The sequence below is a fragment of the Stegostoma tigrinum genome, chromosome 18 (genome assembly GCF_030684315.1).
Source record: "Stegostoma tigrinum isolate sSteTig4 chromosome 18, sSteTig4.hap1, whole genome shotgun sequence".
Lineage (NCBI taxonomy): Eukaryota > Metazoa > Chordata > Chondrichthyes > Orectolobiformes > Stegostomatidae > Stegostoma > Stegostoma tigrinum.
Genome location: NC_081371.1, coordinates 26,838,203 through 26,982,381, shown reverse-complemented (window position 1 = coordinate 26,982,381; position 144,179 = coordinate 26,838,203). Strand labels below are relative to the sequence as shown.

Below are 144,179 nucleotides of genomic sequence, written 5' to 3'. Positions count from 1 at the left end.
TTTCCAATCCTCTCAGTCTTCCCTAAATCTCAAGATTTTTTGATGACCAGTACTTCCATTATCTCATTGGTACTTGCTTTGTAAATTAGGATGCAACATATCAAATCCTGGAGGCATCTCATCCTTAACTCCATTGGTTTCATTAATACATTTTCTCTAGTGATAGTTATTGTGTTTATTTCCTCCCCTTGTTCTTGGTTTACCTAGCGATGGTTTAACACTAAGATAATAAAATGTGAGGCTGGATGAACACAGCAGGCCAAGCAGCATCTCAGGAGCACAAAAGCTGACGTTTCGGGCCTAGACCCTTCATCAGAGAGGGGGATGGGGAGAGGGAACTGGAATAAATAGGGAGAGAGGGGGAGGCGGACCGAAGATGGAGAGTAAAGAAGATAGGTGGAGAGAATGTAGGTGGGGAGGTAGGGAGGGGATAGGTCAGTCCAGGGAAGACGGACAGGTCAAGGAGGTGGGATGAGGTTAGTAGGTAGCTGGGGGTGCGGCTTGGGGTGGGAGGAAGGGATGGGTGAGAGGAAGAACCGGTTAGGGAGGCAGAGACAGGTTGGACTGGTTTTGGGATGCAGTGGGTGGGGGGGAAGAGCTGGGCTGGTTGTGTGGTGCAGTGGGGGGAGGGGACGAACTGGGCTGGTTTAGGGATGCAGTAGGAGAAGGGGAGATTTTGAAACTGGTGAAGTCCACATTGATACCATATGGCTGCAGGGTTCCCAGGCGGAATATGAGTTGCTGTTCCTGCAACCTTCGGGTGGCATCATTGTGGCAGTGCAGGAGGCCCATGATGGACATGTCCTCTAGAGAATGGGAGGGGGAGTGGAAATGGTTTGCGACTCATCCCACCTCCTTGACCTGTCCGTCTTCCCTGGACTGACCTATCCCCTCCCTACCTCCCCACCTACACTCTCTCCACCTATCTTCTTTACTCTCCATCTTCGGTCCGCCTCCCCCTCTCTCCCTATTTATTCCAGTTCCCTCTCCCCATCCCTCTCTCTGATGAAGGGTCTAGGCCCAAAACGTCAGCTTTTGTGCTCCTGAGATGCTGCTTGGCCTGCTGTGTTCATCCAGCCTCACATTTTATTATCTTGGAATTCTCCAGCATCTGCAGTTCCCATTAACTCTGATGGTTCAACACTCCCTGGCAGCCTGTAGAAGGCTTATGGTGTTTTAGGTTTTATTGGTGGAGGGATTGAGTTCTGGAGCCATGATGTCATGCTGCAACTGTACAAAACGCTAGTGCGGCCTCATTTGGAATATTGCGTGCAGTTCTGGTTGCCCCATTACAGGAAGGATGTGGAAGCATTGGAAAAGGTGCAGAGGAGATTTACCAGGATGTTGCCTGGACTGGAGCGCAGGCCCTATGAAGAAAGGCTGAGGGACTTGGGTCTGTTCTCATTGGTGAGAAGGAGGCTGAGAGGGGATTTAATAGAGACATACAAGATGATCAGAGGATTAGATAGGACGGACAGTGAGAGTCTTTTTCCGATGATGATGACTTCAGCTTGTACAAGGGGCCATAGCTACAAATTGAGGGGTGATAGATTTAAGACAGATGTCAGAGGCAGATTCTTTACTCAGAGAGTGGTAAGGACGTGGAACGCCCTGCCTGTCAATGTAGTTAACTCAGCCGCATTAGGGGCATTTAAACAGTCCTTGGATAAGCATATGGATAATGATGGAATAGCGTAGGGGGAGGGGCTTAGATTAGTTCACAGGTCGGTGCAACATCGAGGGCTGAAGGGCCTGTTCTGTGCTGTATTGTTCTATGTTCTATGTTTGGGAGAGGGTTTCTCAGAGACTTTTCTTCCCATGTTCTCACCACATGTTCATGGTACATTGGTGTGAAGAAGGAAGAAAAACGTACAAGAGCATGATGAGTGACAAGACGCCTGTTATCCCAAATTGAAGCAGCACAAAGAATGTAAGTTTGAGATTTTTGGAGGAACATGTGTTGATGGAAGGATATTATCTTGTTATGTCCAGCCTCTGTTATGTGATGTGGTAATGAACAATGGTCAAGTCCTATGAAGAAATAGATGATGTAGCCAAATTGCATGTCATCAAGCACATGACTTAGATACTGAAGGTATCATAGCACGCAACAAACACACATCTAAGACAAATGGTACACATCCATCTGCAATGACAGAAAGTGCAGTACAGAGTGAAGTTACACCACTAAGATGTGATAAATGTATAAGGGCTCAACCTAATCATATCATTCCATTCTTAAAAGTGTTAACTGAATGTATATAGACAAGATATCAAATGTATCCCTGCACATGTAATCAGAAAATAGGTTCCAGTCTTTAAAGGTAAAATGAAGATGTTTTATTATGGGATAACAAGATGTAGAGCTGGGCAAAAAGAGCAGGGCAAGCAGCATCAAACAAGTGGGAAAGCTGACGTTTTGGGCCTAGATCCTTCTTCAGAAAAGTTTATTATGGCATAGATTTCAGACCAGACGGGCCTATATTATAAAGACAGGTATGTGACATCACTTTATGTAATGTTCCAGTATAAAGGTATATGCCATGCTTTCAGTCACTCTTTCTGTGTAATGGAGTCAGTATGATCAGTTGGTTACATGTGTGATGTACAGTAAAATCAGTGAGCACAGAATGCAGTCTGTGTGTAGGTCTGTGATTTTTGTGGTCTTGAAAATACTTATGTTATAAATAAACTTCAAGATACCTGACTATCTGTGGTGTATGTTTCACTAGAGGTCTCACTATGTCTCAGTTCAATTGACTGCAGTGAGTAAGGAATCAGATATCCTGGAACATTATATAATGTTTCTATTTCGATGGAATCATTTGAACTTGTTGGGTAAATATATATTTAGTGAAACAAACTACTTCTCATGAGAAGAATAACTACAGTTATATTCAAACTGCTTTTATGGAGTACTAGGTTATTTAGCTATCTAATTTACCATACAGTAAGATGAAATCAGGTGGAAAAACCTACAGATATATGTATTTCTTGATATTAATTTCAAATTTCCAGGGGAATTTGCCTGGAGCAGTGGGACATCACATACTGAGCCTTGTTTGTGATTTCTAGTGTGATACTTGCATGCCATTTAAGAAAGCTGGTAGAGCTGATTATATTTGATAAATTACAGTTAATGAGTTGAACAATTAAAACACAAAACATGGTATAAGCAAATCAGAGTAACGACGAAGATTCTGTTCCTCCTGCTGAGGTGATAAGGTTTTGTTGCTGTTCTTTCCACTGCTTTAGTGAAAACAGATATTTCATTTGAAAGCGAAAACTTAAATTGAAAAAAGTGAATGTTTTCAGGTACCAACATGGTGCATTAGCATCACAATAGGTGAAGCCCTGCTGTGATCTTATGGTAATATTCCATGGAGAAAGACAGATTGTGTAGGATATAGTCTGTTACAGAAAAAAAATGCCAGAGGTATCTGGAAAGATATAAAAGTAAACACATCTATTCATATTACCATCCGGTGGCCCTTGAGACAATATAACTTTGAGTGTGCCTCTCACCCTAAAAATGAGAACAGAGAAGACTGAAGCTGGAATTGTTCAGCACCTTGACAAGGTTACCATAACAACAGAGTTTCTATCTCTCTTTCTGCTCTTGGCTGTGAAAAGTAGCTCCTCATACAATTCTTACACAGCAGCAAGCATCTTCTCTGTACAAAGCTAGGGGAGGGCAGGGTTCAGTTGGAAGTAGAAACCAGTTTTCGTGTAATCAAAATTTCCCATTTACTCCTACAGTGTTAAAATATGAAGCTTGTGTTCTTTGAACCTAATTGACTTTTGCTGGGAATGGTTTCCTTTGCTGAAAATATGTCACAGAGACTTTAAGAAGGACAGATTGTTCATCTTCAATTATTGAACTATTTCATTTGCATGATTCCATCTGTAATGTTACATTAGATAGACTTACATGCCTCCAATGATTAACTTACAGATAAAAATGTGCTAAGTTGTAAGACTATAATTTGAATAGCAAATGTAAGTAATTACCATTCAGTAACAGATAGCATTAATGGCTGCATGCAAGATTATTATACCAGCAGGCAGTGAAGAAGGCAAATGGTGTGTTGACCTTCAAAACAAGAGGATTCAAGGAGAGGTGCAGATATGTTTTGCTATAGTTGAACAGGACCTTGGTGAGACCACACCTGTAGAACTGTGTGCAGTTTTGGTCTCTTTCTGCTCTGGCTATGGAGGGAGTGCAAAGAAGATCACAGAATCCCTACAGTGTGGAAACAGGCCCTTCAGTCCATCAAGTCCACACCCAACCTCAGAGCATCCCACCCAGATCCATCCCTCATAACCCACCTAATTTACATATCCCTGAACACTACTGGCAATTTAGCATGGTCAGAAGGTTTACCAGACTGCTTCCTGGCAAGGCAGAACTGATGTATGAAGAGAAACTGGATGGATTAGGACTATATTCATTGGAGTTCAGCAGACTGCATACTTCAAAGAAACCTATAACATTTTAACTGGATTACACAGGGTAAACACATGAAGGACATCCTTGACGACTGAGGAGTACAGCATGAGGGGGTCACAGTTTAAGGATTCAGGTAGGTCACTTAAGACTGAGATGAGGAGAAATGTCTTCACCCAAAGGTTGATGAGCCTGTGGAATTCTCTACTGCAGAAAGCAGTTGAGGACAAAATATTGGATGTTTTCAAGAATGAGTTAGACTTGGTTCTTAGTGCTAAAGGGATCAAAGTTTATGTGGAGAAAGTAGTAACAGGGGACTGAGTTTGATGATCATAGGGAATGGCAGAGCACGCCGCAGGAACCAGCCTGAAGTACCTTATGGTGGCACAAAGACAAGACGTATGGTTGGCTGATGCAGGATGAATGAGTAAAAAGCTTCTATCAGGATAGTTTGCATTTGCCAAGAAAATCTTCTGGCCATGATTGTGCACCAACTGATAATGTTATAGTTCTTGAGGCTACAAGTTATATCTCCTTCAAGTTCACCTTGTCCCATTGAGAATTATATCAGCCCAGCAAATCCATAAGCTCCCTTCTCCAGCTTCTCTTTGATTGGTGAGAACTTGAAGAGGTTTCCTTTCTTTCTCTACAAGATATATGTCACCTCCCTCAGCTAACGATTCATGACAAACCACAACGGGTGTCTATGTATGGACTCCTTATCAACATCCAGCAACTTTTTTTTTGAAAATCAAAAACATGGGAATGCCTCCAACAATATAACGTAGTGTTCCCATTAACTCGGCACCAGTAAATTATGTTGAAACCACCTCACCTGGAAATGGATGGTTAGCCTTTTAAATAATTCTAGTGATGGATGAGCAGAAGGTGAAGGAGCTGAAAGTGTGTTCAGCTGGGAGTGAATAATAAAAGGTGTTAAGTGGGTGTATGACATCCAAATGGAAAACTAGATGGCAAATTAATGTCAGGCTGTTTGTTATCATGATCTGGATTCTTCTGACACACACACACACACACACACACACACACACACAAATTTCATTGCCTTAATGTTGCTGGTCACAAATGAGAACTGAACTTTTTTAGCGATGATATTGACAAGTTCTTAATTGTTAAGATGTGTGAATCATGAGAAAGGCCAACACTTATTGCCCTTCGCTAATTGGTCTGAACAAGTGGTGGTGGGCAACCTCAGGGTAGTCAAGAATCCACCACTTTGCATGAAACTGTATTTACATAATATCTACCTTATGCATATCCTTTATTTTTATGGAAAAGCTGTTCATGGAGTGTGGAATACAGCCATAATAATGACTAGGTCCAAAACCGTCAATGAACTTTATTGTTAGCTGTAGTTTTGGAGGGTTCTTACAGATGATCTGAGCATACTTGATTATGAGACCAGGCCAGACTACTACAGCTTCATTATGAAAGTAGACAAAGTTTGAGATCCAGAAGCCAAAGGAGGAGAATAAAGACAAACAATTCATGGTTTCAAACAAGTATGAAACATTAGATTAGAAATACATACTTGTATACATGTACTATTTATTTCTAACACTGTAAATGCTATGATATATATGGATAATAAACTATGATCAAACACTCCACAATGTATTCCAAATAGAAAATGCTCTTGAGACAGCTTCCATTGGGTTCTCAGTAATATGCCCCAGGCGTGAATGACTCAGTGGATGACCGAAACTCATTAAACGTTACAAGGGATCATCTTTCTTCACTTCTGCTGATCAAGAGCTCCTGTATTATGCACTCCTCGAAGACTGCTCCTGTTTGACGAGATCTACTTCCATTGTTGTGCCTCTGCTTCCTGGCCTATAGGACTGCACTCTTGTACTCATTCACAAATTTAACTCCAGCTCTTCACTGATAGTATTTTTCACCAAGCCCAAGAAACATTCTTCCAGCTCCAGTCTTGTTCAGTTGTACCGAAGCAAATACAGCTTGCAAGGTTCCAACCCAAATCTCTCAGCTGCACTGAAGTGTTAATGTGTGGAGGATTCTGAGGCCTTCAAGGCTTTCCCAGAAATGATCCAATTACCTTCATACTTTGCCATTTCCCTGAGCTTCTTCAGAGTCCTGACTCCAATACTTGGCTGCCAGCTATTGTCTAGATCGTTTTATGAGTTCCAATAGCACAGAGAATCTAACTGCTCTTGATTCCTCACTGAAAGCCCTACACAGAATCTATGTAATTCTGTTGCCTTACCAACGGTGCAGCTAACTGCAGTATTCCTTCTATCACTTTCTCTCATCTTCACTTATTACCTGTGACCTTTGAACCCCACTTCAGTGATCCACCAAACTGCTTTGGGTGACCTAGTGAAAATCATTTAATAAGTCCCCCTCCAGTTGCTGGGCAGAATTAAATCTCATCAACCTTGTGAAATAGTTGAATGTAGCAGTCTTGGAAATGATTGTACTATGAAGGCTACATTCTCACTGCTGCAGAAATTCACCAAGGTCTTTAGACAACACCTTCCATGCCCATGATTACTACTGTCTAGAAGAAACATGGCTGCAAATATATGGGAAAGCCACTACCGGCCAGTTTCCCACCAAGCCACTCTCCATATTGACATGCAAAAAAATCTCTGTTCCTTCAGTATCACTGGGTCAACATCCTGGAAGGCACTCCCTACCAGCACCATGTATGTCACTAAACCTCAAAGACTGCAGTCATTCAAGATCACTTCTCTCTCCAGGGCACTTAGGGATGGACAATAAAGGCTAGCCGAGGTAATAATGGCCATATCCCATGAGTCAATGGTGAATATCTAGGAGGGCATCTTGTGGGTGGTGGTGTTCTCATGTATCAGCTGATCTTGTTCTTTTAAGTGGTTGAGTTTGAAGGTTTGGAAGGTACTGTCACTTGGTGAGTCATTGCAGTGCATATTGTAGATGGTACATACTGAAGCCATTGTGCATTGGTTGTGAAAGGATTGAATGCTGAATGGTGCAGTTAAGGTGTTAATCAAGTAGTCATCCAGGCAAGTAAGTATTGCATCACATTCCTGACTGATGCCTTGTAGAGGTGGCCAAGCTTTTGGGAGTCAGGAGTTGAGTTACTTATTGTAGAATTCACAGCTTCTGACGTTGTTGTTGTTGTTTTTAGGTGCCTGGTCCAGTTCGGTTATGGGCACTGATATCCCCCATGATGTTAATAGTCAGGGACTCAGTGATCATAGTGTTACTGAATGTCAAGGGGCTATAGTTGGATTCTCTTGTTGGAGATGTCACTTGCATACATGAATATTAGTTTTCATTTATCAGTCCAAGCCTAAATTATTTCTAAGTCTTGCTGCATTTAGACATGGCTTTCTTCCATATTTGAAGAGTCATGAATGGTGTTAAACATTGTGTGGTTATCAGCAAATATCTGACCTCTGACCTTAATGATGAAGGGATGGTCATTGATGAAGCAGTTGAAGATGTTTGAGGATCCCCTGTAGTGATATCCTGTGCCTGAGGTGAATGGCATCCAAAAACACAACCGTCTTCATTTGTGCTAGGTATGACTCCAATTGGTAATATTTCTCTTCAACTCTAGTTTGACTCCATGTTTCCTAGTGCTAATTGATGACATGTACGGTCAAATGCTGCCTTGATGTCAAGGCTCTCATTTTCCCTTTGGTGGCCAGTCTTTTTTATATGCTTGAGCCAAGGATATAATGACTTCAGGAAATGAGTAGGCCTGGAGTAACCAAACTGAGCATCGATGAGCTAATTTTTTGAGTAAGTGCCATTACACAGCACAATTCACAGCACCTCCCATCTGAAGATTGTGAGTAGACTGATAGGTCAATGATTGGATATGATCTGATTTTTGTGGGCAAGACTACCTGAGCAATCTTCCAGATTGCTGTCTAGATGCCAGTGTTGTAATTGTTTTTGAAGAACTTAACTTCAGGTGTAGATATCTAGAGCATAAATCTTCAGTTCTGTTGCCAAAATGTTGTTAGGCTCAATATATTTTACAATACACAGAGTCTTCAACCATTGCTTAACATTACATGGAGTGAATGAAATTGGTGGACGGCTGGCATCCATGTTGCTGGGGATGTCAGGAGAATGAGACAATAAACTTGGCACTTCTGGCTAAAGTTGTTTGCAGATGCTTTCTTTTGCACTGATGTGCTGGACTTCTCCATCATGCCAGCGAGTTTTTTAATTGTCCTTCACCACTCACAAATGGATTGGCATTATGGCAAAGCTTAGATCTAATCCATTGGTTGTGTGATTGCTCAACCTCATCTAAAGTGTGCTGCCTTGGCTGGTTAGCATGCAAGTCACCCTGTGTTGCAGCTTAATCAAGTTGACATCTCATGATTAGGTATGGCTGGTGCTACTTATGTTACTCTGCACACTTTATTACCTAACTTTGATCATCCAATGTTATACTATTGATAGAAAGGTGGATATGCCAGGCCATGAAATTAAAAAATTGTACGTGAATGGAATTCTGTTGGTGCTGATGGCACCTCATCAATTCCCAGTCTTGCATTGCTCAATCAGTTTGAAATCTATCCTATTCATCAATGTGGTAATGCCATACAACATGATGGAGGGTACCTTAATGAAGGTGAAATTTCATCGCTGCAGAACTGAACAAAGCCATTTCATACCAATATTGTCGACAGTGGGAACGTTCTCAAATCCATTATCAAGGACTTTATAATGTGGTATTCAGAAAACAGTGGCAGGATCAGACAGAGTTGGCATAGATTTATGAAGGGGAAATCATGCTTGACAAATCTGTTGGAATTCTATGAAGATGTAACTAGTAGAGTTGACCAGGGGGTCACAGTCAATGTGGTATATTTGGACTACCAGAAAGCGTTTGACAAAGTCCGGCATAAAAGATTATTGTGTAAGATTAAAGTGCATGGGTTTGGGGGAAATATACTGAGGTGGATAGAAAATTGGTTGGCAGAGGGAAAATGAAGAGTAGGAATGAATGGATCCTTTTCAAATTGGCAGGCAGTAACTAATGGGGTGCCATAGGGATCAGTGCTGGGACCCCAGTTATTCACAATATGTATTAATGATCTGGATAAGGGAGAAAAATGTAACATCTCAAAGTTTGCAGATAATACCAAGTTGGGTGGGAGGCTGAACTGTGAGGAGGATGCAGAGATCCTTCAGCATGATCTGGACAAGTTAGGTGAATGAGTAAATCAATGGCAGATGCAGTATGATTTGGATAAATGTGAGGTTATTCACTTTGGGAGCAAAATCAAAAAGGCAGGTTACTACCTGAATGGCTGTAAATTGGGAGAGGGGAGTGTGCAGTGGGACCTGGGTGTCCTTGTGCACCAGTCGCTGAAAGTAAGCATGCAGGTGCAGCAGGTGGTAAAGTAGGCAAATGGTATGTTGGCTTCATAGCGAGAATTTTGAGTACAGGAGCAAGGATGTGTTGTTGTAGTTATACAGGGCCTTGCTGAGACCACACCTGGAATATTGTGTACAGTTTTAGTCTCCTTTTCTGAGGAAGGATGTTCCTGCTCTCGAAGGAGTGTAATGAAAGTTTACCAGGCTGATTCCGGGGATGGTGGACTGACGTATGAGGAGAGGTTGATTAGGTTGGGATTGTTTTCACTGGAGTTCATGCAAATGAAACGGGATTCATGGAGACTTATAAAATTCTAACAGGACTGGACAGGGTAGATGCAGGGAGGATGTTGCCGATGGTGGGTGTGTCCAGAACAAGAAATCATAGTCTGAAGATTTGGGGTAGACAATTTAGGATGGAGGTAAGAAGACATTTCTTCCCCCAAACAGTGGTGAGTCTGTGGAATTCATTACCACAGGAAGTAATTGATGCCAAAAGATTGAATGTATTCAAGAGGCAGTTACATACAGCACTTGGGGTGAAAGGGTTCAAAGGTTATGGGGAGAAAGCAGAATGATGCTATTGAGTTGGATAATCTGCCATGATTGTGATGAATGGTGGAGCAGGCTCGAAGGGCCAAAAGGCCTTCTCCTGCTCCTATCTTCTATGTTTCTGTGGACAGTTGAATCTGCAAAGGGTAGATTGTTTAGAGTAGGGTCAAGTATGTGTTTCCCTCTTAATGTTCTCTCACTAGTTCCCACTGGCCCAGACTAGCAGTAATGTATTTTAGGACTCAACCAGCCTGGTCACTAGTGGTATTACTGGGCAGCTGATAGTGATGGGCATTAAAGTCCCCCATCTAATCTACAGCCTTGTCACTCTTAGCGCTTCCTCCAAATTGTGTTCAACATTGAGAGCTGATTCATTAGCTAGAGCAGGGTTGTGGGAGACTAGTTGTTGGTAATTATCAGGACATTTCCTTGCCATGTTTGTCTTGATCCCATGAGATTTCATGCAGTTTGGAGTCATTGGTGGGAGATTTCAGGGCAACACACTTTCAATTGTATATCATTTTTAGAGTTCAGTATGGCTGCATTTGTTGCTCATAATACCTTTCTTCAAACTGCAGTTAGATTGCTGTGATTTTGAAGGCCAGACCACATCAGATGGCAGATTTTCCTTCCCCAGATGATGCTAGGAAACCAGATTGATTTTTACGCCAATGATTTCATGGTCACAATTATACTAGCTTTTGATTCCAGATTCATTAATTGATTTCAAATTTAGCTTTCTGCCCTGATGAGATTCAGATCACCAGGTCAATAGGCTGAGAGTGTGGATTATTAGTCCGGTGTCAATTCCACACTGCCTCCACCTCCCTCCAACATTTACTTCAAAAAATGTTCCATGAAACCGTGACATGAATAATGTGCACATAAAATTTTGAATGAAAAATAATTTATCGTGGAAGCAAATATGCAAATATGACCTGGGAGGGTCTGAAGTCTGTTGCAAAACAAAAGTAGGACCATTACATTTTGGAACTAGTTCTTTAAGACCATATAGCATTATAGGAGAAATTGTTTGGTGCTAATTAGTATCAACTGTTAATGTGAGTAGTTTTTGCTTTTCTAAGCAGAGGCTACATTAATTAACCCTCACCCCATCCCCCTCTCTGATGAAGGGCCTAGGCCCGAAACGTCAGCTTTTGTGCTCCTGAGATGCTGCTTGGCCTGCTGTGTTCATCCAGCCTCACATTTTATTATCTTGGATTCTCCAGCATCTGCAGTTCCCATTATCTCTGCTACATTAATTCTAATCTCTTTATGCTACATTAGTTTCCACTTTCATTTAACTAGTATTAAAACTATTCTGATCACGTGTGCTTGTGTATTGACTGAAACATTAATAGGATTTCAGAGCAACAGAAACCCATCTTTGACCCTTTTTCCTAATACACACTAGCCACCCAACTGCCCTTCCTGACTCCCATGTCAGCTATCACTGTTTATGGCTCTCCCCCCAGGTTTTCTCTCTCTCGCTCTCTGTCAGTTGCTCTAACACCCACTCTCTCTCTCTCTCTCACTCTCTATCTCTCAATCAGGAAACTCATTTTCTATTATGCCCACCTGGCTGATCTTGCGAAAATCATTGGGTCTGTTCCCCTCTGAGCCTGAGAACGTGGGCCGCTTGTTTTTCTTGTAGATCTCCTGAGGCATTTTCGCACTAGGTCATGTTTCTCCAACTCTGCACTGGATACTGTCGGCGTGTGATGCACTGGAGCTCACCTCTTGTGCCTGGAGAACCTCCCCTGTTTCGAGCCTCTTCAGCACTCTTGAATTCAAAATATCCACCAACGGTGTCCATGTCTTCAGTTGCTTTAGTTCTAAGCTCTGGAATTCCCTTCCTAAAATTCCCTTCCTAAGTTCCTTTTCTTAAAACCCACTGAGAGGGAGGTGTGTCAGTGAGCATGGTAGAACATGGTTGACTAACATGCCTGCCACAGTTGGACTGCTAACAGTGTGTATCAGGTATAAGAGATAAGAGTGAAACTTGCAGCAACGCTGAGTGTGAGGGTAAGGTGAGGCGATCAATGATGCATTTGGGTCGTGCTTCATAACATTAGGAGGTGAATGGGGTGAGACAATAGTTTCATTTTTAAGGATAATATTTTTCAGAATGCATTTACCGACCTCATCACTCGGGAAAAATGATTGAATATTTTTCAGCACTAGACCTGGACCTCTGACAATAACCATTCACCAACTATCCATACCATTCCGTCTGTGTGGGGAACCATCTGTGTAGACGGTGAATCTTTGATAGCGAATCCTCCACAAGGCTTTCAGTGCTGCGGTGGAGGTCATTTCCCCAGGCTCTCTGAACTGTCTTGCTATTTCTGCTCTTCTCTTTGCTAAAAAAACTCCTCTCTCATCATTTCCAGCACCTACTGCAAGCAAAGTACACCTCCTTTTTGTGTATCTGCTGAATAATGCAGCCATTCAGCCTTGTGCTTTGTTCTGAGATGCACAACATCATCATTTAAACTAGCAAGCAGCTCAAAAGATTTACATAACAGTGCTACATATAGCAGGTTAATTATGCATTGCAATTCCTGCACCCAGTCACCGGTTGAATCCCATGTTTCTCTAGGTACTTTATGATGGGAATGGTTGGGCTTAAATCATCAAGTTGAGTAATGAATAAACACGATGTTTAAAGTTGAAGCTGATGACATGAATGTTCTCCCTTGTAGTTTAACTCAGCGCTCAATGCTAAAGTTAATAAAATTTAAATATCAAAGATGGACATATACGTGTAGAAATGCAGGAGATGGGCGATATACTCAATGAATATTTCTCCTCTGTGTTTACGGTGGAGACAGACATGAAAACTTGGGAATTTGGGGAAGTTAGTGGCGATACCTCGAGGACAGCCTCGAGGAGGTGTTCAAAGTATTAGAAAGTATGAAGGTGATAAATGTCCTGGTCCTGATCAGATATATCCAAGACGCCTGCAAGAAGCTAGAAAAGAAATTGCGGGGGCCCTGGCTGATATATTTGCATTGTCATTAGCCACGGGTGAGGCCCCGGAAGATTGGAGGGTAGCGAATGTTGTAACCTTATTCACAAGGGCTGCAAAGAAAAGCCTGGGATTTATAGACCAGTAAGCTTAACATCTGTGGTAGGTAAGTTACCTGAGAAGATTCTGAGGGATAAGATATACATACATTTAGAAAGATAGGGCTTGATTAAGATTAGTCAGCATGACTCTGTGTGTGGGAGATCGTGCCTTACAATTTTGTTAGAATTCTTTGATAAAATGACCGGGAAGTTTGATGAGGGCAGGGCGGTAGACGTAGTCTATATGGATTTCATTAATTCTTCTGATAAGGTTCCAGTAGGTGGCTCTGGAAGGTTAGATCACGTGGAATCTAGGGACAACTAGCAAATTGGATGCACAATTGACATGATAGCAGAGAGTAATAGTGGAAAGATGGTTGTCAGCCTGGAGGCCTGTGATTAGAGATGTGCCTCAGGGTTCAGTGCTGGGCCCATTGCTGTTTGTTATGTATATCAATGATTTGGATGAGAATGCATAAGGCATGATTTTAGTAAGTTCGCAGAGGATATTAAAATAGATGGTATTGTGAACAGCGAGGAAGTTTATCAGAAATTGCAGCAGAATCTTGGTCAGCTGGGGAAGCGGGCCAAGAAATGACAAATGGAGTTTAATATAGATAAGTGTGAAGTGTTGTATTTCAGAAAATCAAATCAATGCAGGAGTTTCATGGTGAATGGTAGGGCCTTAGGGAGTGTAGTGGAACAGAGAGACCTTAAAGTGCAGATGCACAATTCTCTGAAAGTAGAGTTACAGGCAGACAGGGGCAGTGAAGAAGGTTTTTGGCACATTAGCCTTCATCAGTTAGGGCATTGAGTACAGAAGTTACGAAGTTATGTTGCAGTTGTACAGGATGCTGGTAAGGCTGCACTTGGAGTATTGAGTTCAGTTTTGGTCACCTTGCTTTGGAAAGGATGTTAATAAACTGGAAAGAGTGCAAAGAAATTCACAAGGATGTTGCCAGGAACCAAGGGACTGTGTTATAGGGAGAGGTTGGACTAGCTAGGAGTGTAGGAGACTGAGGGGGATCCTATAGAAGTGTATAAGGCCATGATAGGGTGAATGCACTCAGTCTTTTTCCCAGGGTTGGGGAATCAAGAATGAGAGGGAATCAGTTTAAGGTAAGAGGGGAAAGATTACATGGGAAACTGAGGGGCAACTTTTGTTTGCAGAGTGTGATAAGCATATGGAATGAGCTGCTAGTGGAAGTGGTTAAGGCAGGTACGTTAACAACATTTAAAAGGCATTTAGATGGATACATGGATAGGAAGAGTTTAGAAGGATATGTGTCAAGTAAGGGAAACAGTGGATGGACATTTTGGTTAATGTGGACCCGTTTGGGCGGAAGGGCCTGTCTCTGTGCTGTGGGACTCTGACTCACTGCTTTGATTAACCTTTTGGTATTTGTCCTACTATCTCCCAATGTGGTCCAGAGACAATATTTTGTTTTGTAGTGCTTCTGTGAAGCATGTTGGGACAGTTTGTATAATTGAAAACATTATACAAATATTAGTTGTTGAGGTTATTCTCTTCTAACTTCCCTGTTGTGATGATTTTCTGCATGTTTACATATTTGTCTACTCTCCAAACAACCTTCTGCTGTCAATATTCTCTTATCACTGCATCCTTTTATATCCAACATGTTGTTGCACCCTGATTATACTCGCTGAACAATATCATCGGGAGGCAGAGGGGGTAATTGAGAGGAGTTACCGGGAGTTGGTCACTCCTAAGGCTCAGGACGAGGATAGATGGGTTACAGTTAGGAGGAGGAAAGGGGACAGACAGACAGTGCAGAGATCCCCTGTGGGCATTCCCCTCAGCAATAAGTATACCGTTTTTGATACTGCTGGGGGGGATGACCTACCAGAGGAAAGCCATAGTAGTCAGTTCTCTGGCACTGAGCCTGACACTGTGGCAAAGAAGGGAAGGGGGCAGAATAGAAAAGTACTCGTGGTAGGAGACTCGATAGTTAGGGGAATCGACAGGAGATTTTGTGGGCAAGATCGGGATTCCCGGAAGGTATGTTGCCTCCCTGGTGCCAGGGTCCGGGACGTCTCCGATCGGGTGTATAAAGTTCTAAAAGGGGAGGGTGAACAGCCAGAAATCGTGTCACATATTGGCACTAATGATATAGCCAGAAATAGGTTTGAGGATATAAAAAGTGATTTCAGGGAGTTAGGATGGAAGCTGCAGAGCAGGACGAACAGAGTAGTGTTCTCTGGTTTACTACCGGTGCCACGAGATAGCGAGGTGAGGAACAGGGAGCGGGCGCAGCTGAACACGTGGCTACGCAGCTGGTGTAGGAGGGAGGGCTTCAGATATGTTGATAATTGGGATGCCTTCTGAGGAAGGTGGGACCTGTACAAGCAGGACGGGTTGCATCTGAACTGGAAGGGGACCAATGTCCTGGGTGGAAGGTTTGCTCGAGTAGTTCGAGAGGGTTTAAACTAGTATGGCAGGGGGGTGGGAACCTGAGCTGTATACCAGAGGTGAGCGTTGATGCAGGTGAGGCAGTAGCAAGAGGTAGACCAGCTAGTGGGAAGGATTTTCCTGGGAAGGAACCAAGGGATCGGTTAAAGTGTGTTTGCTTTAATGCAAGGAGTATCAGGAATAAAAGTGATGAACTTAGAGCATGGATCAGTACCTGGTGCTATGATGTTGTGGCCATAACAGAGACATGGGTTTCTCATGGGCAGGAATGGTTGCTGGATGTTCCAGGGTTTAGAACATTTAAAAAGAATAGGGAGGGGGGAAAAAGAGGAGGGGGTGTAGCACTACTAATCAGAGAGGGTATCACAGCTACAGAAGCTTCCTTTGTCGAGGAAGATCTGCCTACTGAGTCAGTATGGGTGGAAATTAGGAACAGCAAGGGAGTAGTCACCTCGTTAGGGGTTTACTACAGGCCCCCCAATAGCAGCAGGGAGATTGAAGAAAGCATAGGTCGACAGATTTTGGAAAAGTGTGCACGCAGTATGGTTGTTGTAATGGGTGACTTTAACTTTCCTAATATTGATTGGAACCTCCTTCGAGCAGAAGATTTGAATGGAGCTGTTTTTGTAAGGTGTGTTCAGGAGGGTTTCCTAACGCAGTACGTTGACAGGCCGACGAGGGGAGAGGCCATTCTAGACTTGGTGCTCGGAAACGAGCCGGGGCAGGTATCAGATCTTGTGGTGGGAGAGCATTTTGGTGATAGTGGCCATAACTGCCTCACATTCTACATAGCTATGGAGAAGGAGAGGAATAGGCAGAATGGGAGGATATTTAATTGGGGAAGAGGAAACTATGATGCGATTAGACATGAGTTAGGAAGCATGGACTGGGAGCAGTTGTTCCATGGTAAGGGAACTATAGACATGTGGATAATAAAATGTGAGGCTGGATGAACACAGCAGGCCAAGCAGCATCTCAGGAGCACAAAAGCTGACGTTTCGGGCCTAGACCCTTCATCAGAGAGGGGGATGGGGGGAGGGAACTGGAATAAATAGGGAGAGAGGGGGAGGCGGACCGAAGATGGAGAGTAAAGAAGATAGGTGGAGAAGGTGTGGGTGGGGAGGTAGGGAGGGGATAGGTCAGTCCTGGGAAGACGGACAGGTCAAGGAGGTGGGATGAGGTTAGTAGGTAGCTGGGGGTGCGGCTTGGGGTGGGAGGAAGCATCCCTTCCTCCCACCCCAAGCCGCACCCCCAGCTACCTACTAACCTCATCCCACCTCCTTGACCTGTCCGTCTTCCCAGGACTGACCTATCCCCTCCCTACCTCCCCACCCACACCTTCTCCACCTATCTTCTTTACTCTCCATCTTCGGTCCGCCTCCCCCCCTCTCCCTATTTATTCCAGTTCCCTCCCCCCATCCCCCTCTCTGATGAAGGGTCTAGGCCCGAAACGTCAGCTTTTGTGCTCCTGAGATGCTGCTTGGCCTGCTGTGTTCATCCAGCCTCACATTTTATTATCTTGGAATCTCCAGCATCTGCAGTTCCCATTATCTCTGATACTATAGACATGTGGAGACGGTTTAAGGAACAGTTGTTGGGAGTGATGAGTAAATATGTCCCTCTGAGACAGGCAAGAAGGGGTAAGATTAAGGAACCTTGGATGACGAGAGCGGTGGAGCTTCTAGTGAAAAGGAAGAAGGTAGCTTACATAAGGTGGAGGAAGCTAGGGTCAAGTTCAGCTAGAGAGGATTACATGCAGGCAAGGAAGGAGCTCAAAAATGGTCTGAGGAGAGCCAGGAGGGGGCACGAGAAAGGCTTGGCAGAAGGAATCCGGGAAAACACAAAGGCATTTTACACTTACGTGAGGAATAAGAGAATGGTCAAAGAAAGAGTAGGGCCGATCAGGGATAGCACAGGGAACTTGTGTGTGGAGCCTGAGGAGGTAGGGGAAGCCCTAAATGAGTTTTTTGCTTCTGTCTTTACGAAAGAAACCAACTTTGTAGTGAATGAAACCTTTGAAGAGCAGGTGTGCATGCTGGAATGGATAGAGATAGACGAGGCTGATGTGCTGAAAATTTTGTCAAACATTAAGATTGACAAGTCGCCAGGCCCGGATCAGATTTGTCCTCGGCTGCTTTGGGAAGCGAGAAATGCAATTGCTTCGCCACTTGCGAAGATCTTTGCATCCTCGCTCTCCACTGGAGTCGTACCTGAGGACTGGAGAGAGGCAAATGTAATTCCTCTCTTCAAGAAAGGAAATAGGGAAATCCCCGGCAATTATAGACCGGTAAGTCTCACGTCTGTCGTCTGCAAGGTGTTAGAAAGGATTCTGAGGGATAAGATTTATGACCATCTGGAAGAGCATGGCTTGATCAAATACAGTCAACACGGCTTTGTGAGGGGTAGGTCATGCCTTACAAACCTTATCGAGTTTTTTGAGGATGTGACTAGAAAGGTTGATGAGGGTCGAGCTGTGGATGTGGTGTATATGGACTTCAGTAAGGCATTTGATAAGGTTCCCCATGGTAGGCTCATTCAGAAGGTCAGGAGGAATGGGATACAGGGGAACTTAGCTGCTTGGATACAGAATTGGCTGGCCAACAGAAGACAGCGAGTGGTAGTAGAAGGAAAATATTCTGCCTGGAAGTCAGTGGTGAGTGGAGTTCCACAGGGTTCTGTCCTTGGGCCTCTACTGTTTGTAATTTTTATTAATGACTTGGACGAGGGAATTGAAGGATGGGTCAGCAAGTTTGCAGACGACACAAAGGTCGGAGGTGTCGTTGACAGTGTAGAGGGCTGTTGTAGGCTGCAGCGGGACATTGACAGGATGCAGAGATGGGCCGAGAGGTGGCAGATGGAGTTCAACCTGGATAAATGCGAGGTGATGCATTTTGGAAGGTCGAATTTGAAAGCTGAGTACAGGATTAAGGATAGGATTCTTGGCAGTGTGGAGGAACAGAGGGATCTTGGAGTGCAGATACATAGATCCCTTAAAATGGCCACCCAAGTGGACAGGGTTGTTAAGAAAGCATATGGTGTTTTGGCTTTCATTAACAGGGGGATTGAGTTTAAGAGTCGTGAGATCTTGTTGCAGCTCTATAAAACTTTGGTTAGACCGCACTTGGAATACTGCGTCCAGTTCTGGGCGCCCTATTATAGGAAAGATGTGGATGCTTTGGAGACAGTTCAGAGGAGGTTTACCAGGATGCTGCCTGGACTGGAGGGCTTATCTTATGAAGAGAGGTTGACTGAGCTCGGTCTCTTTTCATTGGAGAAAAGGAGGAGGAGAGGGGACCTAATTGAGGTATACAAGATAATGAGAGGCATAGATAGAGTTGATAACCAGAGACTATTTCCCAGGGCAGAAATGGCTAGCACGAGGGGTCATAGTTTTAAGCTGGTTGGTGGAAAGTATCGAGGGGATGTCAGAGGCAGGTTCTTTACGCAGAGAGTTGTGAGAGCATGGAATGCGTTGCCAGCAGCAGTTGTGGAAGCAAGGTCATTGGGGTCATTTAAGAGACGGCTGGACATGTATATGGTCACAGAAATTTGAGGATGCATACATGAGGATCAATGGTCGGCACAACATTGTGGGCTGAAGGGCCTGTTCTGTGCTGTACTGTTCTATGTTCTATGTTCTATGTTCTAACTCGAATATCTGATATTTTGCTTTCAGTGTACATTATTACTCACCATTAAAATTGACTGAATCATTTTAACCAAACTACATGCCTTTCTTCACAGCTAAATTATTCTACTAACCTTGCATTATCCTATAGAGTGCAAATATCCCCACATGCCTTTTCATGTTCACAGACTATTTTCCCCAACATTACACATGGGGACCTTGTGGATATCTGGAAAATTGAGACCGCTTGTGTTCATTTCAACTGATGCTCCTTTTCTTCCACTCCCAGTGGTTGCTAAATATGAATTAAGAGTAGGAGTAGGCCATTCAGCCCCTTAACCTAGTTCAATAGCATTATGGCTGATCTGATTACTCCATGTTCCTTTTCATTCCTTGTTTAACTAAAATCTATCCACATTGTATATTTTTAAAGATTCTGCTTCTACCACGTTTCAAGAAAGATACTTCCAAAGGCTCATCATCATCGGTGAGAAAGATTTTCTCCTCCACTCCATTTTAAATGGACAACCCTTTAATTTTGTGCAATGAACCTAGTTCTCATTTCTCCCACAAAGTGAAATATCCACTCCATGAAGACGCTGCATGTTTCAACCAAGTTACCTTTTACACTTCTAAACTTGAATGGGTACAAGCTTAGCATGCCCAACCTTTCTTCATAAGACAACATGCCCATTCCAATGTTACTCCAGTAAACCTCCCTGAGCTGTTTGCAATGAATTTACACCCTTCCTTAAATAAGGAAGCTAGTACTGTGTAAATGTGGTATCACCAGTGACTTGTATAAATGAAGCATTGCCTCCCCGCTGTTGTATTTAATTCCCTTCACAATGAATAATAATATTATACTATCTTTCATAATTACTTGCTGTAATTATATTCTAACCCTTTTAGTTTCCTGCGCTAGGACACTCAGATCCCTCTGCATCTCAGAGATCTTTAATCTCTCACCTTTTAGATAATATTCATTTTGTTTTAATCTTTTCTGCAAAAATTGTCAATTTCACATTTCCTACATTCTACTCCATTTGTCACATCTTCATCCATTGAGGTAACCTGTCCATTATGTCACAGAGACTGAATTAACCAGGTGGATAGACACGAAGAGGAGAACCATGGGTCCGTAACATGTGATAAATGCTTTGTGAAGTTATCACAATAACTCATCCCAACTGCCCTGTCCCTTAACTTTTAGCTCCCGAGCTATACTTATTACAGAGAAATTTGACACCATTTGTTTTATTTAAAATATGAATAATTATTTATTACTAACAAAAAGTACTTTACAAAATTCGGGGAGTAGCATTAATCCAACTTCTGAAAAACACTAACTCACTATCTGGACTATGAGCCCTAAATCCCCCATTTCCCAAGCCAGTACTTAAACCTGACAGATAAGACAAATGGTTAGTAGTAGAGGTTAGGTATTTAGTTAAAAGCAGAGAAAAAGATGGTAAGCCTCATGGCTATACTCAGAGTATGTGCATCTTAGGCTTAGGGTTCTGACCTCTGAATGTCTTCAACACCTTTGAGCAGCTCTAATATGGTTTGGTGAGGAAAGACCTGAAATCTTTGAAAGAGTTACTGAGTTGGGTTGGTTCCTTCTTCTGGGTGGTCTCCTCATGGTGCCCTACAAAATCGAACACTCCCAATATGGCACTTCACCATAAACAGTCTTCGATTTGACCTTGACTTTTTCAGTCACAGTTATCCGTTCTTTGCTTCAGACAGTGACCATGTTCCCTATTGAGTATGCCGTGAGATAATGGGAACTGCAGATGCTGGAGAATCCAAGATAACAAAGTGTGGAGCTGGATGAACACAGCAGGCCAAGCAGCATCTTAGGAGCACAAAAGCTGACGTTTCGGGCCCAGACCCTCCACAGTATGCCTCCTGTCCAGGAGCAATCCTTTCCCAGACCTCACCGATCAAACTCCAACCATTGACTCTTCACACAGGACTGCTTTACAACTCCGGACCGTTGTTTCTTCTCCAGATTGTAACTTTCCTTGCTGGTCATTTTTCCACAGGCTGCATGATCATCAGGTTACACCCCCTCTCAGCCTTGATAACAAAGCATGGAGCTGGATGAACATAGCAGGCCAAGCAGCATCTTAGGAGCACAAAAGCTGACGTTTCAAGCCTAGACCCAAATCTGTGTTCATCCAGCTCCACACTTTGTTATCTCGGATTCTCCAGCATCTGCAGTTCCCATTATCCCTCTCAGCTTTGGTTGGCTTCCTGCAGCATAAGGGTGTGGTGCAGGGAGCCGGGGAGGGGGATGTGTGACAGGGTGACTGATCAGTGGCCAATCCCAATCCGTGCTGATTCTTGCGGATTCCTTAAGGTCAATTCCCCAGCAGGGGTCAAAAGCGTCACACAGAATCCTAATTTTTAAAATAATTTTTCACAACATTATTGTTAGAAATTAGTTAGAAGCAAAAGTTAGAAAGAACAGAAATATTTACAATTATACCCTTTTGTCGTCGCCTTAATATTTGATTTGGTTACACTTTATTCAATAATAAAAATTCATTGTTTCCTGAGGTCTAACAGTTGGCACTGTTATGAACCAGTTGTTTCTCAGTGTTATATTGCTGAAATGATGGTCCTCGTAGCAGTTATTTGGAAGAGAGGTTTCAAACAGGGCTGTTCCAAAAAAAGGGACACGACAGAGAAACTCTGCAAAAGAGTGCTTTCTCCCAGTGCTCCTCCTGAAACTAATGAAAACAACATGATCAAAAAGGTGCATAAAGCCTCATTTTAACCTTAGGTGTTAATTCTATTTACTGGTTTAAATATGTTCATGTACAATAAAGTTTCCACTTTGGGTTCAGTTAAGAAATCATGCCAAAAATGTGATTTAAGTTATGTTGCTTAAATTACAGTCAAGTTTTACTGTAATTTAATTGCTTAATCACACGCCTAACCCATTTAATGAACCAGAAAAATTGTGCTAATTAATAAAATGTAATTATTTTCTTTCTGCTATTAGAAAATATCCCTTGAGATATTTAAAAGCGATGTTCTGCTACAGCTGAAATTAAACCAGCTGGAAATGAGTTTATAACCAAAAACAGCATTTAAAAAAAATGCCCAATTGTCCATCCATTGAAAATCTGAGTTAAAATAATTGAATCTGGTCAAAAGAGTTGTATTATACTATTGAGCAGTTTCATTGTGCACAATCGTCACTTATTTTCCCAAACACAATTTGAACTTCACATTTTTAAATATGCCTGCACACCCAAGAAAGTGAGTGCAATTTGATGACTCAGAACCAGTGCAATCTCACAATTTTGAACTAGACATGTGACCAGATCTCGTGGTGCGTGCAATTCGGATGAACTAAAACTTTAAGTGGCATATAATATCACAGAAAGCAGAATCTCAATGTTCTCAGGCTTATCTGATTTACATTCCAGATTTCCTGATTTTTAATATAAAAAATAGCTTTTGGAATGTGTTTGATCAACAAGGTTGGCATTTATTGCCTAATTGTCCTTGACAAAGTAGTGTTGGATGGCTTCTTAAACTATTGCAGCGATGTGTTATAGGTAAGCATGCAATGCTTTCTTTGGCAGTTTGGTATATTTGAATGACTTGCTTTACTATTTTAGGTATCAATTAAGAAGGAACCATGTTGCTGTGAATTCTGAGTCATGCGCATTCCGGTGCAAGCAAAAGTGGATGTGCTCCTAAGATGATGCTTGGCCTACTGTGTTCATCCAGCTCCACACTTTGTTATCTTGGATTCTCCAGCATCTGCAGTTCCCATCATCTCTGAAAGCCATCTGGCTGTTATTATTGAGATTTATTCCAGATTTCATAATTATTTTAAATTCTCCCGATTGCGGTCATCAGATTTGAACTCCTATTCACAGGGCATTATTTGGACCAGGTGATATTATCACCTTGATACTGTCCCCCTCAAAACAAGCTTGTGGGATCATGTTATATGTCTTGAAGTTTTATGATCTATCCATTTGTCTCTTTTTTGTTTTGTAACCATTGATTGTCCTGAGTTATTAGGTGTTTGTCAATGTTTCATTCATTCATTGGCAGTCCCTCGCAGACAAGGATCACTCTCTTCCATTCTCAGAGTGAGACCGTAGGGAGCTGTACAGACCAATATGGCTACCATAGGCTCTGTTACACTTGGGGCAGGAGGTGGTTGTGGGAAGGGGTAGATGGGGCATTGATCTGGCAGAAAATTCCTTTCACATTTTTGCCTGGCTTCTGCTTTTTCCCAACAACAAGTCTTGAGGTGCTCAACACCTTCTCGGATGCTCCTCCTCCAATTTGGACTGTCTTGGGCCAGTGATTCCCAGCTGTCTGTGGGAATGCTGCACATCGCCAGTGAGGCCTTGAGGATATCACTGAAGCGCTTTCTCTGTCCACTTGGGTTGCCTGCTGTTTCGGAGCTGAGAATATAGCACCTGCTTGGAGAGTCTTGTGTCAGTTACATGGGCGATGTGCCCAGCTCATTGTAGCTGATCAAGGCAGTCAGTGCCTTGATGCTGGGGTTGTTGGCCTGGTCGAGGAAACTGGTGTTGGTGCGTCTTTCTTCCCGTGGATACCCAGGATCTTGCGCAGTCGGCATTGGTGGTACTGCTCCAGCTCCTTGTGGTGTTTGCTGTAGACAGTCCACATCTCAGAGCCATATAGGAGGGTGGGATACACCACAGCTCTGTAAACCACGATCTTGGTGTCAAATCTGATGTTGTCCTCAAACACCTAAGGCAATCTAGAGCCAAACAGCGGTGTCTGGTCTCCAGTTTATTAATGAATCATGCTAATGAATCACATAATGAATAAAACTGTATCCAGACTGGCATTCTAATTTTTTCAGCAGACCTTCAATGAATAGTTTATATTTTAAACTTATATATAAAGCTCAGCAGTCACTTCTTTCATGCTATGAGAAGAGGTATACAGGTAGGTGTATCACCATGATAAAACTGTCAGTCGAGTTTGAAGAAGATCTTTCTAATAGGGACTGTCTTCACCTCAGGAGTAGTGTGTCCAGATTCTCAGCCCTACTGTGCTTTCTTAATTGTTAAAGCCAAATAAAGTCTTCATTGTGTGCTCATTTCACACCAACAAAGCAGTTTTGAGAAAACATCTATTGGAAATCATTGTAACTCACATCCACAACTAACCATAATGTGCCACATCCAGACGGAAGAGCATCATCCAAAATCAACAGACTCATTCAGAAGGTCAGGAGGAATGGGATACAGGGGAACTGAGCTGTCTGGATACAGAATTGGCTGGCCAACAGAAGACAGCGAGTGGTGGTAGAAGGAAAATATTCTGCCTGGAAGTCAGTGGTGAGTGGGGTTCCACAGGGCGCTGCCCTTGGGCCTCTACTGTTTGTAATTTTTATTAATGACTTGGATGAGGGGATTGAAGGATGGGTCAGCAAGTTTGCAGACGACACAAAGGTTGGAGGTGTCATTGACAGTATAGAGGGCTGTTGTAGGCTGCAGCGGAACATTGACAGGATGCAGAGATGGGCTGAGAGGTGGCAGATGGAGTTCAACCTGGATGAATGCGAGGTGATGCATTTTGGAAGGTCGAATTTGAAAGCTGAGTACAGGATTAAGGATAGGATTCTTGGCAGTGTGGAGGAACAGAGGGATCTTGGTGTGCAGATACATAGATCCCTTAAAATGGCCACCCAAGTAGACAGGGTTGTTAAGAAAGCATATGGTGTTTTGGCTTTCATTAGCAGGGGGATTGAGTTTAAGAGTCGTGAGATCTTGTTGCAGCTCTATAAAACTTTGGTTAGACTGCACTTGGAATACTGCGTCCAGTTCTGGTCGCCCTATTATAGGAAAGATGTGGATGCTTTGGAGACAGTTCAGAGGAGGTTTACCAGGATGCTGCCTGGACTGGAGGGCTTATCTTATGAAGAGAGGTTGACTGAGCTCGGACATTTTTCATTGGAGAAAAGGAGGAGGAGAGGGGTCCTAATTGAGGTATATAAGATAATGAGAGGCGTAGATAGAGTTGATAGCCAGAGACTATTTCCCAGGGCAGAAATGGCTAACACGAGTGGTCATAGTTTTAAGCTGGTTGGAGGAAAGTATAGAGGGGATGTCAGAGGTGGGTTCTTTACACAGAGAGTTGTGAGAGCATGGAATGCATTGCCAGCAGCAGTTATGGAAGCAAGGTCATTGGGGACACTTAAGAGACTGCTGGACATGTATATGGTCACAGAAATTTGAGGGTGCATACATGAGGATCAATGGTCGGCACGACATCGTGGGCTGAAGGGCCTGTTCTGTGCTGTACTGTTCTATGTTATATGTTCTATGTTCAATCCTAGAAGCGTCATATCACACAAATCCTCAAGTAACTGCATTTTTCAGAAACCTAGGTGATGTAGAGCCACAGTTATATACTACTCTCTTTGCCTAGGTCAGATGTTCTGAGTGTTAATAAATGCACCAGTTAAGAGATACCCTTGCCTACATCACAGGTCACCACTATAAATCTGCACCCTAATTTTTATACGTAATCATTGTTACAACATGGATTTCACCGACAGTCGCTATGTTACCAGCCACCTTCTTGCCAAAAGTCAGGTTGTTAGTGTCATTCTGCAAGCAGAGCAAACAGCTTGAATCAAAACCACACACTCTGCTGAATGTTGACTGCCCCACACTGTAATATTGGGTGATAGTCTTTGATCTGTAACAATGCAAGCACAGAGACAACATTCTTCATGACTACTGGCTGACTTCTAATCCCTGATTGGTCACAGTCACCCACTGTGTGTTGCTATTGCTGTTGACATTCATGAATGGAGACAAATTTAGCATTTTCAGTTACTGTATCATTTGCTAGATGTATTATTTTTGAAACATACATTGTTTTTATTTCTTGCTAGTTCTGGAATATTTACGTCTCATGTCTTCAAAGAGATTATTAAATGTGATGGCTGTTTTAATTGCCCTCAAACCGTCTCTGTACACAAAGATGTGAGTGTGTATGCCTATGAAATCTCTACAGGGAGGCATCAATCAGGTTCTTTCTGTTTGAATCAAAAATAATGAAGTGGCAGAAACATTTCCAGAGCTCTCTCACATTCAGTCGCAAACCTGAGTGTGTCCATCTGCTCCAGCTGAGAGGTGTAGTGCCTCTGCTTTATGAATGTTACTCTGTCTGTGTGCATGAATTTAGGGGATTTAGCACATTATAGTTCTATTAATGCTGCTGTTCACATGGAGCCATTCCAGCTTATTTCAAAATGGAGTTCTGCCGACTCACAATACAAATTTTTGAAGATAGAAAATTACCCTTTTTAATTATAAGGTTGAAAGCATATAGTTCAAACAGACAATAATATTTTATTTTGATAACACAATGGAGCAGCATCCGTTATACATAAAACAAAAGACTTAGGTGAAAATCACTGAAAGCTACTGTGTCTTACACTAACTTCAGCCTCAGCATTCCACTTGCCTGGTCCCATTGCCGCAGCCCACATGCAAACTTTATACAGCCAGCATGTGAGCAGTGTGAGACACACCAGGGACAAGTAGGATGCTGAGCAGGGATTCAGATGTTTGTGGGGCTTGCAAAATGCACAGATAACGTACACATCTTAAAGCAGAGAGCAGCATGAGGTGAAACAGTATGAGGAAGGTTTTATGGGAGTTTACAGATTGGAATGAAGCAAGAGGGCAGAAAGAGAGTTCCCAGATTTTCCAATACCATGCTGGAGTCCTTAGTGATCCTAATCAAAATTGAAAAGAGACCATGGTGCAGAGGGAATCTGAAGGGTTCAGACAGAATTTGTAAATGTGAAGGGAAGAGGTGCCCAGAGCAATTAATTCAGTCTGCTGTTCTGCAAAATGTTAAAATGGCATCCTATAGGTTGTAAAGGGCAATGAATGCCTCTTTATATCTCCTATCCATTCTACAACCAATTTCTCCTGTGGTTTAATGCAATGCAGCCCCCGCACTTATCCATTAACAATCAGCATGCATGAATTACATTTGTCATGCCCTCTCAAAATACTGCCAGTTTCATGTCCACACTTTGAAGTTTCCACATATCTCCATTTATGAGGCAACGGCAGATACATCACTGAACCACGTATGAACACCTTCAAATATATTTTTCCTTCTCTCGTGCAGGAAATTATCACATATTGCTGCAGAGAACTGGCAGGTAACAAGTTGTCCTGGGTCCCCTGAGCCCCCCACTGTGGATGGTGCTTTTACTGCATCCAAGATCGTCAATGATCTGAAAGGTAATCGTATTTTTCAGCATTACATCCCCTTCCTAAAACTCACTTCATCCTTCTGCCTCTAGCTAGCATGAAGTGGTAACTGCATATAGTGTGACCATGGATTTCTTACTTTCTACCCCAACTCCTCTTCTTTCAACTCAGACATGCCCTTCTGCAAATTCACTTCCAGATACTTGAGGCTTGATGTCTGGCCAGTTTGTGCAGTCTCTTCATGAAGAGCAAGATTAACTCTAGGGCTCCAATGAAGAAGCATTGTCATTCGACCTGGCGCGCACAGCCACTAATTTGAGCTGGATAGTATAGAGTTGGAAACAGCACATGCTGAGTTAGCAGATGAGAGTGCCTTACTGCCAAGCCAAAGAGAAATGATAGCAAGTGTGCCAGCTTCCTGGAGGGTGAGAGATAATGGGAACTGCAGATGCTGGAGATTCCAAGATAATAAAATGTGAGGCTGGATGAACACAGCAGGCCAAGCAGCATCTCAGGAGCACAAAAGCTGACGTTTCGGGCCTAGACCCTTCATCAGAGAGGGGGATGGGGGGAGGGAACTGGAATAAATAGGGAGAGAGGGGGAGGCGGACCGAAGATGGAGAGTAAAGAAGATAGGTGCAGAGAGTGTAGGTGGGGAGGTAGGGAGGGGATAGGTCAGTCCAGGGAAGACGGACAGGTCAAGGAGGTGGGATGAGATTAGTAGGTAGCTGGGGGTGCGGCTTGGGGTGGGAGGAAGGGATGGGTGAGAGGAAGAACCGGTTAGGGAGGCAGAGACAGCATGGTTGCATCCCAAAACCAGTCCAACCTGTCTCTGCCTCCCTAACTGGTTCTTCCTCTCACCCATCCCTTCCTCCCACCCCAAGCCGCACCCCCAGCTACCTACTAATCTCATCCCACCTCCTTGACCTGTCCGTCTTCCCTGGACTGACCTATCCCCTCCCTACCTCCCCACCTACACTCTCTGCACCTATCTTCTTTACTCTCCATCTTCGGTCCGCCTCCCCCTCTCTCCCTATTTATTCCAGTTCCCTCCCCCCATCCCCCTCTCTGATGAAGGGTCTAGGCCCGAAACGTCAGCTTTTGTGCTCCTGAGATGCTGCTTGGCCTGCTGTGTTCATCCAGCCTCACATTTTATTATCCTGGAGGGTGAGTTCAGTTACCCTCCCCAGTGCTGACTTTTCCAGCTCCAGCAGAAAATTCATTTTTTTAAAAAACAGAATCCTTCCAGTGTGGAAACAGGCCCTTCAGCCCAACAAGTCCACACCGATCTTTGGAGCACCCCACCCAGACCCATCCCCCCCCCCCCCTGCCTTTACCCACCTAAGCTACACATCCCTGAACACTACGGGCAATTTAGCATGGGAAATTCACCTGGACATCTTTGACTGTGAGAGGAAACTGGAAAACCCGGAGCAAACCCAGGCAGATGCAGGGACAATGTGCAAACTACACACAGTCACCCAAGGGTGGAATCAAACCCAGGTCCCTGGTGCTGTGAGGCAGGGTGCTAACCAGTGAGCCATCATGACGCAAATCATTTGGGGAAATGCTGAATTGGTTGAGATTGAGGGGTGGCTTTATAGAGGTTTATAAAATCATGAGGATCTTGGATTGTGTGAATAGCCCACGTCTTTTTCTTAGGGTAGAAGATTCCAAAACTAGAGGGCATAAATTTGAGGTGAGAGGGGAAAGACTTAAAAAGCACCTGAGGGTAACTTTTCATGCAGAGAGTGGTGTGTGCGTGGAAGAAGCTGTCAGAAGAAGTGGTGGAGGTGGGTACAACTACAACATTTAAAAGGCAGCCCGATGAGTTCGTGAATAGGGAAGGTTTAGGGGGATATGGGCCAAATGCTGGAAAATGGAACTAGGGCAGATTGGGATGTCCGGTTGGTGCCAGTGAGTTGGACTGAAGGATCTGTTTCCATGCTGTATAACTCTATCATCATTTTGCCCTTAGTTAAGCCCATTTATTTGCAATCAAAATCCTTACCACCTATGAACTTATTGTGAATGCGTGTGTCAGTGTTACGGCCTTGGTGAATAGTTGGCAAAGGATTGATAGCACCTTCCCTCTAAATGTAGCTTCCATGCCTGGCTCTGCCCTCCCTCACTTGTCCTGCCCAAACTGTTATTGGCAGAGTAACTTTTAACATGAAACCACATCTTGATTTGCTACCTTACTCCGCTGCTATTTTCATACTTTGAACTTCTCAATCTGGATCACCTCTGATGCTTCTCATTTGAAGCTCTCATTCTCTATCACTCAGTCAGTACCATAGTAAGATTTAATTAGAGCTATCTTCACTGCTTTTATCCCTCAACTTCAGCATTGACCCATTTCACATCTTTAGGGATTCCAAACACAAGATTTTCTCTCCCTATTTAGTTCAATGTCATTCTAACTACGCTTCTTCCACCTCATCATATAAATTCTTTTCTCCGCCATATTCTTGGCCACCCCTTGACCTTGCCATCTCACTGATGTTTCCATTATGACATTCACAGACAAAGCTATTTTTAAATCACCTCCTTGACTTCCTTTCAGCCCACATCATCCTTCTGGAATGAGTCATATTGGACTTGAAATATCACCACTGTTTCTCTCTCCACAGCTGCTGCCAGACTTGTTGAGTTTCTCCAGTGTTCTCTGTCTTTGTTTCAGACTTCCAGCATCCTCAGCATTGCACTTTAAGCTCATCGTCCTTCTCCTTCTCACCCTCACTTCCTATTATCATTAACCTTAGAAATATTCCGACAAATGCACTTTCCCAACAGCCTTGTCTCTCATCATTCATTCATCATAACGTTACAGTTGATCTGATGAATCACACCCTCACCTCTACCTTTGATTCCTTTTTCTTCAGTAAAATCACCAGTTTCTCTTCCTTCAGTCAAAAATTAATGTTGAGCCTGGAAGATCATGTCTAGTAAATTTGTTGGAGTTTTCTGAGGATGTTACTTGTAACATTGGTAAAGAAAAAAAAAATAGAAAAAACAGAAAGGCAGAATATTTCTTAAATCATGAAAGTTTGTGAGCTGCAGGTATCCAAATTATCCCAGTAAGGGTGTCCTTTCTCAAGAGTCATTAAAAGCTAACATGTAAGTGCAACAGTCAACAAGCTAAACAAGTGATATGTTGGTCTGCATTGCAAGAAGATTTGAGAACAGAAGCAAAGAAGTCTTGCAATTGAACAGAGCTTTGCTGAGACTGCGCCCAGAGTATTATGTACAGTTTTGGTCCCCTTATCTAAGGAAAGATATACTTGCCAAAGAGGAAGTGTAATGCAAGTTCACAAGCTTCATCCCTGGAATAGCAGAATTGTCCTAGAGGAGAAAATGGGAAACTGGGTCTATGGAGTTCTTTAGAGTTTTAAAGATTGAGGAGTGACCTAATCGAAACTTCCAAAGCTCTTACGTGGCATGTCAGGATATTTTCTGGTTAATGAGTCTGTATCCATTGAACACAACCTCAGAATAATGAACAGGCCATTTAAGGCTGAAATGAGAAGGAATTTCTTCAGTCAGGAGTGGTGAATCTTTAGAACTCTCTACTCAAGACAACTGTGAAAACTCAGTCATTGAACATGGTCAAAGTAGAAAATAATAGATTTCTAGAGAGTACAGTGATTAGGGGAAATGAGGATTGAACTGGAAAGTGACATTGATCTGAATTGAACCATGAAGGAAGCTTAAGGGCCTGAACGGCCCACTCTTGTTCTTATGTTCCTGTGTTTTCCCTAATACAATTTTAACCTGTCTTGCCTTAATTCCAAGGAACATAAAGTTGAATATTTATATGAATATAGGTAAACATATAATTGATGTAAGTATGTAGTTTAACCATTCAGCACTTGATCCTGGAACATAAAGATAACCTCCGGGTTCTTCTTTCCAGTCCTCCCTATTGCCTCAGTGACCATCATTTTTAATGTGTGCAGAGGGTCATGGCTTTCTTTCTCACAAAGAAATTCTGTTTATCTGTCTCAAGTACTTCCATCTTTTCTTCCCTTGCCCAGTGAGCAAAACCTCAACAAAGACTTCTCACTGTCCTAGCTCTGAAATAGTTTCTTTCTCTAATTTTTCACAAGGTGGCCATCCTACTTCTCTGAACTCATCTTTTCTTGAGCTTCGCCTCCTGCTCTTTAGGTCCTACTCCCTCCCATCTGGTAATTATCCAATTTCCTTTCTTGACTACCACGTCCCTGAATATTGGTAAAAATTCTTAATCTTCAGATACTGTCAGGCTCCCTTTAAATCTGTCATCATGTCCATTTTTCTCAAATATATATCCTTGAATTTTCGGTCCTTGCAAACTACGGCCTCTTCTACAATCTTCCTTTCATCTCCCAAGCTCCTTGTCAAGGTTAAAAACGTCACCTTCCTTCAAGTTTTCTTCTCCATTTCTCTTCTTGCTCATCTGGTTTCAATCTAGTCCATCAAATTGTAGTGAGCTAATCACCTCACACAGCTTCTCTTTCAGCACCTCTGCAACCATTCAAGGAACTGTCCTTGGCTCCATATTATTTCTCATTCAAGTAGAACTTGCAACACAGTTAGTACACAATGCACAGAAATCCCTGCAAATAAGTATTAGTTATCATCTCTGCTACAAACCTTGTTACCTGGCTCACAATCTTATCCCTCTTCCTAGCTACACCCTAAGGCTGAAGCCAACCATTGGTGTTGCAGTTGACATGGAGATGAGCTTCTGGTTACATTTCCAACCCATTACTTACATTGCTGACTTCTACCTCTGAAGCATCATCCAACTTTGTTCCCACAACTCAACTAGCAGGCTTGACTGTTCCAACAATCTCTTGTTTGGACTCCCATATCATAGACAAGATCTACAGCCCAAAGCATATCCATAAATCTTCATAAATCTCTTGACCTCTCCATTTCTCTTTCTCCTCCTTAAACCTAACTTATCAAACACATACATTTAGTTTTTTGGCCAATTATCATCTTAATTGGCTTGGTATCCATTTTTTCTTTTACCTGTGAAATGTCCTGGATATTTCACACTATTAAAGGTGCTTTAATAAATGTTGTCAACAAAGTTCAAGCAAACTATACATAAGAAACTTTTCAGAAGGTAGTTAACTTAAAGCTAATCTTTCTGATTTGTACAGTTAACTAGACAGGACAACTACTGACATATAAATGAGGCAGTCACATTTATAAGAAGACTGAGAAATGATGTGACCTTGAACTTACAACAGATTAAAGAAATTAATTACTTCATTGCCAATAGATTTATTTTTTTACTTGAACTGCGATCATGAGATTAGAGGACTTGAGTACAAAGTTGAAATAAATTAAGATTTACTTTGTTTTGAGTACAAAATGATTTATTGAATTGTCTTTCCAGGTTCCTTCCTAGAGAATGTTCCTCCTGGTTTCAAAGATCCTTAAAAGAATTAAAACATGGAATGTGTCTGAGCCTCTTCTCCTGATTACCACCAGCTTTTGGACTGTCTCCAGGACTGTGCTTAGGTTTGCTCCACTCAGAGTTAAATCATTATCAGGCTCCAAATTACATCAACAGCCCCCAACATAGTCATAAATATAATATTCCACCAGTTTATAGTAGGTAACATTACATATTTCAATATCCATGGTTAAAAGGTTGGGAATCAGAAGGTGGGGAATTCAGGTGGGCATAAAAATTTTGCTAACACTGCATATTATGTCCACCCAATCCCCATTTTACCATGTAGATGTGCATTGTTTCCACCTTGTAAGGCTCCATTAAAAAGGAGCTGGATAATTGTCTGTACAAATCAGGGCCGAAGGTTTCGTGGATAAACTTAGACATTGGTGATTAGGTAATTTATGTATAAATTTATATATCCCTCGGAGCATCTTTCCTTGTTTTGGTTTCTTGTCATTTTACTAATGTTTAGTTCCTTTTCAATTAATTTAAATGAGAGGTGGCAATAGCCACTTAATTGCCGTAGCTTCATCAAGCCATTGTATTTGAGTGAATACATGGTCTTTTCCTGCTCTATACTTAGGCATAAATTGTTATGACTAAGAATTTTGAATTTATGTTGCTTCTAACAAATGACTAACAGCTGTATTTTGCTTTCCTGGTGAATTCCTCTTTGTTGATTGGAAAAATTAAAATGAAAACAGATACCATGATGGGAGAATGAATGAAATAGATTAATAAGTTGTGATGATCTGTATGTCCTGTTTCTATCCTTTGCCTTTCTTATATCACAATACATCAAGCAATTATAAACCTTTTAAAAGCTGTCTTGATTAGCTCTTTCATAAAAAGTTAGAGATTATAAAGGATTATGAAGCTGGATTTTGAATTTAGATTTTGTGAAGCTATTGGAATTCTTAAGGAGATTACTTAATTGATGAATGAGGGCTATCAAATGGATAATATCCTCTTGGACTTTAGAGAATATTCTCTGAAGTTCCATATGTTAGTGATTTTCTTTTACTGATCAGTTGTTTTCTGCTGAACTCGTCAGTTGAAACCATTGATTTCTTTAAGCAGATATATTAAACACATATCAGCTTGACAGTAATGTCAGATAAGTCCACTGTCTTTAGCCAATGTCTATATGTGAAGATTTTCCAACAGGGATCACTGAACTCTGAACAATGGTGAGAACACTAGTTTAACTCAAGGAAAATCTCTGAGACTTGAGGATGCAATTTAACTTTAGCAAATGTTTTGATTAGATTCCCCACTCTGGCTGGTCAAAGAAATACAATATGTAGCAGCCCTCCATAGTGTGACCCATGAAAAAATGTCAAAGATTAACACGATCCCATCTTTAGGAACTTTTCCTAGTGGGATGAAATTCAGCAAGTGCCTCTCTTTCCAGCTGGCTCTCAGTGACATTAATCATATCCATCCTAGTTGGTAGCTCTTGAAACTTTCAGATAGTCAGATAATCAAATACTACTTTTGTTATTGTGACAGAGATCTATGACTGCTAAATGTGTTGGAGTAATGTCATTGTAATGGGCTGACTGTTAAACGAACCATTTAATGTATATTTTTAATTAAAATCAATATTCATGACAAACCACAAGAACAAATGTGAAATAAAGCATCTTTGACTCATATCTTCTTTGTTCGTCACTGATGATGCTACGAGGAGGCCAAAAGGTTATTGTTTACTTTTGTGATAATCCCTTTTAGCACTCACCACTGGTTTATAAAAAAACTAATGTGTGTTAGCTTGAAAGACAAAATTGCTATTTAATGGAAATTTATGTATATGGCTGCAGTGTGATAGTGCACTTTGGTTGAATGAGGGTTAAATAACCATGAGTCATTTGTGAAAGGGAACTTTTAACCCAGAGGAAAATGTAGATTGTTTGTAGGCAGGTGATTAAAAGTGGCAAAAATTGAACACATCAGGAAGTCAGGTACAACCTTTTGACTTTGTACTTAACTCAAGCTCATTAATTTGTTTTGTGCAATCCTTTCTGAAGAAGTAAGTTGCATTTGTATTGTATTATATTAAATATATTGTATTAGCACTTTGGACTAAAACATATTCTATTTATTTATTTAAGGCAGTTATCATATGGGATGTTGAACGCCACATGAGTTTCATTTATCTTTGCACCTACAGAAACTCTGACATTCCACAGAACTGGATAACTCTGTTAGCTCTATTGAAAAGCATATGAATTATGAAACTCCCTTGAATGAAGCATCAATGTCTCAGTGCAACAATGAGCCTTACTAATGTGGTAAAGACAGTTCAAGGCAGTCATGCCTTGTGGAATCTGATATCACATGGAGTGGTTGAAGCAAATGGCATAGATGCATTTAAGGGGAAACCAAATCAGTAGATAAGTGAGTAAGGAGTAGAAGGATTAAGCTGGTGAAGTGAGATGGGAAGGAATGGGATGGAGGCTTGTGTGAAACAAATATTGTCATTGAACATAAACAGAAAGTTACTGGAAAAGCTCAGCAGGTCTGGCAGCATCTCTGAAGGGAAAAAAACAGAGCTAATGTTTCGGGTCCAGAGATCCTTCCTTGATTCTGAACTTTTCTAGTAACTTTGTTTTTGTTCCTGATTTATGGTATCTGTAGTTCTTTCAATTTTTATATTATCATTGAACAGTTTGTGCTAAGTAGCCTGTATCTGTGTTTTAAATTCTATGTAAGAAATAGATTGTCTGTAGTTCATAAACCAGCAGTTGACACATTTCCCCAATAGTCTCCAGGGTATAGCTTTTTGAAGCATTGAAGAGCAGAAAAAGATTCCTGACAAAACCACCATAGAGACACACTAATGAATTTTTGACAACAGATTATTGTCATTTGATTATCATTTGGAATCCTGAAGAAGGTTGCGTATTCTTAGTGAGCTTAGCTTTCTCATGTAAAGATGTTTGATGTGTGAGAAAATTGGCCACAAATCACTCTACAAACCAATTTCAATGTAAATAAATCACTGAATCTTTCTGTGTTGGAGGAAATGGAGTTAAAATTTTATACGTGTTGGTTTAAGTGAGACTAGATGTGCATACACTAAATGACTGATTCAAATAAGACAGGCAGTATACATTTATTATAGAAACTAAATGCACAGATTGTTCAAATCGAAATCAACTGTATACATACTGATTGACATGAGATTAGCTGTAAACTCACTGATTTATTGGACCTTCAATGTATATACTTTAATTGAATTCATCTGATGTATGGAAGCTAATTTAGTTGTGGTACATAGTGATTTAATTGACACTAACTGTGCAAGACTTGATTTAATTGAAGCTGATGACATTGAGTTAAATTAGACTAATTATACATACTAATTTAATTGAAATGACAGTACACACATTGACTTAATTGATAGTAAACGTGCACATGCTGACTTAATTGAGACTGATTGTACATATGCCAATTTAAATATGACTAGTTATGCACATGCTAGAAACATGTTATGTAAAAGAAATACATTATAACTGATTAAATCACATTTATCTATGAGCTCAATTATAAATAGATGGAGTTAATTCCCAAAATACAGCATAAAATGTTTGAAAAATGATTTCAACTTTGGAGTTACTGTCACTTACATGTCCTGATTCCATGCCCAACCATACTGTGAAGTAGATAGATACAGAAAGTATGGAGCAGAAGAACTACTAAAGCACAAGGAAGAAGAAAGCATTTAGAAGGCTAATTTGAAGCTTGTAGCGGTGATGTAAATTTCAAGAGTGTAGTCATAAATTGGCATTTGACTGACAGTTAAGATTGCCAAGCAAGCATTTTTAGAAATCCTACCTGCCCAGTATAAAACAAAGTGAAGTATACTGGAAATGGGACACATGATCATCGAAGTCAATTACAACGTTGGTAAACTGCATGCAATCACTCTAAAATACAGACTATACACAGCGCTGCAAAGATTTAATTGAGACTGAGGATGGAAATCCACAGCCTGAGAGTTGTTAAATGTTTGATTGCTTGAGAATAGAAGGACAAGAATTTGGTGGACCAAGATGCAAGGAAATGTAAAATATGGCTACTGCATGGGAAAATACTAGAGCAGAATTGAAACTTCTGCACATTAGTTAAGAATTTTCAAATGATGCTTAATTTCAACATGTAGTTGCCTCAATTACCATCCTATGTTCTAAATTAAAAATCTGTGCATGCATATTCAAAAAGGAGAAAAAAATCGTCGTGCTGACTTTAATTCCAGACATGAATTGGGTAGGTAAGATGGGTGGAGTGAATAGTAAAATCCCATTGCTATCCAGAGCACAGATCCTATGCAATTGGTATATTAATTGCATTGGGAAATTAAAAAAAAGGGGTAGCTGGCCATTTTCTAGACCTCTCAGAGCCCATTTAAAGCAGAAATACATTTTTTAAAGGAAGATTACATTCTGGCTTCATATTTCATTTCAACATGGTGTACTCTGGTTACAAGACTGTTCCCAGGTTTGCCAACGCCTCTCTGGAGAATTTTTGTGGAGAGTGCCATGGTGGCTCTGTGGTTGGCACTGCTGCCTCATAGTACCAGGGACCCAGGTTTGATTTCAGCCTTGGATGACTGTCTGTGTTGAGTTTGCATATTCTCCCAGTGTCTATGTGTTTCCTCCAATGTGCTCTGGATTCCTCCCATAGTCCAAAGATGTGCAAATTAGTTGGATTGGCCATGCTAAATTGCCCCTAGTGTCCAGGGATGTGCAGGTTAGTTGGATTGGCCATGGTAAGTATGGGTTTATGGGGATAGGGTAGCAGGGTGGGTCTGGGTGGAATGCTCTTCAGACCGTTGTTATGGGCTCAATGAGCTGAATGGCCTCTTTCCTCATTGCAGGGCTTCGGTGATTCGATGAAGACCTATGCAAAACTGACAGTCCCATTTGCCAGTTCTGTACAAGCACTCCAGGACAACTATCCCCAAAACTAAACTGAGGTGACTAGTGGGGCCAGCATCGTGATGAGGACCTGGTTATACTGTAAGAAGAGATTCAATGATCTCACGTGAAACAGAAAAAGTAGAGTTCTACATGTCTCCAGCTGATCCCTGCAATTGCTCTCCACAGTTTAATAAGTGACAGTGTACGAAGTCAGAGAAAGAGACACAGACCCCGCCCTACAAGAAGATCAGACACTGGAAAGAATTTAGCTACATGATTGTACTAATTATCTCTGCAATGATAAACACAAACATGCAAAACTGCAAGTATATATGCCTGAGATTGTTGAACTGTGTTTGAGCAGGTTCATTTTGTAGCGAAGTAACTTATTTATCTTTGGTTTCGTGTGTTTCTATTGATTTATGGAGCATTATCTGTAATGACAGATAGAATTAAACCTAAAAGAGACAGAAGCAGCACTTCTCAAAATTGAACATTGTTGAGTTTCCAAAGTTTCTGACAACTTCTAATCCATTTGCTACAACTGTGTAATCAAAAAATCATTGCACTGTTGAAAAAACTCAATAGTCGTCGAAAGAAATTGATTCTTTAATGCAGGAAATGCTTCTGCAATTAAGATAAGGTCAGAAATCACATGACACCAGGTTATGGTCCAACAGGTTTATTTGACAACACAAGCTTTCGGAGCCTCAGTCCGTCTTCAGGTGTTAGTGAAATAGGTACTATCAGACAAAGGGATTTATTATTAAAAGCATAAGTAAATTTTGTGTCTGATACAACCTGTCTCATTGATGCCTGAAGAAGACTGAGGATCTGAAAGCTTGTGTTGTCAAGTAAACCTGATGGACCATAACCAAGTGTCATGTGATTTCTGACCTTGACCACCCCAGACCAATGCTGGCATCTCCTCATCATCACACTTAACAGGCACTTTACATGCTGGGAATAGAAAATGGCTTTTAATGGTGTTGTTATAGTTGGAATATGAGTATAATTGGAGTTCCAGGAACAAACAGGGGACACTAAGAAGCAATATGGGAAACTATGCATAATCAGTAAGAGCTGAGTCACTAGTCAAAAGTGCAGTAAACCATGTAAGGAATTCAGAAGATGTGGTGTCTCCTAAAGTTATTGAAAAGCCAGCCTAAATTTGGTATTGTGAAAATGCTTGTGAATATCATATAAGCTAACATCAATGCTCATAACATAAGCTATAAAGTCAAATCAGAATAAGCTTAAAATAAGCTTAAAATTCATCAGTTTGGCAATAGAGGAATTTTTTGCTCAGAGAAGTCAACGTGGGGTTCTATCACTTCCAAGATTACGCATATTTCAAGTTAAATCTGGTGAGCTACAATTTTTCCCCAAAATGAACTTTATTTTATGAAATTTGTAAAGTATGACAAAGCATTTCTACTTGAAAATTAAAATTTGAAATCAAATTATCTTGTCCCCGGACAGCATGTTACACTCAGTAAGCTTGTAATAGTCTTAATATTTACAAACTATGGTTCATGTCAGATTTACAGCTTGAGGGCAAAAACATTTCTAATGGAAAATTACAGATAATACAACAGATATAAAATTCCCTGTGCACCCTCTTTCACTCTAAGATACCTCAATACCTTTTCAATAATCTTGATTCACAATGCACATTATTTGTAAGGTACATATTCAAGGGCTCCTACAATTTCCAACTTCTTGTTGTACAACCCCTAAAATGCCACAGATGTGATCTTTCTCCATTATACATGTGTGGCAACTACCCAATCTGTAGTGCATACCTCAGTGCTAAGTTCTGGACCCTGGAATGTGTCAATCTGCAACATACATTCAAGGCCAACTCCTTCCTCTGGAAAACCCGCAGGTTTGGCTAACCAAAGAAGAGCTTTCATCAATTTGATGGTCCTCCATGTGCAGTTATGTTTGGGTATGACTTCTTAGATACCACCTGTAGGCCTTAGAATCCTGTATGACTGAACTGTACAGGATGAACATTAACATAAACTATTGTGTCTCTCCAGAGCTTCCTTGCAAAGGCAAATTCCATTCGTTTCTTTTTCAGCACAGCTCATGGTCACATTGTGGATGGACTGAATGCTAGTGGGCAAAAAGTCAAAACATTTTTATACAAAGCTAACTTTGTTTGTTCGTATTTAACTGAATTGTATAATTTAAATTCTGAAGTTCTCAGGCTTAGTTTGGGTTATAACAAAGTACTGAATTCTATTACAGTTGGGCTCAATTAATTAGTGAAGTAGCAGAAATTGATTTCTCTATAATAGGATCAGCAAAACAGTTTTGGGTAGGATATTTTGGTATGGTGAGTTATCAACATGAAACATAGATTACTAACTGATTTGCAGATTGGAAAATCTGACAAAGAAGCTGCTTTTTCAAGTCTACCATGGAGCCCTAAAAAGGTCTACATTTCTGAGAAATCAATAGGACAGTGGAGACCCAGCAAAATGACTTGCAGCAGGCTCACATAGGTTTTACAGGGCAGGCAAGGCTAGAGAGTGGTAGTTTTGATCAGATCACAAAATCCCCTACAGCGTGGAAACAGGTCATTCAGGCCATACCAACTCTCTGAAGAGCATCCCACCTCTTCAACTAACCTACTCATCGCTAGCCACTACAGGCAATTTTGCATGGCCGATCTACCTAACCTGCACATCTTTGGACTGTGGGAGGAAACCCATAGAGACAGTCACCAAAAGCTGGAATTGAACTTAGAACCCTAGTTATGGGAGGCAGCAGTGCTAACCGCTGAGCCACTGTGCCATTTCCTTCATTCTATTCTTCTTATTATTTAGCCTCCTCAGTCACATGCAAAAGACTAATCTAGTTTATACTACAGTGTCTTTCATCTGCTACTCCTTACCTTTATCAAGCAGTCCATATGATTTAAATAAATACCCTATTAAATATGGACATTACAACCATCTGAGGAATTCACATATCTCTTTGTTTAAAGATAGACAATCAACAAAAAAAACTATGGCATTCTAGCTGGTTCAGCTTTCTATTTAACCATAGACAAAACAACAAACTCAATGTGTTTTAGATAATAACGTAACAGACCCCATTGACCTTCATAGATAAGTGTGGAGCTGGAGGAACACAACAGGCCCGGCAGCATCAGTGGAGCAGGGTCCAAAGGGTCCAGATCTGAAACACCAGCCTTCCTGCTCCTCTGTTGCAGCCTGGCCTGCTGTGTTCCTCTAACTTCACACTGTGTTATCTCTGACTCCAGCATCGCCAGTTCTTACTGTCTCCCATTGACCTTCAGTTGTATTATGAATGATTCCTCATCCAAAGCAGACTGGGTGAAATTCAAATGTCAAAGGACAACACAGTATGTATAATCAACAAACCACCTTTGTTTTGGAAATAAGTCTTCGAATTAGTACAAATCACAGAATGACAGAATTTTTTTGTCTACTTTAAAAACCTTAGTCCATTGCAGAAAGAATTCCATCAGATCGACAGCCAACGTAATAAACATGTTACCTGGAATGTGAGAGATGGAGTCTCTTCAAACAGATCCAGGTTCAAATTAAGCTGAGAACTAATCCTCTGGAACTTTACCTGTAAGATGGCTCACTACTTACCAAGAATCCTTTGCTTTATGACACATTTACTTCAATTAAAACAGCAGCCCAGAAAAATAAACCACATGCCTGACATGAGAATCAGAACAAGACAATCAAATATTTTAATTATACTGTTTTATCAGGATCTACTGTTTGTGTATGAGATGTCATATTTTAGCATTTGGTAGAAACCTATGATAATAAATGATATGTTTATTTTAAAATGAATGAAAAAGTTGTTAGCCAGAAATCTTGAGTTGTGTGGAGCAAACGTGGGTGCACAAAATTACAGAAGAGGCTTGAAAGGCTCAAAGACCTAACTCTGCTCTAGATCACATAATAACTGTATCCAAGCTGAAGCATTGCATCATAAAGCTGGTCAAATAATTAGTTTAATCCTGTGGACATACACATTAAAATTGTTAATCATAATGAAACATTACATGGATTATTCTGTGCAATGTTGACATTCCTATTTTTAAAGAGACACACACCCTGGAGACGGTGAATGGTAAGGCTGCTATTAAGTGTTTGTTTTCAAGTTTGCACAACTGGGTGTGCTTTGAATGAAGTAAAATCTCCCAATAGGTCATAAAGACGCACAGAGTGGAATTTTATCTGAACAGACCCCTTTCAGTGTTAAGGTTGGAAGTAGGTCAGAAATCTGTTTGATTTGGTCTTTGGCTTTTCCGCAGCACTTTCTTTCTAGGTTTTATGACCATTCAGAGGGGGTGAGTAGGATAATGCACCAAACCTATCAAAGGAACAAATCCCAGTTAATGGAATCCTGAAAGAAGTCAGAATGGTCAAACTGTGTATTATTTCTTGAGGCTTCAGCAATCTATGGAAAAGGCTGAAAAATCAGTATCGGGTCTTCAGTACTTTGAAATTTCCTCCATGGGGAAGTGATAGCCTAGTTGTAATATCACTGGACTATTAGTTCAGAAACACAGGTAATTTGTTTGAATCAAGCCACAGCAGATAGCAATAAAAAATAAAATCTGGAATTAAGACCCTAATGATGACCACTGTTGTCAGTTGTCAAAAAAGCTGATTTGTTTCACTAATGTCTGTTAGGGAAGGAAACTGCCATCATTACTTGTGGCTTATATGTGACTGCAGAGCCACAGCAACGCGGTTGACTCCTAACTGCCTCCTGGGCAATTGGAGATGGATAATAAATGTTGCCCTAGTCAGTGGTGCCCACATCCTGTAAATGAATAAAAGAAAAATCCTATCAGTGAAAATGGGAACTGCAGATACTGGAGAATCCAAGATAACAAAGTGTGAAGCTGGATGAACACAGCAGGCCAGGCAGCATCTCAGGAGCACAAAAGCTAGTGGTCCTGAGATGCTGCTTGGCCTGCTGTGTTCATCCAGCTTCACACTTTGTTATCTTATAAAAGAAAAATCCTACTGTCTGCTGGAAGGGCACATGGCTGAGGGCCTGCTTCTGATATAGCTCCTGATGAAGTGGATATTTCTGCTTCTCTTGTTCCTTGTCAGAGGTGGTGGCTGGGTCTGCAATAGCTGCTTCCACATTATAGTGAAGGCTGTCAGCTGGGAAGTTCAGATCAAAGTGTGTGAAGCTGAATACAAGCGAAATGACTTTCCAAAAATAGAATAACCTATTAAGCAGAGCAAGCACTCTCTCTGAAATGCAATGAGCATCAATCCTCAACTGGGGATTGACTGAGGAATCAGCCAAGAATTCTGGTTTTACTGGGTGTGTGAAATCTATTGTGAAATATATTGTGAAGTTTCATGAAGTTCCATGAAACTTTCCACATGATGCATGAAATCTACTTTTGTCATGCTTGTTACCCTTTTTCCTCTATCTATGGACTTGGTCTCTACACTCAATCCCAGAGTAAGATAATTCTTGGCTACAAACTGTCTTATCAGCAATAAAAGCCAAATATTACTTTAGAATGCAACCTAATAAGGTTTATTGGACAACAAAGATTAACGTTGACTTTCTACGAGTTAAGGCATGGCATAATATGCAGAGTCAAAATCTGCCTTTCCATTGATCCGGGACTTCTGTGGTATTCTCTTATTGTTTCTTTCAACCTAGTCTCTTAGGTGATCCACTGAACTCTCCAGTTGATTTTTACGGCAGCTCTCAACCTGCAACAAATATTCATTAACTGGCAAAGCCCGATATAAATGCTATCCTCTGAGCACGTGTCTACTACTAACTTTCTTGTCAAATGTTCTTCACTGGAGCCCTGCAACAAATGTTAACCCTTGACAAATGCAAATGCCTTAGTGATGCATACTTAAACTTACACCCTTTTACAGGAAAGCTTTGCAATTTTTCATTCAGTATATACACTTCTGTCAATACAGCAAAGGGTTTTGAACCAAATATTTGTAACTCTTGACCAATGGAAAGAGTTCTTTATCCGCAGCCATCCAGCTAATCATCATTGATACTATGGCATCCCAGTTGAGGATTGATGCTCATTGCATTTCAGAGAGAGTGCATCCCTAACAGTTGATATAATTTTGTACAATTTTGACATGAAATCTTGGAACATCCAATCCCTACACCACAATCCCGATCATAACTTCAGTATTTTCTTAAAGATACATCACAGTATTTGGCATTGAAAGAGATATTACCTTTCAGGTAGCCTGTCATGATGATGTAAAATGTGGACTATTGATTTTCAAGTTGCATCATTTAATACTAGATATTCTCATGGACTGAAATGATTTCGAAGAGGGAACAAAACATGCATACAGTATGGCCACTGCAAGCACCTAGCCATACAAAGATCAGGACAGAACACCAAGGTAAGTTTTCCATCTCCAATGCATTGGTTCCAATGATGCCAGCTTTGACAAGGGAGTCTCCGAAATGTCCACCTTCTTCCTCGGCCAAGGATTACTCAGCAATGTTGTTGACAGGGCCCTCACCCAGTTCTCACCCATCTCCTACATATTGGCCTTCACCTCTTCTCTTCCCTCCCGCAACAGTGATAGGGTCCCTTTTATCTTTACCTACCATGTCACCAACATCCAGAGAATCATTAGCCACCCATTTCGACTACCACCAGTGAGATGCACCATAAGGCACATACTTCTCTCCACTCCGCCTTCTACAGGGACTGTTCCCTCTGGGACATCCTGGTCTATTCTTCGTTCACTCCCAATACCTCCATCAGCCCCGCTCCATCTTTCCCTGCAACTGCAGAAGGTGTAACACCTGTCTGTTTACTTCATCCCCCCTCAGTATCCAAGGGTCCAACACACCTTCCAGATGAGGCAGCACTTTACCTGTACTTCACTCAATCTAGTCTATTGTATTCGCTGCTCACAATGTGGTTTCCTCTACATTGAGGAAGTGAAGCATAGAGGGGGTGACCGCTTTGCACAACACCTATGTTCAGTTCACAATAAAGACCCCGAGCTTCCAGTTGGCTGCCACTTCAACACACCACCCTGTTCCCTGGCCAACACTTCTGTCTCAGGCTTGCTGTGGTGCTGTAGCGAAGCTCAGTGCAAGCTGGAAAAACAACATCTCATTTTCCACTTGAGGACCCCGTCCCATTTGGTCTCAATATTGAGTTTAGCAACTTTGGGGCTTGACCTCTCCCAAACCCTGTCATACCAAGCTTAGTTATCACATGGTCTGTTATTAACCGTCTCCATTAAAAGCCATTCACCCTTCTAGTCAAATCGTTATCCACTCTTTTGTCAACTAACTGTTTTTCTCTCTCTTTAGGCTATATCCCCACCTACCATTTACTCCTTTCCGACGGCCCCCCCCCCAACTCTATCTTTTGCATATAAAGTGCTATTTTCCTAGCCACCATCAGTTCTGGGAAAGGGTTACTTGACCCAAAACATTTTCTTTGATTTCTCTTTGCAGATAGTGCCAGACCTGATGGGCTTTTCCAGCAATTTCTGCTTTTGTTTATGATTTACAACATCACCAGTTCTGTCAATTTTTATGAAGGTAAGTGAAGTTTCATTAAACAAATGCAGAATAAACAAAATTGTCTGAACTGAAAACAATCTTTTATCAAAGGACATTGAAACCATTCAGGTATGAATGGCCCTCATCTATTTTGACACATATTCTGGAGATGAAACATGTCACCTGCAGTTATCAAACTTGGAAATAAAGTATTTGAACCACTTCACTTTATTAATTGAATGTTGCTATCACAGCCAGCATATATCGCCCATCCCTAACTGCCCTTGAAAAAGTGGTGATGAGTAGTCTTCTTGGTTGGTTAGGCCACTTTTTGAATTCTGCCTTCAATTCTGATCTCACTGCTCTAGCAAGAATGTTGTCAAATTTGAAATTGTTCTGAAAAGATTTGTAAAAGTGTTGCTAGTATTAGAGGGTTTGAGCTATCAGCAGATCCTGAATAGGCTGGGGCTATTTTCCCTGGAGGATTCAAGGCTGAGGGGTGACCTGGAAATTTATAAAATCATGAGCGATATGGATAGAGTGAATAGCCAAGATCTTTTCCTCAGGGTAGGGGAGTCCAAATCTGGAGGCCATAGGTTTAAGGTGAGAGGGGAAAGATTTAAAAGGGACGTAAGGGGCAATGTTTTCACACAGAGGGTGGTGCGTGTATGGAATGAGCTGCCAGCGGACGTAGTGAAGGCTGGTACAATTACAATATTTAGAAGGCATCTGGATGGGTATATGAAAAGTAAGGGTTTAACGGAATATGGGCCAAATGCTGGCAAATGGGTCTAGATTAATTTAGGACATCTGGCCAGTAGGACAATTGATCAAAGGGTCTGTTTCCAAATTCTACAGCTGTATGACTCTGTAACTGCTGCAATCCATTTAATGTACATGCACTCAAAATGCTATTAAAGAGGGTGTTCCAGGATTTTGGTTGAGCAATAGTGGAAGAATGATGATATAGTTCCAAGCCAGAATGATATATGACCAGGAAGGAAATTTGCCAATGATGGTGTTAGCATTGAAAATTGTAGCAGTCAAAGGCTTGGAAGATGCTGTTAAGGGAACCTTGGTTAGTTTTTGCAATGCAGCTTGTAGATGATAGATTGTATGTTAGTAATGAATGTTGAAGGTTTTAGATGGGCTACGAATCATGTGAACTACTTTGACTGGATGGTGCCAAATATTTTGAGAGTTGTTGAAGCTGCACTTATCTAGGAAAGTGAAGAATATTCCTTACTAGAGTCTTGTGGTGATGAACAGGCTTTGAGGAGTCAGGTGGTGAGGTTCTCGTTAAAGAATTCCCACGTCTGATACACTGTTGCAGTTTTGAGGATTATATGACATAGTATGTGCTGACTGTGGGCGGGATTAGGGCATACATTCGTCTTTTCTTGTTTCTGGATCAACAGCCAATAATGCCCACTTGTTACTACACTGGACGATTAAGACAGCACTGTGTATATTATTTCATACAACCCTACAAAAGTGAAAAAGGCAGTCAACAAGTAACACGGCCCACAATGGTTCATCTTGTTAAATCAAATTGCTACAAGACAGAAGCACCAAGATTTGCAAGTTCCATGACACTATTATCCTCAGTTTTCATCTACTTTGGCAGATTGTTCCATGTTCAGTATAATCATTTGTTTATTTGAAGATACCTTCTTTCCCAATTTTGGGGCACATCCAGTGCAACGGGCAATCCAAATCTAATGTCTACAAGTATTCCTAATGTGATTCCTGCCCATTTTAATAATGTTAGACCTGTGCCTTTAAGCCAAATACTTAACCGACAAAATGGATCCCAGCCATATCCACCATTTTCGGATATCCCTTTTTCCACATCTTTCCCATCTTGCTCAATCTGCTGAGCGATGATGTCAATTCCCTTTCGAAAGGCATCAATTCATGAACACCACTCAAGTCCAATAATGGCACAAGAGCCTCCTTGAGCATGTAGCCCATAGTCCAAGGCCATCGATTTTGTCAGGACATTGCCCTTATTTCTGATGTCTCCTGGTTCATCAATCACAGTTTTGTTTGCAGTCTTGGCGAATGCATGTGCCAACTCCTTTATTTTGTAAAGAGCTGATACCACACTGTAATTTGGTAGAATAGCAGCAAGGAAGTATTGTCATCCAGCATATTCAAAATTCAGACTTCACTTGCTCCGTTACATATTGTGGTATCATGTCCATTCAGATGATGAAGTGGGGGGAGGGGGAATGGTGGAAGGGGGCATTTCTGTGAGTCGAAAGGTGGGGACATAATGCACCAAGGTGCAGTGTCCATTAAAGCCAATGGGCAACCAGGTGTTAGCTGTATGGTTACACACCCACATGGTCATTTCCATAGAGTTCGGGGTACATTTCTTATTATATTGGAACATGTGTAGCAGGATGTTCTGCCCATGCTGCTAATATTAGTGGGTCTCTCCATCAAAGGCAGTTTTATTTCTAAACTCATCTCTGGTTGGTTCCTTATGCATATCTTGGTCTGTAATTATGTGTCAACAGTGGCTAGGGTAAGACCACCATACCTCGGGTTCCCTTCCATTTCTCCGCTGTGTACACCAGTCAATAATTGGGCATATAGTGATAGGTATTCCTTTGGGGTCCTCCTGGCATCTCATACATTCTCAATCCTTCTGAGTTTTCCCTCCACATTTAATTTGGAATAGTGGTGTTTTATCTTTTTTGGCATCACAGTATTGATGGCTATATGGACCATCTATGTGAAGGTGTAAAAGTACACACAGAGTGCAGTCTGGGATTGGAGTCGCCTGAGTAGGAAAGCCAGCTCCCACCAACCTAAGATGAGGAGTGAGATAACAAGGTGTAGAGCTGGATGAACACAGTAGGCCAAGCAGCATCAGAGGAGCAAGAAGGCTGATGTTTCGGGCTTACACCCTTCTTCAGCTTTTTCTGAAGAAGGGTCTAGGCCTGAAACATCAGCCTTCCTGCTCCTCTGATGCTGCTTGGCCTGCTGTGTTCATCTAGCTCTACACCTTTTTACCTCAAACTTACCTTGGGGGCCTCTTTAGTTCACTTGCAATTTCATCAATCCACTTCAGTCACTCCCAGATGTTGGCATCTCACTCTTGTCACCAAGTTTATGTTGAAGATTATACGATTGGGTTCTTTGAGGACCACTCGGACACACTCTTGTAAACCTAACAATATCTTTTACTTGTACAAGGATTGATTTTCCGTCTGACAGCAAAGTATTGACATCCTAACTGTCGGACTGAGAAGATCAAAAGGTTATAATAGACTTACAGTGCTTATACATATCTGGATAGATGCAAAATGTTCTGTTTGGCTGTTGGGTACGTGGCACATGTAACAAAATTTACAGAGAACTAAACAAACAAAATGTGTTTAATGTTATCACAATTTCAATCCATTAGCCCTTAGTTAACAAGTGTTCAGGTTATCTAGAATAATGGTCACTGCTGCTTGGCCTAATGAGATTATCATTTCAACCCACTAACCCTTATTTAACAGTTATGCTCCCGCATAGTGATAGTATTTACATGGCTGGTTTATTTTCCATTCAGTTTCTGGACAATGGTAAGCCACCAGAATATTAATGATGGGGATATCAGTTATGGTAATGTTAACATTATCTTTTGTTGGAGGTAATCATTATCTAACACTTGTGTGTTGTGTAAGTTAGTTGCCACTTATCAACTTAAGCCTGAATATTATCCACGTCTTGCTGCATTTGGTCATGGACTGCTTCAACATCTGAGAAGGAATTGTGCTAAACGTTGTACAACGTTTGACTGATCATTTAGCGAGCAAAGCATAAAAACACTCCCTTCAGTCCAACACGTCCATGTTGACCAGAAATCCTAAATTAATCTAGTCCCATTTGCCGGCATTTGGCCCATATCCCTGCAAACCCTTCCTACGCATATACCCATCCAGATGCCTTTTAAATGTTGTAATTATGTTTGCCTGCACCAATTCCTCTAGCAGCTCATTCCATACATGCACCACCCTCTGTGAAATTATTGCCCCTTAGGTCCCTTTTAAGTCTTACCCCTCTCACTTTAAAACAATACCCTCTAGATTTGGTCTCCCCTAGCTTGTGGAAAAGACCTTGGCCATTCACCCAATCCATGTCCCTCATGAATTTATAAACCTCTAATGGCAACCCCTCAGCCTCTGAACCTCCAGGGAAAATAGCCCCAGCCTATTCAGCCCCCCTTTAGCTCAAACCCTCCTTTTGCTTTTTTTTAGGTTTGCACTATGTATGTCAACTTAGCATTGAATATTTATTATTTTTCGTGAAATTAACAGAATATAAATTTGCTCTTTCACTCGAGTATCTTGTAATTGATTTCTACTGATACTTAGACATAGGCTAACATCAGTTTATTGACAGAAAGGTATAGTGCCCTGTTGAAAAAACGTATATCTTTCTTGCCGTCAACAAGGAGGGATTCGTCCATGTTCAACACTCCAGTCTTAACAATATATCCTCAAATTAATGAATTGTCCCAATAACATACACAAAAATAAGATTACTCCTCATTGTGCTTATATAGAGTACAATTTAAATGCACAAATGTAAATTCTGCTCTTTAAATTGTCAATCTTTCTTTCCTCCGTTGGAAAGCCGAGCTGAATGCACATAATGTCAGAACAATCAGCCACAGTTTGGATAGCTGGGACAATAATGAGAAGTTGCTGGCCACATTCAGTGGAAAACGGTTCGCCGTTTTTATTTCAAAAATTACCAGGCAATATTTATTATTGTCAAGTCTGCTCGGATGAGAGATTGTCAGGTGGAGTAAAATAGTCGCGATTTCCTTCTGAGTGTGGCTCAAGCAGCAGCATAAATGTCATCGAATGCGTAGTCCGGTTGCCGGAACTCTGGTTGGTACGGGGTTGGGAGTGGGGGGTGTCAGAACAGTGTGGAAATATTTTGCTGGAGCACAGTCCAACACGCAGCTTAGAGGGTTACCATCGAGCAAACAAAGCTGAGCCAAATGGACGCAAGGAAAGCAAAAGGAGAAATTGGCGAGAAAACGAATTTTTCCATCCTCCCCAATGTTATACCGTCTTGATTTCCACCTAGCTGTCAACTGGAAACAATGTCGATTGTAGCTTCGACACTTCTGGGGCAGAATTTGGGAATGCGTTTGCTGTGAACAGTCAGTGCAGGTTGCCTCCAGCAGTAAGTAATCTAAATAATATCACCATAAAAACAAATAGCCCGTACGTGGATGCGCTCCTCAAATCACGGTGTATGCGTATTGTCAGAATTGAACTGCCGTTATCGTTCTCCCCTAGCAGGATTCCTGGCAGCTCACGGAGTTCACAGAATCAATAGGTTTGCTCATTGCAATAGGATGCCTGAATACATTTTCTTTCATTTTAAATGTCTACTCAATCGTTTCTCATTGTGAAGAAGTTTACACCGGCCACCAAAGGCCACGTGATGCTCTGAAATGTTGGTCTGCTTATCTCCGTCATGTTCCAGCCTGAATCTCACACTGGTATCTTCGACTCGCACTTAGTCCCAAATATTGTGCCAATTTCCAGGCGGTAGTTTCTGCATGCTCTCCGCCTACACCAAGTTAAAAATACAGAAGCCAAGCTGGACTGACGCTTACACTTTCCGACAGGACAAACGGAATGGTTAAATTCGACAGGTTCGATGTGGCCACATGGGTGCCCCTGGGTCATTCGGGACTTGCGCACAGAATGAACTATATACTAAAGTGCAACCCGGTGTCCAGCATGCTTACTTATTGGACTAATAACATTATTTTACCTATTTGTTTGCTTCCAGAGTTTGCGCTTGGCTGTTTGTCTGCAGAAACGTGTGGCTGATCTGGGAAATTCCGGCAGATTGGACATTTGGACATCAAAACGGTCCCAGATGTTCTTCATCGCTAGTTTCTTTCAAGTCGGAGATTTCTCTCAGTCCCAGAAGAGAGGTTAAACTTTCTGATACATTTACAGTAATTAACTAACACCAGTATTGTCTGTTTCTTTAGTCCTAATCGTTTATACACTTAGGTTCTCCAGGAGCTTGACTATAAGGTTATGTCTAGTTGATTAATTGTCGTTTAAATTTGGCAGCACAAGATTTATTTGTTGTTGTACTTGCATTTTACAGTGAATTTAGAATAAAACTAATAGAAATCATCGGTGTAGAGAGATGAGCAGTGTCCTTTCCCAGGACACTGTATGGAGGAGTATCTATCCAGCCACAAAAACAAAGTTGCAGACCTGCTGAGTTTTCCAGCAGTTTTTGTTCCTGATTTGCAGCATCCGCAGTTCTTTTGGTTTTTATTTAGTATCTGTTCAGGACTGGGCAAGTTGGCCGCAGTTTACTTACCTGGGTGTAAGACGGAGATTTTACTCACAGGCAGTCCGTACTCTCCTTGTTCCCAACACAGCGACAGTTAGATCCCAGCATTGAAAGCTTGCGCCTGTCCAGAGAAAAACAAAGTGGGTAACATTAAAAATCCCCTCACAATCCCCATTTAAAAAAAGTGATAATAGGCTTTCACTGCAATCTTTCCAAGAGCAACTCAATGCGCTTCTTAACATGACTCAGATTCATTCGAATAGATATGATGTGACAGATTTAAAAGAGAGGATTGTGAAGGGCAGTTATGGTCTGTGACCTGGTGTCAAGGATCCGAGAATATTTCTAGTGCGCCTCAGAGTTGGATTAAACAAAATAAAACGAGAGCCAATGGTGGAGTCTTCACTGCGGGAACGGGGCGCCTAACAGATTCGAAAGACATTTTGTCTCGGGGTTGAAAATTTCTTATCAAATGATTGTTGCAGCAGGGAAGATTTGTAGGGACATAGGAAGGAACTTGTAGCTGATGTTCTAAATGATGTTGGCAAGCACGATGATTGCTGTAAGAAAAAAGAGCTACTGGGATAGATATGCAGCCAGCACTCACTGGATCAGTGGTTTTCTTTAAAAGAAGCGTTGATTTTTTTTTCAGTGATGTTTTAACAGCACTCTTGTTAGCGCTGAGTTGAGCACCAATCGGTTTGAATTCTCCCTGTGTTGGTGATTGTAATCAGCACTCACTGATGTGGATCCTGCGCCCCCCTCCGCCCGCAATTTGTTAATGTCCCGAAGATCTTACGTCCGCGGGCGAACTCGGAATCATCATTTAACCACAAGTTATAACTCTACCATTAACTACTTAACTGGAAAATTATTGTGAACTCATTTGGTGTTGGATCACTGTGAAAAGATTCATCGATGCATGTGTACCTTTTAATCATCACTTTTAACATGCACAAAGCATTTTCTTTTCCCCAAGGACTCTTTCAAAGAAACGCGTCAATTATTTCACAGCCATTTTCAACCATCGATTAGCAGCAGAATTAGGACCGCTCAGCATACTTTCTCTGTAGTCCAATGATTTCTATTCATTATTGTTATTTGCGCTTTTGATGAGCGACGTCCTTTCATTTACATAATTTGAGAAATGCTAATAAAACGCATTACCATCGCAGAATGTTCCATGCCTGACACCCACGCATTTTTAAGAGATGGTGCTCTCCTGTAACTGAATGTTGTTGCGATTGAACGGTTTTGTTCTGTCAAATGAAACTGAAATGCCAAATGTTTTCAAATACATGTTTGTAGTTTGACGTGTTGTAGCTGTCCCAGTTTCTCCGAATACAATAATCTGGGCTCGATGAGGATTGGAGTGATATACTAATACATTGTTTACAATTCTAAACAATGGAAGCTTGCCTTAGTGTTAACTAACAGTGGCCCATCGCGTGCTATCCGTTTTCTTGCCCCAAAAGGGCCCAATATGAATTACATGTCAAATGAATAGAACAATGCGTTTAATACGAAGCAGCGAGCAGGATTGGAATCCAGACAACACTATTAACTAATGTTTCCTATCCTTGACAAGTTTGACCAAAATACAGCGATCCTGGCTAGTTCTGCAACTTGCCACCGGCACCGAACCATTATAATTCATAGCTCAATGGTCTCAAAAGACTCCAGAGAGAAGCATACGCACCTACAATTGGTTAACAAAGAAAACGTTTTGAATCAACCTGTTCAGAGATGTTGCTACACAGCTCTGGAACAGGTAGGACTTAACACGGGCCTCCGGGCAAGAGTCTGGGACACTATAACTGCACCACGAAAGTCCTTGGGTCTGCTTTATATTTTCTATATCAACCGGTTCAGGAATGTTATTACGTACCACCAGAGCAAGTGGAACTTGAAGCTGGGCCTGGTTCAGAGGTAGAGATACTGACATTGTGCCACAAGTGCCCCTCAATTGATTAACAAATCATTTTTTTAAAAAACAAAATCAACCTGATCCGAGGTGTCGTCAATCACCTTTAGATAAGTTGGGTTCTTGAACCTGAGCGTCGTGATTCAGAGGTAGAGACACTGACATTGTGCCACAGAGCCCTACGATTGGTCAACAAGCAACATAAATATTTATTTCCTACACGTGGCTCTAGTTAAGAAGGCCATCGCACTAATATTCTCACTGCATCCGGACTAAGGAGTGTGTTACTGATATTCAGCAATAACTATGATCTCAAAAGATAAGCGAGTCGCGTAGTCTTACCAGACTATAACAGAGAGAACAATACAGCACAGAACAGGCCCTTCAGCCCTCAATGCTGCGCCAAGCTGTGAACTAATCTAAGCCCCTCCCCCTACACTATCCCATCACTATAGGCCTGCTCTCTCGTTAGACAGAGATGACTAGTGATGGTTTAACATGAGGCGAGGGCAGAGGTTGAGAAGGACAGTCCTTCATGAGACCTTCCTGGTCAAATCCACGGAGAGAGATTAAGTTAACGTTTCATGTCTCGAAGACTCTTCTTCAGAGTGCTGAAACGTTAACTTGCTCCCTGTCTGATGAAGGGTCAGGCCCGAAACGTCAGCTTTTGTGCTCCTGAGATGCTGCTTGGCCTGCTGTGTTCATCCAGCTTCACATTTTGTTATGTCTCCCCATGGACGCTGTCTGACCCGCTGTGATCTCCAGCATTTGTTGTTTTCAGTACAGATTCCAGCATCTGCAGTGATTTGTTTCTACCTGAGAACAGTTTTTTGCTCAAGAAGTAATCGCTGACCTGGGGGTTTTAGAGGGGTTTTGAAGACGTACTAACATCAGACATTCGCCCAAGGAAGCATTAACTTAACGCAAATTCTGTTGCCTGAATTTCCTCGTTGCTTTCGCGGTATCTCGGGAAATTTCTGGGCGATGAATGAAAAAGAACCAGTGAAAAGACTCAAACCTCTGGCTTGAACCAAATGATCGGCGGAGCATTGGCCGCTGTGGATCCTGAGGAGGGAAAGGGCGTCTCTGCTCAGAGCTTGAGGGCACCCAATTTTCACTCAGTCCGAAGTCTTGTTGATCCATTGCTGGCCAGCTGCGTGCTCTAGGATCTGACACCGGTCTGCATTGCCTTTCTGCTTGGCTTGTCATCTAAGTTGGACTTGCCCAGTGCAACACATATTTTTCAGTTTTGTTTTCTGGCCAATCTGTTCATTGTTTTTGCTAAACATCTCGGGGGCAGATGCGACCTGAACCCCAGTCTCCTAGCTCAGAGTAGTAACGCAATGATTGTCCCCTTATGTTGTGTTTAATGAACTCTCAACTTCTTGTGGACACATTAGTTAACCTGTTATGGCACACCTGAAGTGCGTGACGCTTGATCCCTGACATTATGAACATGAGGCAGTGACACTCCATTGTGCCGCAACAGCCCCTTGCTCTTACCATTTCCTTAGTGGTTTGGCTTGGGCTGCTTCTAACGGGGTGTTGGTTTCTGTTTTAATTTTGTAAAGGAAGTCTCACAATGCGAAGGGAATGTGGGTTGTTTAGGCCGGAAAGGTTGGTGAACCTGTTTTCCTGGGTTTGAAGTCAGGAATTCGAAAACCTCCAGAATAACACAGCCTCTGCCCGAATATATGAGCACTGGAGGAGGTTTGGGGAAGCGACCCTGGTTAAAATCCCTTTCCTGTGGAGACAGTGTATGAGGATGTGGAGAAAGCTTCAAAATGACAGACAGGGAGACTGGTACTGAGCTGAAACTCGGCGGGACAATGACTGGCAGAAAAGACCGAGCTTTTGATTTGCAGAGTCAGTGGTTCAGGACTTTATACGCTGCCTGTTTAACAAACAACATTAACGATCGTTTGAACAAAAGCGAACATTCTCATGATAATCAAGGTTATGAATCTCTTCTGGAGAAACGGTGCGGCGAGGCAGTTTGTACTGAGCTTCCACCTGTTTGAAATGTGGGAAGGTCCAGCCTCTAGGATAGTTCTAGCTTCCTCTCAATTCATCTCCAAACTGCGTGCCCAGTGGAGATGTGGGTCGAAAACAGAAGTTGCTGAAAAAGCTCAGCGGGCCTGGTAGCACCTGTGAAGAAAAAAAAAACGTAACGTTTCGGGTCCAATGACTGTTCCTCAGAGATGTGGGTCGAATGTGCCGTAGTGTATCGATTTCAGCCTTTAGGGATAGCTCTCTTTCGAGCAATGGTGTAGACATCTGTAAAGAGCTGTCAGCGATTTCTAATGTCTCATCTGAAGATAGCACAATGATCAAGATTTTAATAACGACCTGAACTTAGTCAGTGGGCAATAACGACATTGGGGTGAATAGGTTTACATTTCGAACTCACAGGTTATCAGAATTCCACCCAACAGTCGGTCAGAGATGGAGTGGGCTGTTGGATTTGGGGATGAGGAACTAGCTATAATTGGAAAATCAGTTACAGTGAGTCCAGCGCTGGGAATGCCAGATTCATGCTGGGTGAAGGCACTGGAGAAACTCGGTTGGCCAAATACCTCGTGTAATCCCTAACTACTTCTGGTCGTAATATAGGAATCTTCTTGATAGCAAGCTTGAAAAACTAATTGCAAAAAGCAGTTCGACAGAGGTCTGCAGTAATGTGACAATTGCTGATAAGACGTCGGTCCAGGAGTTGTTGCAATGTTGCACCAAATCAGATGCAACTGTTTATTTTATTGGCGGTCTGGAACGCACGTCACACCAACAAATCCTTGGCCATATAAAGAGGTTGGAATGCTTTTTCGAACAGCTGTCAACATACTTAATTCGGTGCAGCTCCGTAAAGCAAAAGCTGTTCCTCAAGCCAGTGCCTGGGTTACTAACTATGATGGATATCACGAAGCTCTGTGCTCTTTACAATGCCGTGCCCAAAATGCTTCCAGTAGTTATGTCATGTTAGCGGTCTGGGATTTGCAAGAATCGGTGTTTTGCTGCAGTGCTCCATCTCGTCGGAGCAGCTCCCTTATTAACTGCCAGCGGAGAACAGACAATATCCAAGCTCCATTCTTGCCTGCCCACTGCACGGAAACTCTCCAATTTGTTCGGACATCTTTCTGTTCAGACTGTCACTGCTCCCAGAGCGCATGGAGCTATGTAACAACCAGCTCGCAGCCGCTGCCAACATCCAGCTATTTGGCCGGTTCCGAGCTGTCAAATGCATCGACCGCAGAGACCGCTGGAAGGCATAAAAAGTAAGAACACTTGCACATTCAGTTGACTCTGGGCCAACGCATAGATGTCAAGTCAAAGGCCGCTTGAGCACCCTGCTGTTTGAAGATTACTCGGGGTGGCTGGATTTCAGGTAAAATAAAACACGCCTTAATAAATCCAAATGACAAATTTCTGACCCCTAACGAAACGCATTAGTAGGTTTTAGATCCCAAGAATAAAAAAAATTCTAACCTTTCCGAAGGATGAGTTAGAAAGCTCACGGGCTCGTTTTCTCTGTATGTATGACTCACTCTTTGTGAGTCTGGCACGTTCTCTCAGTCTCCCTGTCTACACAGCGAGATTACAGAACACTGCAGCCTCAACCTTTCTACATTATCCGGCAAGATTCAAGTGTGCTTTATAAAGCTTTTAGATTTAGGTCCAAATGACATTTTTTTTGCTAATGGGAATGTCTGGTCGTAGCAGCAGTGTCGATAATAACAGTGGTGATAATGCACAGTAACCGTTGTGTAAGATTGAATTAAATCACCTGAATTAGGTTATTGTTTAGAATCTGTAATAGGCAGTATTTTGCAGGGTTACCGCCTATTGAAACAAATCGATCATTTGGTAAGCTCGAGGTGACCCCGGACTAATGGTAAAAGAGTTTGAAAGGCGGCTCTACACATCTGGCTAAGCTGACGTGTATTCGCAAACCGGTATGACTTTAGGCAATAGTGCAGCCTTGGTGTCCACCTCAGTTTATGAGATGCGAATATTTCCGAACCAGTGGTTAAAGAGGACTCGCGGATAGTAGCTATGATATAACAAAAACTGTACTGAGGGTTTGCATTTGAACATTACAATATTTCGAAATGACTTAGCTTCGTGCATAAGCAAAGATTAACTCAGTGGGCAGAAGCGAGATGTGCACGGCGCGTTTGTTACTTTACGGCATCTCTCTTGCCCAGTCTCCAACTCTTGATTAAAATGCTCGTCCATTTGTACGGATTGAGACCAGAACAAGCCTAATCTAGAGCGAAAAAAAACACCAGACCAAGCGGTAAGCTTTCAAACACTAGCTGTCTGATATCCTAGCGACTTATGTTGAGTCCAAATAAATTCCGAACATCTCTTTTCGTCCTATTAGTTCTGCATGAGACTCGTCGATTGTACCTTTCTTTGTTGCGTGCCGAAGCTAAAGCGTCTAATTGACTTGTAATAAAACATCTGCTGCTGTTGAACAGCAGAACGGCTCCCTCATATAAAAATAATCGGTTGCTCTGTGATGGCACTGATATTCCTCTGATGTGACTGTGTTTTTACACAGAGACGTGTAAACATTGAAATTAAGAGTGCTTGGCCATCGTCTAAGACCACAAAATGGTTGTTTCAGTGAGTCCAAGTATAAACTAATGACCACACTACAAAGTAGCTCAGCGAGCAAACTCAGATACAGAACTACAAAATACTGAATAGCAAAGTGCCCTTAAACAAATAGCCCACTGTGGACGGATAGGGCGAAAGTTTAAGTGTTGGAGCAATATGACCGCTGTAATTTTTCATCCTGTATCAGCTACCTCGATTTCTGATTTCCCGGAAATGGTCTGCAATCACAGCTCTGTTTTGACATAGAAATGTGTGCAGTATGTTTCTCTCGCGCTGCCAATGCCACCCCCCCCCCCCCCACCAGACTGTAATCCGGACAGGATGGGGAATTCCTCCGGGGAGAAATAGGAAGCATTCAAAGGTTTCGGGCATGTTGCATTCCTCCCCGTGAGGCGGCAGAGAGCTGGGATATTGTGCACAGTTAGAGGGGCTTCCTGTCTCTTGTGCTTCCATTCGATTGCATTCTACATGGCGGCGGCGCATCGATAATGTTGAAATACACCCCCCACCCCACAACGCAACCCATTCCCGCCCCAAAGGCACAGCACTGGGAAACCACTTCTGTGATGACTGATATTGCAAAATCACGTCGATTTGCCCCCAGGGTAGGTTTCCTTTCTTGATAGAATCGGAAGTAACTCCCCAGGGAGAAACAAGCGTCCACTCCTCTCTCCGTCACAGGCAACAAGGGCAGTCCAGGCCCCCTCCGCCGACTCGGAGGCGGTCAGCGATGTGGGACTTCCTCTCAAGATGTTGGAACTACACGATCTGTCGCATTGCTGCTTTGTTACAACTGACGGGTCCATAGATCTGGCAGGAATGAGAGAGACAAGTCTTCCATGTGGCGAGTGACACAACTGTTTGGAATAAAGTGTTTAGGAGTCACTTGAAATCACTCTGCAAACCGGTCTCTCTATATTGTATGGCATTGTGCATACATAGCTGATCTTTCTTAAGATAACAAAGTGTGAAGCTGGATGAACACAGCAGGCCAAGCAGCATCTCAGGAGCATAAAAGCAGTCTAGGCCCGAAACGTCAGCTTTTATGCTCCTGAGATGCTGCTTGGCCTGCTGTGTTCATCCAGCTTCACACCTTGTTATCTTGGATTCTCCAGTATCTGCAGTTCCCATTATCTCTGATCTTTCTTAAGCATGCTTAAGCTTATAAATATTGTCAGGAAAAGGATACTTAAAATATCTTAAAAACAGAAAGTATTGGAGAGACTATCTTTTGGATAGAGGTAGCTGATAGAGGATGAAACTATGTTTAGTTCGGAGAGAATGCGGGTTTAGTGGCTTATGTGGAGAGATAAACGGCGTTAACTTTTCTAGTTGGTATGACTCCTCTTTGAAGACATTTTTATAAAATGGAAAGCTGCTGGGTCGGCGGCGTTGTCGATAACTTGAGCTGAAACTGGTATTGTTTTTGTTCCCCAACCTCCCATCCCCATGATATGTGGATATTTCTGTTTCGACGTGTTGAATAGCTGCCATGAATCGCACGGTGGAAGCTTGGTCCGGACAGTTGTGGTCCAATCCCACATGCGGACTGGAAATGGTGATTCCTGATGTTAAGGAGCTTGTATTTGTAAACTTTTCCCGGGGCTGGGCAGCATTGGCCCCGATTCACGCCGGAAGAGTTGACGCCACAAACAGAGACACCCGAACGACAACAAACTGTTTTGTTTAATGGAGTTTGCTGGCGTTCAAAGTCCATGAAGGCACACTCAGACTGCTGACGTGCTTGGTTTACTGATTTTCTATGGACTGTTACCCGCCTCCCCATCAGTGCCTGTGACAAATCTCCTTCATTGTTGGAAACATCTATTCTAACGAAATAATAGCCTTCCTGCTCATTTTGCAGCTCGCCGTTTGGTCCACGAGAGACCTATATTCTCAAGCTCGTATCCGAGCGTTTATTTTCAGACCATTCCTTAATTTCTTCGCTTTATATATATATGTATCTACATCCTTCCCCACTCCCCCTCTATCATTTATTCCTCACAGACATCCTGTACTGAGGCGGCTCACCTTTTGTTACTGACCGTGTGAATGACAGCTGGCTCGTATTATAGGTAGGAGAAAAAGGATCCGGCGTTTTTGTGTCTGAACATCTGAATGATCCCATGGTTTCGATGTTTCTATGTTGTGTGCCCACGGCAATTCAGAGGAATTTGCAGGATGTTCATTTTGACCTCGAGACAGAAGGGCGCCCGTTCTCTGCCTATTGCCCATCACAGAAATGATCAGATGCAGCCAATGTTCGTATCCAGACGGTACCATGCGAAAGGGTAACGGAAAATACGCCATAATCCTCATGCTCTCTCTGATTCGAGAACGGCGACTATGACTGGCGCGGTTTAACCAGAGGATCAACAAGCCTCAGGCAAGATTCAGAAGGACAGTTCTTCAAGGTAACCTCAACTGGTACGGAATTTGAACCCAGGCTGCCCCTATCACTCTACACTAGAAACCAACCGTCCAGCCAAACCAGCTAACCGATCGAAAAACTGTCCAGTTCACATCAGCTGCCGTGAAAACCAGGAAGGCTGCTTATAGATCAATTAAGATTGGAAGAAAAGGGTTTGGAGTTGTGGGAAAGGAGCAAGCAGACTATGCATGATGAGGTGGGATGTGTAACGGATCGACTCTGCCAGAGGGTGAAGAACAGTCTAAAAGATATGTTCAAAGTCGAGGAGTAATGAGGAGTAAGTGCAGGGTAGAGAGCAGTAAGGGAGAATGTGAAACCTAGTGCACAATTGACCAATTTTTGAAGTATGGGGTGTGACTTAGCGCAGTGTGTGGCGAGGCGGGGTGTTAGGAGCAGGGGAAGAGTTTTAAAGAATGTGGTTGATAGGATACGGGGGGAAGGGGCGGTGGTGGGGCAGATTGAATGTAACCGTGGACTACAACCCAATCTCTCTTCCTTTCTCACCTTCCCCATGTTCTTTCCTCCATTTATCCTTTGCTGACCTTTTGCCCAAAGCCTTTGCAATTATCGAAAACCTGGCCAATCTTTAAATCCCCCCCTCCCAGTTCTAATGAAAGATGAAAGTTTATCTGAATTATTAACTTTGGTTCTCTCTCCACAGATGCTCCTTCACTTGCTGCGCATTCTCCACATTTTCTGCTTTTCTTTCTGACTTCCAGATGCCACGGGGTTTTGTTTCGGTGGATGGGTGGGGAGGGACTGGGCTATTGAAATGTTGGGGTTGTGAAGGAGATTTAGAATGGAGCTCATGCCAACAGTACTAGTCCTGAGCGGTTTGTGGAAATGGATTATGTAGAGAAAGGGTAAACAAGGAGCGAAATGAAAAGAGCCCGTTAAGAGGATTGAGTGTGTGGACAAAGCAGGAGGGAGGACATACAGGATTCATGTATGGAAGATATGTAGAAGTGAGGGTCATGTGAAAAGTGGAGCGGCGTAGGGACCGATAAGACAAAAATAAAGTGCTGATACCACTGGGCGCGGTGTAGTATAGCTTTTCAGTTTTATTTAGATTGAAAGCCGCGTCATTCATTAGCTTTTCCACGGGGAAGAGGTACAAACGATAAATGGAACTCTCCTGAGCGCTTCAAACAGAACGCGTTTTGTCCAATGTCCTTTTCTATGACACTCGCTAGCATGCAACCAAGAATCACATCAAAGATAAACGACGATGAATTTTCCATCATCTGAATTCCAGGATAAAAAAAACCCCTTCATTCATTAACAATTGATGTGGAGACTCTTTGAAGAAGAAGCTGCAAGCAGCTAAGTATGGTGTGGTTCTAATCCTCAATTCCTATGTTGCCATACTGTAATGTGCCAACTATCCATTTGGAACCAGCTGAATTTGCTACAACTCCATAAGAAGGACCTTGAATTCAGAGAGAAATTACTAGAGACGATCTTGAGAAGGAAATCATAAAATGCTTTGATTTCATACCATGTGGAGCATAAATCAAAGACAACCATATCAAAATATACAGGGGTCTCTTGGAAAGTATTCGGGGTATTTTGGATATATTACTGTGATTTTGGACCGTGCAACATGGTTTATAGCAGATTTGTCTCATTCTGTGATAAGACATTGTAAAAATCACATTTTTACAGGACTTCTGCACCAGACACAGATAGCACAGGATAAAATAAGTTAGTGAGGGTAAAGAAGGGTTCTGTTTAATATTTTCAGATTTCACAGAAGGGGCGTAATAGTTGAAACAGAACGAATCTTTATTTAGAATTTTACAGTGATGGGCCGGATAGCTGTAGCTAAGTAAATCCGACATTTTAATGATGAACGTTGGAGCTCCTAGTTTAACTTCAACAGTGCAGCACACAGGCCATAGGAGGCGTCCTGTAGTTCTCCTGAGGAATAGCGCAAGTTGCGCCGGGACTCTGGGAAGGTGATTAAATAGATGAACAGGACTTATCGAACGATACAACTTCCTTGGACTTTATTAAACCATCCGTATGTTTTACCTTCCAGGTAGTTTATGGCTGACTGTAAGGTCACAGGCTGATTTCAGGGTAGGGGCTGTTAGTGTCAAGCCTTTATTCCTCTGCTGTAAATTATTTTTGTCAGCAGCTGTCTGAAGAACAGAGATTTACCATGGAGCTTAAGTATCTCCAAAGGGGTTACCGTTGATAATTGCGGTATATCGCCTCTCTCCCTTTGGAGCTCTCTGAATTTAGATATTGTTCAAAATGATCATTTGCCTTTTATCCTTTTTGTTCTTTCTCTCGAGTCATTTGATCAAGAGGTTCTATTCAGTCATTGTAAATAAACTCGTCTTCTATGACCATAAATGTAAATCAACTGCTATTTGAAATAAATTGTCTATAGTATATTCTCGGACGTTGTATTAAATGAACTAATCAAGAGCCCATTTTTTAGATTATTTTAATTCGAGTTCAGGATGCTATTTTGCCTGGCGAGTCACACTAATCTGATCTAAATGATTCCTTTGAACTATTATAAGATTAATTCGAGCACATATCGTGTCTGTTTATAATATGCGCTTGTGTTTTGCGACTAATGGTGCAGGACTACGTACAATCAAAACACCGTGGGATGCCAGCAGCTTAGGCATTTGGTAATTCATAGAGAATGAAAGGACATTACTACCAAAGCGCATTTCGCAGAACAAGAGATATGTGCGTAAAAGGATCCCCTCGGTAACATATCAGAATATATAGAAATATTGCAAACCGTATGTTCAACTGAATGGATAAACTATCAGATATTTTCAAGGGCTTGAGCACATACGCTTGACTTTTTTTTATTCCACACATATATGCCAGAATTTGATTGTTAGTGAGTTGGTATGGATTATGTCACTGACTAGCTGCCAATTTGCAGTTTGCAGTTTACCAGAATCACTGTTTCTGAGCTGAGGTACATACACTACAAACGCACTCTTCTTGGCATCAGCGTTTTAATCAAAAATGCAATACTCGAATTCTGCAATAGAAACAGAAGATCCTGAAAACACTACTGATGATCCATCAGAACACGTGAAGGAAATACACTGGTCAGAGATAGCGGGAACTGCAGATGCTGGAGAATCCAAGATAACAAAGTGTGGAGCTAGATGAACACAGCAGGCCAAGCAGCATCTGGGAACAAACTGGTTATTGTTTCAGGCAATTTCTCCCAACAAATTGGATGTGGTATACTCCCCAAATGTTGACTGTTCTTGCTTCGCTCCCTTTTACAGATAACTGGCTTTTTCTGCTCTAAATCCTCACTTCCAATGTCTTCATCATTGTAGTACAGGGTGACGGGTCTATTGGAATGTAATTCTATTATCGAGAAATTACTAAGAGTTATTTATTTATTAATATCCAAATGTCTTTGTATATTTCTTAAAAATATGATCAGTCGCTTCTCATACGTATAATTACGTCTGAATGCATGGCTTTGGATTAAGGAAAAAGTGGTGCAGTATTAATATCACTGAACTAGTATTCCAGAACAACGAGCTGATGCACCGTGGCCATCGGCATGAATCCCATTACAGCAGACAGTGAAATGTGAATTCAAGGGAAATACAGGGATCCAGTCTAGTGGCGACCACTGTGGATTAATGCAAAAACATACCATCTGGTTTTCTAACGTCCTCTCGGGATGGAAATCTGCCATCTTTCCCTTTGCCTGGCCTCAGTGCGAGTCAAGAACCACAGCAATGTTGTTGATACTAAATGAGGGATTGGCAATAAATGCTAGCGACACCCGCATTCAATGAACACTCAGTAAGTTATACACTTGCATTGCATTAGAAAAATGGCAGCCAAATACCTTCTGGCTGTTCGTACATGTGTGACGATTACTGTATAAATATGACGCGCCGGCGTGCAAATTCAACGTTTGGAGTAACTTGCGTCAACTTTTCTTCTGGGTGTTTAGTGAGGTTATATTTTAACTCTAGAGTGCCAACGCATTTTCTTTAAGATTGCGATTTTGCGTCAGTAACTGCATTGAAGTAATAGAAGAACACAATGTACCTCCTCAAACACAAACAAGACAAAATAGTGCGGATGCTAGAAATCTGAAGCAGAAGCAGCTGGAGAAACTCAGCATGTCTGGGTCACTGGATCCGAAACATTAACTTTTTTTTCTTTCACAGATGCTGCCGGAGCTGCTGAGCTTTTCTAGCAGCTTTTGTTTTTGTTCCTCAGCAGTTCTGGCACTATCCCTGGGGAGATCCACGGGTCACTGGATTCGAAACGTTAGCCCTTTGTCCACAGACGCTGTACTACTAGCTGAGTTTGTCCAGCAATTTCTGTTTCCTTAAACATGGATTGGATATCGCTTGAATCAACATCACTAATACCAACGCAGTTCAATGTGGAGGCCTTACTTATTTCACAACACAACTTGAAGACGATTGAGGACGCAGGATAGCAATTCATATTCCGCTTGGGAACCCTGCAGCCCAATGGTATCAATGTGGACTTCACCAGCTTCAAAATCTCCCCTCCCCCCACTGCATCCCAAAACCAGCCCAGCTCGTTCCCTCCCCCCACTGCACCACACAACCAGCCCAGCTCTTCCCCTCCACCCACTGCATCCCAAAACCAGTCCAACCCGTCTCTGCCTCCCTAACCTGTTCTTCCTCTCACCCATCCCTTCCTCCCACCCCAAGCCGTACCTCCATCTCCTACCTACTAACCTCATCCCACCTCCTCGACCTGTCCGTCTTCCCTGGACTGACCTATCCCCTCCCTACCTCCCCACCTATACTCTCTCCACCTATCTTCTTTTCTCTCCATCTTCGGTCCGCCTCCCCCTCTCTCCCTATTTATTCCAGTTCCCTCACCCCATCCCCCTCTCTGATGAAGGGTCTAGGCCCGAAACGTCAGCTTTTGTGCTCCTGAGATGCTGCTTGGCCTGCTGTGTTCATCCAGCTTCACATTTTATTATCTTGAAGACGATTGTGTCGGGATTTGTTCACGAGCTATCATTGACATTTGAATGCGGATCAAAGTTAATCTTGATATAACCTGTGTTAACCATATTCATGTCAGTGGGCGGTGGTTCAATGTGACATTATTTGGAAATAGAACATGTTTCCACAGAAGTGCACTAAATTGGGACGATTTATCTTTTTTTTCTTAAATTGTTAAAGGCTTGACACTTTTTTGATATCTGAGTGTGAAAACTGAAACACACTTACTTTGAGCAATGCCAAAGAAAATTACTGTTCGCCCTCACTTTTTCTGCAAGCTTTCTTCTCAAAACATCTGAAGTCGAACTTTTGTTTTATTTTATCATTTAAGACCACAAGAGTTTAATTTCGAAAGTTCCCTAGTTCGTGTGACACACTGTCAGCAGCTGTCACATCTGGTTAGAGCTAAATCGGCTTTCCTCTGTTGGACCTCGATTCTCTCCAACAAAGTCATGCATTTTTTTCAGTGCTAATCACATCATGGAAGCCTAATCACTTTAAAACTGTGAAGGATGACTTACATAGTGTTGAGTACGCTCTGACCGTATTGTGCAGGCACCTTTTTGGGAACCCAACCCCTGGGAAATGAACGCAAGGTTTTGCTGTCAGTTGTTCGCAAGCGCTGGGGATCCGGATTTTGGATTTAAGGTTTTTTGTTTGTAGATCCGGACCACTGTGCCGAGCCTGGGAGGGAGAGATAGGTATTAGACAGCGCTCGGTTCCGTGCCCTTCAGCAGCTTCTTTCTCCTTGCTGAATGTGTTTTCCGGTGAACAGAGAGCCAGAGCAATCGGATGGCATTATTAAACTGCGACGATGGAGTTTTGAGCGCCTCGACTCCTGCCAGGATTAATCTGTTTTTGCGCAATGAAATGGATTATTTTGCAGCCCTGAAATTGAATTTGTCTGAGAGGTAATTTCGTATTGAAATCGTAAGAAAACTCGATTCGCACTGTCTTTGTAATCACACCTGCCACTTCTTATAGGAAGCAGAGGATTCATTGTATTTAAGGCCGTCTCTCAGATATGAATCTGCGTGTAGAAGTTTCAGTTTTCCCCACTACATTTACAAAGTCTTTCCTTTTCTGGTGAGTATCATCCCACATTTCCGTGTTTCCTCATTGGTACACGTTCTAAAATGTGTAAAAGCCAAGATGTCAGGAAGAAGAAATATGTTTCTGTTTCCCAGCCTGGATAATCTTTTTGGCCATAAACAGAAGCCGAAGCACTCAACCAAAGGTAAAGGAATTCGCCCTAACCATGGCTAGCACCTAAGAACAATATTTTTTTTTCAGAAGCTATAACCTACTTTTGAATTCTTTCCTTTTTTATTTCAGCAATTCAAATCTTGTCTTTGTCACAGAATCATAGATGTACAATAGGGAAACAGACCCTTGGTCCAACTTGTCCATGTCGACCAGATATCCTAACTTAATCCAGTCCAATTTGCCAGCATTTGGTCCATATCTCTAAACCCTTCCTATTCATGGACCCATCCAGATACCTTTTAAATGTTGTAATCATACCAGGGTCCTCTACTTCTTCTGGCAGTTTGTTGAATACACGAACCACTATTTGTGTGAAACATGTTACCTCTAGGTCCCTTTTAAATCTTTTCCCTCTCCCCTTAAACCCATGCCTTCTAGTCTTTGGACTCACCTACCCTGGGAAAAAGACCTTGGCTATTCACCCTATCCTTAACTCATCTAAACCTCTATAAGGTCAGCCCTCAGCCTCTGATGCTCCAGGGGAAAACATTTCATTCTGGTCAGCAGCTCCCGAGAACTCAACCTTCCAATCCCAGCAACACCCAAATAAACCTTTTTTTGAACCCCCTCAAGTTTAATAACACCTTTCCTCTAGGAGGGAAATGGGAATTGAAAGCAGTATTCTAAAATTTGAAGGGTGCTAGAGGGGGACTAATTAATTAACAAAAGAATGGAGATTGTGAAGCAACATGAAGATGTTGATAAGGCAAATGAAGAGGGTTTAGAGCACTTCACAGCACAGAAGCAGGCCACTCAGCCCATGTCAGCACTCCGCAGAGAAATGGGCCCAGAGGAGGCATCATTGGCAACAGCAGAATCAACTGTAGCTGTCTGAAGGAAAAAAGATGAGCAGTTTTGGACATGACAATTCCACAGTCATTGCCACACAACTAAAACAAAACAGGTGCAGGGGTAGAGCATGCAACCCTTTGAGCCCATCCACCACTCAGTACAGATCAGCTTGGGCTTTTCCAGCCATCCCCCATTCTTCCTGATGGCTTGGGGAGGCTGGAAACCTGTCTTATACCAGAAACCTGTCTCTGACGTTGTCTGTTGGGCTACAACAGTCTCTTTGCTCCCAGGCATTAGGGCAACAAGTGACCAAAATAGCCTCTCCCTAACCCAATCTCTAGTCTTGACAATTCCAATGGCCATGAGGTCAACTTTACTCCTTAAACTTCTTCTTCCCCTCACCCTGGTCCTTCCTGGTCCTACATCACCACCAGGTCTCAAATTTAAACTCTCATCCCAGTATTCAAATTGTTTCATGACCTAGCTCTGTTCTACTTATGTAATCTTCTCCAAGTTTTCAACCTCACTTTGAACACTGCAATTAATTTCTCTGGAATAAAATGAGTATTTTCTGGTTTTATCAAAAAGAAATTTTTTTTCTTTGAACATGGGGAGGAATTTCTATGTCTCTATAATTAAGATACTCAGCCAATACCGCTAAGAAACTGTTATTCTGTGAACCCTTCAGACCAGAGGTTAAGATTTTTGTTTCAATATCAAAAGAAGATTAACTACCAATACCTTGACAATTGCAGTCTAATATGTCAAGTTGATACCATTTATCCTCAGCAAAGATAGTGCCATAAGAACAGTAGATCCAATGAGTAAATGTATTTTCTGGTTCTAGCTCTTCATTTACTTTCACTATATATTTGCAGCAATTTATAAAACAACCAGACAGTCATAATTATGCCACATTTGTTTTTATACCTGCCATAGAATTGCTACAGGGTAGAAGCAGCTATTCAGCCCATCGAGTCCACACTGACACTCAAACAGCACCCACCCAGACCTACCCCATTCCTGTAACTCTGGATTTCCCATGGCTAATCCACCTATTCTGTACATTTTTGCATTGCAGAAGGAAACCCATGCAGACATGGGGAGAATGTGCAAACTCCACAATGACAGTCACCCAAGGTTGGAATCAAAACTGGGTCCCTGATGCTGTGAAGCAGCAGTGCTAATCATTGAGTTACCAGGCTGTCCAAAGGTGGCAGTTATGAGGTAGCTCTAATTACTGTAATCAGTTTATTTAAATCAAACATTACTTAAAATGTGGTTGCTTCATAGTAAATAATGATGTGTCCCAACTGCTCTATAAATCACTGCAGTCTGCGAATAATGGAATAAATATTTTGGACTCAGCACTAACCATTTATACAACAGTGCAGAAAATCACAATCAGCACTTCTATTGTTTGGATTAGTTATTCTGTCTCAATGTGAACAAACTGGCAGAGCAGTATCAAGCTTGATTCATTTTGCATTCAGCCCTTCCCATCCAAGTGCTGTTGACACTTATAACAGATCAGAAGCTGCTTTTACAAGAATTGAACTCATGCTTTTGATATCATTCTACATCACAAACTGGTCACTTACGAAAGTTCAGAAGCTGACATTGTCACATTTGATGATTGCAGTGATCTGGGTGGAAAAACTAGAACTTTCGAGTTAAAATCATTATGTGAACTGAAGGACGCTTGCCTTTTTAAAACCCAAATGTTTGTGAGATGGGATTGGTTAGGTCAGGTGGAAATACAGGGTGATATCAACAGCATGGGTTCAATTCCTGCAACATCTGAGGTTACCCTGAAGAACCATCCTTCTTAACCTCTCCTCTCACCTGAGGCATGGTGACTTTCAAGTCACATCACCACCAGTCATCTAATTAATGGGAGAGCGGCTGTGTGGTCTGGTAGGGCTACGGTAAGGTTTGTTTTTATATAGGATCAAAGAAGGAAAAAAAAACTCATGAGCATGGAAAAAATGACAGGGCCTGAAGAGTAGCAGCCTTGCTTGCAGTGTATGAGTGTGACATGGATATCTCAGTTGAAAAATAGTGCTGAGGCTTAGTTCAGTAAAGTCATATAGTAAACTATTATGTCTTATTTTATTACATGAAATAAACTGTGGATATGGTGAGTGCATACAATATGATAAAATTGAAATAACCAGATGCCTGCATGCAATTAAGCAGTAAATATTTAGGTTTCAAGTGAGTATAACAGGTCATTTAGAGAAGAACTTGCAGCAGGTGACATTCCCATGCATTTTTTATTATTCGTGTCTGGAATGTGGGTGTTGCCTGCCAAGACTGGCATTTGTAGCTCATTTTCAGTTGCCCTTGAACTGATTGGCTGTGTAGGCCATTTCAGAAGGCAGCTAAAAATCAGCCATATTCCTGTGAGTCTATAGTCACCTATAAGGCCAGATCAAGTAAGAACAGTAGCAAAAGCAACAACAATTCTAATGACAATCATTATATGTTTTCTGACTCGAGATTTCTAGGGAATGTCACCATCTGCCATGGTGGAAATTGAACCCATGACCGCAGATCATTTGACGGTGATGCTAAATGACTAGTCCAGTGACATTGTCATTACGTTGCTGCCATTTTTCTGAACAATCGAAGTTGCGGGTTTGGATATGCTGTAAAATAAAAGTCTTGGTAAGTTGCTGCGGTGTGTCTTTAGATGGTATAAGCTGGATGTATGGTGTGTCTTTGTTGGAAAAAATGAATAACTTAGATGGTGGGTATGATGCAATCAAGCTTACTGATTTATCTTGGTTGATGTTAAACTTTGTGAATGTTGTCAGAGCTGTACTCATCCAGACAAGTGACAAGTATTCCATTATATTCCTGATTTGCACCTTGTATATTGTGCAGACTTTGGGGAAGTTGGGGGTGAGGCAACAATTGTAGAATACATTACATATGCTGTTGCAGGCATGATATTTACTTAACCAGTCCAGTGAGTTTTCTGATCAGCAGTGAATTCCAGGATGTTGGTACTGGAGGATTCAATGATGGTAATTTTATTGAATGTCAAGGGCTGATGATTGAATTTTTGCTTGTTGGACAAATTATTGCCTCGTATTTGTGTGCTGCAACTGTATTTTGTCATTTATCAGTTCAAGCCTAAGTGTTGCTCAGGCAATGTTGCTTACTATGTTTAGGCATGGACAACTTCATTGTTTGAGGAGCAGCAATATTCAGTTTCCATCATGATGGACAGAGGTCACTGATTGAGCAGCTGAAGGTGGTTGGAGTGAAGACACTGTATTGAGAAACTCTTGCAATGATGTGTTGGGCTGAGATAACAAAGTGTGAAGCTGGATGAACACAGTAGGCCAAGCAGCATCTTAGGAGCACAAAAGCTGATGTTTCAGGCCTAGACCCTTCATCGGAGAGGGGGATGGGTTGAGGGTTCTGGAATAAATAGGGAGAGAGGGGGATGCGGACCAAAGATGGATAAAGGAGAAGATAGGTGAAGAGGAAAGTATAGGTGGGGAGGTGGGGAGGCGATAGGTCAGTCCGGGGAGGGTGGACAGGTCAAGGAGGCGGGATGAGGTTGGTAGGTGGGAAATGGAGGTGCGGCTTGAGGTGGGAGGAGGGGATAGAACAGAGGAGAGGAAGAACAGGTTAGGGAGGCGGGGATGAGCTAGGCTGGTTTTGGGATGCAGTGGGGGAAGGGGAGATTTTGAAGCTGGTGAAGTCCACATTGTTACCATCGGGCTGCAGGGTTCCCAAGTGGAATATGAGTTGCTGTTCCTGCAAACTTCGGGTGGCATCTTTGTGGCACTGCAGGAGGCCCATGCTGGACATGTCGTCTAAGGAATGGGAGGGGGAGTTAAAATGGTTCGCGACTGGGAGGTGCAGTTGTTTATTGCGAACCGAGCGGAGGTGTTCTGCAAAGTGGTTCCCAAGCCTCCGCTTGGTTTCCCCAATGTAGAGGAAGCCACAGCGGGTACAGTGGATACAGTATATGGGTTTCCAAAAACTGCCTTTTTGTTAGGTATGACTCCAACCCAATGGAGAGATTTCCCTCAATTCAATTGACTATAGTTTTGCTGGGACACCTTGGTGCCACATTTAAAACTGTCTTGAAAGCAAAGCCAGTCACCTTAACTCACCCCTGCAATTCAGCTTTTATGGCCGTATTTGAATCAATGCTGTAATAAATCCTGGAGTTAAGAAATTCTGGCTAAATTGAAACTGAGCACTAGTGAAAATGGTTTGAGTTACTGTTGAGTGGAGTCAATGATATCTTGCATCACTTTGATGATTAAAAGTAGACTGCTTGAGTCATATTTACATTGGATTTGCCTTGATATATGTGGACAGTATATATCTGAAAATTTGCCCATTTTGTCAGGCAGGTGTCAGTGTTGTACCTATCATGAAACAAATTGGCCAGATTCAGGCCTAGCTCTTAAGCGCAAATCTTTAGCACTACCACGATGATTTTGTCACAACCCAAATCTTTTGCTGCTGCCAATGCCTTCTACTATTTCTTGATATCACAAAGAATGCATAGAATTAGATGAGAACTGGTTTCCATGATGCTGACAACCTCAGAAGGAGACTGAGATGGTAATCCACTCAGCATTGGCTGAAGGTGGTTACAAACGATTCACTCTTGTCTTTTGCTCTCACTGCCATCATCGAGTATAACAATTTGATAGTCTTCCTCTCCCCATAGTTGTTTAACTGTCCACCATGAGTCATGACCAGATGTAGTAAGACTGTGCAGATTTGAAATAATCTTTTAACTGTGGTTCATTTATCTCTGTCTATAGTTTGGTGCTGCATCGTTTAGCATGAATGCATATTGATGTGGCTTCACCAGATTTGAAAATCATTTGTAGTAAGGAATCTTAGAGTCAAAAAGCATGGAAAGAAACCTTTTGGTCCAACTCATCCATGCTGACCAGATATCCCAATCTGATCTATTCCCATTTGCATTTGGTCCATAACCCTCTAAACCCTTCTTATTCATATAGCCATCCAGATGCCTTTTACATGGTGCAATTGTATCAACCTCCATCACTTCCTCTGGCAGCTCGTTCCATACATGCAGCACGCTCTGCACGAAAAATTACCCCTCAGGCCCAATTTAAATCTTTTCCTTGACCTGAAACCTATACTGTCTAGTTTTGAACTCTCAAGTCTGGGAAAAAGACCTTGGTTATTCACCCTATCCATACTCCTCATGATTTTATAAACCTATATAAGGTAACCCCTCAGCCTTATTCAAACTCTCCAATCACAGCAGCACCCTTGTAAATCTTTCCTGCAACACCCTTTGCAGCAAAACCCTTTAATTTGTACAACATATCTGTGTTCTGACCAAAATGTATCACCTCACACTTGTCCAAATAAAACTGACTTGCCAATTATTCACCCATCTCACCAACTTGTCAATGGCCTTTCGAAGGTCTACATTGTCTTCCTCACAGCTTACAATGCTTCCAAGTTATCTATCATTCACAATCTTCAAAACTGCCCCCTGCATCCAAGATCTAGCTCATTAACATAAAGCAGAAAACCTGACCCCCCAGAATTCTCCATTACAAAGTTTCCTCCAGTCTGAAAAATATCCATTAACCATTATTGCTTCCCACCACTGAGTCAATCTTACATCCACTTTGATTTTAAATTCCATAAGATGCCTTGGTGTGATTTAAACGCCCTGCTCCCTGAACGTTCCCTGAATGTTAGCCTGCCACACTGGTATAGTAGCTATGTAATCATCTCCTGTATAAAAATTCTTGAAAAAATGCATTTCACTGACTGAGGTGTGACTGGGTCTCCAACAGCATTGTAAAAACTAGTATTCGGTTTATTTTCTTCTGTAATATTTTAAATATGGAAATTTTCTTTTTAATTTTCTGCCTGAAAGAATATTTCATTGTGATTGACTGCTTATCCTTCTAGATGCGGACATTGGGAAAGGGAAAGCTTGTAGCAAAGGGATCAAAAGATCTTTGTGAGAAGCTTCTTAGAGGTGATCAGCAAGCATTGTTTTGTCACTGATTGCACATTCCAGGCTGCTGAAACAGATGCACAAAATTGAAACATAGCAAGGTAAAGTTTATATTCTACATTCCGATATAAATTTTAAATTGCTGCTTAGTAGTGATTATACAAGGCAGCAACATTTTTAGTTCATTTCCAGCCAATTCAAATATGAACAACAGCTTATCCTCTTATATGTCAAGTGTTTTGGCAGTGCCCCAAAAGCATTTATACTGTTACTAGCTGCAAGCATATAGTATATGCATGAATATATAAAATTAGAGGCACAATAATCATTTATTGACAGTCATTAGATTAGATTCCCTACAATGTGGAAACAGGCCCTTCGGCCCAACAAGTCCACACCGGCCCTTGAAGCATCCCACCCAGGCCCATCCCGCTATAACCCACACACCCTCTGAACACTACAGGCAATTTAGCATGGCCAATCCACCTAGCACATCTTTGGACTGTGGGAGGAAACCGGAGCACCCAAAGGAAACCCACGCAGACACAGGGAGAATGTGCAAACTCCACACAGACAGTTACCCGAGGCTGGAATTGAACCCGGGTCCCTGGCACTCTGAGGCAGCAGTGCTAACCACTGAGCCACCGTGCCGTAATTCTGGCAAATTTACAAGCTTTAATGTAATATTCAAGGCTCTCTCTTTCTCCTTAGGTTTTCCTTTCCACAATGACTCTTCACCATCCCCAAGTGCTCTGTAACCACAGCAGAAGGGAAAATATGAAATTAACACAGTCTATGCCCACCGCTGTACAGACTGTGTTTTTGATATTATTGTTGCAATTTGCTTTCAAATCTAAAATCAATAAAGAATTCATTATATCACATTTTTAAAGGAGCTTTAAATACTCAAAACAGCATGTTGTATTACGAAAGACAGTGCCAAGTTTAAATATGAATGGAAAATAGGAAGCTTTTTGCTGCATTTTGCTTGTGTTGTAAGCTCTATAACTGCACAAGCCATTTTCCCAGACCTTTTGTGTGCCCTTCTTGATATATATTTTAATTGCATATCTACTCAATAACTAATTGTTAAAAGCAATTCATGTACTAAAACAGTGGATCTCCAACTACTTTGGCTAAAGGCCACATTCCAAGTAGATTATTTATGGATCTGTCAATCTAAATTATAACATTAATAATCACAATAGAAGACTAAGCTTTATTTTGACACCCTTTCAGTTTGGGTTTGAGAAAAATCAAATACCTTTTATCCTAAACATTGCAAACACATCACATGCGTTGGTAACTGCAGATCTGCCAGGTGATCTTCCTGCTGACCTCAATGCTCCTACACCTGACTTAGGCACAATCTGCACCTACTTCCAACCCCACATCTAGCTCCAGCAGCTGTTCATCTGTATAACATTCAATTATTTCATAGTAAACATTTCTAATACAGTCCTGTGAAAATAGCTCCCTCTATTTCAAACTTCATCTCTCCACTCATTACAAATTTGATCAATTTTTCAGTAGTCACCATCTCAAGTCCTAATTGAAAATTCCCAAGCTTCTGTTCTAGTGGAAGGAGCAAAAAATTGGTCGAGGCTTTCTTCAACATTATAATCTCTAACCTTGATCTCATGCTGTAGGAAATCTACCTTCTCACCATTCCCTTACTCTTTCTGTAATGAGGTCCCCACAACTTCACTTAAAAATTCATCTAATGCCTAGAAGAAATTTCATGTTTTGTATTCCAAGCTCCTGTAGGTAAAATCAAGTTTCCCATATGACTCAAGCTTTCAAGCCGAGTTCCAACATGTGAAAATCTATAGTTCTACAGCTATATTTCCATTGTTTTAATGTTAAGCAATTTGCATCTGTGAGATATTTTCTTTTATTTTGTTTTTCTCCCTCAACACCATCTTCTCCGCCCCACAGGACAGTTTTTTTTCATATTGATAGACTAGTGTCTCTCATTCACCACTGACTGGCAATCTCATTCAAAAAGAACTCTACAGGATGATTGATGGGGGAAAGTGAAAATTCGATTCTTCTTGACACATGACTTGCTAACTAATATGAGAAACATTCCACCACCCAGTAAATGTGGTTATAATGCATCAGTCCCTTCATCCAAGTCATTAATATTGTTTGTTCATAATTGGTAAACCAACATAATGTTATTTCTCTGTTCAAGAATGAAAATAGGGATAATCCAGCAAACTACAGACCGGTAAGTCTCACATCGGTGGTTAGGAAGCTATTGGAGAGAATTCTTAGGGATACGATTTATGTATATTTGGAAAAGCATGGCCTAATTAGGGACAGTCAGCATGGCTTTGTGCAGTGAAGATCATGTCTTACCAACTTGATTGAAGTTTTCGAGGAGGTGACGGAAGTGATCCATGAAGGTAGAGCAGTGAATGTTGTTTACATGGAATTCAGTAAGACTTTCGACAAGGTGCCTCGTGGTTGGCTCATCCAGAAGATTAAGATGCATAGGATCCATGTTGGCTTGACCACGTGGATTCAGAATTGGCTTGCCCATAGAAGACAGGAGATAGTGGTGGAAGGGTGCTTTTCAGGCTGGAGGCCAGTGACTAGTGGTGTTCCGCAGGGTGTCTGCTGTTTGTGGTATATAAAATTGACTTTGATGAAAATGTAGATGGGTGGGTTTGTAAGTTTGCAGACAATACAAAGAACGGAGGAATTGTGGATAGAGTAGAAGGTTGTCAAAGTATACATAGATCATTTGCATACATGGGTGAAAAAATGGCAGATGAAGTTTAATCTCGGTAAATGTGAGGTGCTGCACTTTGGGAGACCAAGTGTTAAGGGAAGGTGTACAGTTATGTCAGGACTGTGAACAGCGTTGATGTACAGAAGGATCTTGGCATTCAAGCCCATAGCTCCCTGAAAGTGGCCACACAAGTAGATTGAGTGGTAAAGAAGACAGATAGCATGCTTGCATTTATTGGTTGGAGAATTGAGTACAAGAGTCAGGATGTCATGTTGCAGCTTTATAAGACTTTAGTGTTCAATTCTGGTCACCACATTACAGGAAGGATATGGAGGTTTTGGAAAGGGTGCAGAAGAGGTTTACCAGGAAGCTGACTGGATTAGAGGGTATGAGCTGTAAGGAGAGGCTAAAAAAACTTGGGTTGTTTTCTCTTGCGCGGTGGAGGCTGAGGGGAAACTTGATAAAATTATGAACCGTTCAGATAGGATTGATGGTTAGAATCTTTTTCGCGGTGTTGAAATGTCTAATACAAGGGAGCATGCATTTAAAGTTAGAGGGGGGAATTTCAAAGGAGATGTGAGGGGCACGTTTTTTACACAGAGAGTGATAGGAGTCTGGAACGCACTGTCAGGGCTGGTGGTGAAAGCAGATACGGTGGGGCATTTAAGGGACTTTTGGATAAGCACACAAATATGCAAGGAATGGAGGGATAATGACCAAGGCCAGGCAGAAGGGATTTGTTTAATTTGGTGTCACATTTGGCACAGCATCGTGGACCAAACGGCCCGTTCCTATGCTTTACAATTCCATGTTCTATATTCTATGGTAGTACTCCATTATATTCCCAACCTGAAAAATGATCCCGTTCTCCCAACTAAAACAAAAATAAGACCCGCCTATGCTGGAGAACTGAAACAAAAACAAAGTACCATAAGACCATAAGACATAGGAGTGGAAGTAAGGCCATTCGGCCCATCAAATCCACTCCACCATTTAAATCATGGCTGATGGGCATTTCAACTCCACTTCCCTGCACTCTCCCCGTAGCCCTTGATTCCTTCTGAGATCAAGAATTTGTCGATCTCTGCCTTGAAGGCATCCAATGTCTCGGCCTCCACTGCACTCCGTGGCAATGAATTCCACAAGCCCACCACTCTCTGGCTGAAAAAATGTCATTTCAGTTCAGTTTTAAATTTACCCCCTCTAATTTTAAGGCTGTGCGCACGGGTCCTAGTCTCCCTGCCTAATGGAAACAACTTCCTAGCGTCCACCATACATTATCTTGTAAATTTCTATTAGATCTCCCCTCAACCTTTTAGACTCAAATGAGTATAATCACAGGATCCTTAGCCGTTCATCATACGTTAATCCTACCATTCTAGGGATCTTCCGTGTGAATCTCCACTGGACACGCTCCAGGGCTAGTATGTCCTTCCTGAGGTGTGGGGCCCAAAATTGGGCACAGTATTCTAAATGGGGCCTAACTAGATCTTTATAATGTCTCAGAAGCACGTTGTGGCTTTTATATTCCAGCCCACTTGAGATAAACGACAACATTACATTCGCTTCCTGAATCATGGACTCTACCTGCAAGTTAATCCTAAGAGAATCCTGGACCAACACTCCCAGATCCCTTTGTACTTTTGCTTTATGAATTTTTTTTTTGAGTACGGCAGAAACTCAGCAGGTCTGGCAGAATCCGCAGAGAGATATATAGAGTTAGCATTTCAAATCCAGTGACAAGGGGCAACACGGATGTTCAGTGGTTAGCACTGCTGCCTCACAGTGCCAGGGACTCAGGTTTGATTCCACCGCCAGGTAACTGTCTGTGTGGAGTTTGCACATGAGTCTGATGCGTTTCCTCCAGGTGCTCCAGTTTCCTCTCACAGTCCAAAAATATACAGGCTAGGTGGATTGGCCATTCTAAATTGTCTGTAGTGTCCAGTGATGTGTAGATTGGGTGGGTTATAGGGGGATGGGTCAGTGTGGACTTGTTGGGCCGAAGGGCCTGTTTCCACACTGCAGGGATTTTAAAAGACCCTTCATCACAGTTTTTGTATTTGTTTTTGCACTTCTCCTAACTGTTGGTTATATTGGTTAGCCAATCTGTGATTGAAAGATATTGCTGCAACACCTGTTCACTTTGTACAGTAACATTACTGAATATTTTTCCAAAATCCAAATACACTACAACTACCGATTCCCCTTTATATGCCCTGGTTCTGAAAATACCATTAAATCTGCTATTCAACAATTCAAACATGTGACAATTAAACATTTTACTTTTGATGACAGAGTAAAAACTATGTAAGAGATAAATCCTTTATTCAGATTGTTCATACTTACAAGTTTACAGAAATGAATTCTGATTGCATATAGATTAAGATAGAATTAGGTCTATTTATGATCCATGTTGAATGAACCAATTCTGATACAAGTAGTAAAGAAAAACTACAATTGCTCTCAGGTTTCTTTGGGGAAAAATGGTCAAATTTCTGTTCCTCTTTATTTTACAGTCACTTCTGTTGGAATGTGCAAACGTGAGAATTAGTGGAGGTTTCAAATTAACATCAAATTCTTCCAAGGGCCAAGAGTTTACAGTTATAGAAATGATTACTTGGGTGAGATATCAAAAGTTATTGGTGCTATTCAATCATAATGCAGTGTGAATCACTGATTCAGGAATGGAAAAGAGATAGAGGCTGAAATTTTTTTTTAACTTGCTACAACCAATGTTAATAATTTTTTATAACTTATTATTTATCTTATTTCGTGTTGCACATTGCTTTTTTACTTGCTATATTACCGGGAGATGTAAGCCAAAGTGTTTTACTTTATGCTAAACTTAGGCTAAACAATTCTCACTGTGCGGAGTTTGCACATTCTCCCCGTGTCTGCGTGGGTTTCCTCTGGTGCTTTGGTTTCCTCCCACAGTCCAAAGATGTGCAGGCTAGTTGGATTGGCCATGCTAAATTGCGTGTAGTGTTCAGGGGTGTGGGATTATAGGGGGATGGGTCTGGGTGGGATGCTCCAAGGGGTGGTGTGGACTTGTTGGGCCAAAGGGCCTGTTTCCCCACTGTAGGGAATCTAATCTAATCTAAAATCTAATCTAATCTAAACCAGCTGTCAGCACTTTGACTATTTTGTTTAAGTAAGTTACAACGATGATGAAGAACTTTTGTTCAAGGTATTACATTTTCAGTTGCTTCTATCAGAGTACAACATCTTCTAATATTCTATAGTAAGAGTTTCTGTAATGAGTAACTATATACACAAATTCCACCCACATGGGCACTGATCCACTTTGTGAGCATAAGATTTCCTAGCAGCAATGGAATCCTAGTATTTATATTTAGACTGAAAATCATTTCAGTCCTGACATAGCCAATAGATTCAATTCTCACTTCATCAGAATGCTTGGCATACACAGGAATCTGTGCGTGTGTGAAATGAATATTGAAAAAGTAATCACATTGTTATAAACCACCATTCAATGTTAGATTATACCACAAATCTATTATATACTGTGGGCTAGGAGTTCAAAATGGATTGTTATTTCTGCCAACCTTGACCCTCCATAATAGGTTCATTTAAAGCAAGTAACAGAATTTTTCATGAATAAAAAAAATCACAATAAATATTACAGTGGAATAAGAAGACTGTTTCAGGAGCCTAATAACAACTGCTACTTGTTATTTTTAAAGAAAATGTTACTTTGGCTTTTCAAGAGCTGAATAAAAGGAAATGTTTCTCTAATGGTCCAACTAACTCATTATGCTGGGTTCAGATAAGCACTGAACTATTCCCCTCAAATCTAATGCAGATAGAACATTTTCTCTCCTTTTTGCTATTGCACTTTCCAGACATAATTTCTTTAACTTTTTAAGTTAAGCAATTAAATTTAATTATTTGATTTTAATAAATGTTTTGTTTACATTACAGTACATAAAATCACCTAAGCAAAGAGGACAGTCTGAACTCCCAATTTCATTGTTAATGCTGGAAATGGCATTAATCGCCCAGACTGCTATAGGATAACCAATGAGTTGGCATTTGCAATTTTATACAATGAACATTTTATATGATTAACTGATTAAATGAAATTGCTTTCAACCCAATAGAGACTATAGTCCTCATTGCCTAATATTGTATCAAATAAATGAGATATGAAACTCTCACAGTATATTTGTAAGATGATGTTCTGCTCAGACTTTGTGTATTCTTTACGTCTAATCTTAACTTGTTTTCATGGAGGGGCACTAAAGGCAACGGTAACACCTCGGAGCTTAATTCAAGTGATTAATGGGAGGTCATTCTACGGCATTGGTTACGTCACTTTTGGAATACTGCATTCAATTCTGCTCTCTCTGCTATAGGAAAGATGTTGTGAAACTCAGAAAAGATTTACCAGGATGTAACCAAGGTTGGAGGGTTTGATCTATAGGAAGAGGCTGAATGGGCTGGGGTTATTTTCCCTGGAGCATTGGAGGCTGAGGGGTGACCTTATTAGAGGTTATAAAATCACGACGGTCATGGATAGGGTGTAGAGTCAAGGTCTTTTCTCCTGGGTAGGCGAGACTAAAATTAGATGGCATAAGTTTAAGGTGAGAGTGGAAAGATCTAAAAGGGACCTAAGAGGCAACGTTTTCAAGCAGAGGGTGGTGCATGTTTGGAATGAGCTGCCAGAGGAAGCAGTGGAGGCTTTAAAAGACACCTGGATGAGTATATGGATAGGAAAGGTTTAGAGGGATATGGGCCAAATGCTGGCAAATGAGACAAGATTATTTAGGATACCTGGTCAGCGTGGACAAGTTAGACCACAGAGTCTGTTTCCATGTAATATATCTCAATGATTCTTGGACTAGTTTTGTGGCAAAGTAGACAGATTGCTGTAATCACTTGCCTATCATAATGAAGACTCTATTTTTCTTTGAAACTACATTAGCAGTCCATAAGAAAACAGAGGTACTGGGAAATAGAAGATATTTGATAAAGTCTCCTTAAAACATTGTTTGCTAAAGTTGTCCCCATGAAACTGAAGACAAATTACTCTATTGGTTAAGAAATTGTTGAGTGGTAGGGTACAGAGAGAAGAAATAACAGGAAGTAGGGTTTTTTGTACACACTTTAATATGTCGAATTTTAACAATGTGCATTATGGTCTATGTTGGGCTTCCATTATTCATCTTTTAATGATGACTAGATTATCGAATAGGAACTCACATAAACTCTCTGATGACACGTAGATTGGTGACACTGCCATCAGTGTAAATGTAAGCTTTAAATTGCAAAGTGATCTAGTGTAGGGGCAAAACTGTGACAAATAGATCACAATATAAGCATCTCAGCTAGAAAGGATAAATACTTTCTAAATGGTGAAAAGCTAAAGACAGTGGAAGTCCAAAGAGACTTGGGAAGAGATATAGAAAATGTTTAAAAATGCTAATGAAATGTGGGCCTTTATATCAAAAGGGCTAGAACTCGTCTACTGAGGTGGTATGGGCTGAGGTTGCCGAGGAAGGTTTATCAACTGAGTCAGTATGGATGGAAGTTAGGAACAGCAAGGGAGCAGTCACCTCACTGGGGGTTTTCTACAGACCCCCAAATAGCAGTAGGGAGATCGAAGAACTCATTGGCCAGCAGATTGTTGAAAAGTGCAAACGTAGCAGGGTTGTTGTTATGGGTGACTTCAACTTTCCCAATATAGATTGGAACCTCCTTAGTGCAGATGGTTTGGATGGAGCCGTTTTTGTCAGGTGTGATCAGGAGGGTTTCCTTACTCAGTATGTGGACAGGCCGACGAGGGGGGAAGCCATTTTGGATTTGGTGCTCGGCAATGAGCCAGGACAGGTGTCAGATCTCGTGGTGGGAGAACACTTTGGCGACAGTGACCACAACAGCCTCACATTTACCAGAGCCATGGAAAGGGAAAGGAGCAGTTACCAGGGGAAGATATTTAACTGGGGTAAAGGAAACTATAATGCTATCAGACGGGAGTTGGGAAGTACAGATTGGGAGCAATTGTTCCACAGAAAGGGCACAGCAGACATGTGGAGGCTGTTTAAGGAGCAGTTGTTGCGAGTGATGTATAAATTTGTTCCTCTGAGACAGGTAAGAAGGGGTAAGATTAAGGAGCCTTGGATGACGGGTACAGAGGTGCTTCTTGTCAAAAACAAAAAGGCAGCTTACGTAAGGTGGAGGAAGCAAGGGTCTAGCACAGCTTTAGAGGATTACAGGCTTGCTCGGAAAGAGCTCAAAAGTGGACTGAGGAGGGCCAGGAGGAGGCACAAAAACAGCTTGGCAGGAAGGATTAGGGAGAGCTCGAAGGCATTTTACTCATACATGAGGAATAAGAGAATGATCAGGGAGAAGATAGGGCCAATCAGGGATAGCGTAGGGAACTTGTGCGTGGAGTCTGAGCAGATAGGAGAAGCCCTAAATGAGTTTTTTGCTTTGGTTTTCACTAAGGAAAGGGACCTTGTTGTGAATGAGAACTTTGAGGAGCAGGAAAACAGGCTTGAACAGATCAAGATTGAGGAAGTTGATGTGATGGAAATTCTAGCAAACATTAAGATTGATAAGTCCCCAGGGCCAGACCACATTTATCCTAGGTTGATCCGGGAATCAAGAAAGGAGGTTGCTAAGCCGCTGGCGAAGATCTTTGCTTCCTCACTCTCACGGGAGTCGTACTGGAAGATTGGAGGGAAGTAAATGTTGTTCCTCTTTTCAAGAAAGGGAATAGGGAAATTCCTGGAAATTATAGACCAGTCAGTCTTACATCTGTAGTCAGCAAGGTTTTGGAAAGAACTCTGAGGGATAGGATTTATGACTATTTGGAAAAGCACAGCGTGATTAAAGGGGAGTCAGCATGGCTATGTGAGGGGCAGGTGATGCCTTACAAATCTTATTGAGTTCTTTGAGGAAGTCACGAGACAGGTTGACGAGGGTCAAGCAGTGGATGTGGTGTACATGGACTTCAGCAAGGCATTTGATAAGGTTCCCCACGGCAGGCTCATTCATAAAGTCAGGAAGTATAGGATACAGGGTGATTTGGCTGTCTGGATTCAGAATTGGTTGGCTGACAGGAGGCAAAGAGTGGTTGTAGATGATAAGTATTCTGCCTGGAGGTCAGTGCTGCGTGGTGTCCTGCAGTGCTCTGTTCTTGGGCCTCTTCTCTTTGTAGTTTTTATAAATGACTTGGATGAAGAGGTTGAGGGGTGGGTTAGTATGTTTGCTGATGACACAAAGGTTGGAGGTACCATTGATAGTATCGAGGGCCATTGCAGGCTTCAGCAAGACATTGACAGAATGCAGAACTGGGCTGAGAAGTGGCAGATGGAGTTCAACCTGGATAAATGTGAAGTGATGCATTTTGGAAGGTCGAACATAAATGCTGAATATAGGATTAAAGGCAGGATTCTCGGCAGTGTGGAGGAACAGCGGGATCTTGGTGTTCAAGTGCATAGCTCCCTCAAAGTTGCCACCCAGGTGGATAAGGTTGTTAAGAAAGTATATGGTGTTTTGGCTTTCATTAACAGGTGGATCGAGTTTAAGAGCCGCGAGGTTATGCTGCAGCTCTACAAAACTCTGGTGAGGCCACACACGGAATATTGTGTCCAGTTCTCGACGCCCTATTATAGGAAAGATGTGGAGGCTTTGGAGAGGGTGCAAAGGAGGTTTACCAGGATGCTGCCTGGACTGAAAAGCTTGTCTTACGAGGAGAGGTTGACTGAGCTCGGACTTTTCTCTCTGGAGAGAAGGAGGAAGAGAGGTGACCTGATCGAGGTGTACAAGGTAATGAGAGGCATGGATAGAGTCGATAGCCAGAGACTTTTCCCCAGGGCAGGATTGACTGCCACGAGGGGTCATAGTTTTACGGTGTTAGCAGGAAGGTATAGAGGAGACGTCAGAGGGAGGTTTTTCACTCAGAGAGTTGTGACCACATGGAATAGTTTACCAGTGGTAGTCGTGGAAGCGGAGTCATTAATGACATTTAAGCGACTGCTGGACATGCACATGGACAGCAGTGAATTGAGGGGAATGTAGGTTAGGTTATTTTATTTTTGGATTAGGATTATTCCATGGCACAACATCGTGGGCCGAAGGGCTTGTACTGTGCTGTACTTTTCTATGTTCTATGTTCTATGTGAAATTGAAAATCGTGCTTCAGCTGTACAAAACCCTGTTTAGAGCTGACATGAATTAATGCGAGCAGTTCTGGGCCGCACTCCTTAGGAAAAACGAAATATGTCATTGGAGGGGGTGTGATGTAGATTACCAACATTTACCTGAACTCTGTATTATATCAGAAGGAGGTATTACACTAATTAGGTTTCCTACACGAACTTAAATGATTTAAAAAATGATTTGATGGAAGTTTTAAAGGTGTCACAGAATCTACAGGATGGATAGAAAGAAACTACTTTCTGATGTTTGGAAAGTGTAGGACTAGGAAACATTGCATACAAGTTAGAGCCAGGTCTATCAGGAATGGGATCAGTAAATGCTTCAACACACAAGGATGACAGAAGTTTGGAAATCTCTCCCTCAAGTTGTGATTAATGCTGGATCAATTGTATATATTAATTCTGAGATTGGATAACAAAAATCTATCAAAGATATCAGGATTTTGGAACAAAGGCAGGTATATGGAGTTAAGTTATGATAGCACTGAATGTTGAAACAGTCCCAAGGGGCAATAATTACTTTCCGCTTTCTTTCTTTACTTATTGGATCGGGAATCGCTGAATAGGCCATAATTTATTGACGCTCCCTAATTGCCCTGGAGAAGGTGATGGTTCGCGGCTTTCTTGAACCACTGAAGTTCTTGGGGGTAGGTCCACTCACAGTGCTGTTTGGAAGAGAGTTCCAAGGTTGTAACCCAGCATCAGGGAGGGAATGGCGATTTTGTACTAGGTCAGGAAGGTGTGTGACATGGAGGGAAACTTGATGGTGATAGTGTACCCATGCATCTAATGCTTTTGCCCTTTTAAGTTCTAAAGGCTGTGGACTTAGAAGGTGCTGTTGAAGGAGCCTAAATGAGCTGCTGGAGTACATTTTGCAGATGGTACAAAATGCTGCCACCATACGCCAGTGATGGAGCGAATGGTGGATGGGGTGCCAATCATTCAGGTTCCTAGATTAGTGAGCTGTCAATTGTAAAATTAAAAAGGTTAGAAAAATCATTGCTTAAGAACTAATTATTTCCCAGTACATTGAGAATACTGAATACAAACTGAAATAACTAACAATGTTGTAAGTTCTCCACTACCTTCTCTACGGTAGCGAGGGTCAGGCAATAAATGCTGGCCAGCTGGTGACACCCATGTTCCACAAATGAAAACAAAACAGAAACAAAAATGGAAGTTGCTGGAAAAACTCAGCAGGTCTGGCTGCATCTGTGATGCGGAAGGGTCACCAGACCTGAAGTGTTAATTTTGATTTCTCTTCACAGGTGCTGCCAGTCATGCTGAGCTTTTCCAGCAACTTCTGTTTTTGTTTGCAAACACTGAAAGTGTATTAGCTTCTATGCTGAGTGAGTTGGAGCTTGATAGTTTTTCTTATCCATGACTTTTTAATATTCTCATTGTCTGTTCAGTGTCACAGCTGAGTTGAGTTAATTCAGTATAAATTATGGATTGTAGACTGTCCTGATTTGTGTGACTTCATTTTACAAAAACAGATAAATTACTCCTGAGCCTTCAGGGGAGGCTTGTGCCTCTGTCAAGGAGGAAGAATGACTTCAACAACTGAGTCATTTAGCGAGCAGAAAAATAAAATGGAAAGGAATGTAACTGCAAGTGAAGAAACAACATCATATGGTGTGAGTGTCTGTCTGTTAGAGGGCCTTTAAAACTAATCTCTGAGTGCATGGATGTGGCATGTCAGGCATTCATCTCCATATGAGTTTATTAACATGAAGTCTTGTATCAAATTTAAAATGGATGTGTTAGGGAGAATCCGATTAAAGTTTTAGCATAAGTTTCTTAGTTGGACACTTGTATCATTCTCAGTATAAATGCCTGGGCAGATTGCCTTCTGAGAAAGGTTACCTTTCATGTTCAATTTGCATTTTCCATCTTTTAACATCACCGGTATTCAACTTCACATTCATCAGCATAGGTCAACTCCCTCATTTCTACTCTTGAGTCAGTAAATTACATCCACCATCAGGCTGGTGCTTTCATTTACTGTCATTGGTAATTTAAATTATGTCCCATTGAAATATGTTGAATTCAAACTGATGGTCAGTTATTACACTTTCGTGCATAACCATCAAAATGCCTGAGTGGTCAAGGATAGACCCTTTGAGTTTCTTTATAAAGCATACTGTGGTGACCTTTACTTTCATTATTGATTCCTGACCCAGCTTGACTGGATTTCTGATTAGAGAAGTATGTATTGAACGCAAAAGCCATTTCTTGAATTTAAAATTCCACTTACTTGTCACAAAACTGAAATATTTCTTTGAACCTATTTTCCGAAAGATTATCCAGGAATTCCTGCATGTCCTTGAATTGCAGCTTCAAACATTTTCTTAACAGGTTTCAAAGTTGGCATCTCTATACTTACTTAAAATTTATTTCATTAATTGATCACTCTGTTTGAGCACTTCCTAACATTTGTTTAATTCCACCTTTTACTAACTATAATCAGTGGGTCAATTTTGCAAAGGTAAATCAGGTAAGGAAACGCAATCAAGTTTTCTAGTTTGCGAAGAAATGACTTTTGTCTGCTCATGCCCAAAATGAAAACTATCCCCCTTCTCCTTATACAACCCGCTCAATTTAAAATAATGGTCACATCCTACCTATTCACTATTCTCTTGCCTACTACATTTAATCTTACTTCCAGGACAGGGATCAATTTTTGTCTCTGATGCTTAGCAGGAAACAGCACTGCCTTTAAAATAGAACAATTCCCAATCAGTATTCTGTATTTTTCCTAATAATTATCCTGCAGCGAAAGCAAAATGCAGTGGACTGTGGAAATCCCAAATAAAAGAAATGTCAGAAATATTAAAGAGATTATAGAATAATGGAGAGAGAATCAATCTTAATGGCTGGGATTTTGCCAGGTGCATGATGGCAGGTCAGTGAAGGGACTTTACTGTCTGAGGCCAATTAAAGACTATCATTTATTCCACTGTCCAATTAAAGGTGGTGGCCTGCATCTTGAAAATTACCAGGACAATCGGAGGATCTTGATTGATGATGCTACTGAGGTTGCAAGGGGTAAGTCAGGGCTCCTGTGTGAAGGTTTATTATGATTTTATTTTAATGTGCCAAAGCCAGACAATTAAGTCCAGTGATCAGAGATAATGGGAACTGCAGATGCTGGAGAATTCCAAGATAATAAAATGTGAGGCTGGATGAACACAGCAGGCCAAGCAGCATCTCAGGAGCACAAAAGCTGACGATTCGGGCCTAGACCCTTCATCAGAGAGGGGGATGGGGAGAGGGAACTGGAATAAATAGGGAGCGAGGGGGAGGCGGACCGAAGATGGAGAGTAAAGAAGATAGGTGGAGAGAGTATAAGTGGGGAGGTAGGGAGGGGATAGGTCAGTCCAGGGAAGACGGACAGGTCAAGGAGGTGGGATGAGGTTAGTAGGCAGATGGAGGTGCGGCTTGGGGTGGGAGGAAGGGATGGGTGAGAGGAAGAACCGGTTAGGGAGGCAGAGACAGGTTGGACTGGTTTTGGGATGCAGTGGGTGGGGGGGAAGAGCTGGGCTGGTTGTGTGGTGCAGTGGGGGGAGGGGACGAACTGGGCTGGTTTAGGGATGCAGTAGGGGAAGGGGAGATTTTGAAACTGGTGAAGTCCACATTGATACCATTAGGCTGCAGCGTTCCCAGGCAGAATATGAGTTGCTGTTCCTGCAACCTTCGGGTGGCATCATTGTGGCACTGCAGGAGGCCCATGATGGACATGTCATCAAGAGAATGGGAGGGGGAGTGGAAATGGTTTGCGACTGGGAGGTGCAGTTGTTTGTTGCGAACTGAGCGGAGGTGTTCTGCAAAGCGGTCTCCAAGCCTCCGCTTTGTTTCCCCAATGTAGAGGAAGCCACACCGGGTACAGTGGATGCAGTATACCACATTGGCAGATGTGCAGGTGAACCTCTGCTTAATGTGGAATGTCATCTTGGGGCCTGGGATAGGGGTGAGGGAGGAGGTGTGGGGGCAAGTGTAGCATTTCCTGCGGTTGCAGGGGAAGGTGCCGGGTGTGGTGGGGTTGGAGGGCAGTGTGGAGCGAACAAGGGAGTCACGGAGAGAGTGGTCTCTCCGGAAAGCAAGCGAACAAAGGAGTCACGGAGAGAGTGGTCTCTCCGGAAAGCAGTCCAGTGATCAGATAGCTTTGATGCACCTAACACTGTTAAGAGTTATCAGGAAAGCTGTTCTGACACAAGTAGAGTCCTTGTGTGTGCTGCAATGGTTGTCAGTAGGTCAATTAATTGAATAATTGTGGGCTGTCTTCTGGTTCATGTGTGGCTAAGCAAATACTGTACCCATCTTTTGAAATGTTCCACAGTGGTGATCTCATGTCTGGCTTTCCTTCCTATACCTTCCATCATCATTTTGCCAGCCCATCATCAGATTGCCAGTGACCAGTAAAATCCCAGACAATGCTTCAGGTCAATGTCCTTTCTTTAGAAATTATACTGCAGAAACACACACTGTCACAGCATTAAATTTTTTGAAATGTCGGATTATAATATAAATAATATAAGAATATTTATTTTAAAGAAAAGTTTGCTTGTCTAAAATATAAATGGGTAAGGATCATTGTGTCTTTTGAGCATTCACTCCATTGACCACTGGAGTGTCTCTAGCATAATTGTTAGTTTTTCAGCTCAGCGACATATTGGTATTTAAGCACAATTAGTTGATGTTATCAATCATTTAATCACTCAATCAGGCTCAACCATAACCAATATGTTAGGTACATTGAGTTAAATGGAATATAACACTAATTATACAGCAAAACATATGACTATGGCAGACAGAGAGAACTAGCCGAAGTCTCACAAGACAGTTGGTAAGCACAAGCAGTTTTCTTTTTCTTTCTGTTTCCTTCTTAGTGTCTTGTATCTTGATGATTTCTCAAGCTACCCAGGAATCTTAGGCTGAAGTCTGTATGTAAGCAGCTTGATGAATTCTCTCTTCTACCTACCGCAAAAGCTTCCTTCAAAAATGTATCCTTTTACAGGTCTGGATCTGGATATTATATTGGCAAGCCATCATTGCGCTTATAAATGTTTCCTTTAATTCAAAATGCCTAACAGTATGTCAAGTTCTTTGTATAGCTCATAGCGTTAAAGTCCACCCTTCTATGAACTCCTATAAGTAATACACTTGCTTTCTGCCTTTGATCAACCAGGCCATCACACCAGAATTCTGAATCTCGTTCTATTCTGTTTCGCACAATCAATTTCATAATTCCCTTAAATACCTTTCTGTACCTTTGAACTAATTTTCAGAGGCTTCATGGTTCTATTAGCCTGTTATGAATTGTTTCTGCTAAGAGCTATCTGTGAGGCCAGTTAATAAGTCATTCACAGGAGCCGTTCAGTCTAATCATTCTAGAACCACAGAAAGGTGCAAAAAGAGGCCATTCAGCCCATTGTGCTTGTGCATACTGAGGAAAACAAAACAAATTGCCACTGTGATATCACCTTCCAGCACCCAGTCCATAGATTTGAAGGTTACAGCACTTCAGGTGAAGATCTGGGTATCTCCTAAATGATTAAGGGTTTCTGCATACTCCACCAAACAGGGCAGTGAACTCCAGCCACCTGCTACCCTCTGGATGAAAATCTTTTCCTTAAGACCCATCAAACTCTTCTACCAATCACCTAAAATCTGTGTTCCCTGGTAATTGACCTGTCCAGTAGGGGAAGTAGGCCTTCCCTGTCTATTCTATCCAAACCCATTTTTATGTTGTACACTTCAACTAAGTTGTCCTCAGCTTCCTCTGTTCTAGGAATAACAACTCTTTCCTCACACCTGCAATTTTTAACTTGTGACAGTACCTTTGTGAATCCCATCTGTACTGTCTCCAGAGCAGTTATATCATTTGTCATCACACTACCTTACATCAAGAACACATCCGAACTGACCACAAGATTCCTACACCCACATTAACCCTATGATAACTGCTAACCCGAACCAAAGACCTGTTACCCACTATGGACAGGACCAACGTAATATTCAAAATTCCTTGCAAAGACTGCCACAAACATTACATTTGACAGAAAGGAAGTAAATTAGCCACAAGAGTACACGAACATCAACCGTCAACTAAAAAAAAACGTGACCAATACTCACTCATCTCCAACCACAAAGGAAAACCACCAGTTTGATTGGGACAACACCAGGATCCTGGGACAGGCCAAACAGCGCAAGCAAGGGGATTCCTAGAGGCGTGGGCCTCCACTAAGAAGTTCATCAACAAGCACATAGATTTAGGCCTTATATACACTCCACTGCGAAGGAGAGCCAGAAATGAGGACTCCAGAGTTTAAATAACAGGTGGGAAAACACAACAGCGCTTCATCAGAGGCTGAACTGATGATGTTACCCAGAAGGGTAATGAAACATCTGCAGAACAATGAAGCAGCTCGGCAAGCCAACCAACCATAACATCCACAACCCGAGCTACAAATCTAATCTAAAACCTTAGATATCCTTTCTGAGATATTGTGACAAGAATTGTGCAGAAAATTTCAGCTGTTGTCTCGCCATCATTTTATGCAGTTCCAGTATTCGATCCCTGGTTTCTGTACCTCCCTTTCAAAGAAAGCATCCCAGATGTTTACTGTATCACCTAATCTACCTGTCCTGACACATTCAGGGACCTGTGGCCAGGTATTCTAAATGCCCTCCCATCCTCTATCAATATCCTCCTGTTTATTCTGTATCCCCCTGCCTTGTTTGCCCACTCCAAGTGAAGTGTCACACAATTCTCTGGACTGAATTGCATTTGCAACTTTTCTGTCCATTCAATCAAACTATTTATATACATTTGGAGTTGACAGTTATGCTTGTCACTATCAATTTCATGGTCCGTTTTTAATTCATCTGCAAATTTGTCAATCATGTCTCCCACATTTAAGTGTGAGTTAGTAATACATCAGAGTGTTTGCTCCCAATGCAAGTGAAGGTTATCGCCATTAAAAATGGCTGCTGAGATCTACCTGAGCACTGGTGATATACAGCACTGGCATGGAGTTGTTCTTTATTTTCAATATTTGTGGGTGAGAGACAAAAGAAAATAATTTAAAATTTTCAAATTCAATCACTCCCATCACTACAGTGCTGGTAATTTGCACAGGTTTGCGCAGTTGAGCCAGTTTGCTTGATTTACAGCCGGGGTTCTGTGTCAACAAACTAGCCAGACAGAAAACAACATTAACATGCGAGCTACATGTTAATTGAAAACAGTCTGTATATTCAATATAGTTCAAATATTGTTTTAATCTTTAGATTCTGCGATAATGGATTTCCATTCAGTAGCTTCCTTTGGTGCTCCACCTAATGGTGGCATTGGCCATAAAGGTGACCTTAATATAGTATACTCAACAAATGGCAAGGAACCCAATTCTGCGTCCTGTGGAACACAATTGAGAATCACTTCCCTTCATAAAGCATTCATTGACATTACCTTTTATTTCCTATTGCTGAGCCTATTATGGATATAACTCATCACGGTATTCTAATTCCCTGCACACTAATTCCTTATCAGAGTATTGAAGCATAAGACCATAAGACACTAAGTTAACTTTGATTCTACTTCTGCACACTAATTAATTTTTGCATTTCAGCAGGCATCTTAATTAGTTGAGGTTAACTGAAGTTGCTAACACAGCTTTGAAGTGTGATTATTTGTTAAGTGTTTGTCTGGTTGCTCTTCCCCCTTGCAGAGACCTCATCTGATGGTGGCTGCTTTCCGGGAGATTTCATTTTCTAGGCATATACATTCTTCTAGCTTTGTTTTTCTACTTCAAGTTGAAGAAGATTCCAATAAAATTACACTTGCAATATTAAACTATTCCTTTGCATATTTCAACTTATATATTAAATATATGGGCTTTCTTAGCATATTTCTAATTAGCCTTTATGACCTTGAGTTTTATTATCTGAAAATGGAGAATACAGTTCACTCCAACCTCTTAGTCTTTTTGTCATCAATGTGATGTCTTAATGACCCTGAAATAATGTTTTTGTTGAAGCCAAATATCACTAACTGAGGAATGGCTAATAACTGCAGTAACATCAATAATTTTTTAAATCAATTGTCCTGTTGCTTCACTCATTGCTCAACATTATTTTAAATTCTTTTCTCAAGAACTCAGTCAGCATGAAATCTAATTTGGCATTGATACTGGCTGCTCAATCAGAGTGGCCTACAGGGCTGAAATCTCTCCTGAGGTGCTCTGTTCACCAGAAGAAAAGGTTTTTTGGTTCCCATGCAAGAAAGAATTTGATCAATACACCACAATGTCCTAACTCCAAGGATTTTTTTGCCATTTTAACCTTTACAGCAGGATTAGAGTGTGTTGAAACAGTCCAAATTGGGTGATATTTCAGATACAGGTTTAACATATAGAGCAAAATTGTTAAAGGACCTGGCCAATTTAAACTTAATATCTCTTCCCCATTGAGTGTGAATTTCTCTGCTGGCATTTGGAAAATAAAAATGATCAATGGCCCATTTTCAGGAGGGCCCTCCTCCTTCATCTTTGGTACTGTATTGACAAGTTGTATGTTGTTAAAAAAGAGGATAAAAAGGATAAACAGTAACAGCATACCAGCTGCGCGTGATATTGCTGTGTTACTGATAAAGTTCAGTAGGAAAAGAGGAGGCTTGATGTCCAAATACTCTATTATGCCCTGCCTCTAGCCTAGCTGTCACAGTGGCTGTTTTTACTAATATTTTCAATATTTACCAACACTGTCAATGGAGGAGTCATTCATTGGTCACAATATTTGTAGCTTTTCAGCACCTTCTTTCTGATCCAGTATATTGAAGCCCTTCTGTGCATCAACATCTCTTCCAAAGAGAGTGATAATGTTTACTATGCACTGTTTAAGTTTTTTTGAGATGCAAGAGGCATCTTTATGTTGTGCACATGATGGCAGGAAGAAGCAGTAAGCATGGTCAGACAGATGAAATGGTTGTAAGGATTTTAGCAAATTTTGCGTGAGCGTGTAGGTGGAAAGGGATGCACGTGAGATTCTCTGCGGCCTTGAGGAAAGACATGGTAAGTGGAAAGGAGAATAATTGATACCTTGGTGGCTAAAGTAATATCTTACGGGAAAGTACACAGCACAAAAGATGTAAAAGTGATTCTGTAATTGGCTATCCTGGATGGTTCATGCTTTCTTTTCCCTGCACCTCAGAAAGGCTGTAGAGACAATATTGGTTTTCATGATAATTCTGCCAGTTCTTTGTAATTTGATCCGATATCTGTTAACTATCATTGGAGGAAAAGAAAAGGCGGTGGTGCAGAGCAAAACTAAGAAACAACAAAGATCTGAAGTTATTGGTAGGAGTAAGTGTCATTAAACAAAAGTCACAGTGTATTAAACAATATATTAGAGAAGCATTTAGGATGTGTAATACAATAAGCATAGGCAATTAAATTCAATATATTGCTTGGGAAAACCCAATGAGCACTAGTGTTGTAGAGGATGAGTTTCTGAAGTGTCAAAGGGTTGGTTATCTGGAGCAGAATGTCGAGGAGCCAAACAGAGGAAAGGCTATTTTGGATCAAGTATTATGTAACCATAATATGAGATAATCTTACATAGTATTTGAAAGTAATTCAAACTTAAATTTGAACAAAGGAAATAATGAAGGTGCAAAAACCAAATTGGCAGAGGTGAATTGGGAAAATACATTCAAAGGTGTGATGATGCAAGGCAGTTGATAGACTTTAGAGCATTGTTATGTACTTTAGTGCAATTATACATTTCTTCAAGGCACAGAAATAAGAAAAGGTAAGTCAGCTATAGTTAACAGAAGAAGCTAAGCTTTCTGTAAGATTAAAAATGAAAGCATACAAATTTACAGAAATAGTGATAAACCTGAGGTGTGGGAAAATTTCATTGTCCGTTCACGCAGAGTAAGCGTGCTTAGGATTCAAAAGCTGGTCAAAAATAATTTTCACCATGTCATTGGTGCTTGTAAATTGAATCTTGGCATTTCATTGATGCAGAAATATGTTGCAATGGCTTAAGAAGAATCTTTGATCAGGACTCTGAGTTGCTGCTTGGCCACACAGCTCAAAGGGAGCATTGGCCATGAGTAGCATAGCATTGTCATTGTTATGCCATTATGTTGCTGGTGAACACTGATTGCTAATGCTTGACCAGGTGCACAATGATTTTTTACAGATAGCATAGGCTCCAGGGATGCTGGTGGTGGAAATTCAGGGTTTGTTGAATTGTTAAGGAATGATGCAGGGTAGGGTGAGTCTAGAATCAGGTGAGGGGCATGCCACAGGGCGAGGTGGATGGCTAATGAGTTGAATTTGGTAAGATGCAGCAAGAATTCTTACTAGCCTTGTGGGAAGAAGCCCTATGTGAAACTTAATAAAACTGATGCATAGCCAAAAAAATGTCAGATTTAGTCTTTTGTGTCTTTCTTCACTCTGGATGATACAAACAATCTCACAAAATTAGAGATCCAAGGGACTAGAGAGAATGAGTAATTGAAGGAAATTAGTACTAGCATGAAGGTTGTGTTGGAGAAATTAATGGAACCGAAGATTAATAAATCCCCTGGACCTGATGTTCTACGTCATGGAATGGTGAAGGAGGCAGCTGTGGAGATAGTGGATGCACTGGTGACCATCTTCTAAGACTCTACAGTATAGTTCCTGGGAACTGAAGATATCTAATGTCACCCAAACAAGGAAAAGAGAGAGGAAATAGGGAATTTTAGAACTGCTAGTGTTAGATCAGTAGCACAGTAAATGTTATAAAGTATCTGATAAAATGGCATTGCATTCAAATGGTCTGAATGGGCATAACATGGATTTATGAGCAGAGAATTGTGTTTGATGAAAACATTAAATCTCTGAGGATTTTACTGAAGATGACATAGGAGAGTTGGTGAACATTTGTACTTGGATTTTCAGAAAAGGGACTGGTTGGCAAAATTAAATCATGTGGGAGAGAAGGAAAATTACTGAAATGGATTGGGGATTAGCTACTGGACAAAAGTAGAGAGTAGGGCTAAATGGGTCATTCTTGTTATCAATGATTTGGATGCAGTGACTAAATGTAATATTTCCATGTTTTTTGATGGCAGAAAGCTAGGAAGGAATCTGTTCTAACATGAAGGTATGAAGGGTACTTAAGTCAATTTGGACAGGCTTAGACAGTGGGCAAGAACCTGGCAGGTGGAATGCAATGCAGAAAACTACAATGTTTTCGACTTGGTAGGAAGACCAGACGTGCAGTGTATTTCTTAGATTTTAAGAGGCTACAAAGTTCCTTTAAGTAAAAGGAACAGGAATGGGCCATTTTACCACTTGAGCCTAGTCTGCTGATCTGGCATTCTGCATGTCTACTTTCCTACCGTATTCTTGCAACCTTTGATTTTCCCTCCTGATTAAGAGTCTATCTTAGCCTTAAATATGCACTAGGACTCTGTCTCACAGCTCTATATAAGTATTTGAAAAATAGCTGTTGGCGTTCTATAGAAAAAGGGAATGGGATTAATGTTTCCCAAAAAGCCTGTACAAGCATCATGTGTCAAATGTTCTCTACCTCTCCTTTCCTGCTCTCTTACACTGCTGCTTTTCCCCTCCTTCCCCTCCCTCGACTCCTTGAATTTATTTCCATTTCAGATGCAGCAATTAAAGATGTAATAAATATCCCTCTACTGCACCCCAAGAACATGTCTCAAGACTGTGTTCCTGCTGCAATAGTGTGATAATTCCACTTCCCACAGATGTCATCCTTATGGCTCTTTAAATTAGCTCCAGGGTTGTTCAATTACGAGCAACAGGCTGAAGTATATTTCAGTTGAGGGTTTTACAGCAAACAGAAAGAATCTGCTTTCTTTCCATTAATCTAGCCTAGTGATGACCAGATCTAACAGTTGCACCACCAGGAACTCATTCGCATTTACTTGTTTGTGTATTCATCTCAATGTTTCTGGGCTTTCCACATGGAATGGTAATGATAAGAAAATTTGTTGTAATTCTTCCAATCTTCTTTGAGCTAATGTAGATGATATTATTTAAAAAATACATTCACAGCACTTGCTCTTTCTCAATTATGCTGTGCAATGAGGAAAATTGACCTTTAAGACCATGTTTACATGTACAGCGTAATTATATCACTGAAATGACAGCCATTGGAGACTCTATGGTGAAACAAATCAATTGCAATTCATGGATTTGTTGATTAATTATAATTCATAACAAGTCCTCTGAGTAATTAATGACTCAGCTCTAATCATTAATTACGCAATTAGGACACTTGGGCACACACAACCAGGGGAATCAAAGAGCAGAAGGTGGACATGGATCTGGAATCTTCTGTGCCAACATCTACTACAGTTTGAACAACAGTTGATACAGTAATGATTTAATTGTATGTTTGACCATTGTTGTATAACAAATTGCTTTGCTGTAATTAGATCAGATCCATTAGCACTTTCACCAAGATTCTGCCATTTTAGTGTTATCACTTAAATGAAATTCAGGAATTATGAGATTATCATGGAAAATCATTTTCATGTTGGTGACTTCAGTATGACATGGCAGTCCATTTGATTCACACCCTGGGTTAAAATTGCTATGGTTTTATCTTAAATTTTATGGTATACTCAGAGTGACAATTAAAATAACAGATAGGGTTAAATTTATTAAAGTGATGCATCTGCATTTGAATCTGATCACTAATTTATTCATTGCATTCCCATGTGCCATGACCAATCAGCTGTAATATATCAGATTTAAATTACAGGAGCCAAATTTTAAAATAAATTTCAATTTATCTTGGATGAAATTTAAGTTTAGTTTATAAGACTTAAAAGTGTTAAAACATCTTCAGGTTCAAAATAACCATGAAGTAAATGCCAAGGAATAATTGCTACTTTCTCAGTCTGAGAGTTGGAAAACAACTTACAATGTTATGGAGTAAGAGAAAGGATTAAAAATGGGAGGGAATTGAGTGGTGAGAGCCAAATACTGTGAAGGCTTCTTGAATATAATAATTGTTCATTCTCATCATGTGGATATGAAACTTCAGGGACGGAGATAATCAGTCAATAGTGACAATAAGAAATGAATTTGTCTATGCTCCCAGATGATAGCAAACCATATAGCATTAGGGAGCACTGCATTATCACTAACCCCAGTGTTGCCCATTGTGATCATTAGTTGCCTGACATATTTTGGACCTTTAAGTTGCTCCAGTTACTCTTTTGGGAAAATGAGCTCCGTTTTTCATTTATAAAATGCTTGCACACAAACATTTATTCAAACTTATTTCCATACACTGAGACATATATGCGTGCATGTTGAGGCACATTTATTAGGATCAATTACACTTCCATCTTCCCAGTTTCTATGTTTTGCTGAATTCTATAACATGCTAATTCAGTGCTTCATTTGTATCTGACTCATCTTAGATCTAACTGTCATGTTTTAATTACTAAATCTAATTTGAAGCAGTCTGAATTTTTACAATTTGCTTAATAGCGAACGAAACAGAAATCCTCAGAGATCAACAGATACCTAACTGAAATTTTATTGAAATTTAGAATGTAATATGAAGAACAGCTGGTCCACATATAATGTGAGTATTATTTAAAAGGTCAAGCAAACAAGATGTTGTTGATCAATCCTTTGTAATTTACAATACATCAACATCGTGCATTATTTTCCATTAAGGGTCAGTGAACTACAGCATAGAAGTCAGATTACAATATATGAGTTGAGTTTTAAATTAGATTTTAAAAATTACTGTTCTATTCTTGTCCTTCATTTCTTTCTTTCCTGCCAGCTCCTATTTAAATTATCTTCAACCAGATTTCTTCAAACAATTTCGGGAAACATCTAATACTTTCTATAAAATTTAATTGTTTTCTGTGCACTTCCTTTGCACTGTATATTCATCTTCCCTCTGAGGACCTGGGTTATTTATTTCACATAATTCTGATTTTCTGGTTTATTTCTATCTGCGTAGCTCCTATATTTACATAAAAATGTACAAGTTAGAAGCAGGAATAGGCCTATTTGTGCCTCGCATCTCCTTACTTAAGGAAGGAGGTAAATACACTGGAGGTGATTCAGAGGAGATTTACCTGGGATAAATGGATTGTCTTTTGAAGAAAGGTTGGACAGACTCGTCTGTTATCACTGGAGTTCAGGAGAGTTAGAGGTGGCTTGATTGAAGTGTATGAGATCCTGAATGGTGTTTTTTTTATTCATTTGGGAATGTGGGCATCTCTGGCTGGACCAGCATTTTTTGCCTGTCCCCCGTTGCCCTTGAGAATGTGGTGGTTAGCTGACTTTTTGAACTGCTGCAGTCCACCTGTTCTGGGTTGACCCAAAATGACATTAGGCAGGGAATTCCAGGATTTTGACCAGTGCAGGAATGGCAGTATGTTTTCAAGTTAGGATTTCCAAGTGGCTTGGAGGGGGACTTGAAGGGTTGATTAGATGCATGTGGAAAATGGTGTTTCAGCTTGTGAGTTGTGTGGTCAGGGAGGCTTTACAACTCTCCGTCTCAGAAGATGGGTGGACACAGAGTCCTTGAGTATTTTTGAGGCAGAGAGAGAAAGATTTTTATTAGGGAATGGAATCAAAGCTTTTTGGCAGTAAATGTGGAACTGGAATTCACAACACAGCTAAATCATCCAAGATCTTATCAATTGGTGGAGCAGGCTTGAGGAGATGAATGACCTTTTTCCGTTCCTATTTTATATCTTCGTACATAGTCTCACCAATGCCATGTTGCATAACCTTCCAAATAGCCAGTTCTTTTAAGACCCTACCATGAGCTCCATTAAAATACAAGGACTTTTCAGCATGTGTTTCCAACAGTTTCACAGATACATTTTCTTTCTTTCATCCTCTATTTAGGCGTCCAGGAGCTCCTTCACTATGAGATCACTAAATAATCCGACCTCATTGCCCCACCTAATATAGCCCTCTTGTGAATGACTCCAGAACATGGTATTCCAAGTAACTACCCCAAAAACATTCCATGGATACCTACTCAATGCTACATTTGCCCATCTGATTTTTCCAATGGTTTTAAACCTGCTACCTGACAAGCTCCCATTGTTTATTCCTTCATACTTTGCCCTACTATGTGATTACTGCTAAAGTACATAACAGTAATGACTTTCTGCCTTTAATATTTCTCAGTCTAAATCAAAGTCCTTTGAATTGCTGGCTTCCTAAACTCCCTTTTGTACTAGTACCATCGTTAATTAAGAGAAAAACCCCTTCAGCTTTTCCTCACTACCTATGCTTCCTGAATTCCTTGTAACCTTCAATGTTTTGATTCAAAGCAATTTCGTCCTGTAGCCATGTCTATCAGATCATACTCAATTATTTCTATTTGCAATATCTGTTTTATTCCAAAAGCTGCATGCATTTTTATACAGAGCCTTACTTAGGTCCTTTTTATTATTTTGCAATTGCATGCCTTCTGTACTGCTTCCATTTCTGAAAGCTGACAGATCTCTGTCAAAACTCTTCAATTGATGGACTGTTTCTTCATTAAAACATATATTTTTTTAAATGCTGCAGTTATTCATAAAATATACAACAATACAAAGGTTGTTACAGGAGCATAGTGCACACAGTCATGCCAAAATAATTTTTTTAGCTTTCTTTAGAGATTACAAAGCTGCAGGAGATTGAGATGCATTTTGTTTTGATTTTCAAGCCATCCTCAGGTCTGAGGTAGGCTTGATGAGCCCAAATAGTCGTTTCATGCCAATTTTGTCTATTGCAAGTGTTGGTAAAGTACATAATGAACCAATAATGGGACATCAACATTTTCTGCTAAATAAGCATTATAAGACTTACTTTTCCTCCTTGCTTCTATTTACACAAGTACTGACAACTATAAAAATCATTTGACACTTTCCGTACAAGTTAAAGGAACCAACGGAGAGAAAATTCTCTAATATAGCCAATTATTCAGAATTGTGAAATCAAAAGCAATGAATGACAGAATTTGATTAAAATACATTGAAACAGGAATCAGAATGCTCCAAGGATAATGCAAATGAAGGGCCTATATGCAGTATAACCTTCAAATCCAGCAAAAGTTCGGCAATATCTCAGAAAAAAAATTGCATGTCAGGTACAATTGTAATGATAAGACTACAGAGGTAAATTTTCTGCACAATTGAAGTACCTTCAGCAAAACCCAATTGACATATATTTGACAAATCCATAATACGTTTACCTTGCATGATACGTGAAAACAAAAATTGACACAGACTTTTTAGTGTCAGTAGTATTGATGATCTCATAGTGAAAGCTCTCCTGGGCACTATAATCTGATTGAATTTTACATTCAATTTGATGGAGAGAAAAGTGGGTCCAAGACGAGTTTTATAAACATAAACAAGGGCAACTGTGTGGATATAAAGGCAGAGCTAACTCAAGTGAACCAGAAAACTAGGTTCTGAGATATGACAAGAGAGATGGCATTGACAGACTTTTAGGGAGATATTTCCGAATGCACAGAATTGATGCATTCCAATGAGAATAAAAAATTGCAAGAGGAAGATTTACCATTTGTAGTTAACAAAATATGTTGAAGATCAGTTAAATATCAATTAAAAAGGAAGACATGTAATTGTGCAAAAATGAGCTGCAGATCAGAAGATTGGAAAAATCACTTAACAAAGCAAAGAATGAGTATAAGATTAAGAAGGATTAGAATATGAGACAAAGCTGATTAGAATTATTAAGAAGATTGCAAGGGTTCTGATAGATAGTTATAAAGAAAACAAGTTACAAAGTGAACATGGTCCTGGAGCACGTGAGTCTGCGGAATTAGTAATGACAAATAAGGAGATGAATTAACAGGAATTTTGCATCAGTCTTCACCGTAAACAGTACAAGTAACATCACAGAAATAGTTGCATTTCAGGAAATGAAAGAGAGTGTAGATAAAAGAAGGGTAGCATACGGAACAACTTTGCTGTGATCTTTCCCTTTCTTCTTTACTGTCTCACATTCCCATCTCTTCTTGAATGTTAGCATGCTATTTTATTCTATTTTTCATGCTGTTTTAAGACTTTGTTTTTTTAAATCCATGTTTTCTGGTGGTGTAAGTCCTTTTCTAATGATGACCATAACTTTGATTTGTGTTCTCTGACCTCCCATGTCACCGACTTCATCAACACAATCCACCACACCCTCAAATTCACCTGGACCATTTCTGACACCTCCCTCCTCTTCATGGATCTCTCCGTCTCCATGTCCAGGCATGGACTCACCACCAACATCCGTTTCAAATCCACTGACTCTCACAACTACCTCAACTGCACTTCCTCTCACTGACCCTCTTATGAAAATTATATCTCGTACTCACAGTTCCTCTGCCTCCACCTCATCTGCTCTCTGGATGAAGCGTTCTACTCTCGGACTTCCCAGATATCCTCCTACTTTAGAGACCATAGTTCCCCTCCTCTGTTATTAAGGCTGCCTTCAACCGTATCGCCCCATTTCCTGTGCTTCTGCCCTCAAACCCTCTCCCACCAACAATAATAAAGATAGAATCTCCTTAGTCCTCACGTGCCACCCCACCAACCTCTGAATACATTGCATCATCCTCCTACATTTCTGCCACATACAATCAGATCCCACCACCAAATCTTTTCCTCACCACCCCGTCTGCATTCCGCAGGAACTGTTCATTCCACAAATCCCTCATCAGCTCCATTCTTCCCACCTGGCCCTTCACCACACCCTCTACCACAAGAGGTGCACCACCTGCTCCCACACCTCCCCTCTCACCTCCTTCCAAGGACCCACACAATCCATCTAAATCCACCAGAGATTCACCTGCACTTCATCTTACCTCATCCACTGCTCTGTCGTTCCTGGTGTGGTGTCCTCTGTATCGGGGAGACCTAATGCAGACTCAGAGATCAGTTTGCAGAGCATCTGCACTTTGCATGCACCAGCCAACCTGGCCTTCTGGTTGCCATCTACTTTAAATCCTGTGCTCACTCCCCCAGCGACATGTCCATCCTTGGTCTCCTCCACTGTCAAAGTGAGGCCAACAGTAAACTGGAGGAACAACACTTCATATTTTGCCTTGGAAGCTTATAGTCCAATGGCCTGAATATTGACTTCAAAATGTCTCCTCCCCCAAACTGTCCATCTTCCTACTCACCTATCCACTCCACCGTTCACACTGACCAACCACAGTTACCCCCACCTGCATCTGCCTGTTTCCATTTCACTTGCCTTCCACCCAGCCCTGCCCCTCTCCCTCTATTAATTTCTGGGCTCCCCTCCCTCTTCCGAGTCCTGATGAAGTGTTTCAGTCCAAAATATTGACCTCCCTACTCCTCGGATACTGTCTGACCTGCAGTCCTTTTCCAGCTCCACATTTATTGACTCTAGCTTCCAGCGTCTGCAGTCCTTACTGCCTCCTAGTCGCTGAAAATCACATTATTACTTGTGGGAGACTGCTGTGCACAAGTTGGCTGCTGTGCTTCCTGTTTTACAACAGTGACCACATTTCAATATGGTTCATTGGAATGTGAAGTGCCTTGCGATGTCCTGTGGCAGTGAAAGGCAGTATATAAGTAGAAATCTTTCTTTTTTTCCTATGACCTTGTTGTTTGATCTGTAATATCTCTCCTAACATGTTTGTTTCTATTTCCCGTTGTCTCAGATGCTCCAAACCTATTTCAGATTTATTTATTCCTATAGATTCACAGAATTGTTATAGCTCGGTAGGAGACCATTCTGTCCATCCTGTCTACAATGGTCCTGTTACCAGGTGACAATCTCCTTTCTTTTCCTTGCAGACTATTTCTATCCAAGTAATTATCCAATGCCCTCTTGAATGCCTCAATTGAACCTCCCTCCACTACATTTCCAGACAGTGCATTCCATGCCCTAATTGCTCTGTGAAACAGTTTTTTTTTCTCAGATTGCACCTGTTTCATTTGCGCATCACTTTAAATCTATGTCCTCTTGTTCTTTTCCTTATCACAAACAGGGACAACTTCTCCCTATCTACTCTGTCCAGTGTACTCATGATTTTGAAAACATCTATCAGATCTCCTCTCAGTCTTCTTCTCTCCAAGTAGGACAGTTCTGACTTCATCAATCTAACTGATGTTTCTCATTCCTGGAACCATTCTTGCAAATCACTTCTGCATTTTGTCCAATGCATTTCTTTCCTAAAATGAAGACAATATACCTTTATGAGTTCATGTGGAAGCATAGAATATTTGAGCAGAAGTAGGTCCTTTGCACCTGGTCCATCTTTCAATATGATCATGGCTTATCATCCAACTCAGTATCCTGCTCACTCTTTCTCCCCATATTGTTTGATCCCTTCTGTTCCTAGAAATATATCTACAACTTTCTTGAAAGACTTCAATGTTTTGGCCTCAACAGTTTCCTGAGGTGGATAATGCTGATTGCTCACCATTCTCTGGGTTAGAAAATAACTCCTCATCCTTGTCCTCAAAGGCCTCCTCAAGCAATGACCCCTGGTTCTGCACACCAGCACTCTGTTTCCCCCACTCCAATCATGAACATCTAACATGCTTAATCCTAAAGAATTTCAATAGTCTTCATGTGAGAACCCCACTTATTCTTCTGAACGGTAGTGAATATATTCCTGACCAATCTAGTCAGGCACATCTGTCTCATAGAACATAGAACATAGAACATAGAACAGTACAGCACAGAACAGGCCCTTCAGCCCACAATGTTGTGCCGACCATTGATCCTCATGTATGCACCCTCAAATTTCTGTGACCATATGCATGTCCAGCAGTCTCTTAAATGACCCCAATGACCTTGCTTCCACAACTGTTGCTGGCAACGCATTCCATGCTCTCACAACTCTCTGTGTAAAGTACTCGCCTCTGACATCCCTCTATACTTTCCACCAACTCATCATCCTTGTTTTTCCATATCTTCAATTTTCTTTTTCTTAACTTTAAACTGCCTGCAGACAATGTTTCTACCACAACAGATGTTACACCATTTTGTGGATATTTTTCCCTCTTGCATTCAGCTAGCAGAAGTACATTGCTTTTACATAGATGCCACTGAAACACTTGGCTAACTACTTGTCAGGTAATGCTGATGCTTCTAAAATCTCTGCTCTTGCCTCGCACATGTAACTCTTGACAGAATAATGGCATTGCCACCAGAACCCCGTCCACCTGCCATGCCAACCTGCCTTCTCCAATATTAGACCATCCAAGTTAATTAACATTCTTAGAAACTGGGCTGAATTTTGTCAATTTATGACTGAGTTCTGTTGAATGAAACTCATAGCACCCAGCCTTCCATGGCTCATGGTGACTTTTCTCACACAATCCTTCACTCTTTGTCTCATTAATGATGCAAACAGCTTCAATGGTGTCTGTTTCATGGACTTGCTCAGCAGGAGAACGGTGTCTTTCTTGCCGCATGTGGCATATTTGAATCCCAACTCCATTGCACTTTAGACACTGCAAATCAGCAAGTGCCTTTCACACTTTGGTCCTGTGTAGTTATCTGAAAGGAAATGGCCCAGAAACTAAGTGAGCTTGTCAGTTTACTAGCAGGGATCTGGAAATCACGGTTGATGGGATGATGGAAAGAATAGTGCTGTATCCTGCTCACTGGAAAAGAAGCCACACCATCAGACCCACACAGACAGGACAAAGAAAGGAGCTTAGGTCAGTGCAGTTCCTGTGTGATATGTAATGCACGACAGTGCAAGAACAGGCCTAATGATCATTCATGTTCTGCAAAGTCAGGAGCCATCATCTTCCCTCTGCTATCATCTAATCACATGGCCACTGCTCACTCTGGCTCTGTAATTGTACACACCTCTCACCAAGGATCATAGACTACAACTCTCAGGACTGCATGTATCATTGGTGTCAAACCTCCTGGAGCAATTCTCTGCTATTCCTGGAGTCATCTCAAAGGTGAAAAATTGATTAAACCACTGAATTGTTCAATTTTACCTAACCAGATATGTCTAATTCAGAGTTTTATTATTAAAATCACAACCAATGTCAAGAAGGAAACATGAATTGCTGGCTTATAATTCCACAACGTGAACACGACTCATTTTTAAAATTCCCACACATACACAAACAGACACGGAGAGAAAAGGCAAGGTACCAATATTACAGGCCAAGGAGCAAAAGTGTCAGAGGTTCACCAGTTTGGTGAATTGTTTTCCTTCAATTCCCTTCCAATTTGTTTTGATCCTTTGTTGTAGTCATCAGGTTGCAAAGACACTGATTTATAATTTTTCATTCATTGGCTGGAGAGTTACCTGTTCAGTGTCTCTAAAGGTAGCATTTCCCTTTTCCTCTCAAGAAAGGAGATGCAGAGATAGACAGAATAGGTTAGCTCCTTGGAATTTTCTTCTTCAAACACAGAAGGAAAAGAAAAAAGAGAGGGATTTAGGTGTTTCTGTATTTCATAAACTGGATGTTTCTGCTGTAATGTCCAAGTACAAAGCAGTAGCCATTTTTCCAGGAGCCAATCATGAAATTGTTACCATACTGAGCTCTCCTTAACATACAGAATTGATCCTATTTGAAGAACCAGTCAAATGTCTGTAACTGGGTAAAACTCTTCTGAATACACACCCATGGAGCTAAGACATCTGGCATCCTGCCTCCCATTGCTAGAATGAGGCAACATTGTCCATAACAATGAGAGAAGTTAAACTATTAATGAGATACATGTATGGAATTAAGGTTGCCAATGTTCTTTAGTGATGTTCAAAATTCAGTGATTAAACCTTAAAGGGAAGGTTGGAAGTTCTTTTCTTGATATTGACATACTGCATTTTTCCTTTCTGCCATATTTTCACACATGCCTTGCTGTGGGTCACCTGTCCATTGATTTGTAAACCATGGTTGCAGTGAATTCTTATTTATACCTTTTAAAGTTCTGCTCATCTCTATATGCTTTAACCCTGAAAATTTCTGAAAGTATAACAGATAACAGCACAGTGAGAGCTCTTGAGCAGTTTACCTTCGTAACTCAGGAGATTTACATACAGGTAACATGATTGAAAGAGAAATAAGGGACAATGGAGGTGAAGGGTGAAATCAGTTACGCAAACAAATAATGTAAGGGAAAGTAGCATTGGACTGAGGGAGAAGAAAGGCAGATGGAATAGAAGTAAATGTTGCAATTCAAAAAGAAGATGAAATAAAGGAGCAAGCTGATTAATGTCCTTTTAAGATCATGAATGGTTTTGATAGACAAAAGCCTGAATTTCTGGAAAGTTGGAAGGGCTTTGTGTCTCTTTCAAAGTAGCACAAGTGACCAGAATCCAGAGGTCTCACCTCCCAAATCCAATATTAATTTCTGACAGCGGTTTTAGGTGTTGAGGGGTAGGGTGGTTTGGTGGGGAGAGCATAGGGACGTGGCTGAAAGGGAGAGGATAGGAAATATTTTATCCATTATTAATTTGCAAAGGCTGCAGCACATTGAATTGAGCAGATGCAATTTGGATCACTGAGATTCTTGTGGTCTTTTGATATTTGAAAGAAAGTTCTCAACTTATCAGATTTCGTTCCAAAGACGAGGACCCTTTTTGAGAAAGTCTACGTGCTCCTTTGGGATTTTTAAAAGTAGACATGAGTCTACATGAAAATGAATAATGTCTTTGAAACTGTCAAATCGTTTAAATACTTTGCCCTTAAAATTTTGAAAAAAAGCCAGCCTGAAGATAAAAAAAGATTAGTACTTGCAATTTCAATAGGTGTTTGGTAACATAAGCCTAAGGTGTTAATTATAGAATTATTACTATTTGACTATTTCCAGAACCTCTCGTTAATACAGCAGGAGCCCTGTAAATTCACAGTTTGGTTGAGAATTCAGAAAGATTATAAAGTGACTAGCTCATGTTTTTGTACATGACCCCAATTGTGTCTGTGGCTAATGTAGATGCATTTAACACGAAGCTAGGAAAATACATGATGGAGAAAGGAAATGAACAATATGCTGATGAGATTAGATGAAAAGAAGTGGGAGGAGCTTTACATTGCATATCACAATCCTGATGGGCAAATTATGCTGGAAATCAAGCCCCACCATTCCACAAGTTGTCACACATTCTATAAACGACCAATTGAATCACTAAAATGGTTAGTTTATCTGATTTTGAGAGTTATCTAAGATAACAGAAACTCACTCCTGGTAAACAAAATTACCTGTTAACAGATGACAAAATTAATCTTTTACTAACAATTTGCAGACTTAAGTCATATCCCACTTAAATCCCAGCATACACTTCATTCACAACTTAGATAGAAAAAACATAGTTCTGCAGAAAGATTATGGATACAAAGTGGTTTTTAAAAAGTATCAAATTCTATGAATCAAAAGTCCAAGTCACAAGGATGAAGTGAGGTGAATTTTCCCAATTCTTTGCATTTTTTGAGTGATGATATTCCGTTGTTGTAGACTACAGAAAATCCTCAACTTAGTAGCTAGTCAATTGGACATGGGTCTTTCCTTAAACTAAAACTTCTTATTATAGTCTTTGAGTGTTGGATTTCTTCCACTTAGAGAAGGAGAGAGTGATCTTTGCTCACAGGCTTTCTGGAAGTCTGACTGCAAGTGCTTTTTCTGTTCTGTGTCAAATCGTAATAAATCCAAAAGCCTGTTGCTAGATAGTTTTGCTTTCAATCCAAAGATCCCTCCAGCCAAATGTTTCACAAAGTTATCAAATCCAGCTTCTCCAAAGGTTACCTGACTTGTGTAAGCAATAAATGAATGTCATGTCTATTCTTCAAGTTATAATGGGTCAGGTGTGGGGAATGGGTTTAAAGGGCACTGGTTGTATGATTTCCTAAGATTTTCCAGTTACCTGACATGTATGACATACCTGGCAAAATTCAATCACATCTCTATGCAGTCCAAGTCAATAGAAATGATTTTGTATTTTGGCTTAACCCTCCTTTCTATAATCCACTGGTAGTACAACTTGATATCCCATTATCCATTTCTTATCTGCCTGAATATGTAATGGTCTCCATTTCTTCATGAAGTCTTCATTTTTACAGTAGTAGCATTTTGGGATTCACTCAGATTCTTCTGGCAAGCTTCCTCCAACAATATTGGCAGAACAAGGCAATCATGGGTAGGCAGGTGAAGATGTAGGTGGGCACACTTTTAATGTCACTAACTCAGTGAGAAGACCGCTGCTGACGAAGCTAGCAACACACAAGTGCACTTTAATTTTTATGCACTCACACAGGAGTGACTACTTTCACTACTTAACTACTTTCATTCAGTTCTCTCTCTCCAATCTTGCTTAGTTTTATTTCCATGGCCCTGTTTCTTCATGTAGCCACTTCGATTCTTTGCTCAGTTCCTCTCTTCCCTCAGATTTCTGCATATTGCCTTTTTCATTGTTGTGTTTATTCTACTACTTTAGTTCTATTTCGCTTCTTCTCTTCCTCATTTGTCACATACTTTCTCCCAAACCTTATTTTATCTCTCTTACATCGTCTCAGTTTTGTTTCTCTGCTTTCTTAACTCGTTCTTTATTTCTGGCTTTTTCACACTTTCATTGTCACCTTACCTGTTGCAGCAATGTAGCTATCAGACAGAGAGGATAATGAGGAAGATGAAGGATCTGCATAGTTCTTCACTAACCTGGAAAGATCTCAGTAAACAAAAATGGATATTGTCAGTTGGACTGGCCGATCTGTGGAGAGAAAGCAGGATTAATGTTTCAGGTCTAATGACCCTTCTTCAGATTAGAAAGGTTTCAAATGAACATGGGGAATGGGATTTTCATGAAGGAATAATTCAGAAGCAAAATACAAAATACATTTTGGAGTAGAGCTTGATCCTCATTGTACCTATTTTCCATGTGTAAAATGGGTGGAATCAGAGCTGGTTTTCAGGAGCAATGCTCCAAGGTAGACTTAGAAGACCTCCCTCCTAATATTGGATTTGGCTATTTTACATATCTCCCTGGCAGAGTCCCAAGATAAGCAGCAAGAAAATTACATACTTAAGAGCAAGAACTCAGGTGGGTCCTTTCAAGAATCTTCAGCACTACGGTGGCCTAAACAGAGGCTGCTTAGAGAAGTGACTTTTGCAATATTACACAATGTAATTGTTTGGCACTAGCAGGAGCAAAAATGCTTTTCCAATATACATTATCTCTGTTAACAACCCTCAAATTCACATTGCGGCTCTGTATTGAAAGGACAATATGTTTTAACGGGCCAAGGAAAGGATGACCAGGAAGAAAGCAGATCACCAAGATCCCATGGCCATTGTCTTCTCCTTACCCAATGCAGGTTTGAATTTGGCACCAAGAAGCAGGCAGCCAATCGCATTGACATATCCTCACAAAACACACAGCAACAATTATGAACTTGTTACACCACCACAATTTGATACTTCATTCAGCAAGGCAATACTTTCAAGGGTTATTAATACTTCAATATCTGGGGCTTTTCCTTTAAACAGAGGCCATATCAGAAAGGAATGCTCATCTTGGATGGCATTTCCAGCTGAGAAACAAGACATTTTAAATGGGAAGTGGGAAATGGGCAAATTGGTTCCTTTGGCAAAGTCTATAGGACATATTCCAAGATGTGTAAGATGGTGAAGGTTTTCCTGACTATTTGCCAATATTTGGATATCTACACTGAAGGCAGAAATACTAGAAATCACAGCAGATCAGGCAGCATCTGTAGAAAGACAACAAGCTAACATTTCGAGTCTAGATGACTCTTCATCAGAGCTGGATATTTACACATACATAACTGACAGCAGACAATTACCATGCAGTATGCATTGGTTTACTCAAAATATTCCTTGTAGTGATGAAACGGCCTGCCAAAGTACTATTTAAATTTACCAGCAGTCAGTTGATTTTTAATTGGTCATGCTGGATGATGCCCAATCACACGTTCTAGATGTGGCAATGTGCTAGATACAGTGAAATGCTTTCCCCCATAATACGTTCAGGAATAAGGGAAACTATCTTGAAGTAACAGCATGGCTGCTTTATACACACATCAGGAAATGTATGCTTTATACAAAGGGTAGTGGAAATCATAGAATGGTGCAACCTAGATGGGTGCCATTTGGCCCATTATGTCTGTGTCACCTCTTTGAAAGAGCTCTTACAGTTAGTCATAATATACTGCTCTTTCCCATTGGCCTACATATCTTCTCTTTTCAAGGACGTAAACTTTTATTAAAATGCAAACCCCAAAGCTTTCTGGATTTGAACGTTAAAGCCAAAGAATGTTATGTAATGCATTCCATTAACCTCTCCAGTCTGGATTCTATCTCTGAAAAACCATAGCTGCTGGATGAATTGAAACTTTCATGACTGAGTGTAATATATTTTCAATAAAAACTGAAGTAACTGCTGATATTGTAAATCAGAGACAAAAATAGAAAAAGTTCAGCAGGTCTGACAGGATATGTGGAGACAAATCAGATCCTTTCTCACTCAGCATGAAATATTAACTCTGATTTCTCTCCACAGATGCTGCCAGACCTGCTGAGTTTTACCAGCTATTTCTATTTTTGCCTGTAATATATTTTTTGTAGGTTTAGGTATCAATGGTTATGGAGGGAAAGGAGATTAATGGATTTAGGCACAGATTAGTTATCTTTGTCTGAATGCTGCAAAAAGCGTGAGAGGCTAAATGGCCTACTTTTGTTCCTCTGCTTGTTAGGGCTGTCAGGGAATAGTGTGAGTAATAGAGAAAACCGGAGAAAGGAGCAAAGAAAATGAACGGTTTCAGTAAATAATTTAAAACTTTCAAAAATAATCCAATAAGTAAAGGGAAGCAAAATATTATATTGGTTACAGTAAGCACAAAGAAATAGAAACTAAAATTGTGAGTGTGAAATGTTGGGACCAAAGTCCCTATAGATTAAAAGTTTAGTGGTGAGTGGTAATATTCAACTTGCTAATTGTCCCTGAGAGTTATTCATCAAATCAGCAATGGATGATGAAGGTCCCATGTTAGTTAGGTGTCAAAAGAATTGATTTGAAATTTTGAATCCAAGTAAAATGTCTCTTTCTCAGAGTATTATGAACAGCTATGATACTTTTCACTACCTTGTGTGACCTGATTCCCAGCAAGCTTAGAAATTGTGTGAACATCGCTGGAAATACAGAATAGATCAGATAGTAATTATAAAAAGGAACAACAGGTTGCTTTTAAAAATTTATTCACAAATGTGGGCATTGTTAGCTGTGCCAGAATTTGTTGCTTTCCTCTAATTGCCCTTGGGAAGGTGGAGGTGAGTTACCTCCTTCAACCGCTGTGATCTTAAGATGTAGGGAAATCATTAGTTCTTCTAAGAAGAGAATTACAAGATTTTGAACCAGTGACAGTGAATGAATCATGAAATAGTTCCACGTCAGGATCGTGTGAGGTTTGATGGGGAGTTTGCAGATCATGGTACCCCTCTGCATCTGTGTCTTTTGGGTTCAGAAGGTGCTATGGAGGAGTCTTTGTGAGATATAAATTTATACAACACGGAAACACGTCCAAAAAAGGCTGCAGTGCATCTTGTAGATGTTGTGCATTGCTACCAGTATGTGCTGAAAGTGGAGGGAATGAATGTGTAAGGATGTTGGAAGCGATGCTCATCATGCAAGCTGCTTTGGCCTGGCTGGTTTTGAGTACTATTGGAGATGCAGGCAAGTGAAGAGCATTCTATCATACTCCTGATTTGTCCCCTATAATGGTGGACAGGCATTGGGTACACAGGGGGTGAGCTATTCAGAGCAAATTTCTAGCCCTTGATTGTTTTTTTAAGCTACAATATTTATATAGCTGTTCTAGTTTAATTCATGTTTAATTGTAATACCTAGTATATCGAAAGTGGGGTATTTAGCAATGATAATGGTATAGTGTAGTATAGATTCCATTTGATTAGAGGTACCTTTGAGACAGTTTCACAATCGCACGATTTGTCACGTCTGAGTTTAAAGATTTTTGCCTTGCCTTCAGTCACTATCTGTGTCATGAGTGGTCTTCAGTCAGTCAACTATGTATATTTAATATAGAGTAACTTCAGTAAGTAGTGAATCCAGACTCTCTGTAAATCTGTGATATTAGAGCTCCGTAAATAAATGACATTGTTAGTAAACTCCAAGGTATCTGATTAAAAAAAAAGCCCAAGCTTTATGATACAAGTTATACAGACTACCATGCAGAAAACCACAAAAAATGCCATTGTAATATAAAGAGAAAGTTAATTATAACCTCTCATGAAATAGAGTGATAGTGTCATACAGCACGGAAACTGACCCTTTGGTCAAACTCATCTGCGCTGACCAGACATCCCAAAATGACCTAGTCCTATTTTGTAGCATTTGGCCTATATCCTTCTAAACCCTTCCTACTCATATTCTCATCCAGGTGCGTTTTAATTGTTGTAATTGTACCAGCCTCCACCACTTCCTCCGGTAGCTCATTTCATATATGCACCATTGTCTGCATGAGAATGTTATCCCTCAGGTCCTTTTTAAATTGTTCCCCTCTCTCACCTCAAACCTATGTCCTCTGGTTGTGGACTCCCCTACTCTAGGAAAAAGACCGTGGCTATTTACCATACCTATGTCTCTCACGATTTAGTAAAAGGCTATAAGGTCACCCCTCAGTGTCTGATGTTCCAGGAAGAAGGGCCCAGCCTATTCCTCCTTTCCCTATAGCTCAAACCCTCCAATCTTGGAAACGTCCTTGTAAACCTTTCCAGGGTCCTCTCAAGTTAACAACATCCTTCCTTTAGAAGGTGACCAGAACTGTACACAGATTGTCATTACCTGGCACTTGAGTGGTGCATATGTTATTAGCCACTCATTAGCCCAACCCTGGACGTCCAGTTTTGCTGCATGAATATAGTCAGGCTGCTTCAGTATTTGAGGAAATAACAAATGTGAAACAAGAACAAGAGTAAGCTTTTCAGACCCTTGAGCCTGCTCTGCCATTCAGTAAGATCACGGCTAGCTTGACATTTCTCACGTCCACTTTCCTGTCCTTTTCCTGTAACTCTACTGATCAAGAATCTATCTATCTCAGCCTTCAAAATAATCAAGGTCTCTGCCCCACAACTTTCTGTGGCAAGGAGTTCCAAAGACTCTCAGCTCTCAGAAGAAATTCCTCCTCATCTTAGTCTTAAATTGATCCCTCTTTATTCTGATCCTAGACTCTCCCATGAGCAGAAACATTCCCTCAGTATTTACTTACATGTTTCAATGAAGTCAACTCTCATTCTTCTAAAGTTCAGTGAGTAGAGTCTCAACATGTTTAATCTGTGCTCATCAGAATATCACTCCATACCTGGGATCATCCTGGGTAATCTCCTCTGAACTGCCTCCAATAAAATGCAAAGATATTTCTCCTTAAAAAGGGGGACAAAAACTGTTCATAGCCCTCCAGATGTGGTCTCACCAGCACCTTGTACAGTTGCAGTAAAATATCCCTATACTTATTTTCCGGCCCCTTTGAATTAAGAGTCAACATTCCATTCACCTTCCTGATTACCTGCTGTACCTGAGTGCTAGCTTTCTGTGTTTCATGCACAAGTATCCCCAAATCCTTCTATATTGCAACTTTCTGCCATTATTTTCCATTTAAATTACATTTTATTCATTTGCTGTCCCTTACAAAGTGATCACCTTCACATTTCCTCACTTGATACTCCATTTGCCAACTTTTTGCACACTTACTTAATCTATCAATATCTGTCTGCAATCTGTTTATAACTCTCTTGCAACCCACTTTTCCACCTATTTTTGTGTTGTCGCCAAGTTTTGCTAGGGTACATTCACTTTCTCCTTTCAAATCAGTAATATATGATGTAAACAGCTGTGATCCCAGCACTGATCCATATAGAATGCCACTGGTCACAGGTCATCAACCCGAAAAAGAAACACTTATCTCCACTTGCTGTTTCCTGCCCATCAGCCAATTCTCTAGCTACGCTAGCATTCTACATCCTATACCATGAGCTCTTGTCTTACGGCTTAGTCTTTTGTCAGGAAACTTGTCAAACACTTTCTGGAAGTCAAAATGCAACACATCTACTGGTTCCCCTCTATTCTCTCTGGTTGAGATTTCCTCAAAAAATTCTAATAAATTAATCAGGCGCAATTTCCATTTCATGAAGCCATGCTGACTCTGCAGTGTTAGATTATGAGTTTCCAAGTGCTCTGCTATTGCTTCCTTAATAATTGATTACAATACTTTTCCAACAATGGACTTAAGGTTAATTTTCTAATATTTATCTGTTTTTTGCCTTTGTCCCTTGTTGAATAGGAGTGTCACTTTAGCAGCTTTCCAAACCTCTGGTACTTCTCCAGAATCCAAGGACTTTTGCAAAATTACAATGAATACATCCACTATCTCTGTAGCCACCTCTTTTAGGACCCTAGGATGCAAGCCATCAGGGGCAAAGGAGGTGCAAATGGTGCTGAACATTATGCATTCATCAGTGAACATCCCCACTTCTGACCTTATTATGGACTCAATGTCATTGACAAAGCAGCTGAAGCTGAAGAAGGACACAACCGTGAGGTACTCTTGTTGTGGTGTCCTGGGCTAGAGATAGTTGATCTCCAGTGACCGTGACCATTTTCCTTTGTGCTAGGTATGATTTCAATCAGCCAAATACTGTCTTGACATGGGTGGCACAGTGGCTCAGTGAGTGGTTAGCACTGCTGCCTCTCAGCACCAGGGATCTGAGTTCGATTCCAGCTCTGGTGACTGTCTGTGGGGAGTTTGCACATTCTCCCCATGTCTGCATGGATTTCCTCCCACAGTCCAAAGATGTGCAGGTTAGGTGAATTGGCTATGCAATATTGCCCCGTAGTGTCGAGGGTCTGGGTGGGATTTTCTTTGGAGGGTCAGTATGGACATGATGGGCTAAATGGCCTTCTTCCACACTATAGGGATTCCAAAGATGTTAAGGTAGTCCCTCTTAACTCACCTCCGACATTCTGCCTATTATGAGCAAATTAATACTGAGCAAGTTGGTTAACTCAAGGACTGGATGGCTGTTTTGTGATGTCAACAACATGGGTTCAGTTCCCACACCAGCTGAAGCTACTGTAAAGGACTGCTCTTCTCAACCTCCTATCACCTGAGGTGTGGTGACCTTCAGGCTAAACTATCACCTCTCTAATGACGGACCAGCCCTATGGTCTGGCAGGATGACAGCAACTTCAACTTTTAACTGGTTATCTCTCCTCCTCAATCTTCATTTCCTTCTCCATCCCTTTATCTCTTTCCTTTCTGTTCCCTTTTCATTCATTCTCCTTCTGTCCTTGTTTTCCCTCTTATTGTATCTTCCCCCTCATGTGCCCCTCTCCACTATCAATCATTACTTTCTTAATATTTTCACCTTGTGTCTTTATTTTCCAATGTCATCAAGTAGACTATTGATTGGCATTTACAGGTTTGATCAACTTACATAATCTTTCAAAGACATTTAATAATCATAGGGGAAGCTATTTAAATATTATGAAATAGAGGACAAGGAGACAATTTTTCTGACAACCAGCTTAAATGAAGATTTCAGTGAAAAATCTCATGAAATACTTCTTGCTCCTGCCTTGAAATACTTGCACCGGGATAATCATCCCTCAATTTATGTTTAACACACTTCTCTTAAAGGATAACTACATCATTATGGAAATGAGAGAATTAAAACTAGTGTTAGGTCTCCATTAAAATGACCTCAAAACCATCTGTTTTAAAATGCGTGACATCAACATCAAATAATTCAATCTCACGTTTTGCTCTCATTCCCAGAGGCGAAGCTCTAGGGCTCTGCTTCACATCTGCCTCTGACTGAAGGATTGTTGGGAAAGATGGTTGTTCTTTTTATGAGGGAGAGATAACACTGGGTGCATCTGTTCTTCTTGTCACACTCCTTAGGTTATCTAGATTTTCAGTGTTTATGTAAGTTTACAGTATTGGATACATGAATTGAAAGGAATTAAAGGAGTGGAAGCATTCTACCTTAATATTTGAATACATGCAGAGCACAAAGGTGAATATATTGGATCAGTGAAACTTGTACTCTGATTTGCTTGCAATGTTAGTTATCAACATCGTCTTTCAGTTTAAAACAAGTCATTAAGTATTAATTCAGTATTAATTGGATAGTAATTTAATTATAAGATGATTTCTAATTAAAACTGAATCCCTCCTGGCAAAGATTTTTGAAGTTTAAAGGAACAGATGTCTTTGGATGTTCTTGCGAGTAGAAATTCAATTAGTGACCAGTTGTCTTCTGATTTCAACAATCTGAAATCAGTTTCCTAATGTTATTTCTTTTCCTTTTTGCATTTAGGCCTCATCAGTACGAACTACACATCAGTTTGAAATGATGGCGAACTCAACAGAGCGAAATGACTCTCTCCGCAACCTAACAGACTTCTTTGATACCGGCAGAGGAAGCGCTTACAAAACAGTTGAAGTGGTTTTCATTGTGATTGTGGCTGGATCTTTAAGCTTGGTGACCATTATTGGAAACATTCTAGTCATGGTTTCTATCAAAGTAAACAGACATTTACAAACTATTAACAACTATTTTATTTTCAGTTTAGCCTGTGCTGATTTGATTATTGGTGTATTCTCTATGAACCTATACACCATTTACATTGTAATTGGTTACTGGCCTATGGGCCCAGTAGTGTGTGATTTATGGCTTGCTCTAGATTATGTTGTCAGTAATGCTTCTGTCATGAATCTCCTTATCATCAGCTTTGACCGATACTTCTGTGTGACAAAGCCCCTTAGTTACCCTGTGAAGCGAACAACTAAGATGGCAGGTATGATGATAGCAGCTGCTTGGGTGCTGTCATTCATCCTGTGGGCTCCTGCTATTCTCTTCTGGCAGTTCATCGTAGGGGGACGAATGGTTAGTGAGGGTGAATGTTATGTACAGTTCTTCTCAAATCCAGCTGTCACTTTTGGCACTGCTATAGCTGCTTTTTATCTTCCTGTTATTATAATGACGATTTTGTATGTGCATATATCTCGTGCCAGCAAGAGTCGAATTAAGAAGGATAAGAAGGATACAAAATCAAACAAGGGAACCGTTTCTCCCAGTCTGGTGAAAGGCAAAATATTGAAACCAAATAATAACAACATATCAAATGCTGCTGATGAGTTGCCGCATTGCAAAGTGCAAAATGGTAAAATAATTGGTGACACAACTGATAATTGTGGCCCAGGAGAGGAGAAGGAGCTCTCCAATGAGTCAACTTCACTCAGTGTGGTCCCATCAAACCAGAAGGAGGAAGTGATGGTCCAAGAGAGCAGAAACATCTCTATGACCCAGAGCCGTTTCAGGATGGACAACTCCAAACTCTCTTGCATTAAGATAGTCAGCAATTCTCAAAAAAGTGAATACTGTGGCACCACAGTAGAAATAGTGCCAGGTAGCAGCAGCAAGAATGGGAATGACAGAGAGATCAGAGCAGCCCATAAGATCATTAAAATGACCAAAACCCCTGCTAAGAAGAAGAAGGTGGCTGTAACCCGAGAGAAAAAGGTGACTAGAACCATCCTGGCTATTCTCTTGGCATTTATCGTCACCTGGACCCCATACAATGTCATGGTGCTCATTAACACCTTCTGTTCAATCTGTGTCCCCAACACAGTCTGGACTATTGGATACTGGCTCTGTTACATCAACAGTACGATCAACCCGGCCTGCTATGCATTGTGTAATACTACCTTCAAGAAAACCTTCAGACACCTTCTCATGTGTCAGTACAAAAACATTGGTGCAACTAGATAAAAACAGCCACAAGCACAACTTCATGAACATTTTACACAGTGACTTTCATATTATACATCCAGAAAAGTATATGTATTGTGTTAATTGTGTCAGATTATGATCAAGTGGACTCTTATATATAATATTAAAAGCACATTTGAATTATATTTAATGAAAGTATAATGTCTGTTATAAATCAAGAGTGTACTGATTATTAGAATGTATTTACGAGCAAACTAAAAGATAAATTGCCCCAAATGTATCACAAAATATGTCATCAAAATATTCAGTGGCAAGTTCTCACTTTTGTAACATTACTTAACATAAAAGGTATTAAAGCTTTATATTAGTGTAATATAACATTTTCAATTTCTTCAAATCAGGGTGGCATGGTGGCTCAGTGGTTAGCACTGCAGCCTCACAGCGCCAGGGACCCAGGTTCGATTTCCACCTGGGGTAACTGTCTGTGTGGAGTTTGCACATTCTCCCCGTGTCTGCGTGGGTTTCCTCCGGGTGCTCTGGTTTCCTCCCAAGGTCGAAAGATGTGCAGGCTAGGTGGATCGGCCATGCTAAATTGCCCATAGTGTTAAGGGGGATGGGTCTGGGTGGGATGCTCCAAGGGGTGGTGTGGACTTGTTGGGCTGGAGGGCCTGTTTCCACACTGTAGGGAATCTAATCTAATACATTGGAAACACTGCGCATTTAATGTCCCCTCTGTTGCCATCTTTGAAAAAAATCTGTTTGAGTCATTTAGATATTAACTCATTCATTATTTTGAAAAATACATTTAAAGACAGAAAATAATCTACATTTTAAACAGTTGATGGTTCTCTTGACTTTCTAATCAGTGATGGTCAGCTGGCCTAGGCTGGTGTCAACGCATTAAATTAATTCCTCAAATGCTTTTGATCTTTGTCAGCATTTAACTCCTCCCTCAAGTTATTAAGAATCTAATTGCTTTCAGTTCAGTGTTTACTGAATAACAATAACCCACTGCCTTAACATAAATTGACCTCAATTTGAATCTACAGAATCTATAGAATCTTGACAACACTCTGTTGGTGCACAGAGGCTAAAGTCTATAAAAAAGTATTTAATTAGGTAAAAGCTGTTGCAATGTCCTAAGTGCATGTTTGTGAATTCTTATTGTTTTTCTCCAACAATCAAGCAAGTTCTGAGTTTCAATGCGCTTAGCTGATGTAGTCAGCGGGGAACTGAAGCCTTTTCCTTCAGACGTTAGGGTCACTCATTGGTCATTGGGCAAGGGATGTTCCTGCTATAAAGTAAGGTGTAATTTATCAAAGCAGTTATATAGCACTTGAAAAGTTGGAAACCTTTGCAGAGGAGTTTTTTGGGTCAAAATGCCAGGACATGATCATAAAAAGAAGTATCAATTGAAATGCACTTTCAGAACTCAAAAGTTGAAGGTACATATGGATACATTTTGGTCATTTTGAGGGCTGTTGGCTGTAGTATCTGTCATGCTACTGATAAGAAAATGAAAGGCGTTATGGTTCATGTTTGGTGCAAGTAAAATATTTGACTTACAACCCTCCAGAGAAGTGAATATGGTTAACAAATTTGTTGTCAGAAACAGGAGAGCAGAATGAACTGCTCTGCAATGAGCTGTGACCACTCTCCCACAATCTCTCAATTCTGGTATAAATTTCAATGAAAGCAAAGCAGCGAAGTTACCAGAAATCCAAAATGGAAACAGAAAGCACTAGAGATACTCAACAGGCCAGGGATCTGTTATGAGTGAAGCAGAGTTAGTGGGCAGAATGTTCTTACCAGGAATGGGCTTGAGGGTGAGAAGGATGGGGAAGCACTGGTTAGGATCCTGTTTAACCCCTCTGACAGCTCTAACCCTACTTCCAGGTATTCTCTGAGCAGAAGTGAAGGTGAGAAAGGAATCCCTAGGTCATTATTAAAACGCCTTTGAGATAGTTAAAGATCTGGTGAGATTTCTTTTGACCATGAATCCTGAATTTCCTCACTGTGGAACCTGTTTCCTGCCTTGTTGGCAACATGCCTGGTTCATCAAAGTGAGTGCACTGTGGGAAGAGTTTCTTGAGTGAAATTGATAAATTGGAACAACATTGATCAGTAGGCTGAGTGTGAATGTAAGTTCAGATGGGATAGCTGTAGAGAGAGAAATGACCAAGTTAATGCTTTGGCAACAGGGATACAATTTACCTAATGGCATTTGGTAGAACTCAAACTTTATTAATAAAAGAAAAACTGGAATTGAAAGCCAGTCTTAACTTTGGTGACCATGAAGGAGTGAAACTCCCACCCTTACCCAAACTGGCCTACATGGGACTCTGGAGCCATTGTTATGTGATTGACTCTTAATTGGCCAAGTAGGATAAAAAGCAGTTTAAGAAGGGCAACAAATGCTGGCCTTGTGCGTGACATCTAAATCCCGTAGAAGAACAAAGAAAGAGTGCCATTGCCTCTTTTCAAGAAATCAAACCATATCTTGTGTGTCACTTCCTGCACTTAACTTGCCAACAACAGACCTTCCCCCAAGATCAATGTTTCTTCCTGCTTTGCAAAAAAGTGCTGACCAGTGAGAAGCTGGCAGCTTTTCTGTACGCAACAGTGCCATTATCCAGGGGGCTGTTGATGGTACTACATTTACCCAAGGCCTTTGATTGAGAAGAGGTCCAGTTAAAGGTTTGTGTTAGTGGGGAGAGGATGGGGAGAGGGGCCACGGTTTGCAAGCTGGTTAGCAGCAAGAGCAGTGGGTTGGCTTCCCACTGGACACCTCCTTTCTGAGGCTGAGTTCCTCAATCAGAGAGTGAGTGCTTTTGAATGAGGGAACTCTCAGGGGCCTGTAAGCAACACAGCACAAAATTGTTTGCCAAGCTCCCCACCTTTATAGCCATGTGCCTGCTGCTAGTTTAATACCCCACTTAGGTGCCATAATTGACAACTGTATGGGAACACCATTCACAGGCATTTTCACCTCATTGGTGGTGGAAAGAAACAAAAGATTTACAGGTCCCAAAAAAACAAAAACAAAAACTGAAATTGCTGCAAAATCTCAGCAGGTCTGGTAGCATCTGTGGAAAGAAATCAGACTTAATGTTTCGGGTCCAGTGACCCAGCCTCAGAACTAATGGTAGAGAGGACGAAGTTGTTTTTTATGCAGAAGGCAGGTTGGAAGGAGGCAGTAAGGAGTAAACAATAACAAAACAAAGTTGTTGGAAAGGTTTTGCAGGTCTGACAGCATCTGTGAAGGAAAAAACAGTTAACATGTCAGGTCCAGTGACTCTTTCTCAGAACACCGGACATTTGGAGGGGACAAAGGAGTAGATAATGGTCACTGTAGGAGAATGAATGACTGCTAGTGGAGGCTATTAATGGCTAAAAATGGATAGTGAGTAAAGAAGACCATGTGATAACAAGCAGAAAATGAAGTGCTGTTCTTCCAGCTTTGCTGGAGCACTGCTGGCCAGGAAACAAAGCGGTGTGTTGAATTGGCAGGCAACTGGAAGCTCAGGGTCTTTTTTGCGGACAGAAGGGAGGTGTTCTATGAAGCGGTCATTCCAGTTTACACTTCCTTTGCCCAGTGTTGAGGAGACCACATTGTGAGCTGCGAATGCAGTAGAATATATTGAGGGAAGTGCCGGCAAAGCATTAAAATGCTGCTTCACCTGGAAGGTTTGTTTGGGTCCTTGGATACTGAAGAGAGAGTTTTCATTTTCTGCTTAAGAGCTCTACTCGTTCTCAAAATCCAGTTCAACAATTTTTGGGCTTGTCCTTACCCCAGCCCCCACACACCAGGCTTTATTATCAGAGACAATAGGAACTGCAGATGCTGGAGAATCCAAGATAATAAAATGTAAAGCTGGATGAACACAGCAGGCCAAGCAGCATCTCAGGAGCACAAAAGCTGACGTTTCAGGCCTGGACCCTTCTTCCACCCATCGATGAGGGGTCTAGGCCCAAAACGTCAGCTTTTGTGCTCCTGAGATGCTGCTTGGCCTGCTGTGTTCATCCAGCTTCAGGCTTTATGATCACATGGTCTGCTACTACACACTACCCATTGTTAGCCACTTCTAATCCTCATTAGCAGCTATTCATTCTCCTAGGGTGATCATCATCCGCTTATTTGTCTGTTCAATTGTTCTTCCCTCTCTTTTATCGTTCATTCCTTATCCGCTCTACCCACCCTATCTCTACATAATAAACATTTTCCTACCTGCCATCAGTTCTGAAAAAGAGCCACTGGACCTAAAACATTAATTCTTATTTCTCTGTACAGGTGAATCCAGATCTGCTGAGATTTTCCAGCAATTTCTGTTTTTGTTTGTTATTCTTGTTGGAGGTTGGCAAACCTTTCATCTGATTATCAATCTCTGCACCCAGACTCACCAGAGGGGAGGACACAAGTTTCCACCCAATGTGTTTAAAATATTGATTATGTTTAGTAAATGGATTATAAAATATGGATTTCATTAGCAAAAAGGTGTAAGTCATTTGTGTTCTTTAATTACTTTTAAAACTAAAGAACCATATTGTGTTTCCAGATAGTGTGTTTTATCTGTATTGAACCATCCTCTGTTAAAATGTGCAAGAGATTTTTAGTATTAAGAAATTTTCATAAAACATCATGACTATTCGATAACTAATCAAAATATCCAGTTTAAAACAAAAAGCCAAGGAAAAACACTTTAGAAGCTTCTGAAGTATCTGTGATTTCAAAATGTATTAAATATGGGTAATATGATGCTCAACACAAATGATCAGCACACTCTTTCTGTAACTATGCTGTACTTTGCTTCTCGATACTTCTATGAATATTACACATGTTAGAATGAAAGAACGCCTTGCAGAGTGATCATTTTATAAAAAATGTGCCACAATAGAAATTTGTATTTCTAGCAGGGTATAGCAACTGAATCATGAACGATATCTTAACATAGAAATATTATGGGACAATAGGGCTAATGTAAAGTCTTGCTCCACACGTTCTATGTTATTAATTTCTTTTAGATGTCTACCATTTGTTTTTGAATGACATGAAACCAGGGTTGTCTCATGCTACAGGCATCTTATTTTTAACACAGTCACTTTTTTGAACATATTCAACAGATTTATAATGACCGTTGATTTTGTGTTCATTAATATCCTCAATTTGTATGTCCTAAAGTTGTTGTAATGTCTCAATTCAATGAAGTTTCCATTCTCTCAAATACTTGAACAAGCAGAAATGACTGCTTTGTATTGTAATCGATGAATGAAACAAGATTGTGCATTTGATTAATGAAAAGTGCACAACATTTGAGCATGCTGATATTTAGATGACATTCCTTTATCCTTAAGTAAATCATTTATTTTTATTTAGACATCAATATTTGCATGAACTGTTGTGTTTTTATAAACGGCTGGACCATCAAGGCACGATCCAGACCGTTAGATGCTAATGTGCCAACTTTCTAAATACTGGTGAACAGTACCAGTACAGGTATAGGCTTAGAAACCTCATCTCAGAGATAACACCACACTCTGGGAAATGATCTATCAGGAGAAGGGTTTTAATGGATTCACTCCCTTATATGTTTGCTGTTGAGTTCACTGGGCCCAGAACTGATCTGCAGGGGAACTTCACTAGACCTGTTAGTAGCCCTGACAATTGTAAAGAACTAAAGAAGATACTGGAAGCACATTGTGTTTGCAGGTCTGCATTGAAAAGTCAAACAAGTTAGACAGAGCCCTCCATGGTGAATTTTCAAATTATTTGTTATAATTAATACTGGCATTAGCATTTAATTCTTCCATTATTTGGTTAATTCGTTCATTATGTCACGTGACATTTTGTTTTCCTTACAATTTGCATACACTGGTAGATTACTAAGACACTGACTGTATTGGAATATATGTTTGCATTATAATAATTGACCTCATTAGATGCACATAACACACCATTTCATTATGGAAATTTTTAATTACTGATAAATTTTTGGTGTGGCAAAATAGAATCAATCATTCATGGTGCCATAGCTATTGATAGGAAAAAATATCAGCTTTAAGAATTTATTAAGAATGATAAATGTGTGAAATAACAAAACATTTTAAATGTTTTATTACTAATGAGTGACAGTCTTATGCACTAATTAATGCATCAATTGAAATCTGTACGTCCAATATATATTTATCTCTGTATATTGTATAATGTGTGGGAGAAGAGAAGAATATATACATATATTTATATGGAGAAAAATACTGACTTATGTACATATGATGTATAGATATTTATACAAAATTAATTAAGTTATTGCACCACAGTGGTATAGTGGGTAGGGGCACCAACATCTGATAGAATGAAGCTGTTTGCTCAGCATGAAATGAAATTGTAATCAAGCTGAACAAGATAATGGGAGTGTCCACAGTGCCTCTAATGTACATATAGTGGCAGCTATCCAAAAGTGGTAGTGGCAATTATATCAGTAGACATTGCTTGCTGTGTTCTTGTGTACATTATTTGTGGTGTGCAATTCAGTGAACCAGAAAAGGGTAAGAGGAAGTATATGCCTGCTATCCTCCAAAATATTTTCAGTTACAGTTCTTTTAATTATTTTGCATTCTTTTTAGCTTTAGAGAAAAGTATGTGCTTTGCTTTGTTTTTGATTATTCTTGGGATGTAGACATCACTAGCAACTATTGTTGATCTCTAGTGACCCTGAAAATGTTTGATAGAATGCAATGAATTCTTAGGTCACTTCACAAGATAGTTAAGGATCATGCGCATTGGTGTAAGATAGGAGTCACATATAGGCTGGGTAAGGGCCAGAAGTTTTGTTCTTTAAAGGACATTCTCGATCCAATGGTTTTTTAAATGACAGTTCAATATCTTCACAGTCATTATTATTAATGTCAGCTTTCTAATTCCAGATTATTTAAAACATAAATGCTGATTTCCAGGCAACCACAATAAGGTTTGATTTCATTTTCTCTTGAGCATTAGTCCAGTCTTTGGATTACTAGACCAATAACACAACTGTTCCATACTCAATTTATAAAAATATGCTGTGATGTGCTATATCTTTGTCTGTTCAGTTTTATGGTGTTTGAGTGTAAGTGTAAAGCAATTGATGTTTCTGTGAGAGATCTGTGTGTGCGTGTCATCATCTGGAAAACATAATGGCCAAGATTGCTGGTTTGGATTTGTAACAAAGAAATTGAGCTGAATTGCTAGGGTAATTTTCACTTCCTTATATGAGATGGAATGAATCATTTGCCCATAATAGGAACTGAATAATTATAATTTTTACTGCTCCAAACATAATTGAAAATTGGGAGTGAACAGGAATGGTCCTGTAGCTGGTCCTGTTCAGTGCAATTGTTAAACCAGAGATTATTTAATAAAATAGGATTCTACGCAATATCAAAGGAATTTGATCTGTTCCAGCTCTGTCAGCCAGAGACCCTCATTTGTAAAGATTGCAAAGGCTCAATGCAATCTTCCTAAAGTCCTGGAATCCCATGTAACATCAAGAGAATTGATTCTTTTTCCTATGCCTCAATGACCTGAATCTAGAATGCTTTGATGGAATAATTCACCAGAGTAGGTTAGTCATAACTTAATGATTTTGATTCTGAGTAATACAACTGGGCTGGGTTTGCATATATTTCTTGTTAAATTTGTCAATCATTGCGCAAATATAGAAGGCCAGGTATCCATTCGTGAGCATGTGAAAGCTTTATTTTTATTTTTGAGGATGGTGAAGACCCATGCTAATTTTCATAGGTACAGTGAACCATTGAATAGTCATTGCCAAATGAAAGTAAATCATTTGTTGTAGACATTTCAACATGATGCAACACAACTCAAATACAAATGTTGTTATATTTTCAGTGCTTTGTAAATAATATGCGCTTATAATTAACTTTTTATTAAATTATAAGCTGTTGCTGTTTTTCAATGTTCCTTTTGGCATCTGTTTCATTATGTTAATTTAACTAATTGGAAGTGTTACTTATTACAATAATCAATTAAAATATTAAACTGTGACCATGATGATTATTTATTTATTAAAGAGTACTATCTTATTTTTAAAGCGCCAAAAGGCTAAGCATGCTCAATAATATTAAGGATGCACTAAAGACTGATAAGCACCTAAAAATACAAACACTTTAACATGCATCAGAAATTATTTTACTAGATAGTGTGGTTTCATTTTTCTTAATTAAAGGTGAACATCAAACAACAGTGCTAATTCTTGTTAATTTTTTTCAAAGAATGTCTTCAGGTGAACTTTGACATTACTCTACCCTATCCAACCATACAAGGGCCTGGCTTATTTGAAGTTATCCCCAAATCACTGACACTACAGCGCCTTTGGGATTCTCCCATTTCATAGATTCATTGAGTCATTAGGTCCTACAGTGCGGAGACAGGCTCTTTGGCCCAAACTGGTCCATACTGACCAAAATGCCCATCCGTGCTAACAAATTTCCCTGCACTTGGCTCATATCCTTATAAACCTTTCTTATCCACGTATTTGTCCAAATGCATTTTAAATGTTGTTAATGTATTTGCTGAACCACTTCCGCTGGCAGCTCATTCCATATGTTGTACCACCCTATGCGTAAAAAAAATTGCCCCTCACGTTCCCGTGTAATCTTTCCCCTCTTATCTTAAACTGATGCCCTGTAGTCCTCAAGTCCCCAATATTGGGAAAAAGAGTGAGTGCATTCATCCTAGTTAATGAGGTATAGAACTGGATGAACACAGCAGGCCAAGCAGCATCAAAGGAGCAGGAAAACTGATGTTTCAGGTCTAGACCCTTCTTCAGAAAGATTTCTGAAGAAGGATCTAGACTTGAAACATCAGCTTTCCTGCTCCTCTGATGCTGTTTGGCCTGCTGTGTCCATCTAGCTCTACACGTTTTCATTTCAGATTCTCCAGCATCAGCAGTTCCTGCTATCTCAGTATATTCATCCTATCCATGCCTGTCATGATCTTATACACTTCTATAAGATTCCCCCTCAGTCTCCTGCACTCTCAGGTAAAACGTCCCAGCTTGTCCAACCCCTACCTATAATTCAGTCCTTTGAGTCCTGGCAAAACTCTGGTAAATTTCTTCTGCACTTTCTCTAGTTTAATAACATTCTTCCTATAGCAAGGGGTCTAAAACTGAACACAATACTCCATGGGCAGCATCACCAATGTCCTGTACAACTGCAATGTAACTTCTGCACTCAACGCCTGGCTGATGAAGGCCTGTGCACTAACAGCCTTCTTCACTGTCCTATGTACCTGTAACTCCACTTTCAGAGAACCATGCACCTGAACTCCAAAGTCCCTCTGTTCCTCTACGCTCCTTAAGGCCCTGCTATTCACCATGAAACTCCTACCATGATTTGGCTTTCCAAAATGCAACACCTCACACTTATTTATATTAAACTCCATTTGCTATTTCTTGATCCACTTTCCCAGCTGATCAAGATCCTGCTGTAATTTCTGATAATCTTTCTCACTGTCCATGATACTGCCTATTTTAGTGTCACCCACAAACTTACTAATCATGCCTTGTACATTCTCATTCAAACCATTGGTATAGATAACAAACAGCAATGGGCCCAACACACCACTAGTCTCAGGCTTTCAGCCCAGTAAGCATCCTTCCACTATTACTCTGTTTCCTACCATTAAGCCAATTGTAAATCCAATTTGCCAGCACTCCCTGGATTCCATGCGATCTAACCTTCCAGAGCAGTCTACCGTGTGGAACTTTATCAAAGGCCTTACTGAAATCCATGTAGACCATGTCTACTGCCCTGTCCTCATCAACTTTCCTGATCATGTCATCAAAGAACTCTTAACAAATTTGGGAGGCATGATTTTCCATGCATGAAGTCATGCTGACTGCTCCTATTCACTCCCTGTCGTTCCAAGTGCATGTATATCTTATCCCTCAGAATTTTCTCAAATAAATGACCTAACACAGATATTAAGCTTACTAGTCTATAATTCCCAGATTTTTCTTTGCAGCCCTGGTTGAATAAGTTTACAAAATTTTCCACCCGCCCGTCTCTCAGGACCTTACCCGTGGCTAACAATGATGCAAATATATCAGCCAGGGACCCTGCAATTTCTTCTTTAGCAGCTTGCAGGATTCTTGGATATACCTGATAAGGACCAGGAGATTTATCCACTTTTGTATGTTCTAATGTTTCCAACACCAACTGTACTGTGACATGGACTATTCCTAACATTTCACCACCAACTTCCACAAGTTCCCAAGTCTTCATGTCTTTCTCTACAGTAAACAGAGAGGAGAAGCATTCATTGAGGACCTCACCCATCTCCTGCGGTTCCACACATACATGTCTGCTTTAGTCATTGAGGGGTCCCATTCTCACTCTCGTTATTCTTTTTCCTCTAATATACATAAAGAATCTCTTTAGATTAACCCTAATCTTCTCAGTCGTAGCTATCTTGTGTCCCCTTCTCACTGTCTTGATTTCCTTCTTCAGTAAACTCCTGTATTCCCTATATACCACTAAGAATTCCCTTGACCCCTGCTGCCTGTACCTGAGCAATGCCTCCTTTTTTCTTTTCAAAGCCTCAATATCTCTTGTCATCCAGGGTCCCCTACTCCTGCCAACTTTCCTCTTCACCCTCACAGAACATTTAGGCATTGAACTCTAGCTATCATGCTTTTAAAGGCACCCCACTTGCCAGAGTTCCCTTTGCCTGCAAACAAAATACTCCAATCAACCCTTGCAATTCCATCAAAATTTGCCTTGCCCCAATCTAGAACTTGATGCTATAGACCAGTTTTGTCCTTCTCCGTAACTATCTGAAGATGAATAGAACATTGGTCACCTGAAGCGTTCCCCCACTGTCACCTCAGTTACCTGTCCTGTGCTATTTCCCAATAGTAGGTCGAGTTTTGCCCCTTCCTGAATAGGATCCTTTATATATTGCTTGAGGAAACTTTCCTGAACGCATTTAACAACTTCCACTCTATTTAAACCCTTAAAGCTATGCCAGTTTATGTTAGGATAATTAAAATCCCCAATGATGACAACCCTATTTCTTTTGCAAATCTCTGCAATCTCCCTGAATATTTGTTCCTCTAATTCACAGTGATTACTTGGGGGCCTATAGTACAACCCCAATAACGTCACCATCCCCTTTCTTGTTTGTTAGCTCCTCCCATAAAGCCTAACTGGATGATTCCTCAGTTATTTTGTCTCTGACTGCTGCTGTGATACTCCCCTTAATCAAAAATGCAACCCCCCCTCCCCGCTTTCCTCCTTCTCTATCCCATCTAAACCACCTGTACCCTGGCACATTAAGCTGCCAGCCCTGCCCCTCCCTTAGCCATGTTTCTGTAATGGCTATAATATCCCAGTCCCAAGTGTCCATCCATGCCCTGAGTTCATTGGCCTTATCTGTCAACCCTCTTGTATTGAAATAGATGCATTTTAATCCAACAGGCATTCCTTGCTCACTGTCCTGTATCAGCCTAATCTGTCTGTTCAACTTGCTATTTCTGAATACAGTTTCTCTGACCAGTCTCACACTTGCCTCCCTGTTGTTGAGGATCCCACCCCTTATCAATCAAGTTTAAACCATCCCTTGTAGCACAAACTTATCTGCCCGCCAGGATATTGGTCCCCCTCCAGTTCAGGTGCAACCCGTCCCTCTTGAACAGGTCACCTTTGTGTTTATACTGCTAGGCTCTATCTTGGTGGAATTCTGCCAGGAACATTCCTTGCATTGAAACTGAGCTCTCTCTGTCTTTATGGGAAGTTTGCTGCGGTACATTCAGCAGAGAGGATGAAAATTTTTTCCTACTGAAATGGAATGCAAAAGAGAAACAATAATACAGGAGAGGCTTTTCTTTACCAGGGACACTATGACAAAATTCTATTGCCTGCTGCAAGTCAGCACCAGGTAACATTGTTGTCTGTGCTTTGGACACCTCAACCAGATTATGTATTAAAAACACTTCATCCCAGTGCTATTGGTGGTGAGGCAGACAAAGGGGCACAGAATTCAGTTTATGATTCAACTCAAGTTTGTTAATAATTATTCATTATGAGCACCATGGGAACATTTGCCAAATTTCCACAATACTTACCCTCTATCTAGCTCCATCCATCTGAGAAGAGATATTGCTTACAATGATTCATGTGTTTGAGCTGGTCCGTTGGAACCCCCTTTCTCTCTGCTGTAGTGCTTACTCTTTTCAACAAAGCGGGGTCTTGCAGGTCAGGGTGGATCTTCTTGGGTTGCCATGCGGTCTCCTGCCATTGTATCTTGCTGCGAGTCTTCACTCAGGAATTTTATTTATTTGTATTTTATTTCCCTCACCCCAGAGCTTCCAGAATATTTGGCCAATGGGTCATGAGTGGGATTCAAACCATCCAATGTTGTTGCATCAGCATCCTTCGCAGTTGCCATGCTATAGAGATGTAAATTGCAGCCCTCAGGCACTGGCTGCAAGTTAAAATGCCAGAAATCGGATTTATCTTTCTCTAATACACAGCCCTCAGGCTGATTGTAACTGGTTCCCCTGAACCTTTGTGACCTCCTTCACTTTGGTTTCCACTGTTCTCTGTTGCCAAAAGCTGCTGGCTGCTGTTTAATTTAGTTTGGCCAATTTTCTGTCAGACCTGATTTCTCTGGCTGTGGGTTGATTTACAATGTTCAATTTTGAGCTCATGACCATTTGACCACAAAGTATATCCTTCCCTGAAGCAGTGAAAGAGACTTTGAAACAGACCCTTTATGCCTTTCAGTAATTCCCGGTTGCATTAGACAGCATGAAACTATAAAATCTTAACTATAAGAGACCTTGGTTTAGCTGATAATCATGAAGTCCACTTTCTTGCCACTTTTCTATAACCCTTGAATTCCTTATTGATTAAAAATCTGTCCATCTCGGGCTTTGTGACCCAACCACGACAGTCCTCTGCAATAAGGAATTGTGCAGATTCACTGCCCTCTGAGAAAAGAAATTCTTCCTCATACATGTTTAGGTGACTGACCCCTTGCTTTGAGGTATGGCCTCTGGTCTTAGAATTTCCCACAGAGAGAAACAATCTCCTGGCATCCATGCTATCGAGCCCCTGATGAATCATATATGTTTCAATCAGGCCACCTCTAACTCTTCTAAATTCCTATAAGTCCAGACTCAACCTAAGACTATAAGACCATTAAAAACAGGAACAGGAGTAGGCCAATTAGTGCCCTGAGCCTGCTCCACCATTCAATAGGGTCATGGTTGATCCAACATACCTCATGAGCACTTTCCTGCCCTTTCCTCATAACTCCGATTCTTCTACTGGTAAATAACCTATCAATCCCAGCCTTAAATATACATAAGGACCCTGCTCCCATGTACTGAACATCTCAAGATAGAAAATCTTTCCATACCTAGTGTCACTCTAGTGAAACTAGTCTAGATTGCCTGAATATCTTTCCTTAAATAAGGGAACCAAACTGTTCACAATATTCTAGGTGTAATTGTCCAGTGCCTTGTATAGTTTTAGCAAGACTTCTGTTTTTATACTCTATTTTCACTGAAATAAAAGTCAACAGTACATTTGCCTTCACCATTACCTGCTGAACTTTTGCGGTAGTTTTTGTTTCAATTCATGAACAAGGATTACCAACCCCCTGCATGCTGCAGCGTTTTGCAATCTTTCTCCATTTAAATAATATTCAGCTCTTCTATTCTTCCTGCCAAAGTGCAGAACTTTAATTTTCCCACATTATGTTCCATCTGCCAAGTTTTTGTTCACACACGAAACATGTTTATATCCCTCAGCAGATGCTTTCTATCATCCTCACCATTTACTTTCATACCTATTTTTGTGTCACCTACAAACTTGGTTGTAGTGCATTTCCATTCCTCATTCAAGTTAATTGTGACCCTCCAAAGACCCCATGGCACTCCACTGATTACAGATTGCCACCCTGAAAATATTTTCTTTATCCCTGTTTTTTGTGCTTTGTTGTATTCTATCCATGCTAATAGACTTCCTCCAATTCCATGGGCTCTTATCTTATTGAGTAGGTTTATGTGTGGTACATTATTGAATGCCCTTTATATATCCAACTCTATTAAATATAGACTTCCCCATTATAAATCTTGCTTTGTAAACTCTCAAAGAATTCAAATAAATTTTTCAGGCATGATTTCCCCTTCATGAAGTTGTCCTGACTCTGTCTGACTATGTTATTGTTTTTGAAATGCTCTGCCTTACATCCTTTGTAATAGACTCCAATATTTTTCCAGTGACAGATGTTAAACTAAGTGGACTATAGTTACTTGGCTTTGGTCTCCCTGTTTGAATTAAATTGCTACTTTTGGCAGTTTTCTGATCTCCTGCATTGTTCCAGAAGCTAAAGACTCATGGAAGATTACTCTCTGCATTTTCATTATCTCTGTAGCAACATCATTAGGTTCCTCGGATACAACTAACATGTCCAGGGGTCTTATTGTCCTTTAATACTATTATTTTCCCTAGCATTTTTGTCCTAGTGATAGTTCTTATGTTTATTTCAGCTCTTTCTTTTGCCTCTTACTTTCTTACTTTGTGCATTTTATTAGTTTTACTTACTCTGAAGGCAAACACAAATTGTTTGTTCAACTTCTCTTCCATTTCCTAGTTCCTCATTTTTAATTTCCCAGCCTCGTTCCTGAGTGTCTATGTTTACATTAGGTGTTGTCTTCTCTTCTATACAACTAAACAAGCTCTTACTGTCTGTTTTTATATTACTTGTTTATCTATCTTCATTTTACCTCTTAGCAACATTCCTCCCAGCAACCTCAGTCAATCAGCTGGCTTCAAACAAAATGACTTTATTTGTTTCCCAAATCATGCTGTAAAATAAGAAGCATTACATACCAGCTGGATTGGTAGTTGCCATGTTACTTTCATTTCATCCAGTCCTCCATTCTCCCTTAACATTCTGTCAAAGGCTGGTGGCTAAAGACATATGCTAAATTTCACCAGTTTTGGCTAATGATGCCCGTAGGAACCTGAGCAGAGTCACAACAATGATATAAATTCAGTGTCATGGGTCTCCATTCAAACTGTGATTAGCCAAATCAGAGGCTTCCTGAAGCAACATTTCTACTGCTTCAATAGGTTTGGAGTGTATGGCATCAGACAGCCTTCAACTTTATTGGTGTCTGCTACATTCTATGGAACTTTGCTATCCAAAGATGGAAACATACTGTGCCAAATGTAAAGGAGTATAGCAAAGAGCAAGGCCCATGAATTCTGCCCAAGCAGACTTATTAATTGGAGGATGACCATTGGCTAGAATAGTGGGTATATTGTATCTCAGAAACCACCATGTTTACCACATGTTTGGCAAAATCCACTTCTTGATCAACACCAATGTAAAGTAATAAGCTATTACCTCAGCTGTGACTTCTGACTTCACCAATTCTTGCAATCTTTGATCTTTCATTTGTCCAAAATCTCTTCTGACAACTCTTTAATCATTAATTAGCATATATGAGGTAATTAGATTCAATTTTGTGTTAATACCTGCTTCATTTTTGTACTATTTCTTGTCGCTATATATGCTTGCTAATTTTTTGCAATTTAATTTGTGGTCTGATTCTCCATTTATTTATAAAGCTGATATCAATTGTGAGTTCATTTTTAGTATTTACCTTTCTCTCCAACTAAGCTATTATCCAGAAAACTGTGGTTTAGGTTGGTCTCCTTCTCCTCTTAAAGGAAGGTGCCTAGACTGTATCTGCTCCCCTTTAAAAGGTCCGAGATAACAAAGTGTGGAGTTGGATGAACACAGCAGGCCAAGCAGCATCTTAGGAGCACAAAAGCTGCTGTTTCGGGCCTAAAATGATGAGGGGTACACATAAGGTGAATGGCAGGTGTCTTTCCCCTAGAATGGGGGATTTCAAGACTCAGCGGCATATTTTTAAGATGAGAGGCAAAAGATTGCAAAAAGGCGTGAGGGGCAATTCTTATACACAGAGAGTGGTTCATGTGTGGAATGAATTTCCTGAGCAAATGATGGATGTAGGTATCATTGCAACATTTAAAAGACATTTAGATAAGTATATGAATAAGAAGTGTTTGAGGGAAATGGACCAAGTGCTGGAATGTGGGACTAGTTTAAACTGAGATTTTGGTCAGCACAGTCCGGTTGATCTGAAGGGTGTGGTTCTCTATGACTGCTTAACCAGGTTAAAAATTATATTATTGTCACAAGCGTAAAGTTTTGCTCTGTTGTGACTTTCTCCACCTGACCCAAGTCATTCCCCAGGACTGGATCTAGCAATGCCTCTTTCTTTATTGGATGGGAAACATACTAAACAAGAAAATTTCCCAAACAGAATTTATCCTTCTCTGGCATGAACTTAACCACTGCTTCATTCAATATTGGAGTAATTAGGTCTTCCGCTATCACAACTCAATCGTTTTTGCACTCTCTTTGTGTTATAGCAGTATAGTATTTTCCCAAATCAACAGCGCTATCTCCTTTTTTGTTCCATTTTCCTTATATCCATAAAAAATGAGTACTCAGTTCTCTGTGTTTGCAATATAGGTGAGCTTTACCATTGATGTTTAAGCCTTTGTGCAGCTTTACCTTTCAGGGCACATTTGGCATTTTCCTTGGCATCATGTATATTAATCTATAATTAGACTCAAGGTTTTATCACACTATTGAAATAAAAGATATAAATGGTGTTTCTGACTTAAACATTAATTACCAGAGTCATGTGGAATGAATGGCTCTGAAAAGTCCTGAAGTTAAATTTTGTGGATGGGAAGCTGTTGAAACTGGTTCAAGTCAGGTCCCTATTTATTTAGAACCCTCTTCTCCTCTCCCATTTCTGATGAAGGGTCTAGTCCCAAAACGTCAATGAGCTTTCCAGCTCCTAATATGCTGCTTGGTCTGCTGTGTTCATCCAGCTCCACACCTGGTTATCTCTTAAGCCAGATCAATGTTTGCTCCAATAGGTATCCAAATGAGTGTTTCACTATACAGGCCAGGCTGAATTCCCCACACCCAAGATTGGAATGTTGTGGCAGCAACAAAACAGGTAAATTTTAAGCTTTGGCTAAGTACAAGGTCTTTGAAAAGACGATTTGATGGAGAAAACATCTTCTAGAGTCTCATTCCACTACTGGACATTGAGTCTGTTGCCATTGTTTTCTTAGTCAATCTGCCACTTTCCAACAAGTCATTCCACAAAGTTGTTTTCTTCGGATAGATGGCCAGGAAATTGATTTGATTTTGCAGAGAAGGGGCAGTAAGTGGCAACCCTGAATAGTGGGGAAAGACATTCTGGAATGGAATATTGAGAAGGACAAGAAGCATTCTTCTCCATTTTCAATTTTCTTTGCCTTAAGACAGCAAATCAGTGAAAACTTCAACACAAGACAGGGTAGTTCTGGGGTGTTGACGAGACCGGTATTGCTGAATGCCAGAACTCACCGTGGAACAATTCATATACTTGCCTATCAGCTGCAAACCAATTCAATGAGATGTTTGAAAGTAAACTATTGTTTTTTTTCCTTAATAAGGAACAGATTAATAAAGTACAGATCTGTATTAAAACAGATCATGATGTTTCATCGATAGTTGCTTTTGTACCGCACTCTTCAAATTCGAATCATGTTTATCTCTCCAAAGATGCTACCAGACATGTTGAGTATTTACAGTACTTATTGATTTTACTCCAGATTCCCAGCATCTGCAGGATTTTCCTTTTAATATTATGAATGTTGATCATTTGCGTTGTCAAGAATACCACTACAACTGCTAAAGCTAAATATGCTTGTTTAATTATGCGTCTAATTTTAACACAAATAGTCTTTTGAGTTATGTGGTGTGTTCTATTTATGATATGGGAAGTTGGCTTCAGAAACAGAGATGAAAACCCCTCATCACAGAATATTTCAGCATAGGAGACCATTCAGCCCACTTTTACAAGGTGCTATCCAAATCCCTTTCCCTCCCCTAACTCAACAAGCTCAAGATCCATAAGATTTATTTAATACACAGGTTTTCCTAATAAGATTTGATCTCAACATCTCTGCAGTGCCAGTCTAGTACAACAACTTCTTTACTGCAAAATCCTGCTTTCCCATGTGCACCGATATTGCCCATATATTTTGCTCAGACACTGCTACTTTTGATTGATACACTGTTGATTGTCCTTTATTATCACTGAGTACTGCTTGCAGCAGAACCCTTGAACTTTGCCTTATGTTTCACATCTTATTATCAATAATGTCAACTGTTTAGAATAAGTAAAATAATTCGTGAGTAATTTCATTTTAAGGTAGAGGAACTGATTAAGGGAGATATTATGTTGACTACTAGGCTTTATTTAATTAATTACATTATCTTACGATCATTTCTTTTCCCTTTGCAATGTGTCCTACACACTAATATCTGCAAGAGACAAAGCCTACAGTTTGCTTATTGCATATGATTGCCATATCTGATACTCAAATCTCATTTACAATATGTCTAAAACGCCTGTTATCACAACCTGCTATCAAACTGTAGTGTAAATGCAATGAAAGGGAAATCAGATTCATGTCACCATGGAAACTGGGCAGTCTGGAACTGATGATAAGGAAAAACAAATAAAAAAAATGCCTGGCTCACTCACAATTCTCTGTCATTCACTGTACATATAAAAATGTTATAAAACTTACCCATAACTCTAAATGAATTAAGATATATTATCACATTTACCCATGTCCTCTGTTAGCAAGCCTAATGATAAATGCATTAATTTTACCCAAAACTTTTAGAAAGTAAGATAGCCAGATGTTAACTTACAATAAAGATGCATTCAGATCTTGTGATTCCTTCATGAACGTAGGCACTTAATCTTTGTTGAAAGTTTCCTTAAACTGGATATTGCCTCAACAATTGTATCGGCTTACCTTCAGGACAGTCATGGATAGGAACGAAACGAATAGTCGTCCTTTTACAGGAAATAATTTCTTGACCCTAACCTACCTTTATTAGTTCTAAATAGTAGAAGGTGTGCATTAATATATAGATAGTATATACTGAAAAATGTACAAAGATCAGAGGACAATATTTCGGACCATAAATATCTGTTATAATGGTGATAAAACAGAAGTACACAAGGATGATTGCAATACATAAAAAAAAATTTGGAGGAAAAAGCAATTTTTTTCGAGGACAAAATAAATTTATATCCTGTCAATAACTGCTCTTAAGGTGGGGTTATTAATCTTCTGAGACAGTTCTATTGCAGTGAATATGACCCTATTGACATTTCTTCATGAGATAGTTCCTTGAAACTGTTTAATTAATGTTGTGATCCAAGATAATGTTACTGCTAGTAAGTTGTAGAGTATATTTTGGCTTTATAGGCCATTTTTGCCTTTTTTCTTTAATTTAACAGTGGTCTTTCACTGAAACAGAAGCATACACAGCTGCAGATTTGATTTTAACAACAAAGTGGTGTTTAATACACAAAAGATATATAAATATATAATATTATATATATATGAAACATAATGCAATTTCAAAAAGCTCAGAACAAAATCCTATATTCTCTCCAACTCCTTCACTTTACAGTTACTCAAAAACCAGAGAAATTTCCCCTTTCTATCAAATCTGTACATTGAATTAACTATCTATTCACAGTTCTACTTTTGTGAACTATGAAGCATTTTCTTTTGAATATCCACACACTGAGAAGTTAAACTTTTTAAGTTTTTTGGTAACCTGTAGAGTTCTAACCAAAAACTCTTGGTCTGGAAGTTTCACAAACTAAACTCTTTCTCTGAGGTGACTCATTCCCTTAACTGTTCTGAATAATCTCTTTTCCTGTAGAAACTGTACTGGTATCTTCCTTAAATCAGCTTTCCTCTGAATAGCTCAAAATCTTCCCAATTACTGAAGAAATGTTTCTGAAGAAGGGTCCAGACCCAGAAGGTCAGCTTCCCTGCTTCTCTGATGCTGCTTGGCCTGCTGTGGTCATCCAGCTCTACATCTTGTTATATCCAATTACTGAGTTTTTATCAGCAAAAATAAATCTTTGATTATGCAAAAACCAAAAGAAAGGTAATGTCACATATTCCCCTCCCCTCCCTTGTCTGCCTTCTGCAGGGACCGTTCCCTTTGGGACACCCTGGTCCATGCTTCCTTCACCCCCAACACCTCCCCACAGCCCTACGGCACCTTCCCCTGTTATCGGCAAAGGTGCAACACCTGCCCATTTACCTCCTCCCTCCCCAGTGTCCAAGGGCCCAAACGTACCTTCCAGGTAAAGCAACACGTCACCTGCACTTCCAAGAATCTAGTCTACTGCATTCACTGCTCACTATGTGGTCTCCTCTAAATTGGGAAAATGAAGCATAGGCTTGGCGACCGCATCGCAGAACATCTACGTTCTGCTCACAAAAAAGACCCTGAAATACCTGTTGCCTGCCACTTCAACGCACCACCCTGCTCCTTGGCCAACATCTCTGTCTCTGCTTGTTCCAGTGAAGTCCAATGCAAGCTGGAGGAACAACACCTCATTTTCCATTCGGGGATCCTACAGCCCTCTGGCCTCAATATTGAGTTCAATAATTTTAGGACCTAAACTCTCCCATGTAAGAGCCTCCCCACCCACACCAGGCCTTGTTACCACTCAGCCTGCCATTACACACCCGTGTTGTTACTCACTAACAGTCCCCATTAACAACTACTCACCCTCCCAGCCTGTCGTTATCAATTCCTTTGTCTGTCCAACTGTCTCTCTCCCTCTTTGGGCTCTATCCTAGCATTTACTCCCTACCCCACCCACCTCCCTATTTTCTGTATATCAACTGACGTTTTCCCAGCTACCATCAGTTCTGAGGAAGGGTCACCGGATCTGAAACGTTAACTCTGTCTTCTCCTTCACAGATGCTGCAGACCTGCTGAGCTTTTCCAGCAAATTTGGTTTTTGCTCCTAATATCTTCTCCTGTCACAAACTACCACAATAAAAGACAAACATCAAGAACGCTCCAGTAGTAACATACTGGTTTAAAATCATGGTCTGACATGGTTGACTTTAAAATACCTTGACAAGAACAGATGGACATTCTCTTGGTATAAGTTTAAAATCTGATTTTTAAAATTAATTAACGTATATAAATGATGCATCTTTCATCACAGCAAATAATATAAGTCATGTTTTATAGGTAAACAATCTTGCCTATTTCTAAACATCTAATCATCATTTTTTTGTTTGTTGAATGTTTGTTGAGCATTCAGTTCCATTTTAGTAAATATAAATTGCTTTAACAGACTTTATTCAATTATATTATAGTTATTAACAATGGATTATGAAAAATGTTTCATCAAAGCTAATTGCAATGTCTTTGAAATGACATTGGGTATAAAGCTAATTTATTTACCAAGGAAATGTGCACTGAAAAGATTATGCAACTGACTTTATCACTGCATCATGTTCACTTCTTTATTCCAGAGTATTAAAAAGTGGTATGCAGTAAATGTAATTCTAACCCTCAGTAAGAGGTAACAAACAGACGTTGGAATGTAGTAGTATCCACCTCACTTTTATACCTGGCTATATTTTCAACATCCACTTATGTCAGGGCACTAACTGATACGATAACTTTGAGATGAAAGGTAAGGGAATGTGCTGGAGGAGTTATCTTGATCCCATTTATAGATTCCTGGCTGGTCTTCAAAATGTTTGATGATTTTTATTTTGCGCATTAATTCTGAGAACCCATTTGTGTCTCAAACTGGTAACAATTGAGAGGTTAGTCCAACCCAAAATCTGATGGGAGTCTCCTTCCAGCCTTGCCCATTATTGCCGTAAAAACATATAGCTAACAAGACACGGGCAAAAGTTAGGAATCTGTTTTGGCTGGATTCTGAACTAAATTGCAACGCTGCACTGTCAATGGTGTAAGCCTGTATAATTTTTGACTTTAATCTTGGAATCCCCACAGTGTGGAAACAGGCCATTTGGCCCAACAAGTCACACTGCCCCTCTGAAGAGCAACCCACCCTGACTCAAATCCCCAGCCCCTGCATTTTCCCATGTCTAACACACCTGACCTAAACATCCCTGGACACTACAGGAAATTTAACATGACCGTTCCACCTACGCTGCACATCTTTGGGCTGTGGGAGGGAACTGGAGCACCTGGACAAAACCTATGCACACACAGGGAGAATGTGCAAACTCCACACAGACAGTCACCCAAAGGTGGAATTGAACCCAGGGCCCTAGCACGGTAGGCAGCAGTGCTAACCACTGAGCCACCATATTACGATTATGAAAACTGTACTACGTAACATAGAAAATAGGAAGAGGAGTAGACTATTCAGCTTCTAGCATATTTAACCATTCAATAACATCAATATCTTTGCTTAACAAAAATGTATCCATTTTACATTTAAAATTAACAACTGATATAGCATCAACTGCCATTTATGGAAGAGAGTTCCAAATTTTTATCGTCCTTTTCGTGTGGAAGTTTTTCTTGCATCTCTCCTGAATAGTCTGGCCTTAGTTCTTTGACTATGCCCCCTAGTTCTATAATCTCCAAACAGTGGAAACAGTTTATCTTTATCTACCTTTTCATTCTGTTGACATCTTGAATATTTTGATTAAATCATCACTTTACCTTCTAAATTGTAGAGAAAACAGGCATAATCTGTATAATCCCACCTCATTACTTAACCTCTGAGCTCAAGGTATCATTCGTGTAAATTTATGCTTTACTCCCTCCAAGGCCAATGTATCCTTGTTAAGATGCAGCACCCAGATCTACTCACAGTACTCCAAGTGGGATCTAACCAGGGTTTTGTTTAACTGAAGCATAACTTCTGCTTTATATATATAAAGGCCACTAACAGCACGATTTATACATTGGGTCCTTGGGTATTCATAGTTGACTCAGCACATATTTTTATTGGTGACTTCTCAAAGAAGCAATTTCAAATGTAGATGAGCAAAGTGGAATAAATTAACGTTGATCCATTGCAGCATGAGAGTCTGTGATAAATCATGCATTGAACATTTTCAGCATGAATCAATTGATGTCTTGAAAAACTGCCCACTTGCATAATCAATGCAAAGTGTGATACTATTTTATGCTACAACAACATGAATTATTAACAAGGCGTCAGACTTATTCTGATCAAAACCGACTGAAAATACATGGAGCCAATTCAAAACTCATGGACATGAGTCCCCAAAGAACTGGTTTTTGTTTTGGGCAATAATTCTGAGAACCCATTTATATCACAAATAAATAACAATTAAGAGGTTAATTCTAAAGTAGTGTAGGCATTTTTACCTTGTAATTCCAAAATATGGTTCTTTAAAAAAGAAACCTTCAGCCACCAAGAATTGTGGCAGATATAAATTAAGTAGTTATCAGAGAGAGAGAGAGAGAACCATGGAATTACACACCAATGAATGCAAAGAGAACTTCAAACAACGCCCTTTAAAGAGAAGGCACAAATCAAAACAATCCGTGCTGTGATTTTTTTTACTGCAAAGGTACTGGACGGCTGGCAATCTCCTGTCCAACAGGATCCATTACCTGCAGATTACGTCCCACACTCACTGCAGACATCTTTTTCTTGTTTTTCCCTTTGAAAAACACAGCAGAGTAGGAGGTAAAAAGCCAGCTTCAACTCTACTGGAATGTATTACTGGGACTGAACATTCTCATGGATAGCAGTCTGTGTTTGAGTGTTCATGTACTTTGCAGGTCACAGTCGAAGAGCGATCACCTCGCCAGCCCTGTGCTGTAGGCAAAAATCATTTGTCACTGGCTGCTGGAAGTCAGCTGGGTAGTAATTAGAGAAAAGGAAAGAAATAAGAGAACAAGAGAACTCTCTCGCTTAGAATGCTAGAATTCAATCACAGCTGAAAGTGATCAGAAGTATAGAATCTCTACCAATGTGAAAAACTGAATGAATGTGAAGCTGATTGTTCTACTGCAATGCCTACAGTACTGGTAACATCAGCTGTAACGGTGGAAATATTCAACCATCCAATCTGTGCCAATAATTCAAAGACTAATATGTACATCTGTTCATCATAACTTTCATCTTTTTAAATTCACCTTTCACCTCATTTCTTGTCACTTGTAGTTATTAATAAACTCACTCTTTATTAAGTCAAGGTAATCTGGTTAACTTAGCTCCATTTGAAGCACAACTTTGGAATCAAGGGACGAGATCCTTTTAGAATTAACCTTGTTGCAATCAACTGAGCAGGGAGAGTGAATAAAGAAGAAAGCCAATTCATCCCTCATCATCTGGAAGGTAACAGTTTGGGGTATCATCTTTGGAACTGGAATTATTTGGGGAACGTTTCATCTGGCAGTAGCAAATTAAGGGATCTTGACATAATTTGAACTCACAGATGAAATAAAAGTGTGTAAACTGGTCCTTTGAAATCAATTCTAAAGGGGAAAACTGCACAAGGCTTTCTTGAATTTGTATAGAAATGTATGCATTTGATACCAACATATTCCTAACGGAATTAAAGGAAATTATTTTGAGGATTTAAATGTTCTGTATATTGAACAATGCAAAAGATTAGTGAGGCACTTAGAACTTCAACCAAAATGCAGAAAACCTGAAATTATAAAAATGATGCCCAATGGTTTACAGGTAGAAACCGAGGATTATGAAAATGATAGAGTAGCAGTAGAGAAATTAGAAAAGTGGAAGTGAAACCTTCAAGAAAAGAAGAAGGAATGAGAAAAATACAGAAAAAGGAAGGAGAGGGACAAGCATGGCAAGAAAGGACAGCATTTCAGGAAATACCATGAGGAAAGGAATTTTAAGTAAAACAGTTCAAACTGAGCAGCAGGAACCCTAATGTGCCCCACAAGGAGAAACCTGGTTCAGAGTTGAAGGTGAAGGCAATTTGCGCATTAAATTCCTAGGTTTGAGGAGGCAGATGTAGAAAATTGCTTTATATCTTTTGAGCAGGTGGAATGGCAGCTAAAATGACCGTTAAAAATTGGTCCTCATTAATACAAAGTAAGCTTTCAGACGAAGTGAATGTTTCAAAATCTCTCTTGCTGGAGGAAAATGCCACTGATTATGAGTCAGAAAGAAAAGGCCACATTAAGTTTGTACCAGTTAGTGACAGAGGCTTTCCATCAAAATTTCCATACTCTCCAGGAAATGACCTGATCAGATATACTGAGAATTTGAAAGTCTTAATCAGATTTCTTTTTAGAAGCTGCTTGTAAAAAACGCTATGACATAATTGTCTTTGAGAAGTTTAAAAACTCAATCCCTTCCAAATAAGACTGCACCTTAAGGAACAGAGAGTGATTTGGACAAAGCAGGCTCCCACATTGGCTGATGACTATGATTCACAGAACATGTAGGCCCAGTGACCAGGTGAGAAAT

General features: G+C 40.7%; 1 protein-coding gene across 7 annotated transcripts; it reads left to right on the top strand.

Moving 5' to 3' along the window:
- The first annotated feature begins 50,622 nt into the window (after window positions 1-50,622).
- On the top strand, window positions 50,623-119,350 carry chrm2a (cholinergic receptor, muscarinic 2a). 7 transcript variants are annotated; one of them, XM_048549578.2, is made up of 5 exons: window positions 50,623-50,876; window positions 51,495-51,642; window positions 73,996-74,145; window positions 87,944-88,018; window positions 117,343-119,350. In XM_048549578.2, exons 4-5 carry the CDS (start codon window positions 87,995-87,997, stop codon window positions 118,795-118,797), a joined length of 1,479 nt encoding a protein of 492 aa, XP_048405535.1. In that variant the 5' UTR covers window positions 50,623-50,876; window positions 51,495-51,642; window positions 73,996-74,145; window positions 87,944-87,994; the 3' UTR covers window positions 118,798-119,350. The 7 variants fall into 7 exon arrangements, with proteins under 7 accessions (XP_048405535.1, XP_048405540.1, XP_048405539.1 ...); XM_048549583.2 differs by lacking the exon at window positions 87,944-88,018; XM_048549579.2 differs by lacking the exons at window positions 50,623-50,876; window positions 51,495-51,642 and adding an exon at window positions 56,768-57,325.
- Window positions 119,351-144,179: the final 24,829 nt, after the last annotated feature.

Excerpts from the sequence above, each read along its gene's own strand:
- chrm2a (XM_048549578.2), top strand. The coding sequence starts at position 87,995 with ATGATGCTACTGAGGTTGCAAGGG. Across the intron at positions 88,019-117,342 it reads TGCTACTGAGGTTGCAAGGG|GCCTCATCAGTACGAACTAC; the intron begins GTAAGTCAGGGC and ends TTTTGCATTTAG.